This window comes from Onychostruthus taczanowskii, unplaced genomic scaffold (genome assembly GCF_017590055.1).
Source record: "Onychostruthus taczanowskii isolate IOZ18803 unplaced genomic scaffold, ASM1759005v1 scaffold64, whole genome shotgun sequence".
Taxonomy (NCBI): domain Eukaryota; kingdom Metazoa; phylum Chordata; class Aves; order Passeriformes; family Passeridae; genus Onychostruthus; species Onychostruthus taczanowskii.
Genome location: NW_024504122.1, coordinates 764,690 through 905,583, shown reverse-complemented (window position 1 = coordinate 905,583; position 140,894 = coordinate 764,690). Strand labels below are relative to the sequence as shown.

Genomic DNA, 140,894 nt, shown 5'->3' with positions numbered 1-140,894 from the left:
TCCCCAGCCAGAGGGACACCATGAGCACTGCAGGGAGGACAAGGAGCTGACCAGCCCTGTCTCTGGTGGCACCCCTGGCCGTGCCATCCCTCTCCCTGTGAGCAGCTGCCTCGTGCAGTTCCCAACTGCAGCATCCCTTTAAATAGCGAGGGACTGCACTCCCACCCGGGGCCTGCAGAAGGTTAGATAAGGGAATACAAACCACAATGCTTGCCCTTTTTTTTTTTTTTTTTTTTTTTTTTTTTTTTTTATCTTTCCTTTTTTATTATCTTCTTATGGCTTTCGAATTATCTCTACAGACACTACATGAATTTAGTCAGGGCAGGTAAGGTCACTGGCAGACACAGTTGCTCATATTTATGTATATTCACCAGGCAAAGGAGATAAATGGGAAAACAGGCGCAGAGGGGACGGGGAGGGAGGGAGGGAGGTCGTGGGGGGAGGATGGGATCCAGCAGCCCCAGGGCAGGATGAGGAGGGGCAGTGTGCCAAGGTGGGGCTGAGCTGGGTGTCAGGAATGTGACACGGGGGGTAGGAGCAGCACCTGGGCAGTGGCAGGGCCCAGGAGGGGAGGGAGGGCAGGGTTTCCTGCCAGGCTGGTGGGAAATCACCCTGGAAAACGATGGGGTTTGGGGCAAGCCCTTTCCTCTGCACACTTGTGAATCAAGCTACATCACAGGTGGGGTTGTACAGCAGGGCTCTGCTAGGTCAGGATTTGGGAGCTCACTAAGGAGACCAAAAATTTGGGTGAGATGATTCTTACACCGGATCCTGGGCACAGAGGGCGGCGCCGTGCTGGGTGACATGTCCAGGCTTTGTCCTGAGCATTCCAGGCCAGAGAAGGCCATGGAGAGATGGAAGTGACCACACCATGAAAATTGAGGTGACCACATCCTGGGGAGCTGGAGGTGTCCATGCCATGGAAAGATGGACATGACCACATCCTGGGGAGCTGAAGGTGTCCATGCCATGGAAAGATGGACATGACCACATCCTGGGGAGCTGGAGGTGCCCATGCCATGGAGAGATGAGCTCCCCACACCCTGCAGAGGTGGGTGCCCGGTGCTCCCAGGCTGGAAGGGCCATGGCAGAGCTGCAGAGCCTGGCCCAGCTCTGGCTGCAGGACCCTCTGGGCAGGAGCTGGTGCTGCAAGGGCTGCTCCAGCCTCAAGTGGGGAGGATCTCAGGATGCAGGACACAGGGGTGGGACAGGAGGGGTGGCTGCAGCCTGGGGAGATGGGATGGAAGGAGCACAGAGCAGCTGGGAGCTCTCCTGAGCTGTGCCTGGCATTTCCCAGGGACACTGGGCAGGTGGGGACAGTGGAGAGGGACAGGCTTGGAGGGGACAGAGCCCTCCAGCAGGAGTGTCCCCTTCCTTGGGCACGTGAGGAAGAAAAAGACCTGAAGCCCAAGGAGGGAGGAGGCAGGAGGGACCTCACACGTGGGCAGGGTGACAGACGGCCTTTGTGGAGCTGCTGAGGTGGCCAAAACACCACCCTGAGCTTGAGGTGACCCACTTCTCACTCAGCTGCTGCTCCCCAGCACCTCCTCAACAGAAGAAAAGTGGAGTGAGAGACCCAAAGGGCTGCTGAGGTCAGGCTCAGCCTGGCCCAGGCCAGTGGCACCTCCCCTTTGCTTCACGAGCCCTGGGGTCACCTGCCCTGGGGTCACCTGCCCTGGGGTCCATGAGCATCCCTGAACACCCTCAGTCTCCTGCAGGAAAACCTTTCCAAGCTGTGAGCCCACAAACTGGGCAGCTGCCACAGAAATTGAGCAATAAAGAGGATTTCACAAAGGTCTCTTTTCATGGGATAGACCTGGACAGGAGGGGAGGACAGGGACAGGGACAGGGACAGGGACAGGGACAGGGCTGGACATCCAGCTGTTAATGGCAGGAGCATTCCTGGGCAGCTGGGGACCCACATGAGCAGTGTGATGCTATTTCAAGGAAAATATATAATGCACCTAAAGAAATAGTACAGAAATTGCAAACAAAGCATGCACAGGAGGATATAAAATACCCAGCACAAGGGCACCCACCGATTATAACTTGATTTAAAACCACTTAATTCACTAAATAATAAATGCAGATTTACCAGAGGTGTCAGGACTAAAAGCATGCCTAACAATGCGTTTATTTAATAACTGTTTGCTCTCAATGTCAGGGCACTGTGTCTAGAAAATACAGGCAGCAACCAAAGGCTGCATTTTTTAATTCTTTTTCCCAAGGCCTAATATATCTAGGGGGGAAAAAATAAAAAAAGAGAGAAGTCAGAAATTGTAATGATCCAGCTGAGATGAAACACAGCTTCCCTTTTCCCAGGGATGGAGGAAACCCTCATGGGAAGAACAAATCCACCAGGGCTGTGGATTCTCTGCTGGTGCAAAGGGTTTAAATGGAGCCTTCCCAAGGGAGCATCACCCTGGGGAAACAGCCACAGAGATGGCTCCTTATTCCCCAGAGGGAAGGTGATTTGTGGTACAGGATCAGTGTGGATATTCCCAGGAAAAATTAAAGAGCTGGATGCTCTGCTGGTGACCTGAGCTGCTGTTGGGGTGGTGGGAAGTTAAATGAGTGCTGGGTTGGGCTGGCTCATCCCCAGGAGTCATTTTTAGGGGTTTGGGACACTGGAGATTTTACTGGCTCTGCACTGGCAGGATCTGAACTGCCCCCAGCAGGATTTGGGGGAACAGCAGAGCTGGGGGAGGTGTTGACCCAGCAGAGCATTCACCAACACAGCCAGACTGAAGGAATGTCTCGGGGTCTTTGGGGGGTCCAGCTCCACCTGGGAAATCCCCAGGCCACCAGAGCCACTCTGGATTTTCAGCCATTAAACATGGATTTTTCAGCTCAGTGTGAGGGGGCGCTGAACCCAGACCCTTGGAAATGTCTGGAAAATATTCCAGCACCTGTGGTTTAGCCTGTAGGAAAGAATTAAAGGCCAAGGGGACCTTGTGCAGGAAGAGGCTGTCCTCTGCCAAGCTGCTGAGGGAGGGGGGTTTGCTGGAGCTGCACGCCCCTCAGTAAAGCAAAGTGAGGAACCTGCCACCATCACCCAGAGAAGCTCCTTCGGACCACGCTTTCCCCTCAGAACTGAACCAAAATGTTCAGCTCTACTCGTGGCTCCAGATGGGGGTGGCTGTGCCCAGGGAAGGGGTGAATTCCCCAAATCCATCTCCTGGCCTCTCCCGCCTTGCCTTCTGCTCCGTGCCCAGCTCTGCTCAGCACGAGGTGGGAAATTCAGGACAGTCACTTTCTGCATGTCCCGTTCCAGCCTTTCTGGATGAAATACCCACAAATGAGCTATGAAATCACCCCGAGCCCACAGGGAACAGGAGCTGCTCCTTGCCCAGGCTCTTCCTGCCCGCATCCGCCCTCGTGGCTCTCTGAGCCTCGCACAGGGAGATTTTGGACGTTTCCCTGAGCGCTCCCCGAGCGAGGCTGTGCTGCCAGGGCTCTGCAGAGCAGCCCCGTGGTGCCATCGGAGCCGTGTCCCCAGCAGGTGACCCCGGCTGCCTCCTCCCAGGGGGCTCAGCACCGAGGGCAGCACGAGGGGGATGGACGAATTCCCCTGAAGCCTTTGAAAAAATCAAAGGCTGGTTTGTTGTTCCCCCGTGAGATACCCCACGTGCTTCTCCAAGGCCACCTTTGCCCCTTGCCTTGGGAAAACAAAGCTTTGTTCCCTGCAGCACCTTCCCCAGAGCCTCAGGGCTGGATGTGGCTCTGCTGGGCTGGGGATGGAGCAAGGGACAGGCCCCTGAAGGAGCAGAGGCACCTTTGGGGTGGTTTTTTTGGGGTGTTTTTTTTTTTTTGGGGTGTTTTTTTTTGGGGTGGTATTTTGGGGTGGTTTTTTTTTTGGGGTGGTTTTTTAGGTTTTTTTTTTTTTTTTTTTTTTGGGTGACCCCTGGCTCTGCCCCCCGTGTGGCCGGAGGGAAGCACAGGGGGGATCAAGCAGAGATGCTTTGCCTTTCAGTGGCTTCGGAGCCCAATCTCTCCCTGCCCACTCGTGGGTTTCTTTCCCCTCCCCATGGAGATGCTCACACCACTCCCAGCGCTCCCCAGCACCGCAGACCCAGCCCAGGGGCACGGAGGGGCTGTCCCATCCCTGTCCCATCCCTGTCCCATCCCTGTCCCATCCCGGTCCCATCCCTGTCCCATCCCTGTCCCAGGGCCCGCAGGGGATGCCAGCCCCGCTGCCCTCCGAGGGCAGCCTCTCACACAGCGCGGAGGGGAAGGACAGCCCCACGTTCGTCTCTGCCCTTCCCCGGTGCCTCCCATCGCTGAAAATCCCGATTATCTCCCCCAAATGCTGCTCCTGCCGGGGCAGCCAGGCACAAAGAGCCCCCAGCCCCTCGCAGCCCACGGCGGAGGTCTCTGCTGGCTCCTCTCCCTTATCCCCCCTCAGCTCCCTCCCCACTGTCTCCCAGCCTTATCTTCTGTTGTCTTCTCGTGGAAGAAGAGATAAAAGTAATTCTTATGGATGCTTCTCCAGCGGAGGCTCGCCTCCTTCCCCCCTGCCTCCCCCAGCATCTCCCTGCTCCGTCCAGATAAAGGGTGAGGACCAAGCACATGTCATTTTCTTTGTGCAAAATCAATATTCAGCAAAGTTTATCTGTCCGACATAGCAGGAAGCGCTAATTTCATCCACGTCAATTACTTTGATGAACGCTTATACTGTTCAGGGTGCGAGAACAAGATAAAAGAATTACTGAAATAAAAAGCATACATGGCAAACCCCCCCCTCACCACCCCCCACCGACCCTGCTCGGCTCTCCCCCACCCCAAATCGCCCCTCCCGGGGTCATGTGGTGCGGAGCGGGGCTGGGGGCGGCTCTGGAGCCGAGGAATGAGGGGCTGGGATGCTGACGGAGATGCCCGGGCAGAGGGAGCCGCCTGCTTCTGCAGGAACGAGGCAGATTTGGGTGAAAACCTCCTGGTTTGGGGTGGGTGAGGAGCCAGAGCTCCCAGCTCTGGGTGTGGCTCTGTGGTGGGCACATCCCACCGGGGCTGTGTTTGGATGTGCTGGGAGGGGCAGCTCCAAGGGTTTCTGGCTGCTTTCTCCTCGCAAATGGATGGAGGGAAGGATGGATGCCCAAATTCTGGCTTTGTGGTCTGCCTGGACAGGGTAAAAGCTGTTGCTGAGCTTGCCCAGGACAAAACCTGCCTGCGATGCTGCAGCAGATGAGAAATGAGCCCGGGGGACCGGAGCAGCCCCTTCCACACGAGGCAGCGGCTCCTCCAGGAGCTGCCTCAGTCCCTGCTGGGAAATGGGGCGTGACAATTTTATGGCAGTGCTACCACAGACCTGAATAAGCAGATCTTGGGGCCCAGGTCTTTAATTAACCAGCCAGCCTTGGTTTTTGCAGCAGGGCTGAGTGCACACCCACGTTGTCACAGCGTGGCCCAGAGCTCGGGGACAGCAGCTCTCCCCTCCTCTGCAAACCCTGCTGTAGGTGCCAGCCTGGCCCTGCCACTCGTGTCCCCAAAATCAGGGCGACAGGAGGGGTTGAGCACCGGTGCTCCCACACTCAGAGCTCAGCCCTTGGAGGAGGAGCTGGTCCATTTTTCTTAATTTCTGGAAGCTCATCCCATTAATTCTGGGTTTCGTTGGACACAAATCCCTTTCTCCCTCCACCCCAAGCTCAGTGGGAACGACTCCTGGCCTGGCAGAGAGCGATCCTGCCGTGCCCATGGGCTCAGAACGTGCACAAATGGCTTTTATCAGTATCTCTGACACTTCTGTCACAGGTCATTTGTCAGTCCCCTCCCGGCCCTGGCTGTGTGGGGACACAGAGTGACACAAGTTCCCTGCTGAGGGACAGGGATTTTCCATGGGGATCACTCAGATTCTTGTCTCAGGACAAAAATCTGCTGCAGCCCTGGGTAAAGTGCCATGCTCAGCTCGATTTTGTCCCCTTTTCTTCTAGGAAGGAAGGAAGGAAGGAAGGAAGGAAGGAAGGAAGGAAGGAGCAGCCCATCCCATGTGTGCAGGTCTCACCCCACTGGACAATCCCACAGGAAATAAAATTCAGGGTGGGGGAGATTCTGCTCCAAAACCCCCCTGATCTACTACAAAGCCTTGCTGTGTTATCACGTGAGGCACAAAGTGATCCTGGAAAATCCCAAATGTCTGGGGAGGGTCAGGGGTTTGCCAGGCTGGACACAGCTCCCTGGGGATGGGGTGGGATGGGATGGGATGGGGTGGAAATGGGGATGGGATGGGATGTAAATGAGGATGAGGATGGGATGGGATGAGGATGGGGTTCAGCTGAAGCCCACGCCGAGGCTGGGGTGTGCCCAGGGGTACAGGACTGTGCCTGGCTGCCAGTTCCCAGCTCCCGAGGGAGGTGGCAGTGTCTGGGGAGCCGCTGGCCGCCATCCCCTGCAGCCAGGTGACCCCTCAGGCGCCTTGCAAGCAGCACAAGAAAATGTGGCTTAAGCAGAAAGCGCTGCCTGCACATGTGCAGGGGGCTGGGAACGTGCACTGGAGCGATTTCCAGAGCTCAGCTCGGCAGCGGGAATTTGTTAAGTCACGGCAATTTGCCAGCGCGGGGTGGTGTGATGGAGAGGCTGTCCCCATTTCCAGCCGGCTCCGTGTCCCTGCCATCCTGCCAAGGCTCCCCGAGCGTGGCACCGGAGCAGGGCTGCCCCTCACCGTGCCCTGGGGGATTTCTGGCACAGCGCTGTCCCTGTCCCTGTCCCTGTCCCTGTCCCTGTCCCTGTCCCTGTCCCTGTCCCTGTTTGGGGGCACAGGTACCCCACAGTGGCCGTGTCCCCTCTCCGGCAGCTCCCCGCCCCAGGGAGGTGTCCCCGCGCTGGGGCAGGCGGAGGGAGCTTTGGGGTGCACTCGGAGCTTTGGGGTGCACTCGGAGCTGGCAGCACCCCGGCTGGGGTGCTGGGGGTGCCTCTCTCTGCAGCGGCTACAGGGGGAGCCAGGACACCGAGCTGCGCCGGGATGTGCATTCCATCCCCCGGGAAGGTGGGAACAGCTCCTGCCGAGGACGCGCTCGCCCCGGGGAAAGCTGCCAGTGCACAGGAGCTTTTGGGGTGACGCTGGACGTGCAGCACCCCCGGGCCCTGGGAATGGCTCCTACAGGGCACAGCTCTCCCTGCTGCTGGAACAGGTGGCCCAGCCTGTGCTCACCTCCCGTGCCCACCTTTCACTGCATCCCGCAGTGAGGACACTCCCATCCTGTCTCCTGCCGGGATGTCCCCATCCCTGACCCCTGCATTCAGCATTGTTGGTGCCACTGAAGGTCCCTGTGGCACCCGTGGGGTGGCCAAGGGAAATGGAAGATGTGACACAGATCATAAACACACAGAGGCAGGGCAGGATCCTGACCTCCCATCCCCTGGGTCCTCTCCTACCCCTCGAGGCCGAGCCAGCAGCTCTGGCTGATGTCAGTGCTGTGTTCCTGCAGGTCTGTGCAACAAAAAGGGACCCAAAAGAGAGGGACTGAACTGAAACCAAGGCACACAAATGGCAAAGTGCATAAACCAACACAGCACTGCAGGATACCGTCCTCTCCAGCCAGCGTCCAGAGGCAAACACACAAACCACAGCCTCAAAAACTGCCCAGGGAAGGATGATTTCATTTCGGATATAACCCCAAATAATTTATTTATTTGCTCATTGGGGGTTTTTTTTCTGTCTTTGTTAAACGAGTTGTTAACAGCACTTCAAGGGTTTTACAAGTGACAAATAAAAAACTCTCTCTAATTAGCAAGACTTTGTTTAGGGAGAATAATCCTTCTTTGTTATTATTTGGAACAAACAGGCGTGGGTGGGTGGGATGTGTGTGTGAGAGGGAGAGACCGGCTGAATTATGCAACGAAATATTCCAGAGGGGATGTCAGGACAGGAGGCTCGCGTTTCACTGTGTGCACGGTCCTGTTTAGCTTTAAGGGGGCTGTCCAGGCTGTCCCCAAAAAGCCTCCTCCAGCCCAGCGCGGCAGTGCTGGCTCGGGATGAAGGCTGGCAGAGCAGGAGGGAGCTTCGGGGCGGGATTCATCCCCCAGCACGGAGCCTGCCCCATCCCCCCGGCCCCCGCTCCCTCCCTGCTCCCTCCTGGAGAACACAAAGCTGAGACTTGGATTATCTTCATTTCCATATGGAGAGCGATGTAAGCCCGTTCAATGCATGGCCGGTCATTTTGTTCACAACTTTGCAGCAAGCGGGAGCAAAGCCCGCTGGGGAAATCACCGATTCAGCTCCTCTCACCTTGTGCGCACACGCTCGGAGCAGCAACGCTCGGCTCCGAGCCGCCTCCCCGGCCTGCCTCCCTCCGCCCTGCTCCTTTTTGGGGTCCAGCTCCACTCTAGAGAAGCCACCTGGGCCCCGCTGGGGACAGATGGCAGCGTTTTGCAGCGAGGAGTGGCAGCGCTGCCGCTGCATCCCGGGATCCTGGTGCCCCCGGTGCCCCCCGGATGCCCGGGGTAGATCCAGCCCCCCTCTCCACGGCCTGGCAGCCCTGAGCTGCTCCGTGCCCGTCCCCAGCGCTGTCCCCTGCCGTGTCCCTGCCGTGTCCCCGCTCCTCCTGACCTGCAGCCCCCTCTGCCGTTCGCCGCTCCCGCCTGGCCCCGGCGCATCCCGCAGGATGCATCCCGCAGGGAGCGCCGCAGCTCTCCCGGGAGCCCTGTCCCCGCTGTCCCCGCCGTGTCCCCTCTGTCCCCACGGTGTCCCTGCAGCCCTGCCGTGTCCCCTCTGTCCTCACCGTGTCCCTGCAGCCCTGCCGTGTCCCCTCTGTCCTCACCGTGTCCCTGCAGCCCTGCCGTGTCCCCTCTCACGGGGCCGGTGTCGCCACTGAACTGCTCCTCTCACGGGCCCTTGGGGTGACGGAGGGAATTGAAACCCCAGATTCCAAAGAATTCAGCCCAAAGCGTTTCCCTCCTCCTTGCCCTGCTCGGGATCTCGGGCACAGGGAGCAGCTGGGGGGATCCCGGGGGCACCAAAGGGGCTCCCGTGCCACACTGCCATGGCAGAGCCTGCCCGGCTCGGGACACCCCCACGGAGCCCTCGAGGGTGGGGTTCAGCCCCCAGCACCCCCAGGTGCTGCTGGAGGAGGATCCTCGGTGTTCTCTGTCCCGGCATTCACCCCGGGGCCGCGTTCCCAGCTCGGGGGCAGCTGCGGACCCCCACAGCCCCGGCAGCACTCGGACTGCCCTTGGCAGTGACCAGACCCCCCAGACCCCATTCCCAAAGTGTCACCCGAGCCCTTCCCGGGGATGGCTGAGCCTCGGCACGGCTGACACCGGGACATCGCCCCTGCCCCCTGCACTGGCCGGGGATCAAGGGCTGGGGGGAGGTGCGAGCCAGGGAGGACACTGAGAAAATGTGGGGTGACACCACTCCGGCCACCCCAGCAGCCTGGGCCCCCCAAAAGCTGGGCCCCCCAGCATCCTGGGCTGGCTCCCACCCACGGCAGCTGCCTCGGAGGGGAGGAAAGAGACCCCCGGTGCAGCCCTTGGCATCCATCAGGAGAGGGATGTCCCAGTGCCACCCCCCTTGGTGTCCATCGGGAGAGGATGTCCCAGTGCCACCCCCCTTGGTGTCCATCGGGAGAGGATGTCCCAGTGCCACCCCCCTCCGGCCCGGGACAGGCAGCGGGGAGCGCCGGGATCTCGGCCCGAGCTGCCCCCGTCTGTCCCGGAGCGTCCAAATCCCGCCCGGGCTCTGCCCCTGTGCCCCTTTTACTCTGCTCTCCTCTGTCTTTATTTTCCTTCAATTCTTTCTTTTTTTCCCCCCTCTCCCTCTGCCCTTTTAAAGTTGTATTCCCCCTTTTTTTCTTCTTTCCCCACTTATTTTCATTTCCCCCCTTCCTTTCCCCCTCTTGTCTTATTATTTTTTTTCTCCTTCAATTTTCCTTTTAATTTTTTTCTTCTTTTTACTTTCCTCTTTCTTTCTTTGCCTCACTCCTTTTCCCTTCACTTTCCACTATCTTCTCTCCTCAGAGAAGATTTCTCTCTTCTTTTTTCTTCCTTTTGTTTTCTTCTATCTTCATTTTACTTGGATCTTCTTCTTTTCCTTCCTTTTTTTTCTTTTTTCCCCCCCTTCTTTCCCCACTCCCTTTTCTTTTGGTCCTCCTACTCTTTCTTTTCTGTTTTTCCCCCTTTCTTTTTCCTTCTTTGGCATTCTTCTTTCTTCCTTCTTTTTTCTTTTTTCCTTCTTCTTTCATTCTCTTTTCTTTTGATCTTGTTCTTCTTCTTTTCCCCTTCTTTCCCTTTATTTCTTTCTTCATTTCTTCTTCTTCTTCTTCTTCTTCTTCTTCTTCTTCTTCTTCTTCTTCTTCTTCTTCTTCTTCTTCTCCTCCTCCTCCTTCTTTTTTCTTCTTCTCCTTCCTCTTTTTCTTCTTTTCTCCTTCTCCTTCTCCTCCTTCTCTCCTTCTCCTTCTCTCCATCCTCTCCTCCTCCCCCTTCTATCCATCCCTCCTCCCTCTCCTATTCTCCCCCCCATTCCCAGCCCTCTGGCCGTGCCACGCCGCTGTCGCCGGGTGTCGGGGCGGCGCGGGTGACAGGACACGGTGACAGATCCGCCCGGGCCACCCCTCACAAAGGCTCTCAGACAGTCTATTAGTCAGCGATTGTCTGCTCGCCAGCGCGGCCCGGCCGTGCGCCGCCGCTGATAATGGCCAGGAACAAAGATGGCAGCTGCTCTGGAGAGGGACAGATTTGTGGCAAATCGAGATAAAATAAAGAGGAAGGAGAAAGGAGTGTAAAGAAAAAAAAACCAAAAAAAACACGGTGTAAAAGAGGGGGAAGGAGGGAAGAGCAGCGGGCGGCGGGGGGAGGATGCTGCGAGCGGAGCTGCCAGGGCCCGGGCAGCGCTGCGCTCCCGCCGGGAGCCACGGGGGGAGGAAGGGAAAACACCGCGGGGGGAATGGAGAGGCCTGGGGTGCACGGGAAAAAATCCTCACCAGGCTCCTGGAGCCCGGAGCGCAGACAGGCAGCGGCACGGCGGCTGCGGGCGGGCAGGGATCTCCCCCGGCCCCTCCCGGGGATGCCCGCGGAGCCAGCGGGGGCAGGGGGCACAGCTCCGCTCCCTGTGCCCTGTGCCCGCTCCAGCGGGGGCACAGCTCCGCTCCCTGTGCCCTGTGCCCGCTCCAGCGGGGGCACAGCTCCGCTCCCTGTGCCCTGTGCCCGCTCCAGCGGGGGCACAGCTCCGCTCCCTGTGCCCTGTGCCCGCTCCAGCGGGGGCACAGCTCCGCTCCCTGTGCCCTGTGCCCGCTCCAGCGGGGGCACAGCTCCGCTCCCTGTGCCCTGTGCCCGCTCCAGCGGGGGCACAGCTCCGCTCCCTGTGCCCTGTGCCCGCTCCAGCGGGGGCACAGCTCCGCTCCCTGTGCCCTGTGCCCGCTCCAGCGGGGGCACAGCTCCGCTCCCTGTGCCCTGTGCCCGCTCCAGCGGGGGCACAGCTCCGCTCCCTGTGCCCTGTGCCCGCTCCAGCGGGGGCACAGCTCCGCTCCCTGTGCCCTGTGCCCGCTCCAGCGGGGGCACAGCTCCGCTCCCTGTGCCCTGTGCCCGCTCCAGCGGGGGCACAGCTCCGCTCCCTGTGCCCTGTGCCCGCTCCAGCGGGGGCACAGCTCCGCTCCCTGTGCCCTGTGCCCGCTCCAGCGGGGGCACAGCTCCGCTCCCTGTGCCCTGTGCCCGCTCCAGCGGGGGCACAGCTCCGCTCCCTGTGCCCTGTGCCCGCTCCAGCGGGGGCACAGCTCCGCTCCCTGTGCCCTGTGCCCGCTCCAGCGGGGGCACAGCTCCGCTCCCTGTGCCCTGTGCCCGCTCCAGCGGGGGCACAGCTCCGCTCCCTGTGCCCTGTGCCCGCTCCAGCGGGGGCACAGCTCCGCTCCCTGTGCCCTGTGCCCGCTCCAGCGGGGGCACAGCTCCGCTCCCTGTGCCCTGTGCCCGCTCCAGCGGGGGCACAGCTCCGCTCCCTGTGCCCTGTGCCCGCTCCAGCGGGGGCACAGCTCCGCTCCCTGTGCCCTGTGCCCGCTCCAGCGGGGGCACAGCTCCGCTCCCTGTGCCCTGTGCCCGCTCCAGCGGGGGCACAGCTCCGCTCCCTGTGCCCTGTGCCCGCTCCAGCGGGGGCACAGCTCCGCTCCCTGTGCCCTGTGCCCGCTCCAGCGGGGGCACAGCTCCGCTCCCTGTGCCCTGTGCCCGCTCCAGCGGGGGCACAGCTCCGCTCCCTGTGCCCTGTGCCCGCTCCAGCGGGGGCACAGCTCCGCTCCCTGTGCCCTGTGCCCGCTCCAGCGGGGGCACAGCTCCGCTCCCTGTGCCCTGTGCCCGCTCCAGCGGGGGCACAGCTCCGCTCCCTGTGCCCTGTGCCCGCTCCAGCGGGGGCACAGCTCCGCTCCCTGTGCCCTGTGCCCGCTCCAGCGGGGGCACAGCTCCGCTCCCTGTGCCCTGTGCCCGCTCCAGCGGGGGCACAGCTCCGCTCCCTGTGCCCTGTGCCCGCTCCAGCGGGGGCACAGCTCCGCTCCCTGTGCCCTGTGCCCGCTCCAGCGGGGGCACAGCTCCGCTCCCTGTGCCCTGTGCCCGCTCCAGCGGGGGCACAGCTCCGCTCCCTGTGCCCTGTGCCCGCTCCAGCGGGGGCACAGCTCCGCTCCCTGTGCCCTGTGCCCGCTCCAGCGGGGGCACAGCTCCGCTCCCTGTGCCCTGTGCCCGCTCCAGCGGGGGCACAGCTCCGCTCCCTGTGCCCTGTGCCCGCTCCAGCGGGGGCACAGCTCCGCTCCCTGTGCCCTGTGCCCGCTCCAGCGGGGGCACAGCTCCGCTCCCTGTGCCCTGTGCCCGCTCCAGCGGGGGCACAGCTCCGCTCCCTGTGCCCTGTGCCCGCTCCAGCGGGGGCACAGCTCCGCTCCCTGTGCCCTGTGCCCGCTCCAGCGGGGGCACAGCTCCGCTCCCTGTGCCCTGTGCCCGCTCCAGCGGGGGCACAGCTCCGCTCCCTGTGCCCTGTGCCCGCTCCAGCGGGGGCACAGCTCCGCTCCCTGTGCCCTGTGCCCGCTCCAGCGGGGGCACAGCTCCGCTCCCTGTGCCCTGTGCCCGCTCCAGCGGGGGCACAGCTCCGCTCCCTGTGCCCTGTGCCCGCTCCAGCGGGGGCACAGCTCCGCTCCCTGTGCCCTGTGCCCGCTCCAGCGGGGGCACAGCTCCGCTCCCTGTGCCCTGTGCCCGCTCCAGCGGGGGCACAGCTCTGCTCCCTGTGCCCTGTGTCTTGGGGCACAGCTCTGCTCCCTGTGCCCTGTGCCTGGGGGCACAGCTCTGCTCCCAGTGCCCTGTGCCAGCTCCAGCACACAGCTCCTGTGCCGGAGCCACTGGGGCTGGGCTGGGGGCGGTCACCCATCATGCCATCATCATGGCATCATCATGGCATCATCATGGCATCATCATGGCATCATCATGGCATCATCATGCCATCAATCCCTGCCTGTGCTGGACTGACCTCACAGCAGGGAAGGGGATTCTGCCCCTTTGCCCTGCCCTGCCCAGGTGAGACCCACCTGCAGAGCTGCCCCAGCCCTGGGGACAGCACAGGAGGGACCTGGAGCTGCTGCAGAGAGCCCAGAGGAGGCCACGGAGCTGCTGCAGGGCTGGAGCCCCTCTGCTCTGGAGCCAGGCTGGGAGAGCTGGGGGTGCTCACCTGGAGAGGAGAAGGCTCCAGGGAGAGCTCAGAGCCCCTTGCAGGGCCTGAAGGGGCTCCAGGAGAGCTGGAGAGGGACTGGGGACAAGGGATGGAGGGACAGGACACAGGGAATGGCTTCCCACTGCCAGAGGGCAGGGATGGATGGGATATTGGCAATTAGGAATTGTTCCCTGGGAGGGTGGGCAGGTCCTCCCAGAGGATGCCCAGAGCAGCTGGGGCTGGATCCCTGGCAGTGCCCAATGCCAGGCTGGATCACTCCAATCCCTGCTCCTGCTCCCACATTTGGCCCGTGGATGTGGAACTGAAGGAGATGCAGCCAGTGGAGGTGGTGGACAGGCTGGCCTGGCTGTGACTGCTGTCTGACCCCAGCAGCCACAGCCACCCCCACGATGCTCGAGGACAGTTGCTTATAATTCTGAGCAAAGGGGACATCAAAATCAATTAAAAAAAAAAAAGAAATGAAAAGGTGGATGTTATAATTTCATTGAAGCTGGGTTTTTAATTTAAATGAATTAAATGAATTACATTTGCCTTAAAAACTCAATTGAATTAAAATTAAAGTTAACATTATGGTAAACCTATGTTAAAGCCTGAAGTTAGTATAATCTATTCACATTGAAATTAAATATATATGTACAATTTAAAGTACATATGTAAAAAGATAGCTGCACATATTTGCTGTTGAAATTTTAAAGGAAGTTAAATTACTGAACCATCCAAAAGTTCTCTGCTAAGTACCTAAACCCCAAATTACCAGAGTGGCCTTTGCTAATAACATCCAGTGTGTAAAATACTTCTTATTTTATTTCAGTTTTCTCCATGGGTGCTGCTCAACGGCTGGTTTGCCCAAATTGGGAGGGGAATTGGAAGGCTGAAGGCAGGAAAATGTGGTTTTGTCTTTCCACTGGATCAGGATAAAGCTGAGTGAGGAGTGGTTTGCTGAGAGGTTTGGGTCCCTTGCTGCAGACAACATCCCCAGTCTTCCAAGAATTGATCCTGTTTGATGTGCAGGAAATGCAAGACCTTTTATTCTTACCTATTCAGCTTATACAAGATTTATATAAAAATAATTTAATTTATATAAAAAATGTGAAGTCCTATTTTTGTACATGTTGGACTGAACTCCAGCTCCCCTCTGGCTGGTGCTCAGCCTGACAGAAAGATTAATAATGACCCACAGGGCCAGGTTTGGGGACAGAACTGCTGGGCACTCCGGGCACCTGGCACGGCGTGGGGCGGCAGTGCCAGGGCTGTGCCCGGCCCGGTGACCTCGGCAGCTCCTCCCAGTGCCCGTGGGTGTGAATTCCCGTTTTCCTGCCTCTCCCAGCACCCCAGCCTGGTGACAAACACCTACCCCCCACTCCTGGAGCATCCCCGAGTGCCACTGAGGCAGCAGGGCACAGCCAGGGGTGTGACAGCAGCAGGGAATGTCCCTGTGGACACCCCTGGTCCATGCCAGCATCCCTGTGCCCACCCTGGCACGGCCCTGCCCGTGTCCCTCGCTGCCAGCCGGCCCTGCTTTGTCCCAGGAGCTCCCCCGGGGCCCTGCTCGGGGTTAGTTCAAGTCCAGCCTATTTAGATAACCTTCTGGTGGGTCTATAGAGAGCCCAATATCCCTGCTGGAGGATCTCACTACAAATGAGCCAATCCTCCTAATCTCCTTATCGTTGTAGGCCTCAGCCTCCGGGCCTGGTTATCTCTGTGGATAAAAGCGAAGGGACACTGCACAGCACCCAGCCCAGCAGAGACCCCTCCCCTTTAATCCTGCCAGCCTTGTTTCTCCCTTTATCCCCCTCTCGCAAATCCCCGGCGAGCATCCCGGGCTCCCCGGGGCTGCGCGGGGAGGCAGAGAGGGCTGGGCAGGGATGCTCTTATCGCCAGCACCTGCAGCGGGAGGGGGCTGGGGGCGCAAATCCCCCCGGCCCGGCCGGCAGGGGGGTGCGAGGGGCGGGGGGCGGCTCCGTGCCTGATAAGTACCTTAATCACTCAGGGCCAGGAGTCCCCCGGGGCGCGGGCTAAGCCCCGCGCATTCCTGCCGCACACAATTAGGGCTCTTTCCCCCCTCCCTCTAGACATTTTTCCCTCGCTTTCATGCCTGCCCTCCACCTTTTCACCTCTGCAGCAGCCCCCTCTTCCCTGCTTGGTCCCCACCCCGTCCCCATTTCTTCCCAAGTCTTCTTCCCCCCCTCTCAAATTTCCCTCTTTATCCATTTTTTGGAGCCTTTTCTGCCTCCTTCCCTCACCCCATTTTCACCCCTACCTTCCTCACATCCTTCCTTCCCTCAGCCCTGCTCCCCTTTCCCCTGTTTGCTCTTTGTCAGCCTGTTCTCCATCCCTCAGCCTGCCTCTAATTTCTGATTAATATGTTCTTAGGCAAGGAAAGGGGAGAGCGAGAGAGAGAAAGGGAGCGGCAGAGAAAAGAAGGAATCTTCTAAATAAATCATTTAGTCATGTGAGGAGCTAATCTCCAAGTGACGGCCTGTGTTTATCTAGTTTTTAGCAGTGCATGTTAAATAGTGATATGGGACTAATTTTTTTTCCGCTGGAGCTGCTGTGAAGGGATTTTTAACTTCATTTCCCAGAAAGAAAAATGGTGAAAGCAGAGATAAGGCCCCCGAGCAGCTCTTCCCCTGAACCAGCAGCCAGTGCAATTAAACACGATGCCACCGAAAGGGCAGCCGAGCCCACGCTGCCAATTACTGATGCCTTCCCCCGTGCCAGGCTCTGGCGTGCTGGGATCAGCATCCCTGGGACCCCCTGCCCGCCCCAGGCTCCCCTGGCATCGCCCTTGTGCCCTCTGCCACCTGCCTGGCCCTGGGCTTGGTGCTCGGCACAGGCTCCGCTCCCCCGGGCTCTGCAGGACACACAAAAATCTGTGGCCTGGTGGGATTGGGACGGGTTAGTCTGGTAAAGGAAACCTCTGGTTGTGCAACACGGTGGGTAAATATTTCCAAACCCCAAAATATTTGCCTTTTTCTGAGGTTTCATAGTTTTTTTTCCCCACTCTGCACTGCACCCCTTGGCAAAGCTGGCCTGAATTTTGAGTTCTTTTGGGATCCTCCTCCTCAAGAGATGAACACACAGAATATTTTTTAATATATGTATCATTCCCTAACTATTTTTTTACATTTTCTCATCACTTTCCCTCCTGGCTTGCTGAACAATCTCACCTTGCCAGGGTCACAAAATCTTGTTGTGATCCCTTGCAAGCCCCTCATCCTCTGGCTCATTGTCCAGAGAGGCAAAACTGTTCCCTTGTGGTCCCGTGTCCCTCCTTCCAGCAGGTGCTCCCTGTCCCAGCCTGGTGCTCCCCCTTCCCCTACCTCTTTTTGAGGGAAAAAGTCCCAGAATCACAGAACCATGGAAGGCTGGGTTGGAAGGGACCCTCAAGCCCATCTTGTTCCACCCCTTCCACTCTGCCAGGTTGCTCCAAGCCCTGTCCTTGAACACTTCCAGGGATGGGACAGCTCCAGCTCTTGGGTGACAATTTCTGTCTCTGCTAGGTAAGGAAGGCAGATGGCAGAGAATCCCCCAGGATTGTCCTCCCCCCAGGAGGATAAATAGTGAGAAAAGGAAGGTGGAAGCCATCCCCACAGCTCAACTTCTTTTAGAAGACATCTCCGGCTCCCAGCAGCTCCTCCAGGCATTCCCAGGTGCTCCCTGGGCAATTGGAGGAAAACATTCAATTATACAGAATTATTTTGAACTCTCCAGGCAGCTCCCATGCTAAGGGGCCCTTCCCTGGAGCCCAGAGAGCCCCTTGGGAGGCACCCAGTCCTTCTCCCTGGCTGGCTTTGGAGCCTCCTGGGTTGGGTGGATAATGAGTGGGCAGGGGAAGCAGCTAATTCCTGATGAGAGCTTGGAGGGGGAGCTTGCCAGCAATTGCAATTAAGCCCTGAGCATTAAACCCCTGGTAATAAGGGGCTGGGCTGAGGGGAGGCAGAGCAGTAATTTAAATGATGGCCAGCTCAAATCTGGAACGTCTGAATGCTCTCTCTGAGAGATTTATACGAGCACGGGCCCACCTCGCCCATTTATTTCCTTAACGAGCTCCTCATTGGTGTCTCTGCTTGTGGAAGATGGGTGGGAAGAGGGATATGGGATCCGTGGTGGGAACATCCCTGGGTGTGCACCCTGCTGAGCCCTGGGAGCTCCCTGCGCCCCACTAAGACTTGGGCAATGCTTCCCATCCCAAAATGAGGATGCTGAGGAATTTTCCCCCTCCTTTGCAGCTCCTTGGTGCAAAATCTGTGAGGTGATGGAGGGTTGGGGGCTGGGGGGGTCCAGGGGCACTGGGGGGCTGTGGGCAGCTCCCCTTTGGTGTGGCCTCACCCTGACTGTGGCCAACAGCTTCCCATCCTGGGGGGATCAGGGGGAAAAAAGCTGGATTTGCCCAAGAAGTTGGAAAATGGAAGAGGTTTGTGATGCATCAGGGTGAGGGTGGGAGCGGGAGCATGTGCTGGAAGGAGGCACCGACCTAAAAACATCTGGAAAATGAGCCAGAGGATGAGGAGGTCTCAATGATCACAGTGAGGTCTCATGACCCTGTTCAGTGAGATAAAACAATGAGGAAAGGGGAAATTCCTTGCGACAGCAAATCCTCCTCATCCTCCTGGAAAGGGGAAATTCCTTGCTACAGCAAATCCTCCTCATCCTCCCGGGGCAGGGCTGAAAGCTGCTGGGAAGAACAAACCCTCAAAAGGCTGGAATGGGAACATTTCACCCAGAGAGCAAAGTGCCAGCACCCAAACGCTGCCTGTCCTCAGTGGCTCAGCCAGCCTTGGGGACACGGCAGCGCGGGGACCCCTCCCGTGGCAGCCCCCACCTCCTCCCGGCTGCTCCCCCTCCGGAGCATCCCTCGGGCTGGGAACAGCTGTCGGAGAGCTGAGATCTAATGGCTGCCTGGAGAGCAGTTAGTGGATAATTAATATTTGCAGCACAGAGCTGTGATTGCTCTACATCTTCCTGCTGACAGCGGCCTGGGGAGGGAGCCCGCTCTGGCCAGGCTGGGAGACATCCCAAATCCAGGCTTGGAGCCCTGGGAGCAAGCAGGGAGCTCGACCAGTCCCTTCACACAAAATGCTTGGAGATCCTTATCAGGGCATGGGAGAGGGAGCATAAAAAGCCTCTGGATGCAGCAAAAGGGCGTCACGAGGTGGGTGTGGAGCCAGTGGGGCTCCATCACTGCATCCCATGGCAGTGCCAAGGAAAACCTGCCCTAGGAAATCCCTTTGGTGAGATTTGTGCGTGTGGAAATGCTCCCACCCTTCACTCAAAATTTCTTTTTTGCCTTTGGAGAGAAGACCTAAGTAGAAAGGTGACTCTGAGCTCCCTTGGAAAAAAACAGTTCTGTTTCCTGAGCTGGGGATAGGCAGGATGGGGATGCTCCATGTGCCCAAAGCCCTTGGGATGGGCAGTAGGAGCACCCAGCCCTGCCTGGCACAGGGAAGTGCAATGGGAGATGCAGGACAGAAAATCAGGAGCGAGGAGAGAGCAGGGGCCAAGTGCTGGGACAGGGGCATGAGCAGCCAGGGCATGAAGCCAGCCAGGAGATGCTCCAAACACCATTTGGGAAGGCAAAACCCGAATGCTTGGCCTCGCTCAGCTGAGCTCTGCCTGCCTTGGGACAGACCCAGCCAGGCTTTGACCTTGGGCTGAGCTCCCAGCTGAGCCTGGAGCAAATCCCCAGCCCTGGCAAATCCCTCCTGGGCTCCCAGGAAAGGGAGGCTCCAGCCAAGCCACAGCTCTGGGCATCCCCATCCCGCTCCCCTCCTGAGGGAGCATCCTGAGCACAGAGCCCTTCCAGCTGGGAAAGAAAGGAAGCCAGGCAGAAGAAGAAAGAAAAGGCTCCGTACAGCAGGCAGGGACTCGGTTATCCTTCTTTATTAGCGTTGTTTTCCCAGGTTTTTTTGGCGAGGAGCAAATCCAGCCGTCCCTGGCTGCGAGCGGGATTGCTGCAGCTCGTGGCACGCAGTTAATTCCCTGAACTGTTTAATTGAACAGGCTCTGAGCGTGCAGACAGAGCTCTGGCACCTGGCTCTTCCGAGAGCGGCCTCGGGCCCCAGCCAAGAAAAGGGAAAACGCAAACGCTGTGCTTGGGAAAGGCTCAAATCCCACCCGGGTCCTGCTCCCTCTGCCGGCAGCAGCTCCTGGGGCTGTGGAACACACGGAGACCTGCATGGAGCCCACAGGGAGGGACCCCACTGCCCTTGGAGGGTGCTTGGTGAGGGGCATCCCCCTTGGCTGGGCCTCTCCATGACTGCTTTGGGGGGCTGGGAGGGTAAACACAACTGGTGTTCCATCCCATCCCATCCCAAAATCCCCCCTTCCATGGGGATTTCAGGGCTGTCTCTCCTCTTGGGCAGAGCACAAGCAGCTCCGTCAGGCTCCACACCTGGGAAGGTGCAGGAGGATGTGGGAAGCCTTTCCAAACCCAGTTCCAGCCCTGAGAAGGGGGAAAGGGAGGGAAACCCCTCACCCTGGGGCACTGTGTGACCCCACAGGGGTGCTGGCCATGGGGACGCAGCAGGACAATGCGGTGCTCCAGGAGAAGATCCTTCAGGATCCTGTGATGCTTCAGGACAGCACCCAACCCAAACCCCATCCCAGCCTTTCCTTCGGAGGCAGGATGGGAGCGGGCTGTGCCCCCACATCCCTGTGCCCAAGAAGAGGAAAAGGAGGCTGTTTGTGCCGCGGTGCCCGGATTAACAATCCCACAAACAGCGGGGCCGCCTCGGCTCCCCTTGATCCCCCCGCCTCCGGAATTATCCCTCCAATTTCTGCCGCAAAGCCCGGAGTGCCTGGGCTTGCACACGCGGGAATTCACACCTAGAGAACAGAGCCTTATCTCGGCGCTGTGTGCAGGACAAGGCTGGTTTACTCCTCCCTCCGTAACCCTCTTAGACTTAATCCCGTCTTTAATGCCGCTTGGAAGGGGGCTTTGAACGGCTGTGCAGCCTAACTGGCTCTGACCTCTCCGGCTGCTCTCTCATGGCCATTTGGAGAACTCCGACTTTCAAAGAGATAACAGAAGCCCGGTAAATCCTCGCTGGGCAGCTAAAGCGATTGTCACACTTAGGGGAAGTTTACTCGCCAAGCAAACTTGGAGCGGCTTCCTGGCCCTGGCAGAGGGGGGGCTGAGGTGGGGGGTGAGGGGCACCCAGTGGGTTTTGGTGATGCTGGTCCCTGGTTTTTGGCGGTGTGGATTTGGGATGCAGCGGTTGAGGGAGGATTTCTGGTGGTTTTCATCCACCTGGGAATCAGGATGGGTGCTCCCAGCTCTTCTGTGGTGCTCTTCCCTCATGGATTCCCCCCAAAATAAAGCAGCTGTGGGCTCTTAAACACCTTGCTGTTGTTCACACCCTGGTTTGGACTATCCCCCCCAACCCACAGCGCTGGAGCAGCCATCCCAACGCTCATCCCACAAAAAAGGGAATGAAGGGAATTAGGGCCCTCCCCGTGCAGCCCCCTGAGGTCGCCGGCAGCGCTGGGAATCGACACCTTTCTGCTCCACTTTAAATTAATCAAACCCACAGTCCCTATATTAATACTGTGGTGGGAATTAAAATCATGCAACGCATTAAAGATGTAATTTAAAATTAATAACTCATAATTATTTATCATGGCGTATCAGCTGGGCTATGAATTTTCTCTTCTCACCCAGCATTCATTTCCTTCCCTTCCCTTCCCTCCTTCCCACGCCTCTAATAGCTGCCGGACCATTATGGATATCTGCGAGGGATTTTTGGGGAGATGCTGAGCTTAAGATGTAACAATGCCAATTTTTTATTTATCTTTTTCCTCCCCCCTCCCTGGTATTCCTTGGGGCTGATGGGAGAAGCTTTGCTGTGGTGAAGAGGAGGAGAATGCTGAGCTGAGGGTGCTGCCTCCTAAATGAGGGTCCAGGTTTTGCCACGTGCTGATGACTTTGGAGGAGCCAGCTGTGCTTGGCATCCATGAAAAGCCCAGGAACGGCCTTGGAATGGTGAGCAGTTTCCATCTCCACCCTGCTTTGGACCACCAGGATCTCCCTGGGGCCCTTCCCCATCGCCTCTCCAGGGGGAAGCATGGCCGTGAAGAGCAAGATGGATCCATCCCTCTGGCCATCCTCCACCCTGCTCCTGCTCCCTCGGCAGCCAAGAGGGACAACTCAGCCATTTTCTAGGGAAAACAGTGGTGAAATCAAGGTGGGAGGAGGAGAGGCAAGCCCAGCATCCCTGCAGGTCCTGCACTCCCCTGCCTCCCTCAGCGAGCTGAGCCTGAGTCAAATCCCAAAGAGCGGCTGGAGAAAACTCAGAGGAAGGAAAAAAAAAAAAAAAAAAGAGGCAGGAGCAGCTCTGTCTCTTTAAAAATAAATAAATAGATAAAGACTAAAAAAATGCAATAAGTATATGCAAATGTGTTGAGCCGAACATCGCTGTCTGTGAAACAGATGAGGGAGAAAGTGCTTGAAGCTAGAGAGGAATGAGGCAGCCAGCGCTGACCTCGGGGTTAATAATTTTTACTTCTCCATCTCATTCCGTCCATAAAAAAAAATACGAGGGGGGAAGGAGGGAGGGAGGGAGGGAGGGAGGGAGGAGGCGGCGCGGGAGGGAGGGAAGGGCTGGGAGCCGGATGCTGAGCGGAGCCAGCGGCGCCCGGAGCTCGTCCCGCCCCGTGGGAGCCGCGGGGCTGCGGGAGAGGGGCTGGGGCTGAGCCCGGCCCTGTCTGCAGCTCCCCACGAGGCGCAGAAACATCGGAGATGCAGGATCCAGCTCTTTCCGGGTGAAGACGGTAATTGGGAATGAAACAGCGCCGTAAATACCCCAAATATTGTGACTTTCCAAAGCCCCGTGCCTCGCGTGGGGCAGCTCTGTGAGGATGCTGGCAGGGTGATGACGGAGGGGAAAAGCTGCTGCTTCACCCAGCTCCCTGAATCTCTGTCTGCCTCCCTGCCTGCATCTCTGTCTGCTTTTCCTCAGATCCTTGATGGAAAACCCATCCGAAGCCAAAATTCCAGCAGCAGCAGCATCCTGCATCCCACAGCCCTGCTGGACCCCCCCCACACTGCACCAAGAGGTGCCTTCGAATTGGGCACACCAAAGAGGATAAAACTTCAATGTATTTATGTGTGTAAATATTCCTCATCCCCTCTGGTATTCCACCAGGCGCTTTGGCTGTTCTCTAAATGAAGCCCTGAGTTTTTCAGGGGTGCCTGGGAAGATGCAGCCCTAGCCCAGTGCTGGTGTGCTGTTCCTTTGCTGACTTTGCTGACCTGCAGCTGACTCCCAGTATTAACCAGATCAACATTTCTGCTTCCTTTCCAACCCAGGCTGGGTTTTTAGCTACAAAAATCCTGAAATCCCTCCCTGGGTGAGGGAGCTTCTCAGGTGTGTCCAATGATTCCCACATCCCCAGGTGTCTGGAAGCACCCACTCATTTTTCCTGCTTTTCCCCTGTTATGTATGACCGTATCCCTCAAACACTGAATTAAAGGAAGAGCTGTATCATACCCCAAATAACCCCAAACCAACCCCTGCTGCAGCAGGTAGGGCTGGGGGACCCAGCACTGGGGCAAATCCTGCTGTCCTGCACCCACAGCCCTTCCAACACAGGGCAGTTCCTGTGGGAAAGCTGAGCCCCACAGGGCTGAGGGGTGCCCAGGGTCCCACTGGCTTTTGGGGGTCCCCCCAAAGCCCAGCCCTTCCCCTCTGCAGTGCTCTCCACACCCTGTGTTCCCACTATTCCTCCTGGGAGGACAGAACAGGATCAAGGGGATCTCCATGTGACCAGGGCAGCCATCACCCTCCTCCATCCCTGCTGGAGCTGCTGCTCCCTGGGGAGGATTGCAGGGAAGAACCTCAGCTCTGCCCAGCCCTGGGCGAGCCCAGGAGCTGCCTTTTCCCATGGGAGGGTCTCAGTGGAAGATGGAGCTGGGCAGGAGCCTTGGCAGGGCAGCTGCAGTTTGGCTGTGCCCAGCCCTGCAGCCCCTCCCCACGCTGGCACCCCGGAGCTCCTCTCCTGCCTGCTGAGGGCACTGCCCTCTCTGCGGCCTGGAGCCTGTGCAAGCCTGCCTGCAACCCTGCATCCCTGCCAGGATCCCTGCCTGCATCCCTGCATCCCTGCCTGCATCCCTGCATCCCTCCCCTCAACCCTGCATACCTTACTGCATCCCTCCCTGCACCCCTGCATCCCTCCCTGCATCCCTTCATTCCTTCTGGCATCCCTTCCTGCATCCCTGTATCCCTGCATCCCTGCATCCGTCCCTGCATCCCTGCATCCCTGCCTGCATCCCTGCATCCCTCCCTGCATCCCTGCATTCCTTCTGGCATCCCTTCCTGCATCCCTGTATCCCTGCATCCCTGCATCCCTGCATCCCTGCCTGCATCCCTGCCTGCCTCCCCTCAACCCTCCCTCCCAAGCCATCCTGAGCATCCCCTCCCTGCATCCCTGCCTGCCTCTGCCCCCACATCTCTCCCAAGCCATCCTGAGAATCCCCTCCCCCGGCACGCTTCTCCCCCACGGTTCTGCAGCCTCCCGAGGCTCCCGCTGAGCCAGCCCTGCACCCGCAGCGCCCGGCCCGGCTCGGCCCGCTCCGCCGAGCCCGTGACCCCGTGCCGTCACCGCGGTGTCGCTGCCGAGGCCACGCCGGGGAAGCGCCTCCTCCCCCCCACGCTCGGGCGCTAAATGGAAGCGGCAGATCGATCCCGAGTGTGCCAAACTGACACGGAGCCTCATTAGGGGTTAGTTTTCATCCTCCTGCTCCCTGGCAGCCTTCACATTATCCCATAAAATTTATTTACTATTTCATGAATACATAAGCAGCAGGCAAACGCCGGCTTTTTATATATTTACACTGTATATATTTCACGGGAGAGTTATGTGTGTCTCTGAGGCAGAGTGGAGGGAGCGAGAGGGGAGCAGGAGCAGAAGGAGAAAGCAGCTGTGAGGGAAGAAGCAGGAAAGCAGAGCCGTGGGGGAGGATGGGGATGGAGCATGCCCAGCCAGGGCGGGAGAGGCGGCCCGAGGCACGAAGAGCCCCGAGCAGCCCCAGCTCCAGCCCAGCCTGCAGTTGGGAGCGCCAGGGCTGGGCATGGAGGAGGGCTGGGGGTGGGTGAGGAATGGGGATGGGTGAGGAATGGGGATGGATGAGGAGCTGGGGATGGATGAGGAGCTGGGGTGCAGGGTCTGGGCTGGGGGATGGATGAGGGCTGGGGATGGATGAGGAGCTGGGGGTGGATGAGGAGCTGGGGTGCAGGGTCTGGGCTGGGGGCACACGGGAATGTGAGCTCAGGTTGTGGGGAACCCCCCTGGCACCATCCAGATCCCCCAATCCCACGATCCCAGGAGCAGTGTGGGAGTTTCCCTGTCCCTGCTGTGCAGCACCACCCCACACCATTCCCAAGCCAGCCCAAGGGTACAGTGAGGGGCTCCTGCCAGCCTGGGATCCCTGGAGAGCCAGCAGCTGCCACCTTGGGAATGATCCCCAAGCCCTGGCACCCCGAGCTGGGCCAGCCCTGACTGGAGGGGCTGGATCTCCTCCAGCAGCTCCCACCTCTCCCAAACACTCTCTGCACTCAGGAATCATTTAATTCTGAGTGTGTTAAAGTCCTGCAGCTGTGGAGTCACTCATGGTTTGTCTGGGGACAGTGGGGAGAAGGAAGGGACAGCAGAAAGGGGGCTTCATTCACAACAGGGCCTGGCAATGTGATCTGTTCCTTCAAGCCCAGCAGAGATGTTTCTATTAACCACAGAAATTACAAGAGGATTGTTTGCAGTCTTGTTTGTTTTTCCCTCATTCAGCCTGGCTTGAGGAGGAAGATCCCTCACCCTCCTCACGAGGTTTGGGATGTTGCAGCTGCTGGTTGTGAGAAAGAGTTCAGAGAGGGAAAACCAGCATTTTTTGGGGTCTGAAGCTGGACTGAACTTCTGAGCAATAAACTTGGAGGCTGAGCTGCATGAATCACTAAGGCAGCTGGAATATGTGGATATGGATTTATATAATGGTGCAGGGAAAGCTCAGGTCACAGCAGCCTGTGATGGCACCCATCACACCCCAGGGGTGAGAGTTCAGAGAGGGAAAACCAGCATTTTTTGGGGTCTGAAGCTGGACTGAACTTCTGAGCAATAAACTTGGAGGCTGAGCTGCATGAATCACTAAGGCAGCTGGAATATGTGGATATGGATTTATATAATGGTGCAGGGAAATCTCAGGGTCACAGCAGCCTGTGCCAGTACCCGTCACACCCCAGGGGTTGTTCCAGCCTGAACACCCCATGTTTTGGGAACCTTTGTCCCCTGAAACACCCCACAGCCCAGCCAGGAGCTGTTTCCATGGCCACTCCGTGCTCCCAGAACCAGAATCCCACTGGTCCCATGGCTCACAGGAGCACAGCACCTCCACCCCAGCAGGATGGGGGCAGGGGATTTCGAGGAAAGCCAGGAAAACACTGGCAGCACCAAGCAGTAGGTGAGGCCCACACAACCCCTTCCCCTCCCTCAAACCCCCTTTGATCCCCTGTTCTGAAGGAGAGCTCCTCTCTCTGCAGTAGGGGTTGGCACCCAGCCCCAGCACTGCTCCCCCAGCTCCATTTAGTGAAAACATCCAAGGATCTGCTCCCTCTGGGCACCCCAAAACACAGGAGCACCACGGCTTAAGGCACCTGCACTTCCAGAGCTCTCTGCATTCCTGGAGTTTGGCTGACATCCTCTCAGAAGGGGACAGAGGAACAGGCCCAATCCCTCGGGAATGCATCTGGAGGAGAGCAAACATCTCCATGGCCAGAGTGGATGCAAGGGGAAAGGAAAAAAGAGAAACCCATAGTGATGGTGCTCATTTTCATTGTTCAGCCACTTGTAGCCTGATGCCATTAGAGGGAACAAACAGGTGAGAGGCACTCGAACAGGAGATGGGAACAGAGACAAAACAAGGGCTGGGAGACAGAAGGAAGCACCGTGGCTTCCAACAACCAGTCAGGATTAAACAGTACCCTTTAAGAAAAGAGGGCAGGGAAGGAATCAGGCCAGTTATTGAAAACTTTTTACGACAAGGATTACTAAAAGAATGTCAATCTGACTTTAATACTCCTATTTTACCTATTTGGAAACCTGATGGATCATATCAGGGCGTGCAGGACCTACAAGCTGTTAACAAAATAACTGAAGATCTTTACCCAGTGGTAGCAAACCCATGTACCCTATTGACATGTTTAATGCCAGAACTAACCTGGTTCACGGTTCTAGACTTGAAAGACGCCTTCTTTTGCTTTCCTCTCCATGAAGCCAGTCAGAAAATTTTTTCATTTGAATGGGAGAACCCTAGAAGTGGACATAGACCCAGCTCACATGGACAGGGCTTCAAAAACGGCATGAGCAGCAGGAGATGGGAACAGAGACTAAACAAGGGAGACAGAAGGAAGAACCGTGGCTTCCAGGAGAATCCAGAAGCTGCAGCAACGCTGCCTTCCCGGGCTGCACAAAGTTGGCAGCAATGCCTGTAGAAGTCCCTTTAAAGGCTGCGAGGGCACAGCCCTGCCCCAGTCAATGGCACTGTGACACCCTGGTCCCCGGGGGGCTGCTGGCGCCGGCAGGGATTGCTGCGGGATGGATCCTGCCGCTTCTCCCCGCTCCCACAGCATCGCTGGGCTGCCGGTGTGGCTGGCAGCGCTGTCCCCGGGCGGTGATGGACGAGGGGAGCTGGCACCGTCCCCGCTCGATACCTCCTGGAGCGCGGCCATTTGTACCCCGTGATGGATGCGCCCATCAAGGGCAGCGGCCGCGGCTCCTGCCACCCCCTCCGTGCGCCGGCAAAGGGTGTAAATTTGGCAGAACAGCTTCACTAAGCTCTGGTTGTTTATTTTCTGCATCCCCAGCTCGGCCCCGTGCACCGGGAAAAGCGGGGGGGGGGGATGCTAAGGGACATTCCTCACCTGGAGGAGGGCTGGGAAGCACGGCCCGGCAGCAAAGCCTGGCTATCCAAGCACTGCCTGCCTCCAGCGGGGATTTTTGGATGTCTCCTGTCACCCCGAGCAGGCAGAACCCCCATCCCGTGTCACCCCTCCAGGTCCCCATCCCCCCGGCAGCAGGAGCAGGGATTAGGCCCTTGGTGACCCCTCCTCATGGCACTGCCCGGTGAGGGACCCCCGAACCACCCCAAATCCCCCTCGTCACACACACAGCGGCCTCAGACGGACCCGGCAGATCCATCCCCCGATTTCCCTCGGAGAAATGAAGGGATTTCTGCTCTCGAGCTGCGAGACGATTGCAGAAATGGGTTTGCCCACTTTCTTCTCCCTTCCCACCGTGCATCACCTTCCCCCCCGCCTGCCGCATCCCCACGCCAACCACCGGGACACCGGGATGGGCTCTGAGCTCCTCCAGCTCCAACCAGCCCGAACTGGGCTCATGAATATTCATCAGCCAAAGGGCTGGAGCAAAAGGCGCGCACAGCTGGGCAGCAAACAGGGCTGGGACGCGGAGATATCCCAAGGAAAAACGGGAAAAGAGGAGGAATTGCAGCACCGAGGGGGTCAGGGGTGGGTGAATAGAGAGCACCAAGCGGCTGGAGCTGCCGTGGCGGGGCGGCGGAGGAGGAGCGGCCCCATCTGTCCCCGCTGTCCCTCCTCCCGGCGCTCCTGACAGGCTGCAGAGCCGTCGATGCCATTTGCCTCTGCCCCGGCGGCGTTTTGATGATGGAAGATGCCTGCATTAGCACGAGGGGAAGCAGCAAATGTCTAGAGATAAAGAAAAAAATATATCTATTAAAAAAAAAAAAAAAAAAAAAAAGATAAAAACCAGGCGGGTTCCGGAGGTGCATGCTACAGGGGTTGGGGTGTGGCAAGGGTTAAGCACAGGTTTGTTCCGGGAAATGGACACCTGGAGGGGAGACACCGGGAGCAGGAGAGTTCAGTCAGTGAGAGGAGCTGCTCCCCGGAGTGTCCCGGCCGTGCTGGGGTCTGTCACCCTCTCCATCCCTCCCTCCTGCAGCAGCAGAGCCGGCTGTGAGGAGCCACACAAAGGGGGAGATGGCTGGGCCTCCTCTGCAGATGTCACAGGGAGGCCACCGGCACTCCGGGGTGCTCCAGGCACACCGAGGTGCTGCCAGTCACCGGCCCAGCAGCAGCTCCTGGCTCTGTGCTTTGATCAAAGCCTGCCCAGGAGTGGAGCTGGGACCTTTCACCTCTGCCAGGGAGGTTTCAGATTTGGGGCTCGAATAATGGAGTGGTTTGGGTTGGAAGGGACTTTCCAGCTCATCCCATCCCACCCCTGCCAGGGCAGGGACACCTTCCAGTGTCCCAGGGTGCTCCAAGCCCCATCCAGCCTGGCCTTGGGCACTGCCAGGGATCCAGGGGCAGCCGCAGCTGCTCTGGGCACCCTGTGCCAGGGCCTGTCACCCTCACAGGGAACAATTCCTTCCCAACATCCAACCTAACCCTGTCCTCTGTCAATTTAAGGCCATTCCCCATCACTCCAGCCTTTATTGCCAGTTCCTCTCCAGGTTTCTCCAGTGCAAACCAGTGTAAGAGCCCCAGCCCTCAACCAACCCTGACCCTTCCCAAGGATCAGCTTTTCCCAGGCCACCACACCCAGAAGGTCCCTCCTCTCCATGGCCAGGAGGTTTGTGATAAAAACAAGGCACTGACCTTCCCAGCTCCCTGCACAGGCACTTTCCTAGTGGGAAAACTCTCTCCACACCCAGGCAGGTGCTGCAGACCTCAGCTGAGGAGCAAACACAGCTTTTCCCCACACTTCCAGGCAGGGAAAAGGGAGCAGCCAGTGCCAGGGAGATGACAAGGGTCACCTCTCCCTGTCCTTGTCCCCAGCCCCAGGTGCCTTTCCCACAGAAGGATGCACCAGTCCTGGGTGGGTGTTTCAAACATCAACCTGAAACACTGAAGGGAAATAAAGAGATGTTCCCAGGATTGCTGAAGTGGCTGCTGTGCCACTCCTGCTGGAACATTAATATTTGCCAAAGATAATTTGTCTTTAATCAGACACGGCCATATATTCAGTTTTATGTCCATTCTGGATCAGACTTTATAACCTGGGGCCACTTCAGCTCCTTCATGGCCGGCCAGGAATCAGCACCCAGGAGGGCAGGAGCTGGTGGCACCCAGGGGAATGTCCCCAGGGCTGTGTGTGCAGGGTGAGCCCCAAAAGCAAAGTGCAGCTGGAGAACAACCCCAACAAGAAGCAGTTTTGTGCTCTGTGGGTGGCACACAGCTTGGAGGAGGATCAGGGAGTGTTTCATTCACTTCTGAGCTGGAACAAGTCCCGTTATTTTTCCTCCTGGCCCCACCCAGCAGTAACAGGTTCTGTGCATGCCCAGGACAGCTTCCCAGGGATGACAAGCCCGTTCCTGCCTGGGTTTGCACCTCCAGCTTGTGCCAATTATCGAGGTGTCACCCCTGAGTGTCACCCTGAGCCCACCCTGCACAGCCCCCTGCCCACCCTCACCCTCCTGCAAAGCTCTCTCAGCCCCTCTCCCCAAACAGGGGGTGCCCAAATCCCAGAGGATGGGCTGGAAGAGGGAAATCAGCCCCCAAAGCCCAGTGCCAACCCTCTGGCTCCAGGCTTCCTCCCAGAAGGGAGGCTCCAGAGGTGGGCAGAGCACCCTTAATTCAAAAGCTGCTCCAGAACAGCCCTGCTGTGGCCCTGGCAGCAGGCAGGGACCTGCCCAGGGACTCTCCTGCTCCAAACCCCATTTCCAGAGGCAGAGCTCTGAAAGGAGGGCTCCAGCCGAGCAGGTTCCTGTGGTCCTGAGCTGGGCTGGCTCTGCAGCCCCACACAAGACCAGGGGCAGTGATTTTGGGCTGGCAGAGCTCGCTGGGGTGGTTTGGGGAGCAGCCCCAGCCCTGCCCTGCCCAGGTGGGAGCTGAGCTGCTCCCTGAAGGAAGAGCTCACCACTCTCCAAATACAACATCTGTCAATAAATCCCAACCTGCCTGGAGGTACCACAGATGTTCATCAGTGATTTTGCAGTCGTGGGGATCCCACCAAAACCACCCAGAGGTGCCCAGGAGCCTCTTCCAGCCCCCAAGGCCAGCCCTGTGCATCCCTCACCCCAAACTACATCCAGAACCTGCATCACTCAAGGCTTCTCCTCCCACCCAGTTCATCCCACAGACACTCAAAGAGTCCATTTGGATTAAAGACCATCAGAAGTGGAGAATTCTTGCGCAAAGCTCAGAGCTTGCAAGACAAGGCCAGGTTGGAGGGGCTGGGAACAACCTGCTCTGGTGGAAGGTGTCCTTCCACCACAGGGGTTGGGATGGGATGAGCTTCAAGGACCCTCCCAACACAAACCATTTAATGATTTTAAGATTCAGGCTTCCCTTGGTTGAACTCTGCCCCCAAACCCACAGTTGAATGTTGGGGGTGGGCACAACCACGAAACAAAACTCAGAATATTCACAACCAAGGCAGTCAGGAAAGGTTTGTTGAATACATTCACATAATTAATACATATGAGAACATTGCAATTCCCCTCTTTGCTGGTCCACAAACAGAAAGAAGCTAAATTCATTAGATTAATATTTGTTGAGACTTATTAGTTTAGCTCTAATTTCATGATCAGATGGCATTTTTGGGGAGTTGAAAAGCAAGCCCTAAAGATTCATTGGATCTAAATCATGGCACTAAAAAGCAAGGAATTTTAAAAATTTCTAGGAAAAGAAATTTCCTGTTGCTGGTTTGCTTCTAACACCGTTCTCCCACCAGCTGGGGAATCTGGCACTTCTGTTCCTCACTCAGTCCCAGCCCAGGGCCCAGGCTGGTTGATATTAAAGCAAATAAACAGCTTCTCAAAGCTTCCCAAAACAGGATGGCCTCCACCTGATGGTGCCACCACCCATGAGAGCTCAGAAGAAGGTCCAGATGCCTTTAAGTCATTCTCACTGAACTGGGTGGTGCCACCTGAGCAGACTCGGGTGGTGTCCTCATCACCAGGGTGACCCCAGCCCATCAGAGCCCTTGTCCCGAGGTGGGGCTGCCCTGCAGCTGTTCCTGGAGCCCTCACCCCATAAAACCACGGCAGGAACACAAACCACGGCTTCAGAGCCCTTGTCCCGAGGTGGGGCTGCCCTGCAGCTGTTCCTGGAGCCCTCACCCCATAAAACCACGGCAGGAACACAAACCACGGCTGCGGACCCCGCTCCGCCCCTGCCGCTCCAGGCGTGAACTCCTGCAAGCCCCCGGAGCCAGGGGAATAAATTTCATCCCAAGGAAGGCTTTGTGCAGCAAAAAAGGCTTCACTGTGTGCACCAAGAGCAAGGAATGCTCAGGGGATGGCTGTCCAGCAGAATTCCTGCCCCCAAGCAGCTCTGGATGCCGGAGGATTTCCCATGCTGGGGAAACCTGGCCACATCCCCGAGGCAGCCTGGAGAAGGGCACTGCCCTTGGAGTGACACCATGCTGCATTCCTGCACCTGAAGGAAACTTTCAGGGAGGCAGAATTAATTCTGAAGTGTCATTATCTCAATTAGAGCACGGCAGAAGCCAAGGCTCTCAGCTGGCAGAAGCCACGGCAGAGTTTTGGTGGCTTTGCCGCGGCTGGGGAGAAACCAGAGCTCAGGTGACCCTGCCAGGTGCAGATTCCAGGTCCATTCCCAGGCTCAGAGGCACTCAGGACTCAGTCCTCCTCCCGTGCCGTGTCTGCCGTGGCCAGGAGCTCCCTGGCGGGGCCAGCAGCCCGGCAGGGCAGGGTCCATCCCGGGGGACCCCTGGGCCGGTCCCGCGCTGGCAGCTGCCGGGTGGGTGACCCCCGCGGGTCCCCGCGCTGACAAAAGGCCTATCTTCTCTCCGCCTAAATGATTTAAATTCTAATCAAACATCATTTATAGCACATCTCGGAGCCGTCTCCCGGGAGCTGGTCCCACGTGAGCCGTTGCCAGGGCAACCGGGGGGTCTCATTTCAGAAATGTCAGATTGCATTATTGTCTTCACACTTCTCTGATAACCCGGTGTCTCTCCCTCTCCTGCCAGCACCCCCCTCCCCGGCAGCCAACCCCCACTCTCGTCCCTGCCCCGCTCCCCGGAGGAAATCACCGGCTCCGTTTCACTCCCTGCCCTGCCAGCACCACCCTCCCACGGCAGGGTCCCCCCAAGGTGGGCTCTGCTGCCGGCTCGGGGTCCCGTTATTTAGGATGGGAGGGAAAAGGAGGGCTGGCTTTGTGCTGGGATGGAGGTGATGCTCCCGTCACCCCCCCTGCATTCCCTGCCTCGCAGGGAGAGGAGCTGCACACGGCTACTCGCTGGGCACCCAAAAAATTAAGGGGAGAGGGGTGGACAGAGCTCAGAGGGAGGTTTTGGTCTGCCTGGATGAGCTCCTGCAGCTTCCGCAGGGCATGTCCCAGCACATCCAGAGCAGGGTGTCCTGCAGGATGCAGCCCTGAGGGGACACTGCAGGGCTCCCCCTCTGCCCCATGGCAGGGTGAGCTCCGGGGCCAGGCCAGTGAGGGACAGACCCCAGGGACACCTTCTGGAGCACAGCTGCTCCTCTGCTCCGTGGTTTTCCCTTCCTCCCTTCTAGGGGGGGTGTCCCTGCCCGTGGGGAGGGGTGGAACCACTTGAGAGCATCTTGAGGGTCCCTTCCAACCCAAACATAAACTCCAGCTTCTCCTCATTCCCACATCTTCTGGAGCCACCACCAGCTCCCTGCAGCCAGCTGAGCTGCTCTGGCCCCCTCCATGACTCCAAGGAACCCCCCAGAGGTCCTTGTTCTCAGGTCCCAAAGGCCAGCCTGGAGCAGTGACACCACAGATGAGCCTTCAGTGAGGTCTTGCCCAGCCCTGAGATGTCCAAACCCAGCAGAGCTAGGTCTGGCACAGCCATGGTTCTCACACACTGCTGGGAATAAATCCTGGGGAAAACAGTCCTGGCAAGGGTTTGGCCAGGAGCCAGTGACCCAGGGAAAAACTGAGGTGTTTTTATGATTGTTCTGCCGCAGCTTAGGGGAGCTGGGTGCACCAACTGTGCCTGGTGTTGTGGTTCAGGTGGTTTCCTGCAGGAGCTGTCCTTGCTCATCTCCCACACCATCCCAACAGCCCCAGTTCCCCTGTTTTTAACCCTGTGTCCTGCTGGAAGGTGACAGGGAAGTGGTGGTGTCATCCCCACAGTCCCCAGGCACTGTCAGGAGCCCACATGTGCTGTCCCACGTCCGTCCATCCCACCATCCATCCATCTGCCTGATAAACCCCTAATGAACCTCCCAACTCTGCCTCTTCCCAAAGAATAAACCAGCCCTGGCCCAGGCGGTTAATATTTAACTGAATAAGGGCCATAAATATGGAAAATGGGACTTTTAATTAAATAAGCAGCTTTTAAAAGGGCCCTTGGGCCGAAGAGGCTTTTGTTTAAATATGATTGATTTGACACGTCCTTTCCCTCCCGCTTTCTCCCGCTCTCTCCCTCTCCTGCTTGGTGCAGGGATGGGAAGCAGGCTGCAGCACGGGCCTCCTGCAGGACCCTGTGCCTGCCTGTGCCCCAAAACCTGCCCACAGCCTCGGGCACCCAGCTCTGGGAGCGTGGGAGCGCATGGATGGGCACCCAGGCAGGACAGCTCTCTGCAGCTGCTCTGGTTTTAATGGGAGCAGGTTTTCCCTGGCTGCTGAGCCCCCCCAGCCCACCCCAGCTGCTGAAACCAGGGATACTGGGGTGCCCTTTGCACCCCCCGGGGCAGCACTGACCCCTCATCACACGACCCTGTGACTGTCCTGACGGAGGCGTGGTGGGTCCCTTACAGAGGTGAGGGAAGGGAAACTGAGGCAGGCAGCAGCTGGGCAGCACAGCCAGGGGAAGGGACTTTTCCTGGTGCTTTGAGGCTGGATTCACCCCGCAGAATTTCCTCTCACACACACACAGACTCTGGGAGCAAAGACGGAGTGAAACCAGGTCCTAATGACTTTGCTGTCCCTGACATTTGGGCACTGCCTGCTGGAGCAAGCGGCACTAATTACTTCTTCCTCAGCCAGGCAAGACAGGAGCAGGGGGTTCAGGGAATGCCAGGATCTTTCCAGCCTTGGGGACACCCTGGGGGGGTGATGGGGTGCGGGGGGCCCTGTCCAGGCCAGCAGTGTCACCCCCTGAGCAGCAGTGCCCTGGGCTGAGGGACCCCCCATGCTCCCAGGAGCAGCTCCAGGCCTGGCTCTGCAAGGAACAGGAGGGGGGTGAAGTTACAGGGGCCTGAGGGGCAGGAATCCTTGGGAAAAGATGGGAAAAGAACCAGGGCCTGAGGGGCAGAAATCCTTGGGAAAAGATGGGAAAAGAACCAGGGCCTGAGGGGCAGGAATCCTTGGGAAAAGATGGGAAAAGGACCAGAGCTGCACCCACATGGGCAGAGGAGGATTCAGTGCCCATCCCTGGCTGCCGTGGGGCACAGAAAAGGATGTGTCACCTGCGTGGGGCACCTGTGAAAGGATGTCCCCAGATCTGAATGGCCCAGACTGAGGGACAGGTACAGACCAAGGAAAGAAGCAGCCCAGGGAGGATTGCTCTCAGCTGGTTCCTCCCGTGTTTTCCAGCTGTGGTTGTCCCAGTCCATCCCCCACGGAAGGCACAGGCCCCAGGCTGCCACAGCAGGTTTCAGCTGAGAACACACAGTTAATTATCTCCACAAACAACTCGGGGCAAGCAAAGTGCTCCCTGAGCCCAGACCTGTTGCTTCCACGGGATTTCATGAGTGAAGATGTGAAAACGGGGGGGAAAAAAATGGGAAAATTTGGGAAAGAGCAGGTAAGGATTCCCATCACTTCTGGGTATCCTTGGGTGTGGAAATGCCCAGCACACGGTGCCCAGAGCCAGACTGTGCTGCTGAGGGTGCTTGTCCCACAGAAATGCCAGTGGGATCCCCTCAGGTGGGTGGATCCAGGGCTGGAGGCACTCCCTGGGGAATGTGTCCAAACTCTGCCCAGCGCTGGGTCCCCAGAGGTCTCTGGGAGCAGGCAGGTGTCCCTCAGTGGTGGCACACGGACAGCTGCTGGCACTGCTGGATACCTCCAGCTCCCAATCCTTCAAACCCATCACTAAAGTTTTTGTGCTTCCCCTTTAAAGCAGCCGAGGCACTGCCTGGATGAGTTGGTGATGAGCTGCTCCCTGCCAGGGCTCCTTTCCCCCAAACCCCCCTGTGGCACCCCCAGGTTGGGGTGCCCATTCCAAGGCACTGCAGTGTCCTCATTTTTCTCCCTCTGAAATCTGGGCACGTCTCAGCCCTGGTGTGCAGCTTCTGAGCAGCAAAACATCCCTGAATCCTGGTGTTCCCTTCATCCCACCTTCTCCCAGCCCTTCCCTCCGAGTGCCAGTGCTGCTGGGAGGACACGGGATGGTTTTTGGAAGGGGCAGCTCAGGAGGCAGAGCCAGGGGACAAATCTGAGCAGCGGTTTCTCAGCTCTGCTCATCTCCTGCTGGTGCCACCTGAGGGTTTTAAGGTTTTCAAAGCCTGGACAGATTTGAAAAGCAAATTGTGAACCTATCCCAGCTGGAAATGAGAGAAACCCTTGGCCCATGGGTTGGGAAGGGATGTCCTGATGTCCCTGAGGTGCCGAGAGGATCAAATGTCGTCCCCAGTGTGACACTGGGAGCCTGGCCCTCAGCACCACTGAGTCCCCCTGACCTCCAGGGATGCTGTGGCTGCAGCATTTTTGGATGCTGAGGGCTCCTAAAATTTCCACCCCCCAAACCCTGAGCCAGCCCATCTGATGTGCTCAGCCCTGATGGAATCAGTGACATTTTCATGGATTCAGGCTCAAATTAACCTCAGTGAGAAAACCAATCTGGCCAGAGGCAGCACCCAGGGGGTCTGATGCCACCAGCAGATCCCAGCACCAGGCTGCTCCTGGGGGCTGGAGGCAAAAGGCAGAGCTCCTCCTGGCACTGCAGAGATAGAGATTTATTTTTTTTTTTTAAAGAAAAAAAAATAGGGGGGGAGGGGGTAAAAAAAGGCCCCGTGTTTGCAGCCAACACGTGTAATCTGTTGCAGCCCTTGTCAGACAAAACAGTTTTGCCGTAAGACAGCGATTCCCAGAGGGGAAAGGGGCGAAGTGAAAATACTTTATCAGCTGCCTACATATGTAAAGCAGTACCCTGGTTGAAAAGCAAAGCCTCTTTCCCTTTGAAAGCTGGGAAGGGAGAGACGGGAGGCGACTGCGTGGGAGCGGGGACAGAAATGACACAGGCACAAAGCCCAGCACAGCAAAGCCCAGGCCTCCCTCCTGAACTGCTCTTATCTCCCTATCGGCCCCAAAAACTACCTGGCTGTGGAGGAGAAACAAAGCCAAACAAAACTCAGACATGGCTCAGCTTGGGAAATTAAAAATATGGTTTTTAATGTACAGAATGTAGTTTTTAATGTACAGGAATTATTTAATTCAGATATTAAGAGCAGGTTCTGTCAGAGTCCCCAGGTCAGCAGGGAAGTGTCCATTTGCTCCAGGTTCCTCTTCCCTCAGGTTGGGCTGAGATGAAGGGAATCACTGCCTGCCTGGATTTAAGAAGTGATGCTCAGGAGCTGCCAGCAGACAAGGGTTTTCCTTCCTCTTTGAATTTCAAGTCTGCTTCAAAGGCTGGGAATCCCAGGACCTGGACACACGGCATAAATCAGCCCTTGGGTTCACAAGATGAGTGGACTCTACTGGCAACAAGTGGGCTGGCTCCTCATGGAGGCTTCTCCTGCTCCATCCATCAGCCAGAGACCTGAGAAGGTGGGAAAAAAAATGAATTCCACATAGCAGCTCCCTCAGGGGACAAGGGGGACACGGAGCTGGGCTGGAGAGCCCAGGAGGGGCTGAGATCCTGGGGCACTTCCACAGATAGGGATGCACAGAGGCAGGAGGGAGATAAGGAATGGGATGGGGGGGAAGGGGATCAAAGGAAGGAGGGAAGCAGGAGAAGGGCAGCAGGGAAGCAGTGGGAAGGGGGAGAGGGAAGGAGCCCGCGTGCCCATCTGGGCCATGCATCACATTGAAATTGTCCCGCATTAAAAATTCACCAGCCAGTGAATTTTCAAGGGATTTGTAGTAATTAGATGACAAAATGCTGGCAAATCTCAGGCTTGCCAAAGATGTTACTCAGGGGTCAAAGACTCGACACTTTTGGCTGGGTAATTTGTAAGTGTCAATCACACTCAGGCATCAGAGGGAAAGCAGAGCTCCAAGGGCTGAATCCTAACGAAGTCCAAGGCTGCTGCCTGCTGAGGCCCCCTCCTGCTGCCACCCAGGCCTGAGACCCCCAGCTGAAACCACACCGGGCTGATTTGGCTTCTCATTTTTTAAATTAAAAGAGGAAACTTCCCAGGTTTTGCTTTTCAGCAGGGAGAGCTGCGTCTGCTCTGCCTGGGGTGATGTGCCTGTCCTGTTTATCTTGCTGGGGGGCAGAACGGGCTGTGACCCCCCCAGGCTGATCCTCTGCAGCCCTGCACCAGTTCTTCTGCCACCTGGTTGGAACTGCTCCTGGGACAGTCCACCCTGCTGCTTCCTGGGGCTGACACACTGGGCTGAGTTGGGCTGAAAATGGAATTAAAGCATCTCCTGCTTTGTTCCTGCCTCCCCATTGGGTGTCACAGAGACTTTGGAGCCACCAAAGCAACCCCACGGGCTGTGCCTGCCTGTGCTGGCTCTGTGGAAAACCCAGGTTCATTCAGAGCCACAGGACACTCCTAGCCCTGGGCTGGAGGGGGGCTCACCTCAGGCTGAGCCCATGGCAGAAGCTCATCCCACACACCCACCAGAGCCTGGGGGAGAAATGTAAAAGTTTTCTACATCATCAGCTTAAAACCAAACCATAAAATGCAAAAATTAATACTTTGCCCAAAACACCAGGGGAGATCCCTGTCCCAGCCAGGTGTGAAGCTCCAGTGTGAGCTCAGCCTTGCTGAGGCTGAGGTTAAGCCTGGGCTTTGCTGCTGGGTTTTGAGGCAGAGCGTGGCTCAGACAGGTGGCTGCCTAGCCTCAGATATCTCCTGGAGAGATTTTTGCCTTTTGTGGTCTGGTTTCTAAGCTGATGAAGTAGAAAAGTCCTGGATTTCTCAGCCCTACCAGCACCAGGGGCTACTCTTACCTCCAAAAAGATTTGGGGTCACCACATGTGGGAGAGGCAGGAGCCTGCTTTTCTCTCCATCTCTCGTGGCTTATAAAGCTGTCCTTGTTACCCCTGCTAAACCCCACCTCCAGTTTTGGGTGTGAGGGATGACTGAAGCTGTAAGGGAGGGATGGGGAGATCCTGGCCATCAGCTGTGAGGTGCTGAGGCATCAAAAAGCACCCAGCACACCCCAAAGAGAAGCACTGCACACCCCAAACCCATTCCACTGGAAGGAGCCAAGTCCCAGAGCAAAGGAAGCTACAGGAGCATTGTTGGCTCCATCCCTCCCTGTGTGCTGGATCTGGGGAGTGCTCTTAATCCCAGTGGTGTGGAGAGGGGAGAGATGGGAAAGGGAGGGCAAGGGCAGCAGGGAAATCACCTCTGGTCAGAGCTGCTGTGGTTTAGGTGAATGCAGAGCCATTCTTGCTGCAGGCCAGCAGCACTGGGAGAGCTGGAAAAGGAGGCAGGCAGCAGTGTGATGCTCTCCAGCCACTGTGCTGCCCCAGACAGGGGAGCAGAGGGGACTGGGAATGTGGCTGGAGCTTCCTCCTCAATTTCCAAAGCCATTCAGCAGCTGCAAAACACCTTCCAGGGGCAGCCTTCCTCCAGCTCCTATTCCATGTATTTAAATAGCCCAAATCATGGGCTGAGGTCTGCAGGGGGGCTGGGCTGAGGGGTTTTTCCCTGGTTTTATCTTCACTTGATCTAACAGTGCCTTCAGATGGTGCTGAAAGGATATTTGTTGGGAAGGACCCTGCCTGTCACTGCTCTGTCCAGTGTTGGGCGCTTGGAGCCATTCCCTGCTCACAGGAGGTGTCCTTGGGATGTTTCCTGCCTGTCAGAGCCTGCTGCTGGCAAATACAGACCCCCAGCCCCACCCCACTGCACCTGAACACAGCTCCCACCACTGCACCACTCACTCTTTCAGGAGAAAATGAACCAGAAAACACCAAATTTTACTTGAGGGAACACAGAGAAAACCTTTTTCCCCCCAGATCACCTCTCCTGACACACACCACAGCCCTTACTGCCCTCCCACTCTGTCCCAGCAGCTTTGCTATACCCTGAGCTGGGGATGATGTCATGTGGGGACATGGTGATGCTGGCTCTGTACCCCCTGATTCACACTCACCCCAGCAGCCCACCATGCTCCTGGGGCTGGAACACAGAGACAAACCTAATTACATACTAATTATGGCCTGTGGAATGCAGGGACTGCAGCTCCCAGGGGAGGTGAGACCCTCCCTTCCCAGGAGCCTGCCCACCTCCCTGCTCCTGTGCTGGCATCACTTCCCGTTTGTCACCGATCCAGGTCACACCCTGCACATCCCCAGCTCTGCTCTGCCTCCCTTCCCAGCTCCAGTTTGGGGTGAAAGCCTCCCTGATTAGCCAATTTGGATCCCTATTTACTGTGAATTACTGAGCCTGATTATTATTCATGGCTGTCGAGGCTGAGCTCTCAAGCCCGGCCATGCGATTTCTCTTCCTCTCCAATGCATATATTTAGGGAAAACAGGAGGCAGAGTGCCTCAGTCAGGGAAGCTGCACTCTGCCTCCTCCTCCTCCTCCTGCTGTATTTCCTGCTGAGGAAGGTGCTGGTGGATGCTGGAATGTGGTGCCAAACACTGGTGGTGATGTGACCCAGGGTGAAGTCCAGATGTGTTGGAATATTGGTCTCTTCCAACTCAGCTTCTCCTGGGATTCTGCGATGAAGGAGAAGCTCCCCAAATCTCCCAGCCAGCATCCAAGTCAACTCTCTCAATCTGTATTTGCAAATTCTTCCTGAAGTCCAACCTGAACCTCCCTCAGGAGATTCCAGAGCTCCAGGAGTCAGCTGGGCTGGAAGGCAGCAGGCAGGACACAGGGGATGCAGGATCTTCCTGCAGCCCTGCAGAGGGTGAGTGAATGGCATTTACTGTGCCTGCTTGGCCTTTAAGTGCTTCCCAGACCTCATTCCATGTGACACACTTGGGAGGAAGACCAGGCAAGATGGGCCTGAAGGGGTGTGAAGAGCTGGAATTCCTGAATTACTGCAGGAGCAGTGCAGTGGTGATGAAAAGAAGCTCAGAGCTGCTGCCTGCCTGTCCCTGCCAGCTCTTCTGTGGGACAGAGAGGAAAACACAGATGGTGGTCAGGTGTTTTCCGAAGGGAATGGGTCACTTTGGGCACTCCCAGGGCACCGTGGCACAGCAGAGCCAGGCTCCCTGGAGATCCTCTGTGCCTTGCCTTGCTTTGCTGCCTATCCCTGTAAGGAGATAAAAGCCCACACAGGCCTCTGGCAACAGGCAGCAATGAGGGAGAGCTGCTTCTACATTAAAACCCCTTAACCCTCTCATTCAGTAAAAAAAGCTGCATTTGAATAATATCCTAATCCAATTGCAGAGCTGGCCCTGGGGAGCAGCTGCAGCCACCACAGCTCCTGCTGCTGTCCAGCTCGCCAGGGTCTCATCCTGCATGAAGCTGTCACAACCTGACAGACACCCACTGGCCAAGGCAGAGGACTTCAACCCCTCAGGGTATGCCAGCAGCCAGAGCTGAGTGTAAAGCACTCGTTTGGGCTCTCTGAGGGGAGAGCAGAGGCTGAGCACAGCCCAGAGAGCCCAGCTGGGGTGGCTGTACCCCTGCTCTCATCTGCACAGCCAGGGCTGGTGGATGACTCTGCCTTGGAGCTGCTCATCTTCTCTGCCACCAGCACAGCCTGGCTACAGCACTCACACCCAGAAAGGACACCCAGATGAGCACCACACCACCCTGTGCCCAGCTGTGCCCAGCGAGCACAGGGCAGCTGAGGGGTGACAGGCACACACGGTGACACCCACCCTGGGCTGTCAAGAGCCAGCAGAACGAGGGGAACAGGGCTACAGCTCATCCCAGCCCAGTTACAACCATCAGTGTGCAATCATTTGGTACAGACAAAACTTTCCTGAATAATAGAACACAAACTGTTCCCCCTCCCAAAGCAAACAAGAGCATTGCAGCAGCACTGCTGAGGTTGAGGACCAGGGGGAGGCTGTTCCCTGCTTTGGGTCCATGGACAGGTAACAGAGTTTGCATTATTTTATCATTAGGATTGCTTGAGATCAGGGGGAAAAAAGAAAACAGCCAGTGGGGAGTGCTGAATTTCTGCAGACCTACTTAAGTGATCATTTTAATTCAGGTGTAGGCTCGTTTTTAGAAAATTCCTGCTGTAATTTTAGGGGTGCAAGGTGTGGGATTCTCAACACGTAACAAATAAGTGGAGCAGGAATTAACTCCAACTGTTCTCCAGAGCTGTGATCAGCACTTCCATAATTAATGTCCAGGCACATATATATCTGTGTACACATACACAGCCCCCCCCTGCTCACATCAAACAGATTTCCTGATACCAAATTGCCTGAAAAATTAACCAATGTCAAACTGCTCCACAAGATAAGTATCATTAAGGGAAAAAGAAAATCTTCATTATGTTTGAAGGTACAGGGAAAAAAAAAAACCCTCATGAATGTTTTCCAGCCTGTTCCCAGCCTGGGAAATAACATGTTTTAAAACATATCAAAGGGTTAAATTAATTTTCATTAAAATTTAAATTTGAGAAGGCTCCCTCTCTTCTTTCCTCCCTCCTCCCCCTTTGAACGTTTGACTGGCAACCATTTCATATTTCAATCTCGGCAGAACAAATTGAATTAGATGTTGAAACCAAACTCTGCTCTGTTCTCTAAAGCCTACATGCTCTGCTTGTGCTAATCCTTTTCGTCGCCGCTGCAGACCTCAGAGACACTCAGCAAGAAACCTGCCCTGCCACAAAAGACAGAGAAGGGAAAGAGGGAAAAAAAAAAAGAAGAAAAAAACAGGAAAAAAAAAAAAACCCACAGGAAAATCCAAGCCCAACCTGCAATGCTGCAGAGCTTTGCTGAAATCATGTGCTGGGTGATGTGTGTGCCTGGAGGGGACCCTGCCCAGCTTCTCTGTCCTCTGTGCTGGATTTGGACTGGTCCTGCCCAGCCAGGGTGGTCAAACATCCCTGCTGAACTGAAATTTAACTTAGCTAAGGCTCAGGTTTCCCTGCAGTGACCCCCTGGTGCAGAGCTGTGCCAGTGCTGGGGCATGTGGTGAGGGCCGTGGGGAACAGGGACAGGAATGCCACTCATCAGTGCCAGGCAAAAGAAGGGGAATCAAGCTGGTCACCACTTCAGGTGACACTGCCACCCCCTCTGACAGCACTGCTTCCACCCCCATGCCTCAGTTTCCCCACCTGCTGCAAAGGATGAGGGTTTCACACCACAGCCCTGAGACATCCCAAAGGGCTATTCCTGAATTTTGGTCTGTCCCCTGAGCCAGCACTGCCAGGTCCTGGCAGGAGTGGCTGCTCTTGGGTTTGGGAAGCCTCTCAGTGGCAGCAGCAGGGCTCTGGAGCTGCAGCACAGTTTGGGGGACCAGCAAGGGGTGTCACAGCTCTGGTCCCTGGGCAGGAGCTCAGCCTGGGACTGCAGCTCAGTGCTGAGCCCTGTTCTTGGGAATTCTGCAGAGAAGCTGGGACAGGACATGTCTGTAAGCACAGGGTGGGCTCTGAGCAGCACCGTGTGCCCTGGCCCTCGGGCTGCCTGCTGGGCAAGCGTGCACAGCACACACCCCTGGAGGCACCCCCAAATCACAGCTGGGCAGACAGCACCCCAAAGCCCTGGCACTCCTGCAGGGGCCCGGCATGGAGCAGGCAGTGTGGTTTAACCCAGCTCAGGTGCTGTGAACAGCAGATAGCTCAGGGTTTCCCCTGTGGCCACACACTCACCAAGGACACCACGAGCCCACCTCACCTCTCCTGAGCCCACACAGGGTGAGCTTGGGGGTCTCAAAAGGATCAGAGGGGCTGGCAGGACTGCAGGGTTTGACCTCAGGGAGCCATTTCATCCTGGCTCCCTCCTGCCATCCCATATTTTCCAGCCTTGAGATGCTTCCAGCCAAGACACACCAAGGAGGAGTGATGGCAGCCAGGACTCACTTGGGGTCTGGTGCTTTTGGAAGGAGAGAAGTTGTGGAGATTTTGGTGCCGGCAGGGAAAAGGCCTTTGCCAAACTATCTGTGACATGGTGGCAGCTGCAGGTTGGTGTCCAAACAGGGATTTTGATTTTTTGGCAGCCCATCTGTTCTCCCCCAGCCAAGGGAGGGACAATTCACACCCTGACAGCAATTCCTGCTGCAGCAGAAATTCTGCTGCCCTCCCCTGGGAGGATGCCAACAGCTAGGGGAGCACACAGAACACACCCAGGGCTTGCACTCACTTCAAAACTGGGCTCCAACCAAGCCAAATCTGGGCTGTAACCCCTGGCACCACAGCCAGGAGCCTCTGGGGTCACAGTGGTGAGAGGCAAAGGGTGGGATTCCTGCTTGGAGGCTGCTGAGCCTTTGGAATTCCACCTTCTCCTGCCCCTGGCACTACCGACCCTGCAGCAAGCCAGGACACTATGACTTTTAGGGCCAGCTGTGCCCACCCTGCCCCAGTACCCACCTCACCAGACCCCAGGCAGCTGTTACATGTCCTCATCCTTGTTATTCTCCTCCTCTTCCAGGTGCTCCATGATTTCATTCAAAAGCTCTGATCGTTTTTTCTTCTTTGGGGAGTCTGTCCAGGCCCACGTGGGAACAAAGGGGAAAAGAGAAAAGCAAAAATTACAACCTGGACCCACCTTGGAAGGAGCTGAGGGGGCTGGAGGGAGCAGGATACCCTTCCAGGTGAAGGCCATCAATATTATCTACTTCTCCTCCCCAGGCAGGTCCTGGCAGGAGCTGGGATTCCAATACCTCCCACCCATGCTTTAGTTCACAGGCTGGGAGCAAACAGCACCCAAACAGGTGATGGTGATGCCAACCCTTCCGCTGACCCAAATTCACCACGGAATTCACAATTTCCTGGTGGCAAAGTGGCTGCAAGCCTCAGCAGGAGCTCATCAGGGCTCTTGGCAGGACACAGCCCCACCAACACCCTGGCTGAGACCACCCCATCCCAGCAGCCCAGTGCACATCCCTCACCTGGTGGGACCACGTCCCTGCTCTGCCCCTCCTGCCCCGCAGCGCTGCCCTGGCACTGCCTGTGGCACACAGCACCATGCACACATCCCTCCCAATGCATGCAGCACAGACGGGAACCCTGGGGACTGCCAGCACCTGAGGGAACATCCCAAGCCCAGCTCTGAGGTGACAAAGCCATTTGGTCCCTGATCTGAGGCTGACACCCTCCTTTATGCTGGGCAGGCAGTGCCCTCCCGGCAGGAGCCGTGGCACAGCCCCCTCTCCCCCCCTGGCTCCCCAGCTCGCTCACAGCACATGGAGAACAGCTGTTTAAATCCTGCTTTCAGACATCAAAAGCCTCGCTGGGTTTCTCAAACAAACAAACATACCATAGGACTAAAGAAAAGGTGTAAAATAAATAAATGGAACAAGCTGTGCATTTTCTTTTAGTATTACAGCTGCTGCGGGAGATAAACAACAAGTAAATGTCACAAAACATCAATACAGAAGAAATTAACCTGACAAAAGCTCACATCCCCCCCTTCTGCCTCCCCCCAACTCCCAACAATTTTGCATTTCTGGAGTTCCCATCTAATGATTTTATTTTTCAATTAATTCCTTGACAGAGAGCCAGAACCTGCCTCCCTTCTCCCTGGGGACTGTGGGGACAGGAGGGGGACGAGGGTGCTGATGGACCCCACTGAGCTCAGGGGAGCCATGGGGGCCACAAGGTGCCACCCCAAGACCCTCCAGCAGCTCTTCTCAGTTCAGTCACCCAAAGGCACAACCCTGGAGGAAGGTGCCAGCTCAGCAGTTCTTCCCCTCCTTTACTCTGCTCCCAGCTCTTCTGTTTTGGAATGGCATCAAATGTGGTCTCATCTCCCAAATCCACTGTAGGAGTGTGTCCTGTACCTGTCACCCCTTCCCAACCAGAGGCTCGTGGAGATCCCACAAAGCTGCAGAGCAGAGGAAAAGCTGGATATGGGACACTGGGTGCACAGGGTACATCCCTCAGCAGAGCAGCACCTGCCATGGGACAGGGTCTGGCAGGGAGATCCCCCCACTGCATCTCCCGGGGAGAACCAGCAGCATCCCCTCTAGTCTAACAAGGGGAAAATAAAAACCCAGGAGGGTGGGGAAGCGAATTGGTTGGACTTCCTTCCGTTCTGCTGCTCCAAGCTGGTTAAGGTTTGCCCGCTAACGATCCCATTTGCTTCCTTTAAACAATGGGCAAAGCCGGCAGGGGTGGGCCGGGAGGGGGATTACCACGGGATTAGAACGTGGCAGGGTTGTGGATGCCACGCTAATCCTGCAGGGTTTTACTCTCCGGCTCCGGCATGTGTTTGCATTAGTTACAGATGCTCTCGAGAAAAAAAAAAAAATTAAAAAAAAAGAAATAGGAAAGGACAAAGGAGAAAAAAGGGAGCCCAGCGGTGGGGAGGTGAGGGAAAAGGAAACCTGGCGGTCTGTGGCCAAAGGAGGAGCGATCTGGCAGAGGGGATGGAGGGGAAGACTTTCCCACCCCGCCAGGAGGATCAGGACCATGCCTTCCCCCAAGGCCCTGCTTCCAGCAGCAGGTGTAAATAACCGGGGATGAGCCGCAGCGGGGCTCGCTGCTCTACAGCCACCCACGGCCCGAACCCCTCCTCACACGCCCCCTCACACACCCTCCCCACCACAACCCCCCCACCAGTCGTTGCTTCCCCTCCCGGCGTGGTGAAATTCCCCATCTGTCAATTTAATTCTTTGATCGATGGGAAGGAGCAGGGAAAGCGGCCCGGCACAGCTGGCTGCCCACGTTAGGCCTGGCGGGAGAGCGGGGAGCGGGCTGAGGAGAACGAGGAATTGTCATTTAGTGCGATTGGGAGGCAGGGCCTTCCCCGCACGGCCTGGGCTCCCGGGAGAGAGCCGAGCGGCCGAGGGGTGGGCAGGGCTCGCCAAGCTCCCCTCAGGATGGAGCTGGGGGAGGAAAGGGGCTTGGAGCTGTTCCAGACCTTTGGAGCGGTGGCTCCGTCATTTGGGGATGCAGGGGTGAGTCTGGAGGGTTCCCCATGCACAGGGCACACATCCATGGCTGCCCCTTGGCTCAGAGGGATCCCTTGGTCCCAGAGCCGGGACAGCCACCCTGCTGGTTTCCAAAGCTTCAGTGATCCTTGTTTTCCAAAGGGAGGATCCCCCTGCACAAGCCAGGCTGAGATGCTGCTGCTGGCAGCTTTTGTCACCTGTTCCTGCCCTGCTGTGGCATTTGTCACAGCCTGCTCCAGGTTATGGGCTGCACTAGAGGTTACAGGGATAACTGTTGGCCAAGCTTTCCCTGGCTGCTCCTTCCCACGTTAAGAGTCACCAATTTTATCCACACAGCCTGTCCCCCGGGCCCTCCGGCCACCTTGCAGCAACGGATCCCCAAATTAAAAGTGGGGTGCAAACAAAACTCAAAGTGTCTTTTTTATTTTTTCCCTAATGTAAGAGCCTCCTGCCCCAGGATGAATAGCAGATACTCAGAAATGAGCAAAAAGCCTTAAACCCCTCCCAGACTGCTGGGAGCCAGCATGGAGTGCAGGGCTGAGGTGCCAGGCCTCAGGGCTGGGCTGTGGCTTCACTCCTGACAGAACTACTGAAACCACCCATGGCAGTCAGTGACCACTCCTGGGCTCCTCACTTTCTCCTGGAACATTACAAAGCCTCAGAACAAGCCATAAAGAATGACCTGAAAACTACACAAAATGGGAAGGAAGCCTATTCCATTTTATTGCATCTATTAGACCTATTGAAAAGTCGGCTCAGAAGTGGTTTGATTGCCATGACAAATGCCTGCATGGAGAAAAGATTTGGGAGACCAGACCTCTCCTTCACAAATAACAGCAGAGACCTGGAACTGGAAGCCCAATCTCTCTAAATGATCTCTAGAAATAAGGTGTGTAATTGTAGCAGAGAGCAGAGTGGTAGGACACGTCTGTCACAGCCCAGGTCAGGACCTTGAAATACTAAGACAAAGATGATGAGGCTGACATTAGAGCTGGGGACACCACAGACCTGTCTTGATTGTTTCCTGAGGCTTGATGATCTGAAAGGATCTTTTCTTTCCCATTTCCAGCTCGGGATGGGGACCTGGCCACTGCAGCTGTGGGAAGACCTTCCCTCACAGTTCACCCACACTGTGCTGGGAGAGAACCCATGGGACCTTGACAAGCAGCACAGGGATGTCTGAGCTGCTCCTGTGCCCTGTGGGGAGAGGAGGAGGCTTGGGAAAATGGGGATCAGCAGGAAAAATCCTGGTTTCTGGGCTGTACCACCAGTGAAGAGATGCACAGTGTCAGCCTGGCTGTTGGGTGCTGTGTGTACTCTGCATCCTCCCCACGCCTGCTCCATGTGGGAAAAGCAGCCTCTAGGCACGCCAGGGAGGAAAGCTGCAGGAGCATCCCATTTCCAGAGGGCTACAGGCAGAGTGGTGCCAGTCTTTTTGTCCTTTATCACTATCACCCTCTGCACACCCACAGAAGGGACAGGGTGCAGCTCCCTGCCAGAGCCACTGAGCACCTGCACACCCACAGAAGGGACAGGGTGCAGCTCCCTGCTCACCCCAGAGCCACTGAGCAGCCCAAAGTGCCTTGAAATCAGGGGCAGGCACTTTCCAAGGGAATAAAATCCCACCCCTGACCCTCCAGTGTGGCACAGAGAGGATGAGACCTGGTCCCAGGAACCAGCCAGACCCTGGTGCCTATGGGTGTGCCCCAGCCTGGCTTTCCTGGCACAGATCCCCTCCTGGCACACCCTGCTCTGCCACAGGCAGAGCCACTGGCAGTTTGGCCAGGCCTGGAGTCACTGGATGTTCCTGAGACAGGCTGGAGCACAGCAGGGATTGTGCTGCCATCCTGTTTCCCATCCCAAAAGATGGGGAGTGGTAGCCTTGCTCCTGTTTCTCAGCTGAGACCCCAGAGCCACTTCAGCTCCAAGGCTGCATTCCTGCTGGGATGTGAAAATGCTCTTCCTGCTGCCCTCCCCAGGGCCCCAGCTCGGTGAGGAAGAGCCCAGACAAGGAGGCTGGAGCAAAGGCAGGCAAAAATCAGGAATAAGCAGAGCTTGGGGGAGGTGACAGAGCTCACAGCCACATCTGCTGAGAGTCTGCAAGGATCCCAAAGCCAAGACTGCTTATTTCCCCCTACACTGGGCAGAATGGAAAGGGAGGAAGGAGATCCTGAAGATAAAACTGGGTGCTTGAAACATATCACCTGCTGTTTTCTCCACCCAGGCATAGCTTCACGTGCATGACGTGTCCCCACTCCACTGCTGGGTTCTGGGTGGGCACATCCACCCTCAGCCCTGCCACCACCAAACTGCAGCTTCCCCAGCCTGGAATGAGCAGCCCTGCACTATTTCAGGGACACGGGGATCAGTCAGGATCACTGAATAACCGAGCTGTGCTGCTCTTCCCTCGCCAGGGATGTGCAGCCCCACAACTGCTGCCAAACCCCCAGGCCACGGGCATGTGCTGATGGAGAGGGGAAGCAGGGAGGGGATGCAGGAGGAGGAGCATTGATCTCCAGCTTAGCCCTGCAGCCCAGGGGAGCCCTTCCTACATAAATATTTGCCAAGCAATGCATTTGTGCCTGTCGATGGCTGTCAATAGGAGCCTGCAGTGCTGTCATCTGCGGAGCTGTCACTCCCAGCAGCCTGAGCCAAGCAGCCCCTTCTGCATCCCAACCCATCACCACACAGTTTTCCCTTTTAAATCCATGTGCTGCATACACAGAGCCTGTCCCCACCTCGGGAGCAGCCAGAGGAGGGAGCAAAGGCGCTGTGGCTGGCAGCTGGCACCGTGGTGCCCAGGCACGGCTGGCACAGGCAGAGCTGTCAGACAAAGGCCTGGCCTGGATGCCTCCTGGCTCCCCAGCAGGGAGCTGGCAGCCCCAGCAGTGACAGTGGCAGCAGTGACAGTGGCAGTGGCAGCAGGAGGGGTTACCGTGGAAGTGCTGGGCGGTTTTGCGGCGCAGGGCCTCCAGCGTCTCCTCCGTGTCTGCCCACTCCAGCACCAGCCTGCGGCCGTACAGGTGAGTGCTGTGGCACAGGGCCTGGAAGGCTTTCTGCAGAATTCAAAGAGAAAAAAAAAGAAATTAAAGGAGAAAATAAGAACAGGCTCACAGGAGGGAAGGCAGAAATGTCGCTCCCTCTGCCCCAGAGCGGAAAGGCCACCGGAGAACATCGTACTGGGAGTGCTTTGCTCTGATGGGGCAGGATCCATCTCCATCAGAGGCTCTGACTCGGTCATTTATCTTCTCTGCACTTGCAGCAGAGCACATTCCCATCACCACTGCTGCTGGCTGCTGCTCGTGGGGGGCAGGCTGGAACCCAGCACAGGGTGGGACCACCCTGAGCTGGGAATGCTACAGTCTCTGGAGCTCTGGGTGGGACCCTGTGACTCCCTAGCACCCTGTTCTCTGCTGGAACACAGGAAAGCACAGCTCAGCTGTGAGAGAGAAGTTTCTTTCTGCTCTGGAGGCAAGATGGAAAACTGCCTTTCTCCTGCCAACCATTTGGTGACTTGGCCATGGTAGCAGCAAATGTGGCAGAGCAGAAGCCAGTACAGAAGTCCTCTGCTCTTTCTGCTCTAATGCAGAAATCCAGAGGTTTCCTGGTATTAGGTCCTGTTTGGTAACACCCATACAGCTGGAATCTCTTGCTGATGTTGAATACAAACTGACTCAGTCCAGGGAAGTTTGATCTTGTCTTTATTTCCCACAGAATTTTAAGGAAATTCAGGACTGAGCAGGAGTGGGCCCACAATGCAAATACACAAACACATTGGCCGAATATTTTTATCCCCAGGGGCCCACAAAGTGTTCCACAGTAAAGGCTGGGCACAGGGGGAGAGAAATGCCCCGAATGCTTTTTCAAAACTCCAGCTGAGACTGGGATTAGCTCAGGTTTTGAGTTCTGCAAGCTCTATCCCTGGAACAAAAATGGCAACTGTAGGATCAGACACACATCCTGCTGTCCAGCAGGGCCCTGTGCTCCCATCTGGAGGCCCAAACCAGCTCCCAAGCTGTCCTGTAGAAGCCCACATCTCTCCTGTGAGCCACCTGCTAAAAGCAGCTTTGAACCACTGCAGCTGTCCCCAAATGCCACATCTCTGGGCAGAGGGGCTTGCCCTGCTTTGCTGCCCACAGCTGCTCCTCAGGACCCTCCTTGAGCTGCTGGGTTATGAAACCCATTAAAAAAATCCCATTTTCAGTAACCAGCACCCAGTAACCTAAGCTTTCCTCTCTTTCCACAGTCCTGTCACTCATATAACCCTCGTGTGCTATAAAACAGTGACCAGGAGCACCAGCTCCACCATGCCATGGGTTAATTCCCATTATCCCAGCACTCCCAGCCCCCCAGGGTGATCCTGGCAGGGCAGAGTGCCCCCTTTTCCAGGGGCACATTCCTCCTGGAAGAGCTGCAAGCTCCAGCTGTTTTTATTTGCTGCTGCTGTGTTTTCAAGGCCTATCTCCCAATTAGCAGAGCAATGTGTTGGCTTAAACAAACACTGGGGGGAGGTGGTGGGAGGGAGTTGTGAGGGCTGTTTATGTTGGCACCAGGAGCCTTTTCCAAAGCCTGGCACACAACCCACAGCTCTAAACACTGCATTTCCTTTGTTAATTCCTATTTTTGGATTCCTCTTTCCCACAGCACAAGGAAGAGGAAAGTTGAGTGACAGCACACAGCCCATCTGTGTTCCACAGGTCATGGAGGAGGGCAGACCATGATGAACATGGCACTTGGTGGGCTCTGCTCCTCTGAGCCACTTCTCTGTCCTCACCACCTCCTCCTCCTCATGGGATTGCCATCCTCTAGTTTTGCTGGCAGCCCTGGGAAAGGTCATGGAGCAATAGAGAAGGTAGATGCTGCCATCAAGTTGTGTTATATGCAGGAAACCCGCTGGGTGAGACACATCTGCCACCAACCTAGTGACATTGGCCTTTCCTGGCCAAACACATCCCCAGAATGAGTTTGCACCCATGATGAAGGAAAGCTCCAGCCTGTACGGGGATCTCTGCTCCCTGTCTTCCAGTGGGCTCCCGGAGCTGGGAATGCAGAAGGGAAGCTGCACATTTCAGGTGACAAACACACAGATGTCACTTCTTTTGAAATGAGCTAAAAGACAAAACTAGCTGTTCATTGCTCTGAGAGGAATTAAGACTTTTTCAGGGGAGAAAAAAACAAGAGAAAGCACTGATGATTTAAAAGACAAAGGGATGAAGGGGAGAAATGTCATCCCCATACATCCACACTGCTGGAAATCTTCCAGGGAGAGGAGGAAATCTGCCACAGCTGTTATTCCAAATGAAGAGATAGGTAGGGAAAAAATATATTTTAATTAGGTGACAAGTATGAAATGAGGAGAAGCAGGCTGGCTTTCACAAAAAGCAGGAGCTATTTGTGGGGTGCAGCTCCTCTCCTCCTCTCCCTTTGTGAGCATCTGCCTTCCCAGAACACCTCTCTGGAGGAACAAAGAAGGGCCAGAGGTTTGTGGAGTTGTATCCAAATGAGGAATAAAGGCAGGTGTAGTGTCTGCTCATCCAAGAGAGAGACACCACAAAAGCCCTCTAATTCCCAGGGCTCCATATCTTCCTACACCTTAAAGGAGAGCCTTTGCCACAAAAAGCTCCTTTGGAAATGCCCAAACCTGATTCTGCTGCACTTGGTAACACACCCTCTGCCAGGCCACCCCAAAGCCCGCAGATCCCTGGCAAACCTTCTCCTGGGCCTCTTTTGCTTTCCAGATGCTTTAGGGGTTGCATGAAAACACTATGGGCTTCTCCTCCTTGAGAACAGGATGTGAGCATGATTAAAAATGCCATTTCTGAGCATTTTTTGCAAAGTTTGGTTCAAGCTTAACATTATGGCTCAGCAAGGTGGGAAAAAGCAGGGAGAGGAAAGGGAGCGGCTGGAACAGCAGCTTAAAAACGTCTGTGGGATTCAGAAAGAGAATTTCCAAGTGAAGAGGCGGCTGATAAACCCCCAGGAAGGGCAGGCTGCTGGGATGAGGCAGGCAGAGCTCTGGAGCAGAGCCTGCTGTGCTGGGAGGGCCGGGAGCAGAGACAGGACCGCAGCGTCTGTCACCCGCGGGTGTGACAGCGCCAGCCCTGACTGCTGCATTCATTTGGAGGACAGTGCTGCTCTGCCTCCAGATTCCCCCTTGCCCTATTAAATACTCAAGCCAAAGAGCCTCCAGGCTGGAATCATTAGAGGGACAAAGGGTCAACAACATTAGGAGACTGATAAATATCCCTCCCTTGCAAGAGCTGGTCCCAACTGAGGATGCTCTCTGCGATGCCAGCTGCACACAAGGATTTTTCCTTCCGTGTGTGTGCATTTTGAAAGCATTGGCTGTCTCTCCCAAATGGGCAATTTCTATTTGGAGACCAGATGTATTTTTATATCAACAGGGGAGAAAAGTGGGAACTCGGCTTCCCAGTTAATAGTTCAAAAATAAAAACAATTCCGCAACAATTCTGCACAGGGAACGTCAGGAAACATTTAGTGCTTCCTTAACTGGAGTTAATTTGGTATTGCCAGTGCATCAGAGTTGCAGGGGAGGCTGAGGAGATCAAGCCAAGCCTGATGGGGCAGATCTGCAGGCACAGCAGCGGGGATTTGGGAGGAGGAGCCCCCATCTCTGTGCTGGCTGTGGAAAATCTCCATGTGCGCTCCCACAGCAGCCGTGCTTGTTCAGAGAAAAGACAAACACGGGAGGTCACAGGCTTTAAATGCCCAACAAAGGCAGCCTAACTATTCTATTACAAACCCATCATGTTTTATAAGATGCTTATAAGCAATTTCCAGATTACCACTCTGAGCAAAAGCGTCACTGACAGTCAGAGCTATTCAGCTCAGAGGTCTCCAGGCCCACTCCCCTCCTCTCTCATTTCACTCAGCAATAAACTCTAAGCCAATTATGAGCGTGTTTACAATATTCAGGATCCTATTCATCAATACACCGTGCATCCTCTTCCAGACGGCCAATGGAGTGTACTTGATGTGCCACTTGTGAGACAATTAAATCCCTCAAAGAGATGAGGGTGGAAAAAAAATATGAAGAAGGAAGAAGAGCTGCTTTGCTGGGAAAGAAGAAAATGCCGCTGAGAGCTGTTCTACAGGGCAGCTCTCTCCCTGCATGCTCCCCTCCATGAGCTTTGGGAGCTGTGCCCTGGGCCACAGTCTGGCTCTCTCCCCTCACCATAGATGGGCTGCCTATCACTGAGATTCCCATTTGCCCAGTGCAGCTGGAATCAGCCCCTGAGGGGATGAAAAGGGATGGGAAGCAAACACTGAGCCTGTGCCTGTTTCCCCCAGAGAGCAGCAGTAAAGAACCCTCTATGTACCGTTCCATCCAAAGCCCAAAGTTTCCTTGGGAATAGATTAATTCAAACCCCAGGAACAAAGCCTGAGTGACTGTGGAGTGAAGCAGAGGTGAAAGCAAAGCTGCTTTGAGCAGAGCCACAGGCACAGCTCGAGGTGCAGGGAGAGGAACCAGGCTCCTGGGGAGATCCCTGCACCCCCAGCTGACCCCCAAGGGGAGGAGGGAAGCTGAGCAGAGGGAAGTTTGAGTTAGGATCAATACAGGACTAACAAAGAAACTCCATGTACTGTGTTATACAGGAGGTCAGGCTGGAAGGGATGATCTAACAGTCCCTTGTGATCCTGGATCAATGAATGCTGTCTAAAAACATAAACACAGGCTCTGGCTGGCTCCCCCCTCCTCTCTCCTTCATCTGTGCTCACAGTCTGGAAAATCTGGAGTTTTGGGGGCTCATGTGGTCCCTTCCCTCCAGCAGTAACATCCCATGGGCAGTGCTTACAGCCACTCCCTTCCAGACCCTGCCCAAACCACCAGGAATCAGCAGCAGGATGAAATCCACCCTGCTCCAGAACCTCTGGCAAAGGATGAGAGCAGGATACCATCAGACAGGCTGCAATCCCCTTGTTTCTGCTAAAAGCATGGAACTTAAAAGATATAGGAAAGCTTTCAAAAAATAAATGAACGAGGCCAATTCATAATTACTGATCCTCTGGCACAGTCATTGGGAAAGCAGCAGGGTAAGGCTGCTCACAGGGGGCTCTCAAAACACACAGAACTGGTGAACACAAGCCTTGCACAGGTTACAGATTAGGGAACAGCCACAGTATCCAAAACTCCCCTAAAATCAAGGTGGTGGAGGAGGTGGGACATGTGCAGAGGTTTCCTGATGTGTTAATGTTGGGTCAAAACCATCCTGTCTCACCTTGCTGCTGGCAAACCTGAAAAATAAGCTCCTGTCCTTCTATATTATACGAATTTTGAGTTATTTTATCAGTTGCACCAAAATTACCCCCTTTAGGGTTTGGGTTGTGGGTTTTGTTGCTGCCCACATGGGGGTTTCGGCCTGAGTGCAGCTTTCCTGGGGAATGCTACCAGCCCAAACCTGGGCTAAGCCTCAGTGGGACAGAGCCTCCAGGCTGCCCTCCCCACCTGAGGCAGTGCCAGAAGGGCACAGCTCACCTTGGCATCCTGCTTGGTGACGAAATCCACAAAGCCAAAGCCCCGGTGGGATCCCGTTCCTGCCATTTTCTTGGGCAGCCGGACGGTCTTGAGCTCTCCAAAGGTGCTGTGGATTCAAGGAAAAGCAGGGACAGCATGAGATGAAGGCAAGAGTCACCTCCTCCCCACAAAGCCTGGCAGTGCCAGCTGCAGAGCCACGCTGAGTGGTGTCCTGCAGCCACTCTGCTGCCCTGCAAGCCCCATTTCCAAAGCAAATACAACCAGCAAAAAACTCAGCTTGGATTTCAAGGATAATTCTGGATATAAAACTTAACAATACAAGAAACTTCTTTAATGTAACTGCTTTTCTCCTCCTTCCCTCAGGAGATCCAGCCAGAATGCCATGCCCTGCTCAGGGTGAGCAAAGCATCTCCAGGTTACCAGGGCTGCTCCAGATCCCACCAGAACAGATTTATTTGCACCTTTAAAGAGGGGCTGGAGTGCACAGGATACTGGCAGGACGCAGAGCATGGCCCCACAGAGAATTATTCTGTTTTCAGAACAGCTCCTCCATCCCCAGACGTGTCATCCCTCCATCTCCAGGGATCCTGGGCATTTTTTATGATTGGATTTCCTCGCTCTAACCCTTCAGCCTCTCCCATCCTGCAGCTTCTGTGCTGGAATAAACTGGTTTTACCTAAGCTTTCTGGATGTAGAAAGGGAAACAGGCGAACAACAACTTCCACATCCAACAGCATTTCAGACAAGTTTTGCAGTGTCAATGGAAAGCCAAGAATGGGGAGATAAGGGGGTTCCTGTCCCACAGAAGGAACCTGTGGCTTGAGCAGCAAAGCATGCAGCCATCCCACTTTGTCCAAAAACCCTAAAAAGGTTTTTTAGCCCCAAAGGCAGCACGTGCTGGACATCCCTCTCCAGTGCCATCCCCTGGAGAAATTCCAGGACAAAGCCGGCGCTTTCCCTGCTGCCAAGCTCCCTCTTCCCCTCCCCTCGCACCCATTTATCAAACACATATGCACAAACTGCAGGCAATAAATATTTAATGTGGCCCAGGTCTGAAGAGATGTGTTATTTTATTTGAAAATCTCCACACAGGCGTGCATACACAAAAGGAGCCTGGGATACAGCAGTGCCAAAGAGCACCTGGGAATAAACACAGTAAAGGCCATAAACGCTCTCGTGAAATGATATAAGCTAAATCCTGGGAGTTAACCTGCTGCACTGGCAGCATGACCAGGCATTCATCCACCCAATTTCCTTAGGCAACGTGGTGTGTAAATGCACCATTATGAAGCTTCAAAATGAATCCGCACGTCTCCCGCTCGGTGCTTTCCCTCCCTCTCCCTCCTGCCCCCTCCGAGCTGGAGCCACGCAAACAAACAAACAAACCCAGCACAGGAGAGGGAGCAGCCTCAGCTGCTGGGAGTGCTCGGATCCTGGGGTTTCCAGAGGTCCTCCTGCAACGGGGTGGGGGTGACAGCGACTCCCAGGATCCCTGGAGCACCTCAAATGCTGCAGTTGGGTGAAGGGAGAGGCAAGGGGACAGCTCCTGAGCCATGGAGATGCCCATCTAGCTAGGAAAAACGGGAGGTAGGAGCCATGGGCACGCTCCAGTCTCTCTCTCTCCATGAAAAATATCAAGGACATTGCCTGGGGATAGCAGAATATTTGCTGAAGGAACAGGAGCAGAGTATTTGCTCAAAGGGAGGTCTCAGACAACGCTCAGTCTGTGCACTGAAACACCAACGTGTCATTTTGACACCAAGACCCAGCACTCAGGGTGGCCAGGGGGTACCCACAGGAGCAGGATGGCTCTGGATTCAGGGTGCCAGGGAAGCTGTGCTGGCCTACATCAGCCTGGGCAGAGCTGGGAGAAACTGGCTCTTCCTTCCTCTGCAGCTCAGAGCAGTCCAAGCCACCCACACATGGAGAGGTGTGGAGGGAGGGGACACCTGCTCCAGATCCAGAGCAGGGCTGCCCAGGAGCTTTCCCCGGGCAGTGGGAGCCAGCAGGGGCTTCCAGAGGGATGGATCCAGGGAACAGGCGAGGTGGAGGGGTGAGGGAAGCCGAGGGGACAGGGCTGACCCCAGAGGGGCCATGCAGGGGAACAGCATCCCCCCCACTGCGGCGCTAATTAGAAACCACAACACAGCAATTACCGGCGGGAGCTGCGAATGAAGGCAGAGCTCCGGCCTTTAATGTTCTCCTCTCTGGTGCCAGGCACAGACTCACACCTCTCCTTTCCAATTATTTCTCCTGGATTTGGGGGGAGAGAGAGGCAGAGGCAAAAGGAAACCCAATTACCCCCCGCAGTGCCAGGCTCCCTGCCCAGGGAAGCCAGAGGGAAACCAGGTGCTGATAGGTTTGCTCCCACTCCAGCTCATCCAAGCACCAGGATGGCCAGGCATGGATTGTGCCATGGGCAAAGGCACGGGAATGGGAGGAGGAAAAGCATGGAGCACATCACCCAAGTGACACTAGAGCATAATGGCAAGAGAGGGAAGAAAGCAGCTTTGCCATAAGATGTCGTGGAGCTGTTTGAGAATGTGCTCCCAGAGGTTGGGATGGCTGTGGAGTCACAGCAAGTCAGACCTGGTGGCACTGCCAGCTCCTTCCCCTTCCAGAACAGAACTCTGATGGGCACAGATGGAGTGAAAAAATCCACAGGCAGCCCAGGGTGAGGGTTTCACTGGGTGCTGGTGCCTCTCTCCTCTCCAAGTGAGCAGAGATCAGCAATCCTGCTGCCAGCACAGCAACAGGCCAGGCTTCCCTTGAGCAGGATGGTTTACAGGGAGGTTTCCAGCATCAGTGAGTGTGAAACCAGAGATGTTCCTGGATTTATACTCACCCACCCATCCGTGCCTTCTCCAAGTGCTCCTAAGCCCCTGCACCAGGGCTGGTGGTTGTGTGAGCAAAGCCCTTTGAGGCTTGAGACATCGACTTGTTTGCAGTCAGCCTGACTTAACTTTGCACAAGACTTGAACCTCAGTGCTGAAGAGCCCACCAGCCCCCTGTGCCTGGCCTGGAGCTGGATTTCTGACAGGACACTGGGATGGGATGGGATTTCAGTGCGGCCAAGGTGTGCAGCAATCCCAAATCTCTTGTGAAACCCCCATGGAGCTGCTCACAACTAACACAGGAAGGTTTGGGGGCCAAAAGCAAAGAATTTTGCTGCAGAAGCAGCAGGATGGCAGAGCCCCTCGTGACCAGCCATGCTCCAGCTGCTCCAGGCTTCCTTCCCACAGATCCATGAACAATAGTGTCCAACAGCTATTCTCTGAAATCCCCAGAGAAATCAGGACCAGGAGGGGAGGACAGAGGTGTGGAGGATGTGGCTCTGCCTGGGCTCCCCTGTCCCTGCAGGCCCTGCCAGCCAGGCTGGCAGATCTGGCCTCACACCTCGCTCTCCCAGGCTTGGCACGTTTTCCTGCTGTTGGCTGGGAGGGATGACAGCCTCCACAAACACTGCAACTCCTATTTCCTAAATGAGAACCTTTGTTTTGTGCCCATCCAGATTTGCTGGGAAACAGAAAAAGCCTGTGCTGGCCCTCACTGAGCCACGATCCCCGGGGCTGCAGAACAGAGACAGCCACGAGCTCTCCTTTGACAAGTCACCCCTTCCAAGCTCAGCAGAAACACAGGGTGCATCCCAGAGATGCCAGCAGGGACATCCCCTCCCTCCCACCACAAGAGATGCAGCATTTCTCCATGGCACTGCTGGCTATCAGCTGCTCTCCTGCTGTTTTGGCAGCTCTTCCAGCTGCCATCCTGCTTCCCTGGCTGAACACAGGGAGGAAAAGGAGATTTCTCCTCTTCACTGCAAGCTGGCTGCAGGTCAGAGGAACATCACTCCTTGGGATTGTAATTATATCCTTCTGGCACAGGCCAGCTGGGAGGCAAGTCCTTTGCCTGCTAATTATAGGACATTATATTGCTATTAACCAGCACATTCCAGCTCGGGAGACAACCCACGGCCCACTTGGCTTTGCATGGTCATAGGAGCCTGCACATCCTTCACCAACACAGCCCAGAGGCCATGGGACAGAGGAGAATGGGCACACAGGTGGGCTCCAAAAAACCTCTTCCCTGTCCTTCCTGCCTCCCTGCTCTCCAGAAAACCCCACAGCTTCAGGCAGCTGTGAGGGCCGTTCGTTCATGGGACAGGTACCTGCACATCAGGGTGAACGTGGAATCAGAGTGCTTTGCTTGGAAGAAACCTTAAAGTCCATCCTGTTCCACCCCCTGCCATGGGCAGGGACACCTTCTACCACCCCAGGTTGCTCCAAGCCCTGTCCAGCCTGGCCTTGGACACTGCCAGGGATCCAGGGGCAGCTCCAGCTTCTCTGGGCAGCCTGTGCCAGGGCCCCCCCACCCTCACAGGGAACAGTTTCTTCCAAAGAAGAAACATCTCTCCAGATGGGAAGTGTTCCCTCCATTTCAACCCCTTCCCTGTCTCAAAGAGCAACATTTAAACTGCAAAATCCTTGGGGCAGGCCAGACCTGTCTGTCCCTGATGGGTATTTTCAAGTCCCAAACACACCGGTGTGTTCATCTGACTTGATCTTGGTGCACCCCAAGTCAAGGACTCTTGGGTTGTCATGTTCTGAGGGGAAAAGCACAACTGACACCATCAATCTGTCCACTGCCAAAAAGGCAGAACATCTTGGAAAACCCACAAAAATCACCCTGGTCTCCTGCAGATGTGTACAGAGGTCCCACTGCACAGAGCAGTCCTAAATCCCCCTCTCTGGTTCATATTCCTTCAAGAAAAACAAAACAGCAAAACCACACTGAAAAACTGATTACAAAAACCTCCATGAAGGCTGCCAACCTTCTCCTGGGTTGCCATCTACTGCCACCACCTCCTCCTCCTCTCCTCTTGCTGCCTTCCAATGCCAAGCCCTGCCCAACTCCCCCCAGTGACTGCTGGCAGCCCCAGGCCGAGCTCAGGCGGAGGAGGCAGGCAGCGTGACCGCTCATCCCAAACGGCTCTGGGCAGGGATGACGAGTCCAAAAGAGACTCAAGTCCTTCCCTCCCCTCCCCGCACAGCCTCAGCCCCAGCAGCCACATGGAATTCACTCAATCCCTTTGCAATGCTCCTCTTCATTTTATTCTTTTTCCCTGCTCGCCCCCAAAGAGGACCATCCCCCCTCAGCGGCCCTGCCACTCTCTGCCTCTGAATTTGCTGATTAAAAGGGGGAGGAAAAAAAAAATACAGTAATGGTCCTTTTTTTCTTTCTTCCTCCTTGAGGAAGGCAGGACCCTGGCAAATGGTTTTGCCCCTGGGCTGAGCCATGGCCAGTTCCACCCCCTGCATGAGGGAGTTAATGGAATACGCAGCAGAAGGGCCCTCCCGCCTCCTGCTCCAGGACTTCAGCTGACTCCAGGATGGCTAATCCCATTACAAGAAAATAACGTGGATAATTCAAGCTAATGAAATCGTTACAAGAATGTGGACAGCCAGGGGTGGACATTCAGAGCCAATTTAACACTCCTTGGTGTTGTTATCCCCAGCACAGGAAATATCTGAAAAGGAGGAAGGGAAAGGGAAGGAGGGAAGAAAAAAAGCCTTCCTCTCTTGTTAGCTTAAATCCTGTTAGAGAGTTCAGGAATTATCTGGCACCCATCTCCCCTATTACCATTGTCAGCAGCAGCATCAATAATGTCTCCTTCACCTCTGAAAATCAGCAAATGAAGGCACAGGAAGACAAGGTGGGAGGGAAACCTCTGGATCCCGGAGCCCAGTCAAACTGAGGCTCCCTCCAGCTCCGGCGGAGCTGTGGGTGGAGGGATTTGGCAGCACAGCAGGGGAGCAGTGTCCCCCTGGCCCACACCAGGAAACAGCTCCCCAGTGCAAAGCTGATCCTTCATTTATGTCCTGCTGGATAATCAAAGCTCCTGCAAAATCCCTGTGAAAAGCCAGCGGGACTGGGGACAGCCACGTCTGCACCTTGCTCTTCACCATGGATCATCAGTTTTTCCAGCTTCCTCTTTGCCCAGGAGCATCATCTTTGTTTGGAGGCCCCTTGATCTCCTGCTGCAGCACAACTGGGTTTTGCTTTATGTGATTCCTCCTTTTCCTTGTGCTACTGCCTGTCCAGGCTCAGCTGCTCCAAGCTGTGGATCCCTTCCCAAGCCTGGTTTTCTGGGCAGGGCTGTCCTTGCTGCCAGAGGCTCCTGGGGCAGGGCCAAAGCCAGGCTCCCCTCACTGCAGCATCTCACACACTCCCTGCAATAACACTGCTGCTGCTCCCAGCTCTGGACTTCCCTCCTCATGGAAGAAGTCCATGAGATCCACTAGAAAACAGTCCTGGGGAAGCTGCTCCAGCTTTTGGATTGTCCTCACTCCCTTGGCACCTCTGGAGAACTCCAAGTTTACTTCTTTCTGGATTTATCAGATTTTGGCACAAATCTTCAAGAATTATTTAGATGTTCAACACCACAACTACTGCAAGTGCCAGGGACTATGTGGACACAGATGTGCTTCTTCCAAGGAGCTGGGAACTGACCCACAAATCCCATTTTTAGTGGAAAGTGGCAGCAGCCTCCCTTGGAGCTCGTGGCAAAGCAGGATCAGGAACACAACAGCTTTGGCCCCAGAGCAGGAGGCAGCCAGGGATCTTCCCTCTACTCAAGATGCTTGATCAGGAGGCAGTGGCTGCTTCCTGTGGCTTAACTGGCTTGTTTAAAAACACAGCAAAACATTTTATCCCTTCTCGATTTATTTTCCTTAACAGTTGCTTATGAGGGACCTTATCAAAAGCGTTCTGAAATTCCAAGTAAATTAGTCATTAGGCAGGTTTTCAGAACAGTAATTAGGCCACTCCATGCCCCTGATGTATTATTTACCTGAGAAGATCTACATAATTAGGGCTCTTCTTTATAACTGGTATTACACACACTAAATTCTACTCCAGTCTATCGTGTAATTACGCAATTAGGCCGCACGCTAAACAGAAACCAATCCTGAAAACCAAGCAGAAAGAAAAAAAAACCCACCCAACAGTAATTATTATTTTTTTAAATCCTCCATCAGCAGCACAGCAGCAAGTCTTAAAATTTTAATATCCCTCCACTTAAGTCATTTCTAGGCAGGTGCTGCAACCAGGTTGGTTTCTTAATTTTGCTGTGTTTAATCCTACTTTTGCAGGTTTTATCATCAGGAGATATCAGCTTTAAAGGCTGGTGGGAAAAGGGCCTTTCCCTTGCCTGGATTTGCTGTGCTGGTGGCAGCAGCATCATGTCCCTGCAGCCTCCTTTTGCAGCTCCTCAGCCCCCTGCTCCTCCCAATGCAGGCTGATTTTCCAGCTCCTGGGGGCAGCCAGGTCCAGCTGCTCTGGTGTGACTGCCACACTCGTTCTGCCCTCGAGCCAGCTCCCACACTGGAATTTTAATGTGAAGAAAGAAATGAGCCCTGGAACCCCTGCAGCAGGAGCTGGGATGTGCAGACCCTCACCCAGCAGCTTCACACACCTTTAGGATGGAGGGATGGGCGTGGGCATCTCCTGATTTGTTCCCCTCTTTCTTCTGGTCCAACTGCAAAGGAATATCCCAGGATGTCCCTTCCCACCTGTACCTGCCCATGGGTACTGCACATGCTCTGCTTTGTTTCCTGCTCCTTGCTGAAGGACAAGCCTGAACCACTGGGGTGGGAAGGATTTCTTTAATCCACTTCTTGCCATAAATCTCTTTTAGATTTGGTGACATCAAGGAAAAGCAGCCAGGACTCACTGACACCTCCTGCAGAAGACACCTGCCTATTCTCCACATTTATTTCCGTGCTTTAAAGACAACGATGATTCACTGTCTGATGAAAGCAGGAACAGATTCCCTCCTGAAATTTCACACCTCAGTGCCTACAATTTCCAGTTCCTAAGGGCAGAGGAAGGTGCACAGTTGGAACAGGGAACACCACAAGCTTTAGGAAGCCCTAGGTTCAAGCAGCACTGCTGAACTTGAACACTGACAAGAGTTTGGGTGTTCAAAGCCACCCCAAAAGAGTTTGAGGATTTAAAGATAACAGGTGGATGTGTGATGGAAGAGGTTACCCAAAACCAGGATGAAGATGCAAAATCCCACTTTAATATTATTCAGGTTTTGTTGTTGCTTCTCTTCTCTTGGGCAATCTTACAGAGCTCTGAGCTGGTTCTGGTCACAGCAGGGCTCTTGTCCCCTCTGCTGTCATGGGCCAGCCACTCTCAAATCCCCTCATTTCACCTATCCAACATCTTCCTTCTTAAACTTACTAATAATACTAGTTACTCCTAATAACTATTTTGTTTTTTGCTGGGGGAGACAAAAGTCATTCAAGCTGGTGGAGAAAGAGCCAGCTCTATCAGGACATCTTCCCCCACATCCCCTCCCTGGAGCACAGCAGGACCAAGCCACGCTCCCCTGGCAGCTGTCCCTGAGATGTACAAATGCAGCAGTCACCTACAGACCCCTATATCCCAACCCTCAGGAAATGTCAATCCTTGCACAGCCTTCAACAAGAGCCTCCAAATGCCTGCAAAGCCTTTCTCAGAGCTCACACTCCTAAGCCACAATTCTCCCAGCACGCAGCACCTTGCAGGACCAGGGCTTAGGAGCCACCAAGTCACTGCCCTAATCACCACAGGGTCAGGATTTCAAAGGAACCTGCAGCTCCCACAGCGCTGAGATTTGGGGATTTATCTCTCCTGGGCTCTTTTGAAAATCCTGATCAGAGTGCAGCTTTGGTCAAAAAAATAAGTTATGCTAAAAATAGTGCTCACAGGAGGGTCTGGTGCAAATCTCTGCTCCTGGAGGATTCTTATGAGTCAGCTCCTTTCAAAGACAAGAGGAAATTTGTACAACTAGCAACTAGGAAACACAGAAGAAACCCAAAGGTGTACCCAGGGCATGCTTTGGAGAAGGCAGCCTTGCTGTTAAGATACCAGCTGCATCAACAATCCAAAAAATAAAGAAATATCTTATATTCAGCTGTAGAACCTCCAGCACTGAGCTGGAAAATAAATATAGAAGCAATGAGATATTTATAGGCACACAGCTATTTTAACACAGCTCTGCTTTAAAGAGAATCCTTATTTAAGTCTTGTCCCTGTAAAGCTGCAGGATGACTTAGAAAAATAACCTGATTAATTATTTTCATTAGGAGAACAGAGAAACACAGAGGGAAGATGAAATGCACGCAAGCGCAGCGGGACCGTGGGAGCTGTGCTGGAGGCTCGAACACAAGCAGGCTGCCCAGCTCTCCTGAGCTCAGCACTGTCCCAGAGCCAGGCTGGCCACATGTGGCACCTGCCAGGGGTCAGAACAAGGCGAGGCATTAAGAGCAGGCACAGAACAGCTCCTGGGTGGGGCAGGCTGGGAGCCACCATGCTCCAGAGACAGCAGAACATCCCATTTTCTGCTCGTGCTGGAAAAGCCCTGGGAGCAGAGGTGGCTTTTCACTGCTAACAGTCCCATTTGCCCATGCTGTGCCCCAAACTGGAGGTGTGGCTGCTGCCCAAGCTACAATGGCTCTCCTCCTACTCCAGGACCTTGGTCACCCCTTGCCAACCAGCCATGACACAGCAAAGCTCAGAGGCCACTTTGCACACAGTGGGATTTGTCTTTACAGGCCACCTGGAAAAGTCCCAAAGGACAGGGAGTGATCGGTGCAAGCACCACCTGAGCCACCATAGGATTCAGTGATGATGTTCTTCCCACTCCATTTGATGGAAAGCTCATTGCTCTCCACCTGTCTCAGAAAGTGCAGGATCTAGAGGACAGAGATTCCACAGGATCCCTGGATGGTTTGGGTTGGAGATCACCTAGCCCAACCCCCCTGCCAAGAGCTCCAAGAAGCACGGCCATAATGAGAGAAAAGAGGAAGGGATCATACTTCCTGCCACAACACACCAAAAAAAAAAAAATGCAAGCATATGTCTGGAAAAAAGGTGAGATGGGCTGTAGGGGTGAGAACAATCCAAATGGCAGGGACAGAGCAGAACGTCTGCCATGGAGAATGAGCTCCAGCCAGGATGGGCTCAGCAAAGCCGAGCTTGTGTGGGAGCTGTCAGAGGCCCAGCTGATGGCAGTAAGTCCCTGCAGAGGTGACAGCTCTGGCAGATGCACTGAGCAAATAGCAGAAAAGGGGGAGAAATCAGACAGGAGGCAAAGGCAGCTCAATCTTTACAGGCAGAGCTGGGCTGTGCTCGCTGGCATTAAAAAAGGAAGGCAAGTGGTTAAAAAGCAACTTTTAAGCAGCATCCTTGCTGAGCACAGGTAAGGCAGGGCAGGCTGGCAGCTCCCCTCCCTCCCTCCTTCCCTCCTGCAGACCTCCCTGCTGCAGCAGACCCAATTTCATGGGGTTTTTGCACAAGCAGCGGGGTGGAAAATGATCATCGGGAGGCAGCGCACGGCGCTCCCCACACCCCCCCGCAAGGTGAGCGGGCCCAGCCCCACCTGGGTGGGCACCTGGGTGAGGAAAGAGGCACCAGTGAGCTCCCAAAAAGGCAGCCATGGTGGGGATGAGGGGCAGCCACGCTCCCCCCAGCCCCGTCACCCTCCTGGCTGCTGCCGGCAGAGACAGCGCAGTCCTGCGTGACAGCGTGAAATTAATATGATTTTGGGGGAAGCTGGCAGTGAGTAATGAGCAGCTGAAACACCTCGTCCCCACCCCCTCGCCCCCCAGACTCTTTTAACCCCTCAGCTGCTGGCATGGCATCAAAGAGTGGGAAGAGTAAGAGCTGGGTTAAAGAGAAGTAGAGAAGGGCCATGGAGCACACCTGAAATGGGATTTGCAGGGTGGATTTTGGCACAAATCTCAGTGGTGCTGCTTGTGAGCAGCCCCAGCCTGTTGAGATGCTGAGATTGGCACTCCTGGGCTTGGAAAAGTCAACACTGCTGCTTTTCCAAATGAGCTTTCACAAAGAGATGTAAAAAAAAGAGAGAGAGAAAAAAAAAAGAGGGTGCTGAAGGAAACCCAAGGCTGTCCAAAACACCCCTGGGCAAGGCCCAGAGCCCACCCACGAGGGGACAGCCTGATGTGCACAAACCACTGATGGACAGCAGAATAAAAAGTGGTTTTCCGGCTTCCCTGGTACCTAATAAATGGGAATATGGGCAGAAAAACCATCCCATCTTCACAGGCTGCTGATGTGAATCCCTGGATGCCTGGTAAGGGTCAGTCCCACAACAGCACCTTCCTGAGAGGACAAGGCTCAGCAGCTTCCCCCTGGGCTTATCTGCAGCAAATTTAAGATCTCCTGTCCTCTACCAGATGCCTGGAAGTGCTCAGGATACAGCTGGGGGAGGAGGAAAGAGAGGTGAGAAGACAGATGGTCATCCTGATCTGCCTTAACTTGATTTCTTCGGGAAAAACAACGTGCAGACAGAGATGCTGCTGGTGCCAGCAGCTGCAGAAGCCAGCACAGTTCAAAGGCCTTGGGCACAGGCACTGCCTCAGGGGAGGTGAGAGACTCTGCAATGGAAGGGCTTTAATTGCAATCACATCCCAAGGCTGAAAATCTCCCAGACTGGGAGAGGGAGAAAAGCTGCAGCAGGCATGAGGTTAAAAAAATAATGATGCAAACAGAGATGCAAATAAAGGACACGATGTCATCGTGAGGAGAAAGCTGTGATTCATTAGAGGCTTGTTCAGGACCTTCTCGTGAAGTGAGACTGAAAAATACCCACACAAGTGAAAGGCAGGGGGGGTGGATGGATCAACATCACCAGGAAAGAACTGGAGTTAACAAATCCAACAGACAGAGGAATTTTAAGAGCAAGGAGATAATCATCTTGACTGTACCTTGATGAAAGGCTGGGACACAAGTTCAAAAGTTAGTCCAGTGGAATTTCAACATTATAAATTGTGCAGTGCCCCAGCTGCCAGCCCCAAAGGGCCAACTCTGAGAATGAACAAGAACTGGTCACAATATAAGGCAAAAAAGAAGAAATGCCAGGTTTTTCCTTTCTTAGACACACACATACTCTTATTAATTCAGACAAAAAGACACCTTCTAACACTAAGAACCCTGAGTGGGTTATTTCCAGGAGACAGCACAAGCAGGCTTTGGGTTTCTCTCTATGGAGAACCACCTGCCCACATCTGAAATTTTTTTGCACTGAAAAAATGGCAAAAAGCCCAAAGCAGAACCCCAGAGTGGCATTTGAACAAGACATTCCAGCAGCCCCTTCCCCAGCTCACTCCACCTCCCCGAGGCCCTCCACGCTGCTGAGCTGAGGAATTTGTGTGGAAAACTAATTAAAGTTCCCTTGGGAAGCTCGGCTGGATGCCCTGGAGAGAGGTGGCAGGAGTCAGGAGGAAGCAGCCCAGAAATTCCCTTCATTTGCACAGGACAAATCCAGGTTTTGGGTGGGCAGAAAAGTGACATGGAGTATGTGGAGAGCAGAAAAGGGGGAAAAAATAAATATAAAAATCAAATATATAATGAATATTCAAACTCAGGAAAGGGATGTGCTGAAAAAGAAAATCTTCCTTCTGCTCTTGGGAAGAGCCACCTTTTAAAGCAACTTTGCTAAGATAACACAGAGTTAAACATTTCCTTATCTATGTTAAACACCTTTATGATTCAAACTGAAAAACAGCACTGCAAACCCATTTCCCTCTCCCCCACCCCATGGCTCGCTTTGGAGAGTGGCCAAATTAAAGTGGCCACTTCCATTTCTGGGCTCTGAATATCAACCCAATTCTGCTGTCTTTGGGTTTCCAGCACACAAGAAGAAGGTTTGAAGAAGAGGGGGAAATAAAATCAGTTTAATTTATGCTGTTTGAAATAGATAAATAAAGCAGCCCAGCAGATCCCTGTATCCCTACCTGCAGCTCATTCCTGCAAGCTGCTTCCCAAAAATCTCCTGCACCCTGTATTTTCCTGTGCATGTAACATGCCCTGGCACTGCAGTTTGGGCATGGAAACGCCAGGGTTGGTCAAAGGCTGCAAGGATGCAGCTGGCATCAGCTGTGCACGAGAGCCAGGGCACAGCCCCAAGGGGTGGAGCAGCAGAGGGCATGGGGTGCTTCAGGGGGCAGCCTGTGCCAGGCTCCCCACCCCCATGGGGGAATTCTTTCCCAGTATCCCATCCACCCCTGCCTCTGGCAGTGACAGCCATTCCCTGTGCTCTGTCACTCCATCCCTGATCCCAAATCCCTCTCCAGCTCTCCTGGAGACCCTTTAGGCCCTGGAGGGGGCTCTGAGGTCTCACTGGAACCTTCTCTCCTGCATCTCCCAGCCTGGCTCCAGCCTCTCCATCAACTCTGGGGCCTCCTCTGGACTTAGTCCAACAGCCCCACATGTCCTATGTCACCCTGGCAAAGAAGAGACAGACTGACAGCCAACAGTGGGGCTGAGCCCTTCAGCCAGGACAGAGGGAGCCAGCAACCAGACAATTTCCTTTTACCCGAACCCAAAAACCAAACTCAGCATATCCAAAGGTGCAATCCTTGTGAGAACCTTCAGGCAGCGTGGGTGGGACCCTACAGCCAACGGGTGACAGGGACAGAGGAGGGAAAGCCTCAATCCAGAGGAGCATCCTGCAGCCCCAGAGGCAGCCAGGCTGCTCTCAGACACTGAGCAGCCCAGCACAGCCCTTGCATTGCAATGAGGAGCTGCAGTGTGAACACAGGCACCACATCCTCTGTGCCAGCACCCTCAGGAGCAGCCCCGAGCCCAGAGCTCCCAGCATGGGCTGCCCCACGGGAAGGCAGCCCTAAAATGTTGTTATCCCAGAGGACAGGCCAAAACAAGGCTTGGGAATCCAGCCCTGTGCTGGAAACACCAGAGCACAGCCACACGTGTGCTGGGGTGCCAAGCCCTCGTGATGATGAGTCCTGGCACGTGCTGGCCTGGAGCAGGGGCCTGGGGAGGGCTTTGGAGAGCACATGGCCCCACGTGAGAACATGATGTGGTGGCCCACTCACCACATCAAACTCAGAGGCACCTTCCAGCTGCCACTGCACATCTGAGACACCCTCTGGTCCAGCTCCCAGCCTGTTTGGGGCAGGTTTCCAGCTGAGCCAGTGCCTCCAGGCAAGGTGCACATTCCAGAATCCTTCCAGCCCTCAGGGGAGGCAGTAAGGTGGGACCCAAGCCCTGGTCCTGGCTGCAGGTGCCCAGCTGCCTCTCCAGGGCTTTCTGCTTCTCCAAGACTCATTTCTGGGCACTCCCTTCTTGCAAGCAGAGCACCCTGGGACAAGCAGAGGTATTAGCACTGCAGGGGAGCTCAGGATTCACTCCCCTGCTCTGCCTGTTCCTTCTGCCAGCCTACCACATCAGCAGCTCTGTCCTGCCTCACGTGTCTCCTCCTGGCTTCTCCCAAACCACCTGCAGCCCCTGTGCTACCCCAGCAGTCCCTCACAGCCCAGGGAGATGTTCCCAGTGACTTCTGCAGCTGTCCCCAAGCCCTTGGGTCACTGCCTGCAGGGGGACAGCACGGGGACAAAATTCAAGCAGCTAAGAAGCAGCAGCTATCAGTTATGAGCCATTTCTAGCACAACATTTGAGGTTTTGAAAGTGAAACCCAGCAGTCCTGGCAGCACTGGACATTCTGTTTGCATGGAATGCTCTAATTAACTCTGCCCAGCACTTGCTTAACAAACTCACATGGTTTTCCTCAATTTTTTTCTCCTCCTGTGTCTTTCACCAGCACAGATTTTCCACATCTTCAACAGGGGAAGGAGAAATTGTCTCCAGTCATGCAGACTCCATTACTGGGAGAAAGGTGTGAACAGCAAGCATGTCTGGCAGACGGATTCATTATCCCACCGTGTCCTTTATAATGGGAAATGAAAAGCCCATTCTGGTAACTACACTTTATTATAATAGGTCAGAAGAAGTGAAAGGCATCATCTTATAAAATTAACTTCATAAAGACTGCCTTAAAAAAAAATAAAAAAATCTCTCTGCCAGTTTATCCACTGCATCTCCCTGCAGAGAATTTTTTTTCTTCTCCCAGAAGGGGCTGATTCCCAAGTCTTGTCCCACTTCACTTTTCCCCTCTATCAGAAGGAATAGTTCTTTTTCCTCCTCATCAGGCCCAGACATTTGCTTTGCCAGATGCAATAAATGCCAAGTCTTTGTCAAGACAAGGAAAATAGTCAGCAAAGGAGTTAAAATTAAGAGACACCCACCCCAAAGGTCTCTGCAAGAAGCAGTGTTACTTTCTCTGTAGGAAAGCCAGGCTGTGGAGATAAGTGCACCTGATAACCTGTTCTTTGCCCTGCAATACCTTTCAATTGCTTTTCTGCTCAATGCTTCTTTAAGTCAAGCTCAAGTCCAGCCTCCCAGCTGATGATAATTTTGTGATTTAACAGCTTTGTGCAACGTGTTTGACTGCAGTTCCTACAGATGCAAGGCAAGGGATGGCCAGAGGGGTGATAAACCACCTTCCACACTGAGCCCTGATCTCCCTCAGCTAACTGGCAGGGCAGGGCTGGAACTAACAACTGCTGCAAATTCCAGAGAAATCAAAGATAAAACCAAAATGGCAAGTTCTCAGATATATCCTGCAAAGAAAAGAAAAACAACTTCATCCCCCAAACACACAGCTCCAAGAACTGCATCCTTTGGTGGGATGAGCAGCAGCCCTGCCAAACTCCAAGCACACCCTGGCCTGAGTCCATCCCCAGCTTGCCTTGGATTGGGCAGGAATCCTTTAAGAAGTGTTTTTCTAAATTTTATCATTTGCCTTTTTGAGGAAAATGAAACCCCCATCTCCTCAAAACATTATAAACCACTTGCAAAGCAGCCTGATTTTCAATCTTCATGGAGTTGGTACAGCCAGAGGGAAGGAGGATGGAAGGGGATGCTCTGAAACAAAGAGTTAATTGGAACTCCCAATGAAGGCTGCATGGATCTCATGTGATAGATTCTTAAAGGAGCCCAATTTTCAGAAATTGCCAGGGCTCCAATCTGTGAAAATGTGGCCTTTCACAGATCTCCAATTCAGCTTGCCACGTTTAGAGTTCCTTTTGAAAAAAAAAGTCTTGCCATAAAAGCCCCACAATTTGGTAGGAAAAATTAGCAGCCTTCATGGGATAGCAATCCCTTTGTCTCTCCTCCCCTAACTGTGGCTCTTTGCAAAGAACTAAGCACCATTTACCTTTTGTTATTTTTCCAGGTAGTAAAGAGAAGAGTAGGATCTAATAAAGAACAAAAATGGGTGAAAAACACACACCCACAAAAGCTAAATCTTCACACCTCGCCCAAGAGCGGCCCCTGTAATTGAACAGCAGTTCTCCCTCTGAAGAAGATTACACCTATCTTAAAAAAAAAAAAAAAAAAAAGGATAAATAAATCTCTTGAGGGTGCAAGAGAGAGCAGAACCTCCAGGAGAACGTGGCAGGACATGCTCTGAACCAGTGTCACACCCCAGAAAGCCACGGGGGCTGGGGTAGGAGCAGGGCAGCACCTGAGCCTTGTGGAACTGCTACAGGAGGATTATTTTGCAGGCAGAGAACCCGAGTGTTGATCAGAGCATTCCTGACTCCCCCCAAACACCTTAATTAAGCAGCACCTTTCTCCAATGCAGGAAACAGAAGTGCTGTCCCCAAATTCCAGAATGAAGAAGTTCCTCCAGGCTGCTCTAGGAACACAGGCAATGGTGCAGGGCAAGGCTGGAAATGTCAGTGATGGATCCATAAAAAACAAGATCCAAAAGTGTAAAACCAGCCAGGGCAGGGATCCCTGAGCTGCCAGAGCTGGGCAGGCACAGCAGCTTGAAAAGTCTACTCTTCAGAACACCCAGCTCCCTTGAGTTGCTGTTCCAGGGCCATCAACAGCTCCTGTGGGGCCATTTGAGAAGGGGCACTGAGTTCCCTGACAAAGCTCAAAACATGGAAATATTTGTTTTGGGGGAAAAATAAATATAGCTACACAAATATAATGTGTTATAGATATTTTTTGAACAATATTGGCATAATCTATGTATTTTTCTGGGGTAATACATACACATATATAGATTGTGTGGATGTATATAATGTGTGTGTACACAAAATAAATACACACACATATAAATTAATATTTATTCCTAATTTAATATTTATTTATTTAAAAATTAATATTTAATTATTTAGAAATTAGTACTTCTTGATTTTTCTCCTGCTGCAGGGCTGGAAGGTGGCTCTGGAGCAGGGGGAACAATAGGGAAGATGCTCATCCTGTAAAACCTGGGACCTGGGGCTGTCACCCTGCGTGGTGATGCCTGGCTGAGTGGCCTGGTGGTCCCCAGGCTGGCTGTCCCTTGCTGTCCCCAGGCTGGCTTTCCTGGGCAGGCTAAGAGTGCCCCCTGCAGCCCTGCCAGCCCTTCCACTGCCAAAGGACTGTTTGCCATTCCCAATAAATCCCTAACAAAAGCCAAACTAAGGCAGGTTTCGACATGCAGAGCAAGCCCAAAGCTGCAGAGCAAAGGCAGCTGATTGAAGGGCACAAACAAAGCAATCCAGGAGGGTGAGGTGCTGGGCACTGCTCTGTTGTGCCTCGTTTGGGCTGCTCCAGAGGACAGGAGGGATGGCAGGAGTGAAAGGAATGTGTCCCCCAAGCTGCAGGTTTTTGTTTTGAGGATAAAGCCCAGCTCTGAACAGCCCAGGTGAATGAAAGGGATGCTCTGAGAGCGCTGTCACCAGCTGCAAGCTGCACTATCAATCAGATGCTCCCCTGCCCCTCCTCTCCACAGCTCTGAGGTGCTAGACAAGACAGGAGGGAAAAATCCCACACCAAAAACCCCCCACAGGCTCTGTGCTTGTGATGTACAAACCCTCCCAGCGCCTTGAACTTGACCTTAGTCCCAGCTTTGCTGGCTCGAGCTTTATGAGGGTCACGTCTGTAGCTCGGAGTGTTGGGATTTAAATTAGCAGAGCTCCACGTGCTGAGGCATCTCAGCATGGCCACTGGCAGCCCAGGGGCTCTGCCTGAATCCCTCAGGGCAAACTGAAGCAAGAAAAACCTTTTGCTCTTCTAGAGGCATCTTGATGTTATGACCATCATCACATCCCTGTCCAAAAGCCAAGGCATGCTTTGCCTTTAGAGAAATCCCTGGAATTCATCCCACATGAGTGCTGGAACACAGAGCTTTCCTCACAGCCTGCAAGGGAACAGCCTCCCAGCCACACAGGAGCCACATCTTCACACAAATAAAGGAGGTGCAATTCCATCAACACAGGGAAACACAAACAAATCACTGCCAGGGGTGTTGCACGGCATGGTCTGAGCAGGTTTTAAAGGGTTAAGCAATATATCAGACCTCCCCTTTGGAAAGACATGCCCCAGAAATGTGACAAAATCACCCATCTTCTGCTAGGACAGGCCCACAGAGGCCACCTCCCAACACAGCACCCTGTGGCAGAAAAATCAACAATTCCTGCAAACCAAGAGCAGAGCAGGGACCACGGCCTGGGGCAGTGAGCAAAACATTCTTGTCCTGGGAACAGCAAAGATGGTTCTCCTTTTACAAAGTTCCACTTATTTTTCAGGATGGAACAAGGCTTAAATCACAGCACAAAAGGCTGAGGACACACAGAATAAAGAGGCGATCCCAAAATCCCTGTGTTCTTCCACAAAGACAAGAAAAAACTAACAATATTTACAATGTGAGAAAGACTCCGTGTGAAAATCACAGCAGCTCCATCCCAGAGTGACCCACAGAGTTAACAAAGCACTTTCCTACCTGAAGAGCTCCCTGATTTCCCTGACAGTGGCCTGGAAGGGGATGTTTCTGACCAGGATTTTGGAAGTTTTCTGCTTTTTGGCAGTCTGTTTCTTCCGGGCTGATTTCACAGCAGGCCTGCAAGGCAACAGGAAGGGCAGGTAAAGAGCAGGGAGCAGCAAAGCCCCTTTGAACTGCTGCTCCCTCGGGATTTGGAATGTGGAAAATTGAGGCACCAGCACACATTGGCATCCTGGGTTGTGCCAGTGGCAGTGCCACACAGGACACCAAGAAGGGTCAAATTCCAAACACCTTAAAATCCTACATCTGAAAGTTAAAGAGCCCATCTTGCTCCAGTTGAGGTCCTCATCTCACATTTGCCACATTTGTCACCAAATCTTGCCCTTTAATTGTCAGGAGAATGCATTAATGAATATATTTTTTAAAAATAGCTTAATGTAAGCTAATTTTGATTCTTTTTATTCCTGGCTTATAAAACAGTACATGAAATTTTGCAACAGAGTATTAATTTTTTTTTTTTTTTTTTTTTTTTACCTCTGGAATTGTATTGCATTTGGACAAGGTCAGAATTTACCTAACATAAAAGACAGCAGCTTATTCCATAAAGCAAAACACTTCGCATTGTGGCCTGGATACCTCCTGAAGGGATTTTCAAAATCAAACCGGATAAAAATGGTTTATGAAAGAATTGAAATACAAAGTGCAGACACAGGGAGCTGTCAGAATGCTTGTGGTCCCCAGGAACCAGATTTTCAAACACATTTTGACATTTAACAGGTATCACTTCCAGTAGGGTTTCCAGAGTGTCTGAAGGACAGTGTTTAGGTACCAACATTTGAGTAACTGGATTAATTTGCAACTTTACAGTTAGAATATTCTGTGCTGAATAAGAACAAGGAAGGAATCCCTAAAACTGAGGCTAATTCCAAGTAAATTCACCCACAAGTAACCATCTCCACTGTGCCTGATTGCTCACACCAAAGGAGCTAAATCCAAACTTTTATTTCAAGCAAGAAACCTGGTTTTGTCTTGATTTGATCAGAATATTATTTTTAAGCTCCTCTTCTCTCAGATCAACAGGTAAAGGACTTCAATATTCAAAAAAAGATTTCTCTCCAAGAACTTTTTAAACCCCTGGGAACTCACAGTGCTGCCTGAACTGCCACCAAAGCAGAGGATTTTTCCTTGAGCAGAGAAGAAAACTCTGCCTGGTTCTCACTTTGGGCTCATTTTTGGCACCCCACTTCAGCTCATTCCTCTTTTTTATTTTTTTTTCTTTCAAGCAAAACTGAGTCAGCAAAGCGGAGCAAAGGCTGATGTGTTCAACAGCTGGAGCACTCCTGGCCACATCCCTCAGGATGCAGATGTTGGGGAAGAAGGGAGGAAGCTCCCAAGGATTTCTGCAGCTGAAATGTTACTGAGGGGAGAGGTGAGCCTTACCTGACAGCTCTCTCTGACAGCTTCACTTCCAGCTTATGGCCATCCACAGTGCAGCCCTGGGAGTGCAAACAAGAAACAGCAAGAAAAAAGGGATATAATTAATAGAAATATATAGAAGAATTAGAAGTCAAAGCAGCACTAAATTAACGTTAATCAGTATTTGTTCTGTGAGGGGATATCTGGGTCTGCCCCCTGCAAAGGGCACCTGACAGGAAAACTCATGAAAATTCAATCCTTGCACATTTTCTGGGATTTCCACTTTGGATCAGCACCAAGAAACACGCTTTCCCACCAGTCTGTCTTTTTACAAACCCTCTTCCCTCCAAAGCCTGGCCCATTTTAGAGCTTCTCCACCTGTCCAGTGCAACCCACAGCCCTGACATCCCCAGCTAGGTCTGGAAGTGCCAGGTTGAAGCAAGGCTCAGGACAGAGCTGCAGGGTGGCAGCCTCAGGCTCACCTGGAGCTGGCGCAGGGCCTTCTGGGCACTCTCTGGCTTCTTGTACTCCACAAACCCAAAGCCCATGGAAAGCAAAGTGCCTGCCAGGAGAGAAAGGGGACTTGGTAAGAAAGCAGTGACAATGTAAAATATAAAAACAAACTAGGAGCAAGCACTGATTGCCACAACTGGGGGGACAAAAGCTTAATATCCCATGAAAAGGGTCAGCCTGTCCATGGCTGACCTCATGAGCAGCCCTGGCTGAGATTTTTGAGCAAGGCTCTGCTCTGGACCAGCTGGTTTTGGTGCTGATGTGAAGAGGGGTAACAGATGTTGCACACAAAACCAGCGTTTTGCTTTGTATAATCTCATTGCAACTTCCTTAAACCAAACACTGCAAAGCAACTGCTGGTCCCAATCAGGGGGAGAGATCCTGTTGTGGAGACAGACATTCCCCAAGCTGGAGTGGGCAGCTGCCACTTCCAAAGGAGAGCCATCCTTCCCCTCCCTGCACAGCAAAGGTCTGCAGTCCCACCACACCCCTGAGGAACATGCTGCCTGACACAGCAGCCATCATTAAGGGACAATTAATAATGAGGGGAGAAAACAACTCTGTTTTCAATTTCAGAGCCTCAGCAGCGGCAGAGTGTACAGATGACCCCCAGTGCCAGAAGGGATCAGGTGCTACAAGATCAGCCCACACTTGGTGCTGCCTGCTCAGACCCACGAGCAGAAGTGAAGAATTCACTTTATTTTTTTATCTCCCAGCAGATCTGAGTTTTTAAATATCACATGACAAGGAAGCTCTGTCAAGGGGAAATGCCACAAAGCTGTGCAGCTCCCAGAGAGAAGCCCCAGCCCCTCCAGCCAGGGCTTGCCTTAATCCAACTCCTTGGGAAGGGAGAGCAGCCAACAACAGGCACAGCCACTCATCCCTGCAGCCTGGGGGGCTCAGGGCTGGCAGGGAGAAGGCAAACCCAGCCCACTCAGCACAGCTCTCAGCCAGGCATCCTTGAGGATCTGGCCATTTGCAGGATAATGCAGGGTTTAATCATCACGGGGCACTGGCTCCTGTCAGCCTGCATCCCACTCTCCTCTGTGATCCTGAAGGAGTTTGGCTTCTCCCATCTCAAGATCTCAAGAGAAGGCCACATCTCCACAAATCCCACAATGGAGTTTAACCTTCTAGACTGAACCCTGGGGGAAGGTTTGGCTGCTGCTTGCAGCCATTTCCACGGGAACACTTCTGGAAGCACTGAGGATTTTGCCAGCAGGAACACAAATGCTCAGCCAGATGAGTGCTGAAGCAATGCCACACCTGAGCCCTCAGCTCAGCTGAGGGAAGGAATTGAACAGCAACATCTAGAGTACCTGCTTTGTCTTTCTTCTTGGATATTGTGCAGCTCTTCAGGGCTCCCACTTTGGAAAACGTCTGCAAGGAATTTGGACACGTGACTCAGTTCCCTTTGTCACAGGCTTGCAACTCAACTGCCAACGTGGCCCTCTTCCACACAGGCCCACCTCCCCCAGCACACACCTGCCAGCAGTGCAGCTGAGCCTTCCCCCATCAAACTTTTTCTGTACAAACAGACACACACACACAGAGTTTGAAAGGGATCAAGACAGGCGCTGCCAGGAACCCTCCAGTGCCCCTCAAAGTGCAGATCTGAGGTGGCTCTGGAGGAACACTCTGGATTACAAGATGCCCTCAGCCAGGCAGAGGCCTTAAGGGTGGGTGGTGCCCGAGATGTCCCTGGAAAACAGCTCTTCCCAAAAATGGGGGGCTAGAGGGTAGCAAACTATTTATTTGACTCCCTTGTAAAGCCAGAAAAAGAAAAGGGGACAAGTCCCAGCCCTCCTCTGGGTATTTTTTTGTCCACAGCTGGAGCAGAGTCTCCACACAGTCTCACAGGTCCAGGGTGCTTGGGCACGGAATGTGGCATTTTACACAGCTACAAGAAGTGCCAGAGATGGAAATCCCAGCTGCTTTTCCTTATTTTGGTATCAGCGCCCCACATAACTTCAGGAATGCCATGCTCTCTCCCAAGTGCTTACTGAGGTGAAGCAGCACAAGGCAGCACACTGTCAGCAGAAGCTGAGAGGAAAAGCACATTCAGAAATCATCATTTATTTATTCATTCCCTGCCTCTCACACACCAAGCAGGGGCAGAGCTGCAGCAGTGCCTGTCCCAAGGAGGAGCATTACAGAAAACATGGCAAATCAGGAATGTTAGAAGATTTCCTACTGCCTCCACCTGTCTCTAGGTGGAATTAAATCCCACCAAAACAGCTCCAGATGCATTTGTCTTAACTGACACCTGGAGTGATGTTCCCAGTCCCAGTAGAACCCAGTGCTCTCTCATCTCCCACCAGATCACACTGGCTGCAGCTGAAATCCTTTAAACACTGTGTCCTTATTGCTCACCTCCTTCAGTGAGTCTTCTGTGGTGGCAAAGTTCAGGTTTTTGATGAACAAGGTACAACCAGGAATATTTTCTTCTTCTTCCTCCTCCTCCTCCTCTTCCTCCTGTGCTGCTGCTTCCTCTGAGTCTTTTATAGCTTCACCTGAACCAAGAAGAATAAACCCACTCAAACTGTGGGGGAGCCCCCCAAATTTTGGGGGAGTTGCCCACTCAAACTGTGGGGGAGCCCTTGGGATGGGGAGAAAGGTGGTGTCTTTAGGGAGGGAAGATCAGCCCTCACAGTGGGAGGTCACCCAGACAAAACACATCCTGGGGCTTGACACAACAGCAGAGACACACAGACACCCCCAGCAAGTCAGCCAGAGTTCTTACCTGCTCCCAGCCCTGCTCCATCCTCCTTTCCTGGAGCCCCAGCTTTTTTTTTCTGAGGGGCTGGGCTGAGGAAAACTCCCATTGGAGCCCACTCCAGATACAAGGGCACGGAATGAAACTGTGAAGGGAAGACAGGAGAGAAATGAGGAGTGAAGGGCAAGACCTGAAGGGATAACTCTGCTCTCAGCTTCATTTTCACCTTGCTCTGTAATGGAAAACAGCAGTGGAAAAGCTGAGTAACCTTTGCAAGAGGCTAAACTCTGTCACAAGAGGATCCAGCCTTACAGGACCAGAGCCTGCCATGGGTCATTCCTGGATTGTGAAATGGAAAAGAAACCCTCCAGCTGTGTCACAGCCCCCTTCTCCAGCATCCTCTGCAGGCTGAGCCCTGCTCTGCTGTACCAGGCACCTCCCTAAATCCAAAGGACACAGCTTGGAGCATCAGTGCCTCTGGGATAACAGCCTTCCCACACCCCCTGTGCCCCTCACGCTCAGAGAGCCCTCCTGCAGCTTCCCAACTCACCAAGACCCCCCTCCCCAGGCAGTGCCCCTACCTTGGAGTAGGCCAGCCTGGTGAAGGCTAGCTTGGCCTCTGTGGGCTCCAGGAACTCCACGATGGCTGTGATGCCTCCCTCTGGCAGCAGCACCCGGCCCAGCCCCCCGTGCTGGCCAAAGAGCTCCTCCAGCTCCAGGGCGCTCGTGCCGGCCGGCAGGTTCTTCACCAGGATCACGGTCTTGCTCCTCTCACCAGCAGCCTGACACAGCCAGCAGGGAAAGAAAGAGAGAATATGGGATGGAAGAGAGCAAATCCAGGAATTTTCTAACTGGAGACTTTGGATCTCCAAGGCTGTGCTCTCCCTCTCTCGGTGTCACTCCTGTCCCAGATCCAAAAGGACTGACAGGCATTTAGGAAACACTCCCCGGCAAATCCACATCTCATGGATGGAGGTGTCAGCTGCAGGTCCACAGGGCTCCTTCCCTGCCTACAGCAAGCTGCCCACCATCCTAATGCCATCGTATCATGGATTTCACCCATCCCAAGAGCTGCTGATTTTGAAATAGATACATTTCCCAACTCATCAGGGAGGGTTCAATCCTGCAAGATGTTGAGGATTTAATTACCAATTTCCAAGAGAACTGGGCACACCAGGACTAGAAGAGGTGGATCCCCACTGGTGCCTCCAGCTGAGCCTCTCACCTGGCTGAAGGAATCCAGGCTGACTCCGTTTTCCACGAGGAACCGGCGGATTTCCTGGACCAGCTCCGTTTCTCCCAGAGCCACTCTCACTGCCACGCTGTCTTTGCTCTCCTGCAGGCAAGAGTTCAGTCACCTGCTGCTCTCAGAAGCACATACAAAGGGAATGTGGCAGGAAGCTAGAGGGTAAAATGCTCCAGCTCCTCTGGAGCTGTTGGAAATTGTGCTGTTGGAATTCAAACACATCCTGAAGTAAAATGAAATTTCCAGGAAGGATCTGAGCTTTAGGGTGTAAATTCCCACCAACTTCTAGTTATGCAGAAATGAAAAATTCAGCCACAGGAAAGCAGAGTGGGAAGGAAGGCTGGGGACCAAGGGATCAATAGGCTCAGACCCTACAGAGCTGCTACAGCACCACAGGCCTCAGCCTGCGTGGTGCCCATGGGTGCATGAAAGCTTTTCCTGTGCAAGACCACGAAGGCCCTGGCCACAGAGGCAGGAAAGTGATGTCCCACCCCAGCTGATCCATCACAACCCAACTCACAGCATCCAGCACTTGGCTTTTGGCAGCATTGTACTTGTGGGCCATGGCATCAGCCACAGCGTTTGTCCCCACGAACAGCGCGTTCCAGTTGTGGGAGCTGGCAAGAGAAAACACAGCCAGGGTCAGTCATGGGCTCCCCCAGCTAATAATCCTGGGAAAAAGCAGCTCTGAGCACCACCACGAGCAGGCAGGGTGAAGGGACAGGGAAAGAAGGGTGGAAGATGTCTAGAGAAGGGACAGGATGAGGGAGATGTGACTGGAGAGCAAACGGGAAGCAGTGCAGGCAGCTGAGCTCTGCTTCCCAGACCTCACTGCTCACAGCTCTGCAGCTGAAGTCCAGGTACTGGCTCAGAGCAACACACCTTTCCAACTGGTTTCCTAAACCATGTAAATCCCATGCTTGCAATTCCCTTTGCAACCTTTTCCCTTCAAGACAGAAAGTACCAGCCACTCCTTTCATTTGTCACACAGCAAGAAAAATTCTCTACAGGCTTTAGAATTACAGAAGGCCAAGCAGAGGAGCAAGGCCCAGCTGATCTGAAAGCACCCCCCTGAAGAATTACAGAATCAGACTAACTCTTATTAGAGAAGTAACTCATACCAAAGCCATTCAAACCTCTCAGTTTCTGCTGCTCACTGAGCTACTGCAGCTACTTGGGCAGAGGAGCTGGGGAGGTAAGAGAGAAAGGAAACAGATCTGCACAGCAAATGCTTCATCAACTTTGGGAATCTCCACAGCCCCTGTGAAGATCCCACATGCATTCCTGGGAATTTGGCAGCTTGTGTTGTACCTGGCACTGTTGGCTTTGTCCTTGGCTTGTTTGCTCTTTTTGTAGGAGGAAGATTCTTCTGCATTTCCATCTTCCACTTTTTCCTTTTTGATCGTGGAGGGTAAAAGATGCATCATTCTGCCCTGCAAGACAGGAAGGAGAGGTCCAGCAGCTCTGGAATAATCCACAGATCTCCACATGGAAGGAATTTCCTGGCACCTTCCCCAGTCAGACAGCCTTGGTGGAAGGAGGGAATTTTCCCTCCCAAAGGAGCTCCAACTGCAAGTCAAAGTGGCCACACAGCATGAGACAGACTCAGAGCTCCTTCCCCACCTCTACCAGGATTTTGGTGTCTGAAAGCTGCTCAAACCAAGCTACTCTACCAAAAGAACCTGCAGGAAAAGCCTCAACCTCCTTTTAACAAAGCCCAGGAGCAACTCTCAGCCACATTCCCACCAAGCATTCCCACCAGCTGCAGTCCAAAGCAGAGGAGAAGCACCAGAGCTGTACCTGGAACACCTGCCCATCCAGCTCTGCCAGGGCCTTCACAGCATGCTCAGGGATCATGTAGGTGATGAAAGCAAATCCTTTGGGTTTCTTGGTGAGTTTGTCAATGGGGAAGTGGATCTCTGAGAGGGGTCCTGCAGGAGGAAAGGCTTGGTGGTCACAGATGTCCCTGCACAGCTCTGAACTGGCACCGCCCAGGCACAATCAGGGATGAGGGGAGCAGCTCTGGATGGGTGGTGAGCCACCAGCCTGGGCCAGGAGCTGCACAGGGACAAGGAGGGCGCAGCACAAGCAGCCCCAGTCCAGGTGTGGCAGCTCCTGGACTCATGGGCTCTGACAGGTGACACAAACCAGGCAAGCTCTGAGCAGCTGCCTTCACCTTCAGTCAGGGATAAACACCTCCACAACCTCACCCTCTCTGCCCCAGAATGCCCAGAGAACCATAAATGTGTTTAATTTGGTGGTAGAAGAGGGAAACCTCAAATTTACACCCCAAGTTTGGGATGTCAAGTGGATCTGAAGAGTTCACCTCTAACCTGCAGGAAGCCTCCTGCCAAGCAGGCTCACAATCACACCAGAAAATAAAGATGATGGGAGCTGGGCCACGTCCAAGAGATGTGAGACACAGAGCTTTGTCCATCCCCACCCAGCAGAAAAACCTCTGGACAAAGGAAAGACAGTGCCCTGCAAGTTCCAGTCCCATGGCAAACACTCACCATACTTGGAAAAGATCTTCTCCAAGTCCTCCTCAGTGCTGGTGAAAGGCAGATTCCTGACAAAGAGTCTCCCTGATTCAGACAAGTCCTCTTCCTCCTCATCATCCCTCAGTATCCTTTGCCAGGGCTGGTGCTCAGGTTTTGCTGGAACAGTTTCTTTTGGGGTGTTCTTGCACCGGGAAACCTCCACACAGCGTCCACCTGACCCCCAAAGAACACAGAGGGACCTTGGATGCTTCCCAAGGCCATGAGCAAACAACACCCATGTGCAAATGATGTCTGAGAGGCTGCCTAGAACAGAGGCTAGGCAGTGTTAAAGCAATAAAGCAGGTATTTATTAAAAGGCTTCAAAGGACACACCTTGGGCAGCACGAGAGCCCGGCCGAGGCTCCAGCCTCGGGTCACGAGGTTTCACTTTTACAGGTTTTGCTCCATTTACATATTGGGATTAATTGTCCAGTTACACCTTCAGGTTATGAAGTCCCATCCTCCCAGACTGCTCTCCTGAATTTGCTGCTGTTTATACTTTTTGGGCCTGAACTGGAAAAGGATTGTTTTGGCTAACTAGGCTGTGAGCAGAACGTGCTAACACTTGATATGAAGTTCAGAGTTATATGCTAATGCAGAATCTGGATAACGTGAAAATTAAAATTTAAGGCATCCCAGAGAGCCCAGGGTTAGACACAATTACAGCCCCACAGGCTCTGAGCAGGACTCAAAAATAAGGGGGAGAAGAGGGCTGTAAGAGTCAGTCTTCATGAAATCAGGGTATCAACCCCAGTCCCCTTTCCTTTCAGAGAGCCCCAGCCTGTCTGTGCCAGCCCACACAGCATTTGCAAACAGAATTTCAGAAGTTACTCCAAGGGTTAGGCCAAGCCCAGGGCTCCAACCCAGCCTTGCAGCACTGTCTGTACAAAGCTGGACTCCAGCAGTGTTATTTTTACCCAACAAGAACCACCTCAAGCACACGGCAAAACACGAGGGCCCCAAAACCCCACTCCTGTCACAGCACCTGGTTTATCCCAAGGAACAACTCCCCCATCTGCCTGGGAAAAACTCCAATCACAGGAGCTACTTGTGCAGGGAACACTTGAGCAGCTGAGCTCCCAGGCTGGAACAGAGAGGAACAAACAGCCCTTACCCAGGAATTCTTTTTTCCGCTTCAAGGCCCTTTGCATTTCTGCTTCACTCTTCAAGTCAACAAAGATGTAACCTTGGAGGAAGGGAAGGTTCAACTGAGCATCATGTGGGGAACACACACAGCCACTAATTGGGTAATTAAGGGTGAATTGGGCTTGCTTTAATATAGATTCCTATAGATAGAGCATTCAGCTCCCATGGAAAGTCTCAATCCAGCCTGGAGATGAGGATGCCAGACTGGAAGGCTGCCTTTTCAAAGCTTATTCTTTATATACAAATCACAAAAACTTTCTTTAGCAGCTGGAAGAGGCTTTCACAGGTGCCTCTGAGAGCAAATAAAAGGTGCATCTGTTGTTGAACTATTAAAGGAAAAGAGTACACAGCAAAGCTCCAAGGACCTGCTCACACAAATCAGCACAGTGCCCTGGGCTGCTGCAGCTATTCCAGAGGAACAGGCTTTTCCTTGGCTTGCTTTGGGGTGTTTAGAATAAAGTTCTGGATGCAGCTCAAGAAAAAAAAAGCTCCTGCTGCTACTCCTAAGGGAGCACAGCCAACATTACTCTGCCCACGGCATCCTGTGGGCAGCAAGTAGGGCAGGAGAGCTGCAAAGTCACAGAAAGGTCTCCAAGAATCAGGCCACGAGCCAGGGATGTGGAACTGCAGGCTAAAAGAGCAGAGGGGTGACCAAGAGGTCCCCTAACTCACAGATCCCACCCCCCTTCCACACACAGCTCTTACCTGAATTCTTCCCCTGGGCCTTTTTTCCCATCCGGATTGCCACTGGCTTCAGAGGGAAGAAAAATTCCCGAATTTTTTGCTGTGGGAAGAATTAGAATTGTTTGAATAATTCTCAGATACAGGAAGCAGCAAATTGCAGGCTTAGGTTTTTACATATAAAACACCCAGATCTCTGCACAAAGTTCAGAAGTTCCCCTGATCACCCACAAAGCCCTCAAAGGAGTGAGAGGTGAAAAGTTTCTGCAAACATTCTGCAGAGGTACACTGAGACAGCCCTGAGCCTCCCTCCCTCCCCAGCTGGAACCAAACTTGCCTCAGTGATGTTGGAGGGGGCCCCACGAAGTTTCACTGTGAATGGAGTGCTGGCTTCCCCTGAGCTGGCCTGGCTCTGCACAGAGGAGGGGGAAAAAAAGGGACAAAGAGCTGAATGAAAGCACAAAAATCACAGCACAACCAGCTGGGCTTGGCCAACAAACAGGAGGCTGAAGAGTGGGAGGGAATATCAGGAGATTCCCACAGCTGCAGCAGCCTGGGGCAGGAGGTGCCAGCTGAAGGTGCACTGCCATGAAAAACAGTTCTGCTGTTTCCAGGACAGCATTTCCTGGAAAAAAGCCTCTGAGAAGGGCACTAGCAGCACTTATCTGGAAGCCCCATCTTTGGGAATTTAGTCAGCCCTGAGGGGATTCAGTGAAATTTGTAAATGGGTCACACCAAGAAGGCCAAGAAAGCTGGAACCCAGTGGGGCCTGCAGCCTTCCCAGGCTGTCAGCTCATTCTGCAGGGACTGACAGACACCTGCTAGCCATAAAGCTGCTACCTCAAAGAAGACAAATCTAATCCAGCTCTACCTCTAGTGTGGATCCTTTTTTCTTCTTCCCCACTGGTGTTTTTTGCTCTGTTTGTTGGGCTTTTGGCTTCCCCCTTTTCTCTGGGTGGGTTTCTGCAATGCCTGAATCCTCCTCAGTCTCACTTTCCTCCTCAGTCTCTGTTTCTTCCTCTGAACTGGATGAGGAGGAAGAATCCTTCACCACTTTAGATTTCAGGTAATCCATATCTGAGAGGTCTTTGCTGGCAGCTGCCTTCTTCCCTTCTTTCTTTCCTAGCAGAGGAGAGAGCAGAGAAGTTTTTTCACACAGATGTTGTTGCTCTCCCCCCAGGCCAGAAAAAAACTGAGAACTGACACAATCATGGCCACCACCTCCTTATCCTCTACCTTTTCCATAGGTAAGGCTTGAGAACAGCAGAGCAATTTCATCTTGGCACTCCCAGACTGACAGCCTGGATTTCAAAGCAACAGTTTGTGTATAGAACACATTAGAAAGGGGTTTGAGGTACTCCAGGATAAAGCATTTTGTCACAATTTTAACTAGCAAGCCTCAGAGAAGGGTTTGAAGACTGACAGCCTGGATTTCAAAGCAACAGTTTGTGTATAAAACACCTTAGAAGGGGGTTTGAGGTACTCCAGGATGAAGCATTTTGTCACAATTTTAACTAAATACCCCAAGCAAGCCTCAGAGAAGGGTTTGGAGTGTTTAGTTTTGCAGGGAAAAGGACACAAGCACACCTGCATTTGAGTGACCCAAGGAGAGATGAGGAGCAGCAGGGAAAACACCACTGACTCCACCAGAACAGATAAGGAAATCCCATGGAGGGAGGGAGGGAGGAAAGCTCCAAGCCCACACCCACCCCTGCTGCAGGGACACTGGATCCTAAATTACACACACCAGGTTGTGAGGCTTCAGACAGAAGCCACTACTCCAGGTTTGCTCTCAGGAGCCAAGGCACTGAACCCTGTCCCTCCCCCCCAGCCCAATTTCCAGAAACATCCATCAAAGGCACACCAGACAAGTTCCCAGCCACCCACAGGTTCCTAAAGCAACAGAAACCACATCCAGCCCTGGAAATCCTGGAGATGAAAGGGGCTGCAAGCAGGAAAGCTGCAGATGTTTGCCCTGGTACTCCTCCCTAATGACACAGGGAAAGCACAAATGGTATCACTCAAGTATCAGACACTGCATTTGCCACAGTTCCCCAAACTTGGGGAAAGAACCAGGCATTCCCAGCACACAAAGGTGAGAGCCCACCCTCCTGGTGACACTGAGTCCAATGCTGTCACTGCCTGTGACAGGAGTCACCGTGACTGACACAAGCAAAGGGTGACAGCTCCCTCGGGTACCTTTAACCTCCTCCTCATCCTCAGAGGGTTCATCCCCAGCCTCACTCAGCTCCTCAGACTCATCTGAATCAAAGTTCAGGTAATCAGCTGCTGCTGCCTTTCCCTTCTTAGGCTCCTCTGCCAAAGTGTCATTGGCCCAGGTGGCCACCTGGGACCGCTTCTGGTGAACCACCAAAAACTCCTGGAATGTTTTATCCTCCTTCAGCTGTGGGAAAGAAAAAGACAAGCTGTGAAGAGACACTCACAGTGAATCTGAAATCCAAGACAGCACCTCATTTCCAGCAGTGTAAAACCAAAAATCCCTTAAGGGGAGCTCAATTTACACTGACAAGGTGATGAAAGTCTTCTCAAGGTGTCTCATTCCTACTCTTTATTATAATTGGTATTTTAAAAGTACTTTGAAGAGGAAAACAAAACAATAAAAAGATAAAAAACCAGCCAAGTTAAATGTGACACAACTCACTTCTGGTTAAACCCCAGAACTGCAGAAACAGAGCAGACCTGGCTGCAGTGTGTGCTCACAGGAGTAGCTGACCACTAAAACCCCACGCTGGGGTTGTTAAAATGATTTTTTACACTAAAACTGGGCTGTCCCAGCCTGAATGAACAGCATGGGAAGCAGGACAGAAAGGAACTATTCAGCAGCAAGAATGCAGGGACAGCAATCCAACTTCAGCTCACCTCCTTTAAGTTATCCACTGGATCCTTCTTCTTTTTATCCTTGGGGAGAAAAACCCAGAAAGGTTTATTGTAAACACAGGCAATTCCAGGTAACCCAACAGCACAGGGAACAGAGACCCTGAGGCAGATAACACCAGCACCAGGACCCCAGGACCTGGTGTCCCAGCTGCTCTGTCCCTTCCCCACAGCCCAGGCCACCCCTGGCAGAAAACACCAGCACCAGGACCCCAGGACCTGGTGTCCCAGCTTCCCCACAGCCCAGGCCACCCCTCTCTGGCACTGGCACACAGCAGGGCCCCAGGAACCAGGCAGGACTCACCTTCTTTGTGCCTGCACTGGCCAAGGGCTCCTTGGTCTGCTTTTCTGGGGCAGGGGCCTTCTGAGAGTGCTTGCTCCAGGCTTTGGGTTTTGTAGGGTCACCAAAAGACTTGCACAACTCCACCTGGAATGAGTCAGGTCTGTAATTAAACACAGGTTGTAACTGCTGGGTGACTTCACTCAGGAATTACTGAAACCCTGGTGGGACTGAGGGAGGGTGCAGGAACAGCTTCAAAACACAGAGCTACACATTCAATCACCCTGGGAGAGTCAGGAGTGGACAGGCACAGAATCCCAATGGCTTGGATGGCAAGGGGCCTTAAAGTGCCACCCCCTGCCGTGGGCAGGGACACCTTCCACCATCCCAGGTGGCTCCAAGCACCATCCAGCCTGGCCTTGGGCACTGCCAGGGATCCAGGGGCAGCCCCAGCTGCTCTGGGCACCCTGTGCCAGGGGTTCACCACCCTCCCAGGGAAGAATCCCTCCCTAAAATCTCATTCCTTAGGAATTTCAGGGAGGTATTTCTGGAGATGAGCTCACTGTGACTCTGGAAGTGTCTATGAAGCTTTTGTTGAAGTGGTTCAGGGCTGTTTGAGCCTCGTCCTCAGACTTGTATCCAATGAAGCCAAATTTCCGGAACTTTCCATCCTTGGTGTACTTGAGGCAGCAGTCAGTGAGGGTGCCAAAGGCAGCAAAGAGCTTCCTGAAGCGCTCCTCCTTCATCTGGGAAAGGAGGGAGGGCAGCAGGAAGGGAAGTCAGTCCCAGAGAGATTCTGAGGACAAGTCCAACCCAACATATTCAGTCTCAAAATGCTTCTGGAAGGCTGCAGGAAGCACACCGTGAGCCAAATCCCCGCTTCAGCCATCACACCCCTTCATGTTCCCCCCGAATCCCACGTGGGGAGGGGGAACGGGGCAGGATCCTGCCGGGCACAGCAGCACCGAGGGCACCTGCACCCAGCCCCGACAGCGAGGGGGCACAGCGACCACAACGAGACCCTCCGCCCACCCTGAGGGGCTGCCAGCTGCCAGCCCATGCCCCTCACGCTGCTCCCTGCACCTTCCTGACTGCTCCAGGAGCTCTCCCACCATCCTGCCCCCGAAGCGTCCCCATGTTCCCCATCCCAGCACTGACCGCGACTCCTTAACCCCTCGCAGCCCCTTCCCCCGGGACATCTCGCCGCTCCCCCTCCAAAACCTCATCCTCCCACCACTCCGAGCCTTCTCTCCCGGGGTTGGTCTCTCTGCTCTCCCCCATCCCCACCACACGCTCCCCTCCCGGTGCCTCTCCCTGCCCGGCATCCCGCTTCCCCCCGCAGCGCCCTCAGACCCTTCCTAGGCCCCGCACGCCCCCTGCACCCTCGGCACCGCACAGAGCCTCACCCCATTGGGGAGATTCTTCACGATAAGCCGCGACATGGCAGCGACAGACGCCAAACCAGGAGAGCTCAGGGCCGCGCACGCCGCCCCATGGACGCCGCCATAGTCTCCGGATCACGTGGTCTGCGGGCGGTACTGCGCATGCGCGCGCCGGGACCCGGATGTTGGTCCTTAGCAACGGCCCCTTAGCAACGGGGCCTGCAGGGCTGGGGGCCGCGGGAGCCTCTACGGCGCACCGGGGACAGGGACCGGCGGGGAGGGGAGCAGGGGCAGGATGAGCAGGGGGTGATCACCCCCGGGTTTCCCCGCAGAGCGGGCTGCAGTCTCCCGGTCCGTCCGCGCTGCTCGGCGGGGCCGCAGGAGGGAGCTCCGCGCCCGCCGCTCCCGGCTCCGGGCGGCCGCTGAGCCAAAGGCCCTCCAGGGATGTTGAGTTTGTGCGGGGGGGTGGCGCAGAGAGTCTCGATGTCACCCCTAAAAGTCATGCGGAAGGAGGACAGAGGGTCTAGTCCAGGGAAACTCTGGATCCCTGGATGTTTTTAAGGCGCCAGGTTGGACGGGGCTCCAAGCAGCCTGAGATAGCAGAAGGTGTCCCTGCCATGGCAGGTGATGGAATGAGATGAGCTTTAGGGTCCCTTCAAATCCAAACCATTCTGTGATTCTGTGAATAAATGCAGCTTCCCTCCAAGGAATGGCTAAATAACCCCACAGCCAGAGGATGTGCTGTGAGAGATCCAAATTATCAAAGAGAGCAGGTGCTGGAATAAAAAAATCCCTGAAGGGTTACTAAACACTGCAGGTCCTTTCCTACCTGAACACCACCCACAGCTTCCTCATGAGGGACAGCTCCAATCTCTGCTGTGCCCCGAGGGAACAGCTGCAGCTGTGCCAGGGGAAAATCAGGTTGGGTATTAGGAAAAGGTTCTTCCCCCTACAGGACCTCCGTGATCCTTGCAGGTCCCTTCCAGCTCAGGGTATTTTATGCTTCCATGATCCATTGCTGGAGGCTGAGCATATCAGGGGAGCAGAACTGTTGTTCTTCAAGCATCTCCTCCTGCTCAGAGCCCTCAGCCCTGTCTGTCTTTTACGCCAGCTGGAAATCCAACCTCACACTGTTATTCCAGAGGAAGATGCTGGGGACAGCTCTGAGCTCCAGCACCAGCCCTCACCCACTCTCCCCATGGTTTGGAGTTACCCCAGAGATAAACAGAGCAATTCCACCCCCCTGACACCCTCTCCTGATGGCCCTGGTGGCTGCTCCAGCTGGCTGAGCTCATCCCAAAGGCTGAAGGCAACAGGGAGACAGGGCAGGAACAGTCTGGGGGAGGCAGCCCCGACCCAGGCACACCCCAGTGTTCTGGCAGGACTGGGGAGCAGCCCCCGCTCTCCCCAGGTGAACAGAAAGAGAAATGCATTTTCCAGGAGGCAGAGCAGAGCCAAGGCCAGGCTCGGGGCAGGGGGAGCAGGATATCCTGGGAATGCCATCAGTGCCCTGCTCAGAGTGCACAGCACAACCCCCCTGACCCCACAGCCCCGGCTGGGGGCTCCCAGGGGAGCTGCTCCTCTGTCCCCTCACAGGGCTCTCCATCAGGTGTCACAGCACAGGGACCCAGCTCCCTCCCCATCACCCTCTGCTCCTGCCTCGTCCTTGGCCGGGCTGTCAGGGCTGTCACTTGGCAGGAGGGCTGGCACTGACAGCTCCTCACGCCATCACTGATGCATCCAGACCTTGCCCTTGTCACTCCTGTCCTCTCCAAGACACTTGTCCCCTGTGTCCCTGCCCGTGTCCTCCTCACCTGCTGCATGCAGCTGGCAGCAGTGCCCCTGTCTGTTCCTGCCTTCCCCAGCCCCCCGAGCAGCCGGGCAGGGATGGACCCTGCCTGTGTCCGACCCCCCTGCTCTGAGCAGGTCCCCACCACAGCTGCACCTGCAGCCTCCTCGCTGCCTTTTCTGCAACCAGGGGTGATTTTGCCCAGCTGGGAGCTTGGCCCCAGTGCTCAGTTGCCCCAGGTGTGACCCCTAAGGATGTCTGGGATCAGAAAGAGATCTCACTCTCTTCTCTCAGGGAGTTTGGGGGAGCAGTGCTTAACTGAGACCGGGCCAGGTACCCAACTGACTCTTGATTCCAGTGGCCACGCAGGAACGTGGCCAATCCTGGTCTCACTTAACTGAAAACAACTGATTTTATCCCTCCCCACATGCAAAGCTTCAGTACAGAAGCACAAGATTTACACACGCTGACTTCAGGTTTGATTTAATTTGTGGGTTCTGCACCTCAGGGTGGGTCAAGATTTTAAGTTTGCAAATGTAAGAGTGGGAACATCCTTTTTCTGGAGAACTAGGGATTTTAAGGGGATCAGAGAGATAAGAGAGTTGCTCCTTCAGCAGGTGGTTGTGCTGTACCATGGAAGGTCCTTCCCAAGGCAGGCTCAGTTCCAACCTGAGATCCCAGCCCTGTACACATGGAAAACTGAGGCCCTGTCCTGAGAAGGCTCAAAGGACATTTTGGAAAGTTCCCATTGCTTGAATGGCTGCTCTGAAAATCATCCTTAACCCTTCTGCTGCTGTCACAGAGCATGGGCAGGGGACAGACCAGGCACTGTAGCGCCAGTGTGGATGGCTCACTGGGGCAGGTCACCCAGCACATGCTCTAGAGCAGAGACAGGGGAGGAGTCAGAATCAATGATTTGGGATGTTTTCCCCCATGGGAACCATTGTCTTTGATGGTGGCAGTATGACACACTCCATGTCACAGTGTCACTGTGTGTCACCTGTCCCCACAGCAGTGCTGGGGTGGGTGCAGGTGGGAGCTGGGTGTGTCAGGGAAGGAGAAGGCTGTGCCCAGGCTTTGTTCCCTGAAGTGGCTGAGAGCAGCGAGAGGCAGAGCATGACTGGGAGGTGACAGATCCAGCAAAGGTGACGCATCCCCCACAGTTGGGTGCTGTCCAGAGAGAGCCCCACGTTTTTCTGCTGTCCCCCCACTCCATGCTGGGTGCCCACACACTGGTGGCAGGGTCCAGGTGACAAGTGTCCCTTCTCCTTCGCTCTGCAGAGCCAGGCTGGGCACAGAGGGGCACCCAGGGCTCCACCAGCCCCAGAGGAGGGACAGGAGGGGTCCCTCGGTGAGCTCCAGCCAGGGAAGTGTCGGACAGGGCCTGCCAAAGAGCAAGGGTCACCTGGCTGTGAGGGGTATTATGGGCTGCCTGCAGCCAGGGAACTCAACTTTGCAAAGCAGGGCACCTCTCTGTGAGGAGAGGCAGGTGTGGGCAGAGGGACGAAGGGACGTTGTGCTCCAGGTTTGAGGGCACCGGGGCAAAAAGTGCTACTGAGGAGGAGAGGAAGAAAAGAAAGGAACTGCTGCAGAGCCTGTCTGCCCCTGCATGGGAGAAGGCAGAGGTCAGATGCAAAGTCTGCTGGGCTGTTTGGAGGGGTGCTTCTCTTGCTCTGTGCCCAAAGGGGCACTGGAGGTGTCCCCTGACTTCTCCAGGTGCCACTGATGCATGCAGAGAGCTGTGACCCCGAGCCAGAGCAGCTGCTGTGCTGTGGTGCCCTGCCCTGGCCAGCCCTGGCACTGCCAGCCCTGTGAGAAGGACGAGCACAGCCCCGGGGTGCCCTTCATGCCTGTCGGATCGGGAGCGCCTCGGCCACCGCTGGACGCTTCCAGAGGTGAACAGGGAAGGTAAAAATCCCTCTGAGCCGGGGTCACCTTGGCTGTGACAGATTCCCCCACACCAGGCAGCCTCTCTGGTGCTTACACATGCTGCTGAGCAGCTCTGGGGGCTGTGGGGGGTTCTGACTGTACCCACACCCCTCCATGGCAGAAAGCACGGGATGTGCCCAGTTTCCTTGGCACCCAGACCTTGAGTCCTTCTCTTTTCTTTTAGATGTGGGAAATGAGCAGAGTTCAGCCTCAGTGGGTTACTGCAGAGGGCTGTCACCTGGCTGAGGACCTTCTACTGACTAAATTCACCCATGGATAGCAGCAAGGACAGAGATGGGTGGGACCCAGCAACACTCACAGCCTGCTTTTGGTGTGCTGGTCCTGCTTCAGTGGGTAACATTATTTCAATAACAGCACCATAGGAAATGCTCCCTGAACCTCCTCAGTTTTGTGGAGACATTAAATTTTGGAAGGGGAGATAGCCAGAGCAAATTGTCCTGACAGTCCTGAAGGAGATAAAAAACTGCTTTTAAAGATAGAGCTGGTGCTTGGAAAAGCAGTGCCTGGGACACTTGTCCCTGCTGTGTGCTGCACAATGGGATGGAGCCAAGGGAGGAGGAGGAGGAGAAGGAGGAGAAATTGCCCTTCTGAAGGGCTTCATCCCTGGGGCTCTGCCCAGCCTGGCCTGCCAGACCCTCTGCTAGAGGGACAGGATGCTGCAAGGATCCTGTCCTTGCCTGGGGGTGTGACTGCTGCAGTGTCACTGTGGGCAGCACAATTTGGCTTCCAAGCACACCTGCCCTCACCTGAACCTGCAGCTAAAGAGACAGGCTGGAAGTGTGTCCATGCTCTTGCTCTCTGCCCTCTTTTTACCTGCAGGGTTTTTTGTGGAGATTGTGTCTTTTCAAAGCCTTCCAGCCAAACTGCAGTGCTGAGTATCAGTGATGGGGGAGAGGATGAGGAAGGGCAGGGGGGATTTTCCCAGTCACATTGGGCACAAACAAGCTGCTGATGCCAGCTTGACTTGCCATGGAGGAGGATTCACAAAGGACTTGGAAATCCAGATAATCCAAGTGCTTTGCGTTACAGCAGCTGGGGAGCAGAGGTTAAACCCTGTCCACGAGCAATAATTAATTCATCTGCCAGAACAGCTAATGGGACCACACCTGCCTGGGAGAGGAGCCACCACCAGAGCAGGTCTCAGACTTTGCTCCTCTCCCTCTGGAGCAGTGGATGGTGGAGGCTGGCAGAGCTGAAGGAGATTATCCATGAGGTCAAATCCCTCCTGGCACTACTCTACCCATCCCGTGTCTCCCAGCAGAGCCTTCCATGGTTCTCCAGAGGGGATGGGCTGGATTTGGCACTGAGCACACACAAACTGCCAAGATTGCTGTGGGATTACAGCAAAGGTCGATCCAGACTCTCTCCTGACCCCTAAAGCTGGGGGAGATGTTGGCTGTGCTCTGCCACAGCTGCAGCTGGCCCAGGCTGCTGCTGTCACCCACCCAGCATAGTTTTCTCCAGCTGGCAGATAAAGGTCCAGCTCATTTTTTCCAAGCTGTCCCAAGCAGCAGTTCCCTTCAGACCTTGACAGACTCCCCACCAGCCTTCCTGAGAGGTGTGGATGGGACCCTCCATGAGGAGCTCAGGGAGAGGGATCTTCCTGCTGCTGCCCTTGCCTGGTCTCTTCTTCATCCATCACCCCTTCCACCGCCCTGAGTTTCCTTTATTTCTGTATTTTCGGGTGTGTGTGTGTGCAAATGGGCTCAGGGGAGGGTCCAGGCAACAGCTGCCTTTGATCAGCACAACATGTGGGAGATGGAGCACTCCAGGAATGCCGACTCCTGATCAAAGGTGGGAACACAGTGACAGCCGGGACTTGGCAGAAACCCATCCCAGCTAATCCCTGCTGGGGAGCTGGGGGGTCGCTCAGGGACCCACACAGGCAGAGCCCCCGGCCCAGCAGAGGGTGAGGGGAGCAGGGCTGCTCCATCGGCCCCAGGGCTCGGTCCTGAGCAGGGTGTTATCCTCTCTGCAACAAGAAATGGCATTCCCATCTCTTCCTTGGTTCTCCATTGTGGAAGAGGTTTTACAGTGACTTCTGTGAGCCAGAGAGAAGTTTGATAAGAGGATCCATGTTTACCCCTCAAAGACTTTTCTACCAAGTTTGTTGACATAGAAACCAAGAAAAAAAAGGATAAATAAGAGAAACCTGCAACTGCCTATTCCAATAAGCACTTTGCTTGTCTTTAGTGACCAATGAGTAAAATGTAAACTTATGAGTTTTATAAGAATGTATAAAAAGCCTGCATGCTATAATAAAACCAGGTTTGAAACCTTCTGAAAATGGAGAGTTGCTTTGTATTGTGACACTCCATCATCCCTGCTCCCACACGCCGGCACCCTCCAAACCCTGCAGCTCCTCCCTGGAGAGGCAGCTGAAGGAAAAGAGGGGCAGTGATGCCCTGAGACTTTTATCACCTCCAAAAAGATGGATTGGCAAGGTCATTTGCTCTAAAAACAGCTGGGAGGAACGGAGAAGACAAATCGGCCCCTCCTGACAGACGGCTGGGCTGCGGGGACAGCGGGGACACAGCGGGGACACAGCGGGGCACAGCTCCCAGCCCCTGCCCCGTGCCAGGTGTGTGGGTGGCGGTGCAGGACAGCCCCGATGTGTGGGCCGGGCCCCGGTGCCAAGGATGTCCCGTGTCACCTTCCCCCGCGGCCGCCCTTATCTCCCTCTGATAATCGCGGTGGGAAGCCTGTCTGGAGGAGCAGGTGGACTCAGGCAAGGCGTTTGTCAAACTCAGCCCCCCCAGCTTCACCCAGCCCCTCTCCACTGCAACACTCAGCTCTTCCCAACCTCAGGAACACCCTCTATTCCCAGCAGGAATAATCCACCCCACGTGCCTGATGCTTCCTGCGCCCCTCATGCTGCCCGCTCACACCTTCCTCCTCCCGTGGCTATCCAGGCTTGGCCGGGGCTCCTCTGTCATGTTAAAAAGGGAAGCTTTTAAACAGGGCCGATAAGGGCGGCTCCCTCGGGGTCACCCCGTGTCCCCGGGCGGGGTCACAGGTCGCTTCCTCGCCGTGCCGTGCCTGATAATGAGTCCATCGCGGCCGGGGCCACGGAGACAGGATTTATCAGCAAACCCTGGGAAAATAAAGACATGGAAATGCTCGTGCACCAGGCTGGGAGTCTGGCAGGAATGAGCTTTTTTTTTTTTTTTTTTTTTTGGGTGGATGGAGAGTTTGGGCTTTAGGAGCTGATGGCGGTGGCACAGAGGAATTGGGAAGCAGGGAGCAGTGGAGGGTTGGGATCCCCCATGACTCCAGAGGTGCCTCCACTGCCAGCTGAGGGCTCCTGGAGAGGCTGCCAGGGTGAGAGGGGATGGCTGTGCTCATGGGGTCATTTAGATTGGAAAAACTCTGCAAGATTATCAGGTCCAACCATATCCTTCAGTGCCACATTCACCCATCTTTTAAATTCCTCCAGCTTTGGGACTCCACCACTGCCCTGAGCCAGTGCTTGGCAACCTTTTCCAGGAGGCAATTTTCCTTAATATCCAAACTAAATCTCCTCCAGTGCAACTTGAGGCTGTTTCCTCTCTGTCAGTCATTACCTGGGAGAAAAGACCAACCTCCACCAGGCTCCAGCATCTGCTCAGGGAATTGTGGAGAGCAGGAAGCTCCTCCTGAGGCTCCTTTTCCCCAGGCTGAGCCCCCGCAGCTGCAGGTGGCCCATTCCAGACCAGGATAGGCAGCAGGCAGGGAATGAATACGGTGCCCCTGTGCCAGACCTGCAGAATATGGGGCTGAGGAGGTGCTGGGTCTTCCCAGGGAGCAAGTGAACCTGAAGACTCCTTGGAAAGATTTGCCAGAAAAATGAGGTCCCAGAAAGTGTCAGTAAGGCAGGAGGGATGGTGTGGTCAGCACTGCCACAAGTCCCAGCTCAAAGGGTTCACCTGCCAAAATAACCCCCACAAACCAAGGCCCACAGCCCCCACTACAGCCACACCCGTACCAAAGAGCAGAGGAGGAAACTGAGGCACAGGGAAAAGCCTGGTGACACAGCCAGGGTGCCACCCCTTGCCCCACCCGGACTATTTGTGCTCCAGCACTCAGGACAACCCAAGGACCCTCACATTTGTGGGGGTTCTGGAAGTGGCCAGAGGCTTCCCAAGCTGTGAAATCAACCCTCAGCATAGGGATGCAGCTTCATCCCATCCCATCCCATCCCATCCCATCCCATCCCATCCCATCCCATCCCATCCCATCCCCAGGCACGGATGGAGGGGAATTTCGGAGAGGCAGCAGTGAGGGACAGACAGCTGTGGCAGGGGAGGGGACAGCACTGGGCACTGCTCTGGCTGCTCTGAGGCAGCACAGGGTGACAGGCCACTGCTGACACCTTGGGAGAGCCACACTCGGTGACAGCAGCACGGGGAGGGCCCAATGTGACAGGGACAGCTGTGACACAAGGCCACGGGGCAGTCCCCACCAGGGACTTGTCACCTACTCTGGCTGAACTCCCTCCTCCTCCAGATGAATCTCACAAACACTTTTCCCTCTCGAAGGGGCTGAGCAGGGAATATTGGAAGCACCTGCCTGCCTTGGCTGGGAATCCAAGGCCTGGTGCTGGGATCCCTGCACAGAGCCATGATCCTGGGAAATGCCACGTGTGGGAATGTAGGGCACCCTCTCTCCTCAGGGACCCTCCCTGGGAGCAGCACACAATTAAAACAAGCAGGGCCAGATGGTTTATTAGCAATCACAGAGCTGGGAGCTGCCACTTTTCTGGTTCCAGCTCCAAGGCATCAGGAATGGGTTCATCTCAGAATGTTTCACACACAATCCCTGGCAGCAAGGTGGGAAAAGTTGGATTTATTTGGGAATTCAGCACTCTGATACCACAGCAGTGAGTTTGGTGAGTGGAGAGATGGGACTGGAGCAGATTGTGGCATTTAGGAGGCAGATAAGGGAGAAATAGAAATTGTCACCTGCCTTAACAGTCATTTGTTTGGAATTATGGAATCATTAAGGTGGGAAAAGGCCTCTAAGATCATCAAATCCAGCCTTCAACCAAGCCAGTTCTGGAATTTCAGCAGTTTGGGGGCTCTGTTCTCTTTGTCCAGACCAGCATGGTCAGGCACCACATTGCATCTCCCTTAGCATGGGTTTGTGAGAGCAAACAGGGCTTAGCAGCAGGTGCCCCAGGGGAGGAGAAACCTTCATTGGTGCCTGAGAATGTGCAAACCTAAGGCTGCTGTGTCACCTGGAGGATGATGACGAAGTTCTGCAGAGGGATTTGCCAGGCCCCCACATTTGCAAACAGAGCTGAATTCTCCGCATTTTTTTTTTTTTGCCTGTTCCTCTCAGATTTTTGCAGCAGCACTGGGAGGTGACCTTGGACTTGACCAGGATCCACACAGTGAAACCCTCCAAGCTGGAGAGCCTAGCAGGACCCACAGGGGACTCCCAGTCTTCAGCTCATCTCCTGTCAGCACCCAGCTGAGGCCCCAGTCCCTCCTGGGCAGGGTGCAGGGTCCAGGGGGAAGCAGCCAGCCATCACCTCCATCTGCACTGTCCCCTCCTCTGACGGACCAAGCACACCTGCAGGGACATGTTGGTTGGAAGGGGAGCTGTCATTACCCTCTGGGCAGAGTGGAACATCACTTTTCTCCCTCTCTTTCCCTTTGTCTTCATGCTCCCATACCAGAGCACCCACCTGAGTTGGTGGTGCTTTCCCCACAGTGCTCCATCCTCCTCAGAGTCTGTAGCCTCTCCATGAGCCTCTCCCTGGACACCTCTGGCAGTTTATATCCCATGCTGGGCAGTTTATATCGCACCTCTGGCAGTTTATATCCCATGCTGGGCTTCCTCACCACTGGCAGGGGGAATTTGAGTGTCCTTTTGTGGTGGGTGAAGCATTGCAGCAGAATAAGCTGTTCCAGCAGGGGGGAGAGCTCCAGCCCTCCTCTTCCTCCTCCAGGGCTTGGCAGGCTCCCTGCACAGTCCTGCTCCATCCCCAGATGCTCACAAGTGGCACCAAGCTCCCTGCCAAGCCCAGCACCCAGGTGGGGCTGCAGAGGAGGCTCCCCACCCTGCCCTGGGAAGAACAAAGATGTTGATTTGGTGAGGTTTGCTGCAGGTGGTTTGCTCCCAGGATGCTCCACACAGGTGGATCAGCCCACAGGGAGAAGCTCCTGTGGTCCCTGAGCTCCTGCCTAGAAAGGGTTTGGAATTCCTGGAAGCAAATGCTGGCTGTGGGAGAGCACAGTGTGTTCTGTGCCCTCCTGCTACTTTCCCTAAACAAATCCCTTCGTTCCAGCAGTGGTGCTCAGGCACCACCTTGCACCTCACTTCCATGTGTTTGGCAGGAGCAAAGAGCCTTCCCCAAGTCCAGATTCCCCACTGCAGGAGGAGCCTCCGTGCCTGCAGCAAAGCCTGGCCAGGAAATGAGCAGAGCCACCAAACCTCACTTCTAAAGTTGTTATTTTTAATTTTATTTTACTTAAGGGTGGTTGCTGCAACTGCAACTTTGCCTCCTGCAAAGTTTATTTTTCTGCTGGCAAAGCTGGATGCTGGATGCTGGAAGCTGCCAGGCAAGGGGCTCTCCGAGCAAGGAACTACAAAGCAGGCTGACACCTCTAATGAATTACAGTAATACCAGCTCGGGGTGAACTCTAAAGTGCCTGTTTACACAATCACTGACCTCTCCTCACCCCCTCTCTGGGGCCAGGCCCCCCCTCCTTGATGGATCACAGCTGAATGGAGGCAGCCCCCAGTGTTTATCATCTCCCAGCTCTGGGAAGGGAAGGAATAGCAGCATTTCCTGGCCACCACTGACAATTCAATACCCAACCAGCACTTGTTCTGAGAAATAACCCCTGCATCTTCCTCTGAAAATCCCAGTTTTGGTGGGAGGGCTCTGCACACAGGGATGAGGCTTTTGCAGCATCAGGCAGTGGGACAAGGCAAGGACACTCATGGAGCAGGGTCCAGGGAGCAGGGACAGCCCCTGTGCCCTGCAGGGATGCTGCTCTTGGCCAGGAGATCCTCTTTGGGCTGTTATTCTGATTTTTTGCCATTTTGGCACAGGATTTTTTTTCCATTTTCCCCTGTCTCCTGGTGCTCAAAAGCTGCCAGCTCCTGGGTCTTATGTGTCAGGGATTGCTGCCTCTGACAGGAGGGATCTGGCAGGATCAGTGCCAAGCTGGAGGGAACAGGTTCTTCAAGGAGCCCTCAGTTCCTGAGGTGTTTAGATCAAGTGGGGTGAGACAAAAACCCAAAAAAGCCAATAAAACAACAGGTTCCTCCTGTCCCACCTGCAACACTTCCAGCCAGAGCTTCCCACAACCACCACAGGCATCTCCCTCTGTCCAAATCAAATCTGAACTGTGGGGGGCTGGAGATGTGTCCCCAGCCTTCAGATGTCCCCAGAGGTCCCCAGGCCTCAGGTGTCCTTAGCTCTGCTGAGATCTGAGCCCAGCAGAGCCTGATCCTTCCTCCCTCTCTGCTGAGCTCCCCTCCTTGCAGGCAGAGCCTGGTGAACACCACAGCCCTTCCCAGCCTTGGGCAGTGCCATCCTTCATCTCCAGCACAGACACCCGTGGGCATGGAGCAGCTCATCCATGGATAAGGGACCACAAGATGTGACCAGATTCATGGAAAAGGGACCACAAGATGTTACCACATCCACAGACAAGGGACACAAGAGCCCCTCAGTGCCCTGTCCTGCCCTGTGCCAGTCACAGCAGTGCTGGGGGTGGGAAGCAGCTGCAGCATCACCAGAGACAAGGCAAGGACAGGTGCCATGGCCATGTCCCAGCATGTCCCAGCCCTGAGCAGCTGGAAAAGAAGAGTTTGTTGGGAGGATGCTCAGCTTGGAACATCCAGTGGAGGAAGGGCAGTGGAGCCCTGTGCCACCATCCCCTGCTGCTCTCACACGTGCCTGTTTTAGTTCTGCAGCTGGGGACTGTCTTTAATACAGCCAAGCTTTCCTGCTCAGAGGATGAGAACTCCAGGGCTGCTCCCTGGAGAAGGCACTTCTCTGTTTCCCTGCTTGCCCTCTGCCCTCTTCGTTTTGTTCCAGAGTTATTTTTGGAAGTAAAAGCTTTTTTCCTTGCCCTTCCTCTGGCCCCCATCTCTCTGCCAGCCAAAGTGGCATTTTAAGCCTCCTGCCCACCCAACCAGAAAAATGGTGGCTGAGGCAGGGTAGAGTTAAACCTTTCCATCCTTCTTGAATCATTAACTGCCCATCAACTCAGCTGCCCAGAGAGGAGCTCTCAAAAGCCTCTGTGGGGACAACCTGCCCCCCATCAGGGGTTCATGAGGGCAAGGAGAACCACAACCCCCAAAGTGGGGTCTCACTCCACATCTTCTACCCTCCAACACTACAAAATCCACTTGATTAACTCAGCATTGAAGTACCTACAGCTGCAGTCCCCCATTGAATACAAAATCCCAACTGCACTCCAAGTCCTGCTCCCACCCAGGGCTGGGTGAACCAAGAAGGTTCCACCCCAAAAAGTGACTCGAACCAGGGACTTTGTGCCACCAAACTCACACACACAGAGCAGGGGAGGGACCTGCTGGCAGCCAGGGAAGGGATGTCTGAGCCAAAGAGCAGGAGCCCAGTGACCTCCAGGTACCAACCCTCCCAGGCCTCTTTATTCCTTGATTGCTGCTGGAATTCTCTGCAGCTGGAGGGATGGACACAGCAGGAATTGCTGGCTGCTCCCTCAGTATCCCAGAGGAGGCAGGAGTGAGTGACATGTCACTCATGGGGACCAGGACAGTGGCAGGAGAGTGCTGGGAGCCAGGAGCCAAACCACACTCCAGGGGAATAAGAAAATCCCAGTCCCAACCAGGGATGAGTCTTTTCCTGCACAGGACAAGCACCCCAAAGAGCCATAGACTTCCAAACCTCCCCATTTCCCAGGAAAGCAGGGTGCTGGTCCCTCCTCCCTGTGCTGGAGCACAGGGAAGGAACTGCCTGAAGCACCCCAAAGAGCCATAGACTTCCAAACCTCCCCATTTCCCAGGAAAGCTTTTCCCTCCTCCCCGTGCTGGAGCAGGGAAGAAACTGCCTGCAGTTTGAGGAATTTTCAGAGCTTTAATGTTTTATCTCAGCATATGGGAGTGAAACTGATTCCCAAAAGACAAAAAGCCCATAAAAACCAGCAGGAAGAGGTGAACACCTAGAGAGCTCAGCATCCTCCTCCCACCAGCCAGCATCAGGCACTCTGGCAAGGAAGCAACACAAGCACAGAGTTATTCCAGCCTCAGCTGCTGCTGGTCCAGGGACATCTCATCCCCAGTTATCTCCAAGCCCTGGCGTTTAAATCTCCTGACAGACAGCCCTCTGCCTCCTGAGTGTTTCCAGAGCCTGATATTGCTGGCTTCCCTGGCATCCCACAGCAGTGAGTCCCCACTGGGTCCCAGACCCTCCGCCAGGTTTGAATCCAGTGTGTAGGACCAGGATGGGCCAAACTGAGCACCCCAGCAAGGCAGGGCCCAGGAAAACCCATCCACAGCCCTGCTGCTCAGGGTGGCTGAAATCTTCGCTCCCTGGCACAGATTCTGATTGGCACAAGGAGGAAAAAAAATGGCTTTTAGCCTCCTGCAGGACACCGGGGCTTCCTGCCTTAGCTCCATCCTCCCAGCGCGGCTGAGCCCGAGCTGTGCGGGCGCTTCGGGCAGGAAAGCTGCCGGGGGATGTGTCCCCATGGCAGCCGCCGGGAGCTGAGCGGAACGGCCCGGGAGGCTCTGCTCCGGTGGCACAGCCCGGCGAGGAGCCGCCACCACAAGGTGTCACCCGCCCCCTTCGCCCCGAGAGCCCCCCGGGGCCGCCGCTCCGGAGGGGCTGGGGCAGCGCCCCGAGGGCTCCCCGGCCACACCAGTGGGGACCAAACCGCATCCCAGGCTCACTGCTGTCCCGTCTCCATGGCAACCCCCGGCTGCAGCATCCCTCAGTGACCAGCGCTGGGCCGTGGGATGCTCGGCACAGCCCAGCCCTGGAAGTCCCAGTCCTGAACTCCATAATGAACGGGAATTATTCCTCCTTAAACACAGAAAACTACAACCCAGACTTCAGATAAAAAGTAGCTTGTTTTCAGACTCATAATTTTAAGCTTTCTACCTCAGGAGTGCAATACAGTCATGGAATGGTTTGGGTTGGAAGGGACCTTAAATGTCTCATTCCAACCCCTGCCATGGACAATGATATCTTCCACTATCCCAGGTTTTCCAAGCCCTGTCCAGCGTGGCTTTGGGCACTGCCCGGGATGGGACAATAGCAGGTACAGGAAAATGTGCAGCTGAATTATCACAGAGGGGTTGAGTGGAATTATCACAATTGACACCAGAACATCCTGGGCTTGCAAGTAAAGAAATCAGAAATTTATTTAAAACACAGACTTGAGATATTTTGCTCCAAAGTAATTCTACTGATTTAAACAACCTCAAAATCAAATATAAAAAACAATTCAATGACAAGGTTGCTCCAAAGCAGAGAAATGACAGGACAATTCTGCAAACACCAGAGGTGAACAGTGGGGATTCAAGCAGAAATTTTCTCTTCTCCAGCAATATGCTACAGCCTGGAGCTCCCACAGCATACTCAGATTGTCAGATCTCCATTTTTTCCAACTAAAAACACTGATGAAAACTGCAACCCAGCCTCGGTGTTAGCCCACAGTCCTTGGGCATTGTCTAACAACTCCTTTCCCTCCCCCAGCCTTGGCAGGGAGAAAAGGAGCTGCCATCAGGTAAAAGCCTTCAAGTGAAACACTGAAAGCACTGGGGAAGGACAAGAAGACACAGGTCCTCCTCAGATGACACGAAGATGTTCAGTTCAAGTGACAGCAGCTGAGAACCAAGGGCAGCCCCTGCAGAGGAAGGACAGCAGAGGGCTCAGCCAGGCCAAATTTAATGTGAAAAGTAGTGGTTTGTTTGTTTTTCCTGCCCCCCACCAAGTCCATGTCAGTTTTGTCCCAGCCAGGTGATCTCCAAGCCCAGCAGGCTCAGCACTGCTGGATTTCCACGCTGCTGCCTGAGAGGGGAAGGGCTGGAGCTGAGGGAAGAGTTTCAGTGCCCTGGGTGGCTGTTTCTTGGGAAAACACCAGCAAACCCAGCAAGTGAGCAAGGCAGGGAGTGCCTGTGCCCTTGGCACACAGGGAGGGCAGCTGGGGTTTGGAAAAACCAAGTGCTTAATCCCTTTTTCCTCCCTTTTCCTTGTACCCCCCCTCACAGCACCAACAGCACCACGGAGCGAGAGTCCCTGACTTGATGTTGGGAGGCCACAGCCCCTCCTTCTCCTGCAGCCCAAAAGAGAAATAATTGATCCCCAAAATTCAGGCTGGCTTTGTCTGAGGCACCTACCAGAAATGTTGGTGTTCTTGGCTGCCCAGAGCCAGCACGGCCACACCGTGTCCAGGGAAGGGTGGGAGCTGGGGACATTGCCCAACACACACAGAATAAAGGGACTCTCAAAAGTCATCAAATCCAACCCCTTGCCCTAAACAGACACCCCAAAAATCCCACCCTGTTCCTGGGAGCGCTGTCCAAACACTCCTGGAGCTCTGGCAGCCTCGGGGCTGTGCCCATTCCCTGGGGAGCCTGGGCACTGCCCAGCACCCTCTGGGGGAAGAGCCTTCTCCTGAAATCCATCTCAAACCTCCCCTGACACAGCTGCAGCCATTCCCTGGGTCCTGCCACATCTCCAGACTGCACACCAAGACCTCAGGAAGAGAAACCTCAGCAAGGATCCCAAAGTCACACACACAAGGCTTGGCTCATTATCAGAACCAGCAGCGCTTTGGCCAGCTGCTCCTGTAGCAACAACCGAACCCTGAGGAAAAACCCCAAGCCTGGCCCTTTCCACACTTGACCTTCCCTTCAGCAATGCATTAGCCTCTGTGCCCAGGCTGTTTGCTGCTGGAATTCTGCAAGGGATGCAGCTGAGTTTATTACAGGAGCAGAGGGCTTGGCTCAGCAGGATCCCCGGGGCTCCGTCCCCCGCCGCTCTTTAGCTCTGCTTGCTGTGTTTAATGGACTGGGCTACAAAAAGCTCAGCTGTTGGGAGCCCCCACCGTGGCTTGTAAAAGCCAGCCCCAACAATGAGCTGCAAACTGTGCCGTGTGGCTTCCCTGCTCTGCTTCCCAAACAGGTTATTGCTTGTAAAAGCTCTCGCTGGAAGCAGCAGTGCTCTGAGGGCAAGGCAATGAGGGCTTTGGAGATGTTCAATAAAAAGGCCCCCACACTTGATTCCTTTCCCAAGGAATATTTGATATTAGTTGCTCTGGGGTGCCTAGAAAGGAAGAAAATTACTGGCCCATTAACAACTGCCCCTTGGCCTGTTTTGCCAGATTTAAAACAATGCACTCAAAATTGGCAGTTGAGGCAGCCTTAAACATTTGTTTTGCCTCAGATTATTTGCAACACCCTGTAAACTCAGGGGCTTTTCACTCCCTGGCTGAGGGGATTTCTCCTATGCATTTTTCCATGTGTCTCCAACATATGGAACAATAAAAAAAAATAGAAAGAAAAATCAAGCTCATAGCTGTCACAAAATATTTTGGGGGTGGGGAGGCCTTGGGGAGGTGGTGTGGGACTTGGATCAGTGTGACCTGGCAGAGACCTGGGCCTGAAGGAAGCTCATGTTTTTATGAGCCAGGAAATTGCAGGCTCAGCTTGGGCTGTGCCAGTTGTCCAGAAATGTTCAAGTTTCACATCATAACTTGGGTCTTGGTGGAGGTGAGGAGGTGGAGGGAGATAGGGCAGCTGCATGGGAAGGTGGGCACCAAGAGGAGCAGGGATGGCTACAAGACATCAAGGAGGTGCTTGGGGAAAACATCTAAGAGCCTGTGAAGGGAGAACAAAATTCATCCAGTTTCCACTGCCACCCACAACTGCCCAAAGCTGATGAGTTGGGAACAAGTTGCTGAGAGTCCCCATTAGCCAGGGGCACAAAGGAGCCTGGAGCACCTTCCTGGGCCAGCTGGGAGCAGACACACCCATCCTGTCTCCTCCCCATACAGCTGCTCCAGCCCGTCCAACAGGCACAGGGAGGATTGTTGGGGCTGTCCTGCCTGGGCCAGGAGTTGGACTTAAAGATTCTTGTGGATCCCTTTTAGTTTCTGATATTCTTTGAGGGTTTTTTTTAAGGGGAGAGAGAGCTGGGAAAGAAGAAAGGGTGTGGGACAAAACTATGGAGAGCCAAAGAACCAGGCAAGAGAGGAACATCAGCCCACAGAGCAGAGACAGGAGATACCTGAAGAGCACTGGAACCCTTTCCCTCTGTCCATCAGCAAGACAAGAGTTCAGCTATGCCTGAGTTTCCAAAAAAACCTATTTTTTATGCTTCTATCTGAAGATGTTTCCATGCTCAGGGGTTTTTGGAGGAGTCCCTGGCTGCCTTGAGGTGCCCAGTGCCCAGCTGAGCACTGCCCCTGAGCTGCAGCATTGCTGGCAGTGAGGAGCCAAACACACTGAGGAGTGCAAGACACGCTGGACTTTGGGCAAAGCTGGTGTTCCCCAGAGCACAGCACTCACACACTCAGCCACATCTCGTTCTCTAGGAAATCCTGCCGGGAAAATGGGAATAGTATGGGAAACTTTGGGGAGAGGCTCAGTAGCCACAGAAAAGAGTGAAGCACTGCTGACATCCAGGTGCTCCCTCTGCTCCTATCCACAGCCTACTCCCTCTGAATTCCAGGGCTGAGAGTTCACTTTTCCAGCAGTGGGTGGGCATCCCACAGTGCAGGCAAGTGGCCAGAAAATCCCAGCTGCTCCCAGCACCCCCCAGCCAGGGGCTGTGAGCAGCCCTTTCACACCAAACACAGCACAAACATCACTGCAGCACCCCCAGGCATCTGTCAGAGAAACCCTCTGCAGGCCACCACAATCCAAGAGAGGGGGTGTATTTAACCTCCTATTTAAATAAAAGGCAGAAAATTCATCAAGCAACCCAAACTGTGGTGTTTCCCAGCTTTCTTCATTTGTCACTTCAGCGTTCTTTCAGTGCAGCTTTTAGTGGTGACTTGGACAGGCCAGCAGCAGCAGCAGGGCTCTTGGCAGGCCCAGCAGAGCAGGGAGGGAATTCCCAGCCCTGTCTCCTCTCGGCCAGGCTGCCCCAGCACAGTGCCCACAGCAGCCCCATGGAGCCAGGCAAGTCCCTTGGGCCCCCAGAGCCAGACCTCTCCAGGGCAAAACACACCCAGGGGCAGCTTTGGAGCTGGAGCCTCATCCAGAGACTTTCAGCTCAAACCTTCCTGTGTAAGGAGGAGATGAGTGGGTTTTCTGCTTGGCTTCACTCCTTGCTCTGGGCAAACAGAGGGTGGCAAAACCCCATTGTTCTTTTGCAAAAATCCCCATTTACCATCTCTTCCTTCCTTCAGCTGCCCCATTTGTCCCACTGTGCTGCTGCTGGGATCCAGGCACCCATCCCATGGGGACAGCCCATATCCAAGGTCCAAAGAGACCCTGGGCCATGGCTGTGGGCTCAGGGTGGGCACCACATCCAAACAACCCCACACAGCCAAGGGGAGCACAGCTCTCCATCCTGAGCTCTGGGTGAGCTGGGCTGGAGTTTGTAATGTCCAGCTGTCATCGCTGGCATTTGTCAAATGAAGTGACCACTCTCGGGACAGGTACTATTTCAAAAGTGGACATCACTTTTAAAAAGTGCTAATGTACAAGGCTGTCAGGTCCTGGCCCCAGGAGCAAGATCAGGTCTCTGATGTTTGGGGGAGAGATAAGGCACTGTTCCCTGCCCGAGCCTGGGCTCTTTCTGAGAGTCACTCAGCAGAGTGCTCACCAAGCTGGTCCTTCCCAGATGTTTGAGCAGCAGCTCGAGGGAGCTCCAGCCTGCTCAGCTGGTCCCCAGCATCTCCAGAGCTTCACCTCCATCTGTGTGCTGGAGCCTGAAAAGCAGGGGCAGTAAAGGCTCAGCGAGATTCAGGGGGTTAAAGCACAGAAAAAAACCTTCCAGAGTTAAAACATCCCAGGGTTTAAGGCACTTCCCAAGAAATCTGTGCTAGAGGATTTATTTGATAGAGCAGGCAGTGGCTTCCATTGCTGCTGCTGCCCCTGAGTGCCATGCTTCATGCAAAGAGTTTGAGGGCTTTTCCCAAAACCAAGGGGCCTCTGCAGGTGGGGAGGGAAGGTATAAACCTTCACCATGGTGTCTGTCACCTCTTGTCGCTCAGGGACACACCAGACTCAGCTGAGCCCTGCTGAGTGAAGGCCACTGGGGCAGAGGCCTCGTGCAGCCCCTGGAACCTGCTTCTGGGAGAACAAGGAAACAAATACCCCAAAACTAGAGCTCAGCACTATCTTCAGCATCTGGAAGGCCACTGGGGTAGAGGCCTCGCTCAGCCCCTGGAACCTGCTTCTGGGAGAACAAGGAAACAAATACCCCAAAACTAGAGCTCAGCACATCCATGTTGCCTTCCTGCTTGCAGTTCTGGAGCCAGCCAAGCCCCAAGGCAGAGGCTGTCAGGATTTTTTGGGATTATCAGCTGGAACAGGAACCTCGGAAAAGCACAAAGCAGCCTGTGCCTGAGGAGGGGACTCCATGGAATCACTCAACAGGGAGTGACTTAACTCTGTCCCTTGGCCCAGAGCATTTCCTGCAGTCACCCCTCTAAATGCTGCCCCCCAGACACCAGCAGCATCCAGGGCAGGCGATTTCTACCCAAAAAATAACACAAACAGGTGGGGAAGGTGTTTTTTGCTCTTCTCCATGTGGGAAAGAATTCCACCTACCCCAGGGAATGCTCACCTGGCCAGCACCCACTGCAGCATTCCAGCAGCTCGTGCAGTCCCAGGGCTCTATATAGGATTTAGCACCCCAGGGAGGGAGAGTCCTGCCCTTTCTCTGATTACTGGCAGCTAATTAATCCTCTCTCCTTCCCTCCTGGGTGTTTCACCAGCTGGGCTCATCAGGACACCCCATTCTTTGTTAAAATCAGAGTGGAGATCAACTCCCTTGTGCCTCTCCAGGGTGTGGAGTTCTATGGTTGGTCTGTGGTGCATGGCTGGAAATAAAATGACATTTAAAAAGTATTTTCCCCAAATGATGTTGTATTTACCATGGAAACATGAACAAGTGAAACCCAAAGAACCAAAATGATGCCACAGAAACATAGAGGGCACCTCCCTGATTGTTGATTTTTGGATGTTTTTTTTTTTTTTTTGCAAATGATAATTTTAGGGAAATCCAGTGGCAGGGGAAATTATTTATATCAGAACTTTTTGTTTCTTTTTTTTTTTTAATGCCAAAATTCCTATTCTTGGGTAAGGAAATATATCTATTTTTTAAAATTAGAATGAAAATTCTTTATACCTTATTAATAAAAGGAGGTTGTGATGGGAGGACAGAGTTTTGCATTGAGCTGTAGAAAAAAGCGAATTAATCAAACATCCAAGATAAGCAGCCCAGAAAAGCTCTCCAAGTCCTTGCTCAGGGTGTCAGGCCAGGAAGGTTCTGTGATTCTGCAAGGAAAAAGAAAAAAAAAATTAGAAGAAAATCAAAAGCTGAAGCCCTGCAAATTCCAAGCAAAGCCAAGGCACGCATGTTTAAGTGAGGGTGATTAACGCTGGCACAGCTCTCCATGGGAAGTGATGGATTTGCCAGCTCTGGATGTCTTCAAAGCACATCTGGATGATTCCAGGGCCTGGATGTGACCTTCCCTGGCACTGGAATTGCTACTGTTCACCTTGCAGCTCCACAAAAAATGCTTGGAGAGACCAAATTTCTCCTCCCAGCTCTGCTTCCAACCTACTCTGGGCTCTTATTGGAATTGTTTCTTCTCCTAGTGATTTTTGCTATCAGTTCTTCACCCTTACTGGGAGTGGGATGCCCTGCATGGTGCTCAGCAGGATGAGTCAGGCTTATTTTAGGGCTTTATAACATGGTTATAGTAGGAATTTTCAAGGGTTAGGTAGTTTTTGGTGGGGATAAGAAGTCTGGGGGGATTTCACTGCCAGCAGGTTCCATGAGCACAGTGACTGTACAAAAATCCTTAAAATTCCTCATGCAAAAACTTCTTTTTATAGGTAGTTAAAATCGGGGATTGGATAATGAAAAGGATCAGAAGATTTTGCAAAAGGGAATAGATGAGTGAACTCTGTATCAATGTAAACACCTTAAAATGCAAATCACCAAAGGTGGATCATCAATTTTAAATTTATCCTCTTCTGGAAAAAGGATGAGTTCATTTAGGGACAAAGAGCCCAAAGGGAGAGATTGCCATTGCTGAGACATCTCCAGGTGTTGGAAAATCAGGAATGACCAACCAGAACAGCACCACAGGCATGAAGAAATATAAAGGAGAGGAATATCTGACCAAGCTGGGCTTGAATCAGAAATGTCCTCTATTTTACAGGGATTTTAAGGAAAATTGTTAATATTAAATGTGATGTAGAAGCAGAAGTTTTAACCAGCTGGGCTGGGAGACAGGAGATGTCAAAGCAGAGTTGCCAGGCTTTTTTTAAATGGACCTTTTGTGAATTTTGGCTTTGTGTTGTAGGAAAGAGGGGATGCATCAACCCAGGGGTTTGTGGGGTGCCAGGGCAGGGGTGGGACAGTGGGTGGAGCAGCAGGGATGTTCCAGGGGGGTTGTTACCTCTCCTGAGAGCTCCTTCCAGCCTGAGCCACACAATGTTGTTGCCTTTGTAGCTGAAGAGGAAGCGTGGGGTTTGCAGCAGGCCCATGGAGTGGTTTGGACGGATTAGTGAGCACAGAGGGACAAAAACTCAGGTTTTTAAAAGACATCTTCACCTGGGCGCTGAGAGCTCTCTGAGTCATTCCTTTTTGCTGCCTTTTTCCACAATTTGGGCCTTCCTAGGCCTGAATTTCTGAGCTGAGCTGAGCCTAAGGTGCAGACAAGCAATATTTTGGTGTTGTTCCTCTGTCCTCTCCTTGCAAGGTTCATCCCAGTGGCTCGGTGAGCCCCGATGAGGATGAATCCCAGCACATCCCATCCCTGCTCCCTGTCCATCCCCTCAGCAGGCTCTCCCACCACTCCAAACCCCACCTTGATTCTTTTTCTGCTGGCAATGCTGCAGGGAAATATCAGAGGCACCCATGTGGCTCAGAAAGGAGGCACTGGCCGTGGAAGAAACACCCAATTATTTAGCAGCTGTCAAGGTTAAGCTGAATAACCCCGGCATGGGGAAGGCTGGGCTTTGGGAGAGGCACAAAAGCATCTTCCCCAGGGGAAGCACAACCCCCGGAGCCAGAGCAGCGCCCGGGGCTGCCGCGGCTCTCCGGCTCTCCAGGAATGAAAGGAAGCCGGGGATGTCCTGGCAGACGCCGGGGCAGGGCTGGGCAGACGAGCTCTGCCCATCCATCAGCGCCCATCAGGCTCCCCAGCCGGCCGTGGGATAAATCAAACCGAGAGGGGAAGGGGGAAAAAAGTGTCCGAGGGGGAGCTGGGGGGGCTGCGAGCAAGGGGGAGAAGAGGGAATGAAAAGGCAGCACGAGGGAGAGGAAAAGCCAGATCAAAGGCAGAAATTCATCAGAGATAACGGAATTATTTATTTTTCCTGCTGCTAGTGGGGATTTTTTTTTTTTTTTCCCCTTTGAGGCCCCCCAGGCCTTCTGGGCTGCTCCGTCTCCAGCCAGTCTGTTATTCTCAGGCGTCCCATCACCCCACCCCAGGCACAAAGCAACATGTTCACTTCATCACACGGCTCTGCTCGGCACAGCGAGACCTTTTGATCTCCGTCTCTGCTGTGTTTATATGTGACAGTGCAAGAAATGTATTTACAGTACACGGGGCTCTGTTAGACACTGCCTGCCTTCATTTGAACATTAATATTGGCAGCAGGGGAGGGGGGGGAGCAGCTCTCCTTTAATTCCCCCCTCATTTATTAAAATGTTTATTTGGAAATCCGCAGGCCCATTTATCTGGTTATTACTCAGAGCAGGATCAAATAATAACTCAAGTTCTCTGTGTCACACAAGACAAACCAAATATACGCCGGATGAGGGCTTTCAATGGCCCTTGGATCCATCCTCATCCTGGCACTGGGCCGGCTGCAGGGCCCTGGGTGGGCTCCCTGGACCTGTAGGGCAGCTTTTCATCCCCGGTTCCACTCAGGATCCAGCCTGAGCCAGTTGCTCCTGCTGGAGGTGCCTCCAAAACCCCCCCGACAGCAGGGGGTGCCTCACTGGTCAAGGGGGATTTCAGCAGAGCTTCTCCCCAGCTCCGCCTGACTCAGGCTCTGCTTTCCAAACCATCTCCATCACCTTTCCCAGGAGGAGATGGGTGTGTGCAGGACCACGTCAGCACCAACAGCTCACTCGCTGGAAGCAGCCAGAGAGCACAGAGTCACCACAAAGATCCTGTTCTCACACCCAAACTCTGGGCTCAGCCTGGTAGTTCTGCTCCCCTTCCTCTCTGTCTACCCCACCATCTCCTTCCAACGTTCACTCCCCATCTCATCTTCTACTTCACTTTGGGTTTACCAACCATATTTTGAAAAATGCCAATTTCAAGCTCTCAGCAGGTCTAGGCAGCATTCAGAGGGTGTAAGAACCCGTGCACATTTCTGGTGAGCAGCTCTTGGTCTTCAGAGGCTCAGAAAACATTGAAGCCACTTCTAGGTGGAGCTTGGTGTGAATTTTGGAGCAGACAGCCTTTGGCATTGAAATGACAAAGGAAAGGTGACTGTGGCTCATCTCAGGCATCACAAAGAGCTGGCAGAGCTGGGCAGAAGCACTCCCTGCACGGGTCCAGAGGGGAGGCTGGAGGTGCCAGCCTGCAAAGCACTTGGGAAAACATCAGTGCTTGAGGAAAGGAATCATTCCAGACACTGCCTGGTGCAAGGAATGGTAAGTTCAGTAAATGAGAGTGGACATGTGGGATCTCTGCATTTCACTCTTGACTGCAGAGGCTGAGCAACCATCAAATCCCAGCTCTTCTCAGCTTCATGAAGGGCCTCCCATCAGCAGCTGCTTGCAAATTTGGGGTTACAAAGTCCTGATTTGTGCTCTGAGAGCTTCTGCATCCCACCCAGCTCCCGAGCCCCAGCTCCACCACAGCTCTGCTGCCCCACAGTCTTTCTGGGGTCTTCGGAGGTGTTAGAGGTGGTTTGTCTCACCCTTGGAAGTGTCCAAGGCCAGGCTGGATGGGGCTTGGAGCAGCCTGCCATAGTGGAAGGTGTTCCTGCCACGGCAGGGGTGGAATGAGATGGTTTTTAAAGTCCCTTTAAATCCAAACAATTCTGTGGTTCTGGGGTTTAACCATGAGGTGACTCTGCCTTGGTGGGTCCCAAGTGCTCCCAGTGCAGGGTGATCCCAGTGGGAGCTTCCAAACACACACACCATGGCATTCACCCCAAAAGCCTGCAGGGAGCTGGGCTCACTCATCCTGGAGTGGGATATTCTGGATCAGGGCACTGGAAGCTGGCACTGCCCCCCACAGCATGCCAAGCCCTGAGCCCTGGGGAATCATCCCTGCTGCTGGAATCCTCCTGTCCCAGAGCCATCACTGGAGCTCCTCAGGCTTTACAAATGCTCATTTTTAGTGCCGCCTTTCCCCACATGTGGATTTAAGGTGCCCAGGATGAGGTGTCACAAGAATCTCTGAGAAGCCAGGAAACCCCAGGCTGCTGCTCACCCTCTGTCCTGGCACCATTTGGAGACTTGGCTTGGGAAAATCCTGAGATTCTAGGACAGAAGCCACTGGTGGCAGGAGCACAGAGCCACTGTCACTTCCTGGGAGCCTTCAGAGCCCTGGGCTACCCTGGGCTGGGGTATCAGGCCCAGCAAACACAAACTGGTTCCCAGTGGAGCTGTGATCACACTGATGAAAATGGCATTCTAGGTAAAATCATATAAACTGGGGGGAAAATTTGCTTTAAAAAAAGCATATTCACATTTTCAGTGAATATGAAAATATTCACTGAAATATCTGGGTTTCAGTTTTACACATCTTTTGCATCTGAGAGTGGATTTACTTTCATTATTTAGATTTATAATTATATATTTTCCCATTAGATATGGATTTATTTAGTTATCTATACAGTTATTGCAGGGAGGGAAAAGGCAGTTTCAGTTCCAAGTATTTGCTACATGAGTTTATCTACATTATACTCAAATAAAATGTTTTTACTATATATTAAATTATTACCATGACTTCCCCTTTCCTGCCTTATCCTTTGTTAAAAAACTTTGAATTTTGGCCTTTCATTTACAATCATTTTATTTCCTCCAACCTTCTCTTTCCAAGGCCAGCCATTCATTTTGTAGCCCTTGCTACTGAAATCTTTTAGTGCTTTTAATCCTTCCTGAGCTCACACACCCAAAACTGCCTGACACAGAGGCTCAAAAATAAAACAGTAATTGACCACTTGGAAAACGTTTATTTTTATTTTTTTATTACCTTTTTTTCACTCCTAACTCTGCAAAGAAGGGGTGAGTCACAGCTTTGAAATCTGCACTGGATGCCAGCTGAAAACAGAGGCTTTACACGATCAAATTGACAGATGATTCCAAGGCAGCCCCGCTCCACACAGACCCATCCATATTCCCAGTTAAAAGAAATATTGCATTTTTAAGGGTAAAGAAACATATTTAAGAGATAAAGGAAAAGAAAAGTTTGCTGGTCATCAATTATCATAATAAAACAGAGCAGTGGTGGGGGGGATGAAATTCACTTTAAAGACATGTTAAAGCCCCCTAATCTTCAAAGAGATAAAGGCTGCCCCTGAGAGAGCCACTTTGCCAGGAGGCAGCCACGGGCCTGGCCTCAGGGGAGGCTGATCCAGCTCCAAAATAAACTTGGGACCAACTTGAACCGAGCGTGGTGGGGTTCAGGGGGTGATGGAGAAGGAGGAGAAGGGGCACAGAAGGACACGGAGAGGCCAGGGCTGGGTGCTGGCTGTGGGGACAGCCTGTGCTTTGTGGTGGCAGCAGGGCACACAGAGGGATCCCTCGTGGTGTTCTTGTCCCTCCGAGCCCTGCTGGTGCTGCCAGACAGCCTCAAAGCAGCTGGAAATGGGACAGGAATGCCGAGTGGCGCGGTCCAGGTGCGGCTGGGCCTGCAGGGCAGCGCTGCCCCTGGTCCATCCCTCAGGGAATTCCCTGCCTGGGGAACACACAGGAGGCTGGCACGAGCCACCTGAGCTGGGCTGGGGCTTGTCTTGTGCTTCTGAGCACAAAATGGGTGTGCCAAGGCCAGGGATGTGCCAGAGGTGGGGACAGGACTCTCCTGTCCTCGGGCCTTGCGATGGCTGCTGGCAAAGGCCAAGGCCGAGCCGGAACCTTCCCCTGCCGTCACTCACAGGAGAGGCAGCAGGGCAGAAAATCCTCCCTGTCGCGGTTTGGAAAGCCAGGTGTCTGCTAAGGAAGGCAGAAGCCTCCCCTGAAATGGAAACTGTAAACCCCCTCCCTCTGAATTGTTATAAATTTGAAATTAAGGGGCTCTCAGGCAAAGATGAGGGAGCAGGAATAACAGTTCTTTATTAGGGAAGGAAAAAAAAAATAAACAATGCAGTAAGCCAAAACAACACTGCCAGAGCCAGAACACAACCTGACACCCTGTTGGTCAGGGTGCTAGTAGCATCCAGTTGGAAATGTGGCTGCATTCCTCCTGGAGTGTCGGGTGTGGTTCTGCTGGAGCAGGGATCCTGTAGAAGGGTGTAGTCTTCCTCTGAAGATCCAGTGGAAGAGGCAGCTGTTCCTCTGGGAAATCCAGTGGAGAAGCTGTTTTGCTGTGCCAGGATCTCAGATTCTATCCAGGTAGGAATGCTTGGCTCCTCCTTCTGGGTGGATCATCTCCTAGTGAGATGCTGTAGTTCTTATCAGCCATGCAGGGACATTCCATAGCCTGTTATCAGCAGATGTCTCCCCAGAGGGAGGAGTGGGTGTGGAAGAGATAAAAAAACCCTGCCCACTTAACAGAAGACAACTGCAACACCTCTAACAGTAGCAAATAGAATACATCTTGCCTTGCAATCTGGGACACTGCCCTTTCCAAATTCCTTCCCCTTTCCACAGTTTGAAAATTCAAACCCCACCCTTTAAGCAGCACCCCCCTGCCCCCAAAAGGTTTCAGTTTATCTAACAAGGACCAAAGGGGATGCTCCATCTGCAAACTGCATTTCACAGTTCACCAGGTGGAAGAGGCTTTTGTGCAGCTCTAAATAGTTTCCCATCATGAATTTTTTTTTTTTTTTAACAATTTGAGAAAGCAAAGTTCAAAAATCCAGAGGAAAAATCACCAAAAAGATGAAAAATGGCAAGGCCAGGTGAGCAGGGATTTCTTCTGGAAGGGTAACATTTATTACAGCCCTAATAAAGTAGAAAATCAACCATGGAAGCGAAAATGAGACGGAGTGTTGCCAGATTTTGGTACTGTGGAAGAATTAGGATTTGGGTCCATATTCTGGGGTAAAGATTTGGAGAAGAAGGATCCTAAACCTTGGTGAAAGGAGTGTACCACTCAGAGACAAGCAGCAGGAATCATTGGGGGCAAAAAGGACCCCCAGGAAATAAAAACCTGGATACAGAAAAGGGAGAAAATTCCAGCTCTTTGGAGAGCCCTGCTGAGTTCTGAATGCAGAGGGCTGAGCACACCCAGTGCTCACTCCTCCCAGTGCCTTCAGAGGGGCTGCCTGGGCACAGAGTGCTCCAGAAAAATGGGAATTTGCTGCAGCATGCATGGATTAGGGATCATGCATTGGAACTGCATTATTGGATCATTCATGCAAGCACAGAAATGCTCCCCATCCATCCATCCATCCATCCATCCATCCATCCATCCATCCATCCATCCATCCATCCATCCATGCTGTGTCCCACTAACCAGCAGCTCCTCAGGTTTTTCCAGAGTATCTTCCCCCAGCCAGTAGAAAACTGGCCCAGCTCCACCCAGGAGCCATCCAGAGCCACATCAAAGCTTGGCAGGATTCCAGCCAGGTTCTCTCCAGCCCCTGCAGCTCTGGCTGCAGGACACAGAGCACAAAGCTCATTTTACACCCATGAGCTCAAGCAGGGATCTGAGAGCAAAGCTGGAAAGGAACCTGCCAAGGACACATGAGGGGTGACCTGCCACCAGGTGTGGAACAACCCCAAAGCATCCCAGAGAGTTTTGGTACTCAGAGCATGGAAATAGCTGGATTCTTACAGGTTTGGCCAACTCACTTTGCTCCTCCAGCGTGGGTCAGCCCTGAGGAGAAGAGTGGCCAAAGCTTTGGAGAGCTTGGATCCTCCAGCAACGAGGGCTCATCATGCCCCAAAACACACCCAGGCCTCTTATCTCAGCCCTAATGGTCACTCAGCTCGTGCTGTGCCAACCTCTCACCCTCCTGGGTCTTGGAGGCTTTAAAAAGTTGTTTCCAACCTAAGATGGAGGAGAGTTTATCGTAAAGTTCAGTACCAGACTTTTTCTGCAGCTCATAAGCCAAAACTAACACAAACAGCAGGCTCCTCATTCATTATTCTAATTCCACCATAAAACATTCCCAAGCCAGCTCTGACTGAGGGTTTTAGCTGATTTACTGCCTTTTCAACAGGCAGTGTCTATGAACTGGGTGAGCTCGTGGGTCAGATTTACACCGAGGAGCAGCTGAAAGGAGCTCACCCTCAGAGCAGGCTCTCACACACCCAGGGCAGCAGGAACACTGATGGCCTGCTGAAAAATTCCCAAAATGTTCCTGTTTCCCACCATATGGAGGTGGCTACCTCCAAAATTTTTCTCAAAGAGAAAGGAAAAGGAGAGCAGGGGGGTTGGAAGAGTTATTGGCTTGGGCTCAGGAGTTTGCTTTGAGGTGGGGATTAAGGAGTGTGGCTCATCCCCTGCTTGGAAACATCCAACAACGTCCAAGCCAGGCTGGATGGGGCTCTGAGGCTGAAGATGGCCCTGCCCAGGGGAGGGGATTGGATTTAATGCCTTTTAAAAGTCCCTTCCAACCTAAATTCTTTTATCCAAGCCAACATGCATGGAACAAGAGGTTCTGGCATGTGGCACCCACTGAGGACACCCACACTGTGGTGGGTCCTGCCACCACATCAGGGGGCTTGGGTGGCCAAGGAGGTGTCAGTGACAGCCATTCCTTGTGCTTCTGGCCACTGCAGAGAGCTGGAGCCAACACTCATCATGGATGCACTTCCACAAATCCATTGCTCCTCCTGGATCCCCTTTTTTCTCCCTTCTGTTGGGGGGAGCATTCCCAGCTTCAGCTTTGACACGTGTCACTCATTGCGCTGAGAAGTTTCATCTGACCAAGTGACTCCAACATGTGCTTTATCAAAAAGATTCCCAGCCAGCTCTGCTTCCAGTGGCTCCAAAATCCCCTTGCAAGGTCTGTTCCAATGACTGGGACAGCAGTGCCATGTGTGTCCCACAGCACAGCCTGGTTTGCCTCCAGCTGTCCCCACCAGAGCCCCCTGAGGAATGGTGCTGCCTCTGGATGCTTCCTAATCCAAATAAAATATAAATCCTTTGCTATTTTCCCATTTTTCTGTATCAGGTTAAAAACCAGATTCCCAGGGAAGCTGGTACATGGAAAGAGGAGCTCAGTTAAGCATTAACCCTTTGGCATCCCACAGCAGGTATTCTGGAGTTCTTTCAGGAATCCTTTTTATCCTTGAGATGGTGCAATTTTAATCATGGCCAAGCTCCCAGGTAAAGCTCCTGAGCAGCATTTTCCCAGCAACATCAGCAATGAATCCAGCAGCATTCCAAGGATCTGGAGATCTCTTGGGAGCAAACAGGAGGTCCCAGATCCAGCAGATCCCAGTTCAAGGCACAGTGCAGTGATGCCTCATCGCTCCCTCAGCCACAACCAGCTCTGACACCAGCCAGATGCTTTTCCTTCCTTGAGCTGATCCAGCTGAGTGAGCCACGTCCCTGGGGACTTGGGGAATTGGATAAACCCCTGCTCAAGCTGCTGGGGATGAAGCCACTCAAGCCATGCTGCTAACGGGGCAGCTGTCACCCAGAGCATCCCTCAAAGGCTTCCCAGCCACGCTGTGCACCCCAGCCTTCTTCCCTCCAGCTCCCCAGGCCCTGGCTGTGCTGGAGACAGCTGGCAGGGCTTGTGGCTGCCTGGGTTCCCCTGGAGGCAGCAGGAGCTGCAGTGCTGCAGATGTGTGGAGGGGAGGCAACCTGGCTTTCACATCAGGGCTGCGTGATGAGGGAATTTTGGTGTTTCAGCTCGCTTTGGCACAGGGGAAAATGTATTTCCCCTCCTTCTGTGGGCTGGACTCTTTAACAGCACAGCCACTTTCATGTTTCAGACAGGATTTTTCTTATTCCTGCTGCATGGAACAAAACCAGTCTAACACTAAGAGCAGGAATTTGGGTCCTTCTTGACTCTCTGGAGTGCTGGAAGGTGCAGCTTTCTCCAGTCATCTCCAGGCTGCTTGGGAGGAGACGCAAAGAAGAGAAGGAAAACAAGTGCCAACGTCGTTCAGTCTTGGCTAAAATCAGATATAAACCTAGCTCAAGGCTTGGAGTGAGGAGCTCCTGTAGATTTAGATATTAAAGTCAGCCACACTGTCAGCCTTGTTGCTGGGACCACGTGTCTGCATGGTGACTCTTCAGATGCCCAAGCCATTTTAACATCAGCCATGAGCAGGATAAAAGCCTGGGAAGCCCTTTCTCCCATCCTACAGCCAGCCAGAAAACCACCATTCACTTGGACATCAGCACTCCCAAATCTTCCTTTGGCATCAAGCAGCTTTAGGGTACCTTGCCTTGCTTAGCTGCCCAGGTAGCCACACTTTTCACTAAAAAATAATATTTGAGGATGATTCCTTGCCTGTCTGTGGCAACAATGGGGTGTGTTAGAGCAGGATTTGTATTGTTCTGTGGGTTAAGGGCAAGGACACACCTCTCTGCCAGGAAGGGACCATTCTGCATGGCTTGTAGACAGAAATCCAGCTCCCCCAGTGTGAGACAGGCCCTGGGTTTTCTCTGCCTTCTCCCTTATCAGAGGTGAGAGTTGCCAGCAGCTCAGCCCGGTGCTGAGCTCCCCCAGGGGCTCGGGGAGAGCTGCAAGCCCTGACTCCAGCCATGCTCCCAGCTCCACCAGCTCTGTGTTAGACCAGTCACAGCAGAGCAATCAGCTTCTCCTCCAGCCTCTCCATACCTGCCTGCTGCTGTCCCTACAGCGGGAAGGGGATCACGGTGCTCGTTAACCAGGTGACATTCGAATCCAGCAGCCTCCCCCACCTCCCCCTAGGCACAGCCCCTGCAATTTAAATTACATCCAGGGGTAGGATTTAGAGGGCTGCTGGGAGCAGACTTGGCGCCCAGATTGCCATATCTGGAAGAGCTCTGTCCTTTGTGAATTGTGTTATGAGACAAAGGCGGAAGAAAACACCTGGAACACTGAGGCCGGGGTGGGGGCGAGAGATGTGGCTGCTTGCAAGATTTGGGCCAGATTTGTAGAGGTCCTTGGAGATCAGCAACCTCTGCCAGAGGGACCTGTGAACCACGGCTCAGAGAGGTAACTGACTGCCCAGAGATGTGGGTCAGGGCTTGCTCTGGATGGCCAGAAATCCTGGCCCATCCTCCCTGAACAGACCCGGAGCAGCTCTGCTGCATCCCGGCGACACCGACGTGCTCCAGATGTCAGGCAGAGTCAATCTCTGCCTGGGATGTGTTGGATTTGCTGCACACACTCAGGCAGGACCACCTCCTTTCCCATGTGCTGACAGGGCTGTACTCAAGCACCTAAAGATATAGAAATGTGCCTGGTGGGACGGAGCGCGAGGCCGAGCCGACTCCTCCTGAACTCACAGCTTGCACCTTCCAGAGCTGCTCCCTGCACCTCTCAGCCACTGCTTCATCCTCCCAAAAACCACAGCACCCTTTTTTGGCACTCTAGCAACGAGCTCTAACAAACTTCAGCTCTTCTCTACATGAGGACACTGTGGAAGAGGTTTTACAGTGGCTTCTGTGAGCCAGAGAGAAGTTTGAAGAGAGGATCCACGTTTATCCCTGAAAGAATTTTCTACAAAATTTTCTATAAAAACCAAGAAAGAAAGAAGGATAAAGAAGAGAAACCTGCAACTGTCTATTCCGATAAGCACTTTGCTTGTCTTTAGTGACCAATGAGTGAAGTGTAAACTTAGGATTTTTGTAAGAATGTATAAAAAACGTGCATGCTATAATAAAACCAGGTTTGAAGCCTTCTGAAAATGGAAAGTTGCTTTGTTTTGTGGCCGTCTCAGCTACAACAGGACACTACACAAACCTTTTGCAGCCAAGAGAGGGATGTAACAGCCCAGGACGGGGAGGAAAGGCAGATAAAGCCTCTCCCTCAGCTTTTCAGGGGAAATCCTCCCCGCAGGTGCGAAGAGAGCCGTGAGAGCTTTGCAGGACGATGATAACGATCTCCACACCCTCCCTTCAGAGTCTGCAGCATCGCAGATGGTGAAGGAGAAAGCTGGAGAAGCAGAGACACCAAGAGCCACCGCAGTGTCCCTACTGTCCCCCTGCATCCCTGACAGTGTCACTGCCCCGCACCCCGCTTTGGGAGCTCCAGAATGAGCTGCAGAGCTCAGGCTTCGCTGTGCGAGACACAGCCCCTCCCTGCCTAGCGGGAGGAAGGGAAAGCCCCATAAATAAATGGCAATAGGAAAGAGATTGCAGGTCCTGCAGCAGCGCCTGGAAGCCGCCTCGCAGGGGAGGCGGGGGGAGGAAGGGAGCCTGACTGACAGCCTGATTTAAGACCTGCCTGAAAAGCAAACAAAAGCAATTGAAAACTGCATCATCTAGGAAAACTTAGTAGGTTGTATTTTAACAAGTGAGGACTGATGGTAAGACCAGCTTAATCCCCCGGTGGACTTTCCACACCTCGGCAGGGGCCAGCTGGTTTGTCTTGCAGCTGATTGCTGAAATAAGAGCGGTGGGCTGGGGGCTGGAACAGCATGGTCTGCAGGGAGCGACACACAGCAGAGGCCTCGGAAGAAATGGGCTTGTTTTCCAAAGCCTCCTGCTCCCTGTCAGAGGCAGTGGCACCTCCTGGGCTTTGCAGCAGGGAGCGAGGATGCTCCAGCCTGGCAGAGTCTGCTTGCAGCAACTGCAGAAGAATCCCTGGAGAATCTTCCTCCCCATTTCCAGCTAATTTGGGGGGAGCAGGAAACACAGCCAAGAGGTAAAGACATAACTTAGGGCCTTATCTTTCCTTCCCAGGGACTAAGCTGGGGACACAACGAGCTGAACATGAGCTGCAGAACAGCGCTGGGGCCACACCGGGCTCACCGAGGGCAGATACAGTGCCTGACACAGACAAGTGTTAAAAGATGACATCATGTGCAGGCAGACAAAAAACCCCAACCCACAGCATTCTGAAGCCTTCTAGAGATAATATTTCCATTTAGGTTTGGCTTGAACAAAACTACAGTTTCCTTCTGCAGAATCCAAATCAAGCCAGAAAAAGAGAGAGAGAGAAATGCCCCTTTGCCCAAGCCAGGTGATGTTCTGTGCCCTGACTCCCTTCTATCCCCTCCCTGAAATGATGAACCAGGATGACATTTCCTTTCCCAACATCAGCCTTGTTAACAGGGCAGAAAACCACACGTTTAAGTGGCCCAACACAGCCCTGAACAGATCAGACATGCAAGCAGCAGATGTACGAGCCCCCCGTGCTGAGCGTGAGCCTTTTTGTCAGCTTGTGGTTTCCAGTGCAGACCTGATGGCTGGAGAACAAAAGGCAAAGCAAACGTTCCTCAAATCCTTTCCTTTCCGAGCCATCTATTTTCCCCTACAAGCTGGGAGACTGGATCTATCTGTAGGAGTGGAGATAGATAATGAAATGAAGATGGGAGGTGCCTCACCTGGGATATTGGAACATTTAGGGCTGACAGCCTAACAAGTTCCTGCAGGGGAATAAACCCAAGCCTGGCATCTGGGAGCTCAGGGCATGTCCAGATGATTAAAAGCAGCTGAGGTAGATTTGGTAGCTGGGTCTTTAATGACCGTGGTGTGAAGTTCTGTTCTTCAGCTTTTGGTCAGAGAAAGAATTTAAATAACACTTCATGTTTGCAATGGGTTACATCCACTCAGTGATGGGTGGTAACTCAGCAGGAGATGGAGCAGGATGCTCCAGAGGATGGAGCAGCTCTGGTGTCCCCAGGGATGTGCTGCTGTTATCAGGAGGGCCCAGTGCTCTCCAGATCCAAGGGCTCTGCTGGGACTCAGCATTCCAGGTACTGCCACACATCTGGAATCCAGACCAGGCAGGGAATTTGCTCCTTTCCTTGCCTGAAGGAGAAGATGAATGAAGCTGCCTGGCTGACCTGGGGTTGTTCAAAGGGACAGATGATATATCAGGGTCTCTCCCTCTGCCAGCACCTATGCAGGGGTATGGACCTGGTCTCAAGGCCATCAGTCCCCTGCTCTGTCCCCTTTCCTGCCCTCACTGTGGCATTTCCCCTCCTCATTATTTGGGCTGAATGACTGTGCTTGCTGACCCAAGTAGCCATTTAAAACCTGGTATTTTGGCTCAGACAGTTTTTGCTTTATGAAAACATGACATTACAGCCCAGACCACTGGATATTCTGATCTTTTCAAAGCAGAAAGCTTTTTGAAATCCAATTTCTTGGGATGTTTGATCTCTTAAACTCACCTGCATCTTTGCAAAGATGTAGTTTGGCCCTTCCTGATTAAGCCAGTGCCATCTCTTCCTGCCATGCTCAGGCCTCTGTGCAGCCAGCAGTGGAAAGGGTTGGGCAGTTTTGGTTTTTGGGGGATTAAGTGAGGAGCCAGGCAAGCAAGGTCCCGAACCACCAAGGACAAGTGACAAAGAGGCTCTAAAGAGCAGAGATTTGGTCTCAAAGCTGGGTCACTCTCAAATCCCAGATCCAGACCCCTGGCTAGGTCTGCTCCCAGATACAGCCAGCCCTGCTGAATCCATCGAGCCTGATCCATCAATTTTCTGCTCTCCTGGTGCCAAAACTGCATGCTGCCCCTTCACTTTGGTGGTTTTCCCTGAGCAGAGCTGGATTTAACCCTCTTCTCAGCCTTTCCTCATCTCTGGTCAAGCTCAGAAGCCAAACCCTCCTCTCCTTCACCCTGAACCTGAAAACCTCCACACCCTGCTCTGGGTACTGCTGGTTAGGACCAACTCCCAGGCTAAAGCACCTCCTTTGGGATGCAAACAGCTCAAATGTGTGACCCTGGAAATCTTCCCAGCTCCAGCCCCAGCTTCCCTGGATGGGGGGACAGGGAGCAGCACAAAGCCCCGGGGCCATGGGCTGTGCTGCACTTCAGCTGAGAGCAGAGGGACCAGCAAAGCAGCAATTGCTCCCACAGCCCTCACCTTAGACACCCGCCTGGAAAATGGAAAAGATGATGGAAAACAGGGAAAAAGCCAACCTAAAGGCCCCTTCCCATCAAATTGATTTCCTGCTGGAGATGGCTGCGTCCTCACTGGCTGTTTGCTGAGCACTGCAGCGTTCCTGCTCCCGGGGGCTCCTCCCTGGCTGCCCCTCCCAGCCTGCAGGGAAGGGGATGGATGGCTCCAGCCACTTCCATTTGTACCCCCAGCCCTGCCGGCCATGGATGAGTGGGTTCTGCCTTTCCCTGCAGTTCCCACGTGGCCCTGCCCCGCACCAAACCAGGCAGATTTCCCCCTAAGAGTGCTGGCTTTCCCTGAGCTCTGGCACTGAGCCATTGGAAACGGAAAACCTCTCATCCAGAAGCCTAAAAGTGCATTCGTTTTCAAATTAATTATTAATTTTCAGCTTTCCAATTAAAGGAAAAAAGCAGATTTTTTTTTTTTTTTGGTGTGATGGACATCACAGAAAGGGATTTTTTTCTCCTACCACAGCTGTAACTGCAACACATTTATCCAGGTTTCCCCGGTGTTGTGAGTGCCCCAAAGCTGTTATTTTGTCCAGGTTTTCCCGGTGTTGTGAGTGCCCCAAAGCTGTTATTTTGTCCAGGTTTTCCTGGTGTTGTGAGTGCCCCAAAGCTGTTATTTTGTCCAGGTTTTCCTGGTGTTGTGAGTGCCCCAAAGCTGTTATTTTGTCCAGGTTTTCCCGGTGTTGTGAGTGCCCCAAAGCTGTTATTTTGTCCAGGTTTCCCGGTGCTGTGAGTGCCCCAAAGCTGTTATTTTGTCCAGGTTTCCCGGTGTTAGTGCCCCAAAGCTGTTACTTGCTGTCCCTTGTCCCCAGTGCTACCAAGGGGACAGCAAGAGCCACCAGGCCCTAGCAGCAGCACTTCTGGCCTGGCTTTTTGAGCAAGGAAATCTCCCCAGAGCCATTAACTCTCCCATTTTTTTCCAGCAAGCATCCTGCCTCCCAGATCCATGATAGTAATTCCTAGACAAGGATTTATGCTGGAGCACGACTTTTATGCTGGGATACTCCTAGGGAGGACAGCATGCCATGAAATGGTGGGATTTGGGCTGAAGTTGCCCTGTGTCAGCTCCTGAAGTCATCCAGCTACACCTGAAGCTCCATGGCAGAGCAGTGCAATCAGCATCCTCTCTGTGATCCATGAAGGAGGAATTGGTTTTCCTCCCAATCCCTTTCACAGGGCAGCTATAAACTGTTCCAACATGCAAAAAACTCCAAGAAAATTCCCTGCAACCATTGCAATCAGCGTGCTCAATCCATTTTCACACCCTGGGGGCTGTTTTGTGTGGCTCAGTGTCTCCTCCCCACCTCCAGAGCACCAGCAATTCCTCTGGCATCCCAGGAAATGGATTTCCTGGTCATGTCCCAGCGCTGGAATCTGGAATCCTGCCACAAGTAACCATCCCTGCAAATAGTTCCCTTTGTTTGGGCACCTCTCCCTCGGACCACACTGGGCAAGAGCCACTGCAGCACTTCAAAAGGAGAGTTCACGCATGGGTAAAGGTCATTTACAATGGGATTAAAAATTCACATTTTTGTCCTGCATTTTTTTGATGTTTCTAATCAAACCTATCCTGAGACAGAGAGGAGGACAGGCTGAACTTGCTGTTTTTCAGTGATAAGGCACAGGGAGGTTTTGGTGGGCGTTTCTAATCAGCTTTTTTTGTTTTTCATTTCTAAAAATAAAACCCCTCTGAAGCACTTATCTGAACTCCAAAAGTTGCCATTGAAAACATAGAGTTTTCAAATTAAAAAAAAATTAAATAGATATATATGCAGCATTTTCTCCACAACATTTCACTTGCTACATTTTCACCAGCCTGGCTACACCAACAATTTTCTGTTCCCACCAAATCCTAACCAAAACCGAGCCAGGTTTAACACTCCAAAATCCTATTTTAGATCTGGCCATGATGCCCAAAACCTCGAGGGGCTCCTCTGTGCCTTCGTGCGCTGTGGAAGCGGATCCTTGGATTGCTCTGCCTGCTGCAATGTTATTTCCAGCGGGGCAAAGCCCTTATTCCAGCGTGCCAGCCCCAGGGATTTGTGCTCAGCAGCAGGTAAATGGCCTTTGATCCCACGGGGCAGCAGGGCTGGTGGCTAAGACCCCAGGGAGACAGACTCCACAGCCATCCCTCCTTCCCTAATTCCCTTCTGAAGTGCTGGAGCCACTGTCAGCTCTCATTAAAAGAAGGGAATGCCCTTGTTTTAATTCCCAACCAGAGCCAGCTGGATAATGATATTAACCCCGGCAGGGGGTGGCAGGAGAAGGCACCTCCTCGCTTCAAATGTTTGGACAAAAAATTTGCTCTCATTAGGGCACAAGGCCAGGAGATGTCCCTTTGTAGGGAGGGGGACGGGGCTTTGTTGGGCTTGAATGTCCCCTCTGGGAGCGCCCCAGGCTGTAATTGGGGCTGGGCCACGCTGGGGGAAGAGAGGGAGAGACAAAAAAGGGCAAGGAAAGCGTCAGATCTCCTCTGCAATTCCATATTCTGCGGCAAAACGTGCTCCTGGAATGGGGTCCCTGAAATCAGGGGCAAGGTGGTGACCATGGATGGCTTTGGGAAAGGTCAGATCCTGCTCTGTGCAGGATGGTCCCACTGCTCTGGGAGAAGGGCTGAGGAACGGCCAGTCCTGAGGGCAAAGAGATTAATTCAGCTTAAAATATCAGGGCTGGAAGGGGAAATCCATGGCAGGGACTCAGAGAGGTCCTTTCTACCAAGAAATGGGGAGGGAAAACTGGCCCCTAACTGAGCACAGCATTCCTGTTTCTCCTCAGGCACAGAAACATGATTCCCATCATTTTCAGGAGCTTCCACCTATTGCAGGGGACAGCGATGCTGCAAACCAGGGAGGAACAGGATTAAGGAATTCCCAGTGCCAGGGACACCTAAAGGTGAGGAAAAAGCTAATTTTTCCAGCAGATATTTTTCTGTAGCTGGACACATCCCCTGGGAAAAGGAGGTTCACTCACAGTTTACCTGCTCTTAGGGATCCCAGCACCTCTCTGAAGTCACCCCAGACCTGGAGTATCCAAAGGTGCAAGCAGGGATGTGATGGGAAACTCTCAATCCATGATCCAGCCCATGGTCTGCAGGTGCTGCACAGGATGTGGCACCAAGGAACTGAACTGACTGAGAGAAGCTGTGGCTGCCCCATCCCTGGAAGTGACCAAGGCCAGCCTGGATGAGGTTTGGAGCAACCTGGGATAGTGAAAACCAGCAGGGGGGTTGGAACAAAACAAGCTCTGAGGTCCCTTCTGTCACTGTCATGTTTTCTGGAAAAATCCCTTCTCCAGGATTTCTCTCCTGGGAGGCTGAGAAGCCTCAGAGAAAAATGTAAACAATAATTATCTGATTTGCTTCTCCTGTGTTTTGCTGCTTTGGAATGTGGTAGGTGATTGTTTCATTGGTTGCATGTGATTTGTTTTTACTTCTTGGCCAATTATGGGCCAGCTGTGTCAGACCCTCTGAGAAGAGCCAGGAGTTTTTCATTAGTATCTTTCCAGCTTTCTGTCTGTATCCTTTCTCTACTCTTTAGTATAGCATTAATATAATATAATATAATATAATATAATATAATATAATATAATATAATATAATATAATATAATATAATATAATATAATATAATACATAGCCTTCTAAGAACATGGAATCAGATTCATCATTCCTCCTTTGTTCTGGGGACCCCAAAAATACCACACCTTCTCACCCAAATTCCTTCCTGGAATTCTGGGATTGACTACATATTGCCACTCCCTGGTACCATTGACATCTTTTCCACAGACATTGTCCCAAATTTTCCTCTCAGCTCACCATGCTCAGAAAAAAAAGATAAGAACTGGTGGGAAAGAGAAAAAAGAACTGGAAAAAACCACCCAAATCAAGCAGAAAATGATGGAAACCCCAACCAAGAGGGGAAAATTGCCACCACGCCCCTTTCCTGCAGAGGGAAGCACGTTGTCCAAGGGATCTGAGTTTGGCTCAGTCTTGGGCAAGGAGGGGGGAAATGAAAAGCAAGTGTTCAATTAATTCCTCATTTGTGGCCGAGGAGCCCAATTATTGTTTCCCTTGTTCCAGCTCAGCACTGTCAGAACCTTTGGAAACAGGTTGAAAATGAGGGCTGTCCCTGCCACAGGACATCAGGGATCTCTTTGGAGGTCACTTTTGCAGGGTTTTGCTGGAATTCCAGCTGGGTGGAACCTCAGAGCTGCCCTGGTTATTGCCATGTCTGGCAGCTGTGGAGTCAGATCCTTCCAAGGACAGCTGGGATGCTGAAGATTTGGGAAGGGACAGATCCCACTCATCAGTGCAATGGGAACACAACTGCAGCTGCACATTTGGTGCTTGGAAAAGGGCAAAAAATGCAGAAATATTTGAATTCACCTGACCTTGTGGAGACTTCCTCCTGTTGGCTTCTCCAAGCAGAGGAACAGACTCTGGAATCCAGAATGTGGGACCTTATCCTGCTCCAAAACCTTAATCCCAGCTCATTTCAAACCTCCACCAGAGTTTTGGGTCAAAGGGCCTCGTGCAGCAAGGGCAAAGCTGCTGTGATTAACTGTAATTTGGAAATTGTATTTATTTATTATATTTATTATTACAAATTTCAAGCTAAAGCTGGCTCATTAGAGACCTTTCTTTAGCACGCAGAGAACTCACATATCAATATTTTGGTTATTAAAACTTGTTGCCATGAAAAAAACCCTGATGGATGCAAATCCATAAGGTTATTTATTTGTTTTCAATAGGAATTTTGGGAAAAAAAAAGAAATTAATCATGTTCCTAATGTTCCCTTTCAGCCTGAACCAGTTTTTAACACTTTAATATTAACAAAAACCCAGTTTATCAATATTTTGTTTATTAAAACTTGTTGCCATGAAAAAAAACCCTGATGGATGCAAATCCATAAGGTTATTTATTTGTTTTCAATAGGAATTTTGGGAAAAAGAAGGAAATTAATCATATTCACAATGTTCTCTTTCAGCCTTTACCAGTTTTTAACACTTTAATATTAACAAAAACCCCAGTTTATTCAATCACTCTTGAGTCTTCTCAAGGACTCCAGAGATCTCCTCCAGGGGAAACCAGGCACTTTCAAAATAAAAAAGAAACAGGTTTTAACTCTCAAATCTGGTTGCAGATCTGTTGAGGGTGACTTGACGGGACACAGCCTGACTGTGATGGGACAAACGACACTTGTCATGTTGTTTTCAGGAAGCTTCTCCTAAAATCAGGATCAAGGAGAGCCTGAGGAAACGGGACACAACCTTCATTCAACCCTGAGCAGCTCAGCCATGCTTCCAGTTTGCAGCAAATAAACAGAAAATTGGGGAATATTCAGGGAATTCACTGGGGGGGGGCAGCTCCTTGCCAAGGAGGTTAGACTGGGAAGTGGCAAAAATTCAACTGGGAAATGGCAAAATCCAACTGGAAAATGGCAAAATTTAACCCGGAAATGGCATATTCAAACTGGGAAATGGCAAAATCAAACTAGGAAGTGGCAAAACTCAACAGGGAAATGAAAAAAATCCAACTGGGAAATGGCAAAAATTCAGTCGGGAAATGGCGAAAATTCAACTGGGAAATGGCAAAAATCCAACTGGGAAATGGCAATAAGTTGAAGTAACAATCCTGGCTGCAGTGAGTAAAATCCCAGTTTATTTGGGATACAGCACAGCAAACCCCCCCAAAAGTGGATTTACCAGGGAGGTTGATTCTCATAGTCCTCCCACAACCCCTAATCCAGAACATTCCTCCTTTGGGCTTGGAGGAACATCCACGTTGTGGGAAGCACCGAGCTGGCCACTAAACCTTAGCTTTCTGTCCTGCTCTCCCTAAAACTTGGCTTCCTGGGCAGTAAAATGAGGATAATGACCAATTTTGCCTTTCCTTCTGGAGGGATGAGATAATTTGATTTAAGGAAATGACAAAAAAAGCATATTTTGGAGTTCCAAGTGCAACTAGAGAGCCATGGATCCAAAGTAGTTGATCAAAGAGTTCCTGGAAGTGAAGTCCTTGCTCCTTCCAAACCCACACTTGGATGAAAATCAGAATATTTTGCAAGAACTTCTCAATTTCTCTGAAATTTTTGAAGAGGGACTAAGCTTTTCCTCAGTTTTCCAGAGGCACTGCTGGAATATTTCATTTCACTTCAGGCATTATTTCACTGGACCATTTTGTTTGAAAGAATATTAAAATATATAATGACATATTATTATATATTAAATGTCATAATGCATTTTGATGCTGGTAAATGCCAACTATGTATACAAAAATCCAAACAAAACATTTTCTCCTAGTGAAATGGCAGATTTGTATTGAAACAAATTATTAAGAAAAAAATCCCAGAGTCAGGAAGCATTATAGACTTCCTCCACACTTAACTGCTTTTCTCCCATTTTCCTCCATGAAAAATGCTGGTTTCTAATTGCTTTGCAGAAGAGAAAAATTTCATTTTGTTATTTTTAAACTAAAAGGCTGCAGTTTTCAGTCAGCTCTCAAGGCACTGGCATTCCTCAGCTTGTATTTTTCCCACAGAGGGAAAAAAAGGAAGAAAAGACCATCATTTCCACCAAGATTTTTGAGTTCTCTCTTAAACAAAAACTTGATAGAAAAGACTCTGCTCCTGTCAAGCCAAGGTGACAAAGATTTTGTATGAAGAACCCCAAATTTGCAAACAGACCTGGATCCTGTGGAGATCAAAGCCATTGTACCTTTCTGGGATGGCATTTGACACATCTTGGTCCTCCCTCATTACTTGGCAAATCCTGTTGATGTGAGAAGGGAAAGAAAAAGATGTTTCCTTTGTTGGGTGTTTCTCTTAAGCTTGGGGAAAAGAAAAGGAGGAAAAAGAGGAAAGAAATAAACTTGTGCTGTAATTTCCCAGCATCTTCTTCTGTTTCTGCTGGGAGAAGAACAGGAGCAGGTGAGTTGGAATTCTCTGCACAGCCACAGAAATTATTGTTGATATCACTCCCGTGGTGGTGAAAGTCCTCCCACAAAACTCTGTCTGCTGGATCAATCCCTTATTTAGTGCTGAGAAAAGAGAGAAAACCCATGGAACAACCGGTGCCTGGTACTGGTGGGAGTGGTTTCCTCATGGATGAGATTTCATGAGGAAAAGAGAGGCAAATCGTGCTCCTGAACACCCCAAAAGGCACCAAAGTCCTGTGGAGTCACAGAAATGCCAGCTCAGAAGGATCCCTGGGAGGTTTCCAGTCCAACCTGGTGCTCAAGGTCCCCACTGAGTTCAAAGTGGGTCACTCCTGGCTGTGTCCAAAAGGCAGGACAGTCACGTCCCTGTGCTTCCAGGCAGCAACCTGAGTTCTTCTTCCCAGGTTTCTCTGAAGAAAAGCTTCTTGCTCCCTGGAAAAGGAGTAGATGGAGGTGTGGAGGCCAGGAGAAGGAGAAGCAAGGAAAAGCCAGGTGCTCTCAACCTCTCCATTCTGAGATTCCACATCTCTCAGGCTCCAGTTCCTGGAGCCCTGTTAGTAAAGGAGAGATTATCATCCCAAACAATTCACAAGATGAATGCAGGGAATAAAAGAGGAGTCAGAGAATATCCTGAGCCAGAAGGGACCATCAAAACCCAGCCCACTCAATAGGAAGCTTTTACTGAATGGGTTTGAAGTGCAAACCTCTCCAACAGTTCCCAGGACTTGAAAATCCCCCAGGGGAGCTGGGGGTGAGCAGAGTGCAGGGAACCCCTCACCCCAAGGAAAAGCTGCTTTTCCCAGGATGCTGGAGGCAGAAACAGCAGCATCCAGGGCCTGGGGTGGGGGAGTGGGTATTGACACTGGGTCTAAATGATCCCCACAGTTTGGGGCTGGAGGATTGATTCTCTGACAGTCCTGCCCTAACTATGGCTGGAGTTCTTGACTGTTTTCATTATTTTTTCATTTGTAATTTTATTTCAGAATGGTAACAAGACACCCCTGGGCAATGTGTTTCCAGGGGATTATTGCCTCCAGCTCTTTGCTTTATGACACATGCCATAATCACCAAGAAATGTACAGCCTGCCACAGCTCATTACTTAAGCCTGGCTTATACAACCACATATTAGGCGTGATGGATAGACCAGAGCCATAAAATTATATGGACATTTGGTGGCAAAAGTGAGGTTGTTCTGAGAACGGCTTGCAGCTGGGCCAGCCGTGCTTGGAGCCATCCTCAACTTCAGAGCTCTCACCAGTTGGTTTTGCTCTCACTCTGCCCACAGAAGGTGCCTGAACTAATTCCATGGTTTCTCACTCCTCTGCTGCCCCTCTTAGCCTGGCAAGGCTCACCCACCTGCAGCCACCAGCAAGAAGCACCTTCCAGGCAAGCTGAGCCTCACAAAACCCCCCTGAGGCCTTGCAAAAGCAAGTCCCAAGTCAGGCTCCTTCTCCCTTTCAATGCCCAGAAATCACCATCACCAGATTTCCTGGAGAGCAGCGAGGCACAGGAGGGAAAGGGGAGGGCACGGAACGTGGGCCATGAGCTTTCTTCCAGGGAATGGTGTCAGCCTGGGTTTGCTTCACAGTTTCAGGCAGTCTGGGCAGCTGGCACAGGAAGCCAAATGTCTGAAAGCAAGGGGCAAAGGTTTTGGGGGCAAAGGGAATTTGGGCAACAGCCAAGGGCCAGGAGAGCAGCAGGGAGGTGGTGACCCCAGGGAATGTTCTTGGGCAGCAAGGCTGGGGAGATGGGCAGGACCCATGTGCAGAGCAGCCCCACAAAGTCCCCCCAGCACTCCAGGATGTTTAACCAGAGTTGTTCCACCACTGCCAGGACAGTTGGTGCTTCCAAGGTTTTCCCTGGAGCCCCCAGGGATTCGGACAGGAGGCCTTTCATGGGATCCCATCACTCCCAGAGCTGTGGCACTCATGGGGCTGAGCAGGGACAGGCTGGGATTCCTTCCCTCCACAGAGCCCAGGGCTGAGGTTACAGCTGGAGGATGTCAGCACTGGGCCAGGCAGGCAATGAGGCAGAAGAAGAGCACTTTTGTACAGCTCCAACACACAAACACTCTTCAGAGCAGAGGTTCCTGAGCCGCCACCTTGAAGAACCAGCAGGATGAAGCTGAAGACAGTGGAAAGGCAGCAGGACAGAGGGGATGTGAGAGGCTGTCGTGGTGTGACACTGGCCAAAGGCCAGGCACCCACAGGAGTCATTCATTCACCCTTTCCTGCTGTAGCTGGGCAGAGGAGAGGGGGAAAAAATTAAAGAAGGGCTCACGAGTCGAGATCGGGAGAAAAAGCACTCTAAGGGCAAAACAGGTTCAAATTTAAAGGAATAAAGCCTAAGCAAGCAGGAGAATCCCCTCACACAGATTGTCAGAGGAGTTCCAAGATGCTGTAGGAAAGCCTCCTCAGCCTTCCTGTGCCTGGGAACGCTCACAATGAGGCTCTGAGAGCTGGACCACCGGGACAGGCATTCCCCAGAGGGCAGCTGAGATCCAGGGCTTGCTGGCAGCTCCTGGCTCTCAAAGCCAGGTCTGTGCTAGCCTGGCCAGCACACAGCACCACCCTCCTGGCCATGTCCCAGCCCCACAGCAGGCTCAGGCCCCGCTCAGTCAGGCCAGGGTGGAGATTGATTTTGTTCTTTGGCTGGGGACAGCCTGCCCTTAACCACAAGGCCTGAAAGAACCCACGGCCCAGCCCTCTGCAGGGAATAAATTCACAGCAAGGCTTTTCATCCCCAGGGAAGTTCATCTTACCTGAGTCCTGGGACAATGCCACAGGGATAGAGCCTTCCTTTCTCCAGGGAGAGGCTTTTCCATGTTCTGTGCCTTTAACTCTACTTCTGCCCCTCTTTCCAAACAGCCACCTTTTTGTTCTCCAGCTCTGCAGCTCAGATACATGCACCATGCCCTCTTTCCCTGAGATTTTTGGGGTTTTTAATCCTTCTTGCTGTTCTCCATGATCTAAAGTTAAAGACATTCAGGTTAAAAATTTGTGGCTGAGGTGGTTTTTTCCAGACCCCCTCAGGAACCAAAGGTTGAGCAGGATCAGCCTCCCACAGGTGACAAAGGTGATTTAGGAGGACATAAACTGCAGTTGTGCACAGTGAATTGCTCCTCTTGGCTATAGGGAGACAAATCCCCTTTGCCCACATCCCTTCTGCCATACCTGCTTCCCCTCAAGATTCCCTTTATTCCTGAGAGCAGCTTAACGTAAATCCCGGCCATCCCTGGAGCTTCTAAAGGCTTTTTTCTCCCTGCCAAGTTTCCTCCAGCTCTTGGAGGGCAAACAGCAGCCACACAGCCCCTTTTGTGCTCCAGGCCCTGGCTCCTGGTCCCCCCCGGGCTGGTGGGCAGGAGAGGTGCCCTGAGCCACGCTCGGAGGGCTGGCACAGCATCACAGCAGGCTTTGAGCAGCAGCTGCTGCTGGCTGGCCAGGCCAAGGGCACCTCACCCAGCCCAGGAGGGCAGAGGAGGAGGGATCTGCAGGGCAGAGCCTTGGGCAGCACTGGGGAACTGGGTCTGGGGGCCTCCAGGGAGGATGGTGCTGCTCAGGGAATAAGAGATCATCCCGGGAGCAGGGAGCTGGGTTATTCAGATTTCAGTTTGGAAGGCACAAAATACAGCACTGAGTGTCACTGGGTCACTGAGGGACAAAAATCAGAGCCTGCAGCTTCAGAAACGAGACCTCCTCACCTCTGGTCTCCCTGGGAGAGAAAAATCCCAATGCAGGCACAGGGTTCAGCTCATCAGTGCCTCCTCATTCCCTCCCCTCTGCCTGGGGGAAGGGACACAAGAGATTCCTGCATGGCAAAATCAGCTTTAAGGGATGTTCCTGTGCTCTTGTCCAGCTCTGAAGGGGCAGCAGCTTCCAGGGGAGGAATGGAAACACCACCCAGGACCCTGCAACAACACCTGAGCGCCTCAGCTCTGGCCCTGCAGCCTGGAGAGCCACGATGGGCCCTGTGCTGGTGTGGCTTGGGGACAGCTGTGGCTGCTGGAGCACCACTCCGAGTGGTGATCTCCACTGGGGCCTGTCCTGAGCCATAAAACCCTTGAGGGGTCACACAGTGAGTTAATGAAACCCTACAGTCACCCAGGGAGAGATTCAGGTAATGGAGACATAAAATCCTCCAGGTGAGAACAATAAACCCTCTGCAAGGGCTTCACTTCCTTTTGCTTTCTCCCAACTATTTCCTCTCCCCCCATTATTGCTCTGGAGTTGTTTTTTTTCTCCCCCACATGGTCCTCTGACTTTCTACATCACTTTCTCAGTCTCTCCTTTTGTTTTCCCCCCCTGCCCTTGTGTTTTTCTGTGCAATCCACAGCTCACATTTGATTTATCCCTCATCTTGTACCTGTGGTGCAGTTTGTGCACAGTGTCACAGTGTGGGCTGTGGTTTGCGTGCATTGGTGATGTGCTCCCATGCCTTCTCTACCCTTGTTTCTTGGAGAGAAAAAAAAAAAAGGTATTATCTATGATTTTCCTTAGTGGCACCTTTATATAAAAACTTCCACACACTTTAAAGTCTCACATACTTCCCTCTCCCTTTTCCGTGTCAGGCGGTGGGACACGCCAGGATGATGATGATCCCAATGCTGCCCATCCCTGTCCCACATAAACCAGGGCTGGAGGAAGAGCCCAAAATCTCAAACCTCTCCAGAAACACCTGCAGAGGATGGGATGACACCACCTTTCACCCTCTCCTGCAGCACCTTCTCCCCTTGCCCAGCCCTTTGGGACCACCCCAGGGGAGATCACACCAGGGAGGAAACGTTCCTTTAGCCTTCCCTCATGTCTCCAGCCCTGCCAGGACAGTATTTATTTATAAATGAGAAATGAGGCTGTGATCTCATGTCTGGGGTGAAGCAGGTCCTGACAAGTCACGCAAAGGGTTCCTGTTGCTGCAGGGACCAGAATAGCAACACCCAGCTCCACGAGAGGAGGGATTCGTTCAGAACAACACTTTGGGAACAGAACACTGGCAAGAGCAGGACATTTTTGCTCTCCAAAAGGTCCTTATGTATTAAGATAAAGGAGGAGGATGAATATGGGTAAAATGTGCCATGCATGGCTCTTCCAGCACTCCTGAAAATCCACAGTGATTCTCCAGCCTCTCCCTCCCTGCATTCACAGGGCTTTCCATCAGTCCCAGGAGTTACACAGAGTGCATTCCCTCTGCAAACTTCCCTCCTTCCCTGAGTTTACCTCTCCTTTTCCTGTTTCTAGTGTTGGGAGACTGTTGGATCCCATGTGGGAACTGGGTATCCCTCTTGGCCACGCTGTCAAGAGCAGCAGCTGCTTTCTTATCTCAAATAAATTAAAATATCGTTCCCTTCTCCCAGCTAACAACCATCAGGAGGACAGGAAACAGCCCCAGGTTGTGCCAGGGGAGGTTCAGGTTGGATAGTAAGGAAAATTTCTTCACCAGAAGGATTATCAAGCACTGGAAGCTGTGGGGTCACCATCCCTGGAGGCTGTGCTGGGGGAAGGGTTGGGCTCAATAATCCTAAAGGGTTTTTCCAGCCTTAATAATTCTGTGATTCTACGAGAAACATTTCCAACAAAGCTGGTGAGAACTCCAAACTGAATTCCCTGTTCCAGCCACTCTCCAGAACCTCAACTCTGAGATTCCCTGCGTGGGGGAACCACCCCAAAGGGCGGGGTGGGGGCACAAGCGCTGTGCTGGGGCTGCAGCCAGGTGTGCTGCACGCCTGGCCTGGGACACGGCCAGAGCCCGAGCGCGGCTGGGCTGGCACAGCCCGGGGACAGCGACAGCGTGCTGTGTGGCTGGCACAGCCCAGGGGACACGGAGCGAGTGCTCTGCTCCTGGCACAGCCCGGGGGACACGGAGCGAGTGATCTGCTCCTGGCACAGCCCGGGGGACACGGAGCGAGTGATCTGCTCCTGGCACAGCCCGGGGGACACGGAGGGGGTGCGTGTGGCTGTCATAGCCCAGGGGACACGCAGGGGGCAGAGACCAGGTGTGTGCTGCTGTCTCAGCCCAGGGGACACGCAGGGGACACGGAGCGAGTGCTCTGCTCCTGGCACAGCCCGGGGGACACGCAGGGGACAGGGACCGGGTGTGTGTGGCTGTCACGGCCCAGGGGACACGGAGCGGGTACTGCCGCGCCGGGCGAGCTGCGCTGAGCCAGCCAAGGTCCCGGCTGGGGACAGGGGGTGGCAGCGGGACCCCGCAGCCCTCCCCAAGGGACCGGGAGCGCCCCTTGCCCGGGCCGGGGGCCACTAGAGGGCAATCGTGGAGTGTCCCACGCCCGGAGCGGGCCAAGAGCTGCTCCGCAAGGACACGGCAGGGCACCTGTCCATCCTAAAGTTAAAAAAACCGGAGTATTTTCTAACTCTGCTCGGGTTAAGCGCTGCAGGTGGATAAGGGGGTGGATGTACCTTCAGGATTCACGCAGACACTCACAAGTTGCTGCAGCCCAGCAGCCACGCAAAGCAGAGGGTGGGGCGCAGCTGAGCTGCGTTTTATCCCCAGCTAATTAAGCTAATTTAGAGAAAACCTGTTCCTAAGGCAGACAGGTGCCAGCAGTTGCTTTCCTTGATAGAAATATTGGAGCCACCCACTATGGTGAGGTCAGACTTTCCCCCAAGTAAGGGACAAAAGGAAACATCCTCAGGTCGCACCAGGGGAGGTTTAGATTGGATAAAAAGGACATTTCCTCCACCGAGGGGTGTCAAGCCCAGGCAGTGGTGGCGGAGTCCCCATCCCTGGAGGGATTTAAAAGCCCTGTGGATGTGGCACTTGGGGACATGGCTTCATGGTGGCCTTGGCAGTGCTGGGATAACTTGATGATCCCACATAAATTATCTGCGATTCAGAGCATACCTCTAATTCTCCCAGGGATGCATTTCCTTGCCCCCACACCCCCTCACCCCTCCACGAGGTGTTCCCTCTGCCCCAGGCCTGGACGCTGCTGTTCCCAAATTGCTCAGAGGGATCCTTTGAAAAGGCTCTGCTCTGTTCCTTCTCTCCACCACATCCTCGGCGACACAAGGGGCTCCCTGGAAGAGTCCCCAGCCCTGCTGGCTTTGCTTGGCCGGTCCCCAGCTCCATCCCCGCTTCCCCCGGGTGCCAGCAGCCCCTCCCTTTATCAGGCTGGGGCGGTGGGAGATAGGCAGCGAGGCTGATAAGCCCTCAAGTGGCAGCGTGCTGTAAACATTCCCACTGGTGCTGTTAGATTAGAGCGCTGGGAAAATGCCTCCAGCCCCCGGGCCACCAGCGCAGCCGGCTGGGGCTGGGGGGCTGCTGAGCAGCGCCGAGGGAGGAGCTGTGCAGGGGCTGAAGTGCTCCAGGGCACGCTGGATGCTGCTCCCAGGGAAGCAGGGTTGGCAGGGGCTCCCCAGGATTCCTAGGAGGGCTCATTTGGCATCCGAGCCTGCAGTCAGTTCCGTCTGCATCCATGGGCGTCGCTGCCTTTTTTGTCCAGATGGAAGGAAAAACTCACCGCTCCCTCCATCTCCCAGGCTTCTGGCATCCAGAGGGCTCAGCTGGAAGCTCTGACTGGGGGTTTTCACATCTACCTGGAGGATGGCACAGAGTTAAGGGCTGTACTCCTTCCAGAGTAACCTAAACCCATTTTCCGCCAGTAAAACCAACCCATCCCAAGAAGCTCCCAAAGCTTACTTCCTCTAATTTGGAGTGGGCTGAGGAGAGCAAACCCTTCAAGCCACTTGTCCTCGAGGCAAAGGGGCTTTTTCCCTGCAGGAGCCCCAGTGCACGGGCTCAGCTGGAGCTGGGAGCCTGCCCCCCACCTGAAGGGGTTTGCAAATGCTGATGGTTGTCAGGGCTCCTTGGACTGGCTCTGCAAAGGGAGGTTTGCCAGTGCCACCAGCAGCGGTGACAGCGTGGCCTGTGTCAGTGTGGGGTGCAGGAGCAGTGCCTCGGGAGGAGGGGATGTGCTTCCAGCATTCCCACCAGAGCTGGGCACGGCAGAAGGCAGCAATCCCCCTCAATCCTCACTCCTGCGTGTCCCTGCTCAGCATCAGCATCACCCTGCCCTCCAGCTCCAAGGGCTGAACACCCTGGCTGATGAAAGCTCCCTGTCCTCTTTTTCCCGTTACCCCGAGAAGGAAATTCTCCATTTCTCGGGAATATCCAGGGCTCCGGGAGCTCGGGCTCGGCAGAGCAGTCGCAGCTGCCTTGCAGAGCCGCTCGGAGGCAACCTTCCCTCCTCTCGCATTGCCAGCAGCTTCCAGAGCTCACAGCCAGGCAGCGCCGAGCCTGGGAACCTCCCACTCCCACTTTCTCCCTAATATTTCCACAGTGAGTAAATCTCCATCCTTTTAGGGCTCTCAAATCTATTATTTTTACATTTGCAGTGGATTCCCTGGCCCTGTTATTAATGAAAACCTCCAGGAAAGCTCCTCAAATACAGCTTTGACTTTCTGCCCAGGACCTGTGGACAAGGGAAAAAAAAAAATAAAAATCAGGCAACATTAATAAAGCAGGAGGTTTCTATTAAGTCTGAGGGACTGGACTCTCTGGCTTTCTTGGATGCTGAAATCCTCTAGTGCAGGATAAATCTTATACACTTCATTTTCCCAATCTCTCCTTCAATATATTTCAAGGGAACGCTGCAATATCGGGGTAAATAATGTCCCAACTGCAGCGTGGGGTCTGCAGAGTGGCCCGGGGTCAGCCTGTGGGCTGGGGCATCCTCCTCTGTGGCTGCTTGTGTTCTCTCCCTAATCAGGGGGCTGAGCTCGGGGAGGTTTTAATTAGCTGTGAAAACAAATAACGAGCAATCCCTGCGAGGCTGGGGAAGGAAGTGGGTGAGTGGATGTGCATGAAGTCACTAAATATGCAAATCTCTGCAGCCAGCACCTCCTTGGTGGGAGCAAGCCTCCCCCAGGTCTCTTCCCTCGGGGCAGGACTGGTTTCCCATCTGCCTGTGAGGGAGTTTTCCATTTGTGGGCTCTGCTGCTGCCTTTGCACGGCACCTGCTCCTCCTAGAGCTGCTCATGGAAAAAGCTGTTACCTGGAAGCGTGCACGCTACCCTGCGCTGCAGCAGGAAAAGGAGCAATTCCACGGGGTGCTGCGAGCCCCGGGTCAGGCTGGGAGATGATTTCCCTCTGCTTTTATCCCTCCCAGAGCCTTGCAGAACGCCCTGAACGTGAGTTAATGCAGCATCTCCAGCACGGGCAGGGCAGGGGCTGCCCTTGGGGCTGCTTTTGGCACCCAGAGCTCGCACGCAGCCCCCGGCCAGGGATGGAGCTGGGAGCAGGGGCTTTGTTCGGATCCTGGCACCTCCTTCCCCTTGGGTTGCTGGGGATGGGGCTGCTGTGTGGCAGAATGCACAGGGAGAGGCTGGTGCTTCAGGCCACTTTGGGGGATAAATACAAAGGAAAACTCTCTCCTTCCTTAGAGCAGGAGCCTGAGAGTTAGGAGCTGCTCGTGACTCTTGGGGGTTGTTACAATGATGGTGTCAGAGCAGCAAAACAACATTTTTCTTGCCTGGAAAAAAAAAAAAAAAAAAGAAAAAAGAAAAAAAAAAAAAAAAAAGCCAGGCCAATCCTAATATGCAGAGGCAGCAGAGTTCAGCCAGCACAAGGCAGGAGCCTTGAGCTCCCAGCACCCTGGTGCTGACACACCCATCTCAATCAGCAGTAATTGAGAGCAGGGGGTGGCACCAGTGCAGCTCACAAGGCAGTTCTGGGGCTTGGGAAGCCAAGGGTGAAGGGCTGTGGCCCAGAGCTGGGAATGTAGGGCTGGAAAGCACCATCTGGGTTATAGAGTATCCTGAGTTGGAAGGGACCCACAAGCATCACTGATCCTGATCCTGTCTCCTGCACCCCATAATCCCACCCTGCTCCTGGGAGCAGTGTCCAAATGCCCCTGGAGCTCTGGCAGCCTCAGGGCAGTGCCCAGCAGCCTCTGGAGGAGGAACCTTTCCCTGATGTCCATCCCCAAACTGCCCTGGCACAGCTGCAGCCATTCCTTTGTGTGCTGTCACTGGTCCCCAGAGAGCAGAGATCAGTGCCTGGGTGGTGACAGGCCCCAATCTACTGGCTCTGTTTTCATCCAACCTGGAAATCTGAATTTATCCTCCCATCAATGAAGTGCATCTTCAGAATGCTTGTCCTCTTTGCCCTGCACCTTTCTGGATCATCACAGGGCAAACTCAGCCCTGCCTGGGAAATCCATGTCCTGCTCCTGTGGGAGATGTGGCTCTGAGGATGATGACAGGCTGACAGCTGGGGCTGGAGAGGAGCAGGTTAATGGAGACCTCAGAAGAGCCTGCCAGCATCTGAAGGGGCTGCAAGGAAACCAGAGAG

General features: G+C 53.5%; 1 protein-coding gene across 1 annotated transcript; it reads right to left on the bottom strand.

The window, feature by feature from the left end:
- Positions 1-36,891: 36,891 nt before the first annotated feature.
- On the bottom strand, positions 36,892-88,766 carry RBM19 (RNA binding motif protein 19). Its single transcript, XM_041420492.1, has 25 exons — positions 88,665-88,766; positions 87,822-88,004; positions 87,283-87,405; positions 86,964-87,002; positions 86,283-86,487; positions 84,955-85,205; positions 84,421-84,495; positions 84,108-84,186; positions 83,371-83,442; positions 82,230-82,430; positions 81,517-81,647; positions 81,028-81,149; positions 80,237-80,333; positions 79,696-79,806; positions 79,052-79,252; positions 78,498-78,615; positions 78,128-78,267; positions 77,074-77,134; positions 75,724-75,803; positions 75,266-75,321; positions 73,826-73,942; positions 55,180-55,285; positions 49,618-49,738; positions 44,158-44,271; positions 36,892-37,288 (listed from the first exon to the last, which is right to left on the bottom strand). The coding sequence occupies exons 1-24, from the start codon at positions 88,698-88,700 to the stop codon at positions 44,180-44,182; spliced, it is 2,817 nt and encodes a 938-aa protein (XP_041276426.1). The 5' UTR covers positions 88,701-88,766; the 3' UTR covers positions 36,892-37,288; positions 44,158-44,179.
- Positions 88,767-140,894: the final 52,128 nt, after the last annotated feature.

Bases quoted from the DNA above. Each gene is read 5' to 3' on its own strand.
- RBM19 (XM_041420492.1), bottom strand. From the start codon at position 88,700: ATGTCGCGGCTTATCGTGAAGAATCTCCCCAATGGG. The intron at 83,443-84,107 runs GTAAGAGCTGTG...CCTTCCTCCAAG, and splicing joins GGCCCAGGGGAAGAATTCAG to GTTACATCTTTGTTGACTTG. The intron at 55,286-73,825 runs GTAGGAAAGTGC...TTGAATCCACAG, and splicing joins GAAATCAGGGAGCTCTTCAG to CACCTTTGGAGAGCTCAAGA.